We start from the raw sequence: 142,783 nt of genomic DNA, 5'->3' as shown, positions 1-142,783 counted from the left end.
GAAGCTAATAATCCACTATTCAAGGGGAATGTCATATTGCTACACAAAAGGAATGCAATCTGACAACTGCTACAAGGTGGATGTCTGTGTAATAGATATCAGGTGAAAAGTTGAGATGAAAACCTTATAAAGGGAAAGAAAGGAGTTCTTGATTCAATGTCCCTGTTGGCAATTTTCTTCCTAAACAGACCCTTTTCAGAATAGAAAATTTCTCACCTGGTTAATTCTAAGCTTGGCTTTTAATACCCTATGAATGATGTGACACTGACTTTTGTCTGGAATCAAAGAGAGCTAAGGAAGCTTCCCCCCTATTTTATGGTTTGTGTATGATTAATCAGAACCTATAGGAATGATCTCAATATTGTCAAAACTGAGTCTCTCCTTTTTCCTTTCACAGCAAATTTTTATGATCAGGGAAAAACTGTAAGTTTTGTCATTATAATAATAAATCTATTAATTAATACTAAAAATTCTCTGAATTACTATAATAGATTGTAAGTATGAAAACAATTCTTACAGTTTTTACTCTGAATTTGTAGTCAATTCCTTATGCTAAGTCACTAAGTAAATGAGTTTTTGAACTTGCAACCTCTTTACTAATAGTTATATATAAGCATAAGATTAGGTCCTTGAATTTCATTCCTTTAGGTAATCAGTGTATGGGTGGGAAACATTTAGCAGGTAGGCAAAATTATTTAGTTTGGTGCTGCCAAGGCAATGGAAGGTGGAACTCAAAATTCAATAAATCTAGCAACTTTTTAGGGGTGAATTAATTAAATGTTTGACCAAAAGAAGCAGGCTAATTTTTAAGTTGATAAGTTTGTATAATGATATTAGAAATATACAAATGAGAACAACTGGGTGGCACAGTGGGATAGCACACTGGCCCTGGAGTTAGGAGGACCCAAGTTCAAATCTGATCTCAGATATTTAATAATTGCCTAGCTGTGTGACCTTGGGCAAGTCACTTAATTTTATTGCCTTGCATTAATAATTGCAAAGAAAGTGAAATCATTTTACTATTTTTAAATTCTGTTTGATAGTTTTTTGAGACAGAGGAGTTCAGTTTTCAAGATAGAACCTCAAGGATTTGTCAAAAATTTATTTTTAAGATTACTTGATGATAGTGTTCATATCAGGTACAGGTTTTAGGTAAATATATTAACTATAAGAGATATCTAAAAATGAAATTATCTGAAGTTTCAGTTGAAGCCTTTTTTTCAGAGTTATATTTAAAAAAATAAAAAATGAAACAATAGTTATTGTTTACCAGATTACAAGGAGAATTGATGTTATTTAATATTGATGATTATTATTGTATTACTTCTGGATTTTTTGTTTGTTTTATCATGTTTGTATATTTACTGAGTTTTCTAGGTGACTTTGATGAGATGTAAATCTCCCTAATTAGTACATAGAGAGCCTTTTAAATGGTTTACACTGTAACTTCTCTTTGCTTATGTATAGAGCCTATTTAATAAGGTTTGTCTTCTTATGGATATATGAGAATATGACTCTGCTTAAATAAGTTTATCTTTTATGACACTGAAGGAAACATGGTATATAGTTTTTATAATACTGATGGCCAGTATTGTTTTCTGTTGTGAGTTTAAGTTCCCTAGCTTATGGTTGCTAAGGCTTATTCCAACAGATTTGGCATGAGTCTCTGAGGTTAGTTAGAGTTAGAGAAGCAACATAGGACCAATGTGATGCTGTACCATAAATATGGTTAGCACCAAAGAGGGGATTGTGCAAAGTCAGGCCATTGGGCAAAATATAGTCTGAATGACCCCCCACACACACATACACAGTCCTTATTTTAATTTTGTTCAACCTTTGGGTATTATATTCAGCTAGATTATAGGAGAGGGCAGGCTCCCCTTTATACTAATTCCGACACCTGCAAACTAATCTTATCTCCCAATGATGCTGTAATGGGAAATTTAACTTACCTCATTAAAATTAGTAGATCCCAAATGGAATTCTTACCTTTTGTAAGTTGTTTTACTTTTTTTCCCCCACTGCTGTAATTTTTCTCCTTCCATCTAAAAAAACAGACTAGAGCTTGAATTTGATGGCTGGGTTACCCCTACTCCAACTCTTAATACCTTAGCATTCCAAAAATACTCCTTTTGGTCTTATTTCTTGAGTTTGCGTTTCATTGACCAGTATGAGGTCTGAAACCAGAGGCCTACATACTCTGGGATCTTCATAAAGAGCAGACTTTCCTTCTGAAAAAAGAAGTTTGTTTTTCTTTTCCTTTAGAAGTTGGTTAATTATTAAATCTGGCCTGCACGTATTAGGAGATAGAAGAGTAGATATTAGGATGGGAGAAGGTGAGTGGGGGGGTCCAATAATCTCCTAGAATTTTGTAGAAAGATGTATGTTTTTTAAAATAATGCATCATGCATTTGGAATTATGGAAAAATGCTAGTTATATGATTTGATTAACTGTACCATAAACTTTTTCAGAGGAACAAGAATGAATGGAACAATGAACTTTGCTAACCATACTTCAGATATTCTAAGAACAAGACATGTGAAAGTGAAGAATGAATATAAGTAAAAATAAATAAAGGAAAATAAGTAAAAATAAAGTGAAAAATAAGTTTAAAAAGTATTTTCTATATTTACCTAAAACCTATACCTGATATGAATACTGCCATCAACAAGTTATCTTAAAAAATAATTTTTTGAAAAATCCATGAGGTCCTAACTTGAAAAATGAACTTTTCTGTCTCAAAAAACTATCTATCAACTTGAAATAGGGTAGTATATTCTAGTGCCCCAATATTGTACTGTATGACAGTGGGGCCCCATCCAAAGGATGATTTAATGTTGACATTATCTCAATCCCTCATCCAGGCTTATAAAACCCAACTTCCTCTCTGCTTGTTCCAGCTCTCATTCAAGCGGGTCCAGAGATAGGCTTCATCATACAGCTAGACTGAACTCTCTCAAGATCCCCAGTTACCTTTTAGAGCTAAAATATACTTCCCCTTACTCAAACCTACAGCTCTAGAGGACCTATCCAGTGTTTGCTATGTACACAATAAGCTGCTCTGAACAAGAATGCCACTTTTAGATTTTAAACATGATCATGTACCTAATAAGGCAAAATAATATTACAGATTCTATTTTATTAAAGGAAATATAAATTAAAATAGAACATAGTATACATAAAAAACTAGATCTTAGTTTTCTACTGGGTTCATGATTATAGGAAGCTGTGTTCATGATTATAGGAAGCTATGTGGAGAAGGAGAAAAACTCACATGTGCTCTGGATAACTCAAGTCTGGACTGCCAGCTTCAGTGTTATTGGACCATTATCTGCACCATACAAGAATCAGTTTCTCTACTCACTGTGGATCTTTATAACTCTTCAGTTTGAGGAAATCTCTTTTTGAACACAACCTTCACAAAATCTTTCAACTACACATTTTGCTTAAAAGAACATTTAGAAAATATTAGCTCTCTATAAATAGCTTTCTGTAAGCCTAAGAATTGCCAAGCTTATCTAACTATCTCTGGACTGTACATATAAAACCAGTCAGTTATTCCTTCACCAGGGTACTGTGTGTCCAATCAGAATGGAGTTCACAGCCACACAGCTCAAGTTCTCCAACTCAAGATGGTGCTAAAGGGACTAGAGCGCTAAGCCAATTAAATCAGATCTCTCTAACCAATCAAGAATCACTCAGTTAAGGCCTTCTCCCATCTGACTCCCTTAAACTGCCATGGTTCCAAAGCAGCAGTTATTTAGGCTTCCTGCTGTACCTTATCATCTTTTTGGGGTTCTTTGAAAGTTGCTGCTGCTGCTGCTGCTGCTGTCTTCTCTTGTCCTCCACTATTTGGTCACTGTAGAAGGTATAGTTCAATGGCTTCAATGAAAGCTTTTTTACACCATCGACTTACTTTTTACTTTTTTAAAAAGTCACAAATTCCCACATTTCTCCTATCAAACCCACAGTCCTTTTCTTTTTTTAATGTAATATTTTCCCCAATTTCAGGTAAAAACACTTTTTAAACATTCTTTCTTTTGTTCTACATTATTACTTACTAGAGAAATGCAAATTAAAGCTTCTCTGAGGTACTACCTCACACCTTTCAGACTGGCCAATATGACCAGAAAAGACAATGATCATTGTTGGAAGGGTTATGGGAAATCTGGGACACTATTACACTGTTGGTAGAGCTGTGAACTCATCCAACCTTTCCAGAAAGCAATTTGGAACTATGGCCAAAGGGCAACAAAAATGTGCATACCCTTTGACCCAGCAATATCACTACTGAAGAGATGATGAGAAATGGTAAAAACATCACTTGTACAAAAATATTCATAGCAGTCCTGTTTGGGGTGGCAAAGAATTGGAAATCAAGTAAATGTCTTTAAATTGCGGAATGGCTTAGCAAACTGTGGTATTATGTATGTCATGGAACACTATTGTTCTATTAGAAACCAGGAGGGATGGGAATTCAGGGAAGCCTGGAGGGATTTGCATGAACTGATGCTGAGTGAGATGAGCAGAACCAGAAAAACACTGTACACCCTAACAGCAAAATGGGGGTGATGATCAACCTTGATGGACTTGCTCATTCCATCAGTGCAACAATCAGGGACAATTTGGGGCTGTCTGCAATGGAGAATACCATCTGTATCCAGAGAAAGAACCATGGAATTTGAACAAAGATCCAAGACTATTACCTTTAATTTAGGGGAAAAAAAAAACCCTGATATCTTATTGTCTGATTTTGCTATCTCTTATATTTTATGTTTCTTCCTTTAAGGATATGATTTCTCTCTCATCATGTTCAATTTGGATCAATGTATACCATGGGAATGATGTAAAGACTGGCAAATTACCTTCTGTGGGGGTGGGGGGAGAGAAGTAATATTAGGGGAAAAACTGTAAAACTCAATAAAATCTTTATAATATAAAAAAAAACCAAACCAAAAAACTGTTCTCTTACTACTTTAGTACAAAACTCTTTTCTAAAAGCTCTTTAAGTTTGGCTAATAATCCTGTGGAGAAGCATTCTGAAGGGTACTTATGAGCAATAGCACTAGAAACACCCCTTTCCCCCAAATAATTAAACCTTGAGGGGAGAAGCAGTAATGATCTCCTCTGGGGACCAAGGCTGTCATAACAGATAGAGCTTTACTATACCTAGAATATATTCCTTTTAAAATGTCTGCTCTTAGAATTTCTATCTCCATTCAAGACCCTACTCAAGTACCATTTCCTTCAAAAGCCCTTTCTTGATTCCCGCCCCCCCTCCAGTTGTTATTGACCCTTGTTCCATGACTATATTTATTTTGTTGGGGTTTTTTGGTGAGGCAATGGGGTTAAGTGACTTGCCTAAGGTCACACAGTTAGGAAGTTTCAAGTATCTGTCACATTTGAATTCAGGTCCTCCTGACTCCAGGACTGGTGTTCTATCCACTGTACCGCTTAACTACCCCAATTGTATTATTTTGTATGTAGCCCTACACTATCAAGACCAAGGACTATAAAGAAACAGATCTGCCCTTCCTGGTTCCAGGCAAATCTATAGGAGTTTTGAGGCCAGCTTTGAGAAATAAAAGACTCTCATATTCTGAGAATCCTGTAACTTGAATGTTGAGATGAAGGTAATTATTTAGTAGATCTTTAAAAAGAAGAGGCAACTTCAGTCAGGGGATAAGGGGGGGGGGAGGGTAGTGCAAAGCTTTCTCCTGGAACCTTTGACTGTCTTTTCCCTTTCTGTGATTTTTCTTTCCTAATATTAAGAAAACTAGTATATTAGGATGGATATGTACAGAATTGATCTTCTTTATGAGTTCGAAAGATCTGGAATGTTTTCGTCATGTCCAACTCATAATTAACAGATTTGGGGTTTTCCAGGCAAAGATATTAGAGGGGTTTGCTATCACCTCCATTCATTTCACAGATGAAGCAAATAGGTTTAAGTGACTTGCCCAGAGCCACGTAGCTAGTAATTTTGAAATCAGGAAGCTGAGTCTTCCTGAATTCAGACCCTGTGTTCTATGTACTATGGTGCCACTCAGCTGCACAAGGTACTGTACTGTAACTAGTGGCAGGAGAAATTTCTGCATCAGATAAAGCTTAGTATCATTCTCACAGAAGATGGTACCAATGGTGTCAAGTTCTGATACTGAATTCTTTTCTGTTAATGTGACCATGTCTTTTAAAATATTTATCCTTTTTTATGTATAAGGATAAATTACCTGTTCCATACCTTATTTATATTGAATACAGAGAATCTTTTTTTCTTTTAGGAAGTCCCTTAGACTTGTGAATTATGACCTAATTTACTGTAATTAAAAATCTTCTCAGGATAGGGGACCAAATCAGTTAATAAATATGAGAAATTAGAGCCCCTTCTTCACCAGAAGGACTTCCAGGACTGAGTATCACTCAAATCACATGGTTAGGCATAGGTCAGGAAGGAATGAGTGCCCCAAGACTTTATGCCCAGCTGAACAGTCTATCAATCCTAAACCAGGATTTTTAAAAAGTCTGAAGAAACTTCTGGAATGATAGGGATCCGTGTGGCTAGACTGCTCTTAGGCATTTAGGGCAACTCAGTTTGACTTCAGTGACCTTGAAGAAGAGCTTTCTGCTCAAGCTGGCTAGAAAGAAAAGAGTAAAATGTAAGCAAATGACAGTGAGGTATAGATAATGAAAGGACTAGGCTGCTGATGCTTGTCCTTCATTCCCAAAGAAGACTATGACATCAGGGGAGGTGATGTCATGACAAGCACATGAATTGGATTTGAGTGAGGGGATGTTGTGCTAAGTCACCAGTCTCACTTTCTCCTCCATCTGGGTCCAGTGGCCAGATACGAATCATAACGACTGGAGATAGTCCTGGATACAGGCAATCAGGGTTAAGTAACTTGCCCAAGGTCATAGTTAGTAAGTAGCAAGTGTCTGAGGCAAGATTCAAGCTGTACTCCTTCAGACTCCAAGGCCTGTGCTCTATCCACTTCACAACCTAATTGCCCTTTAGGGTTATAGTGGAAGTATTTCTAGAATTTCAGAGTGGATACGTGCAGAATTAGTTTTCTTTAGGAGTTCAACCAGTAAAAGTAAAGTTGTCAAGAGCTCTGTTTCCTCTTCTTTTTTTTTTCTAGAGTTTAAATCTCAATCCCTTTATTCAACTTCTCACCCCCACCAATCAGAGCAGATGGGGTAGGGTGGAAGAGAGGAGAAAGGGAAAACTGTTGTTGCAAGTCCCAAATATAGGCTTCTGTACCTTGTTTAAATGAATGGTTTGAGATTGAGAGAAGGGAAATGATCCAATGAAAGAAGAATTTTCCTTAATTTTACTTCAATTTGAGAATGATTCTGCCTTTTTTGGTAATTTCTGAGACTGTTCCAAGAACATACTGAGTAGTCTGCAAAAAAAAGGTCACTTGATTCTTTTGCTATTTGAGAAGTCCATCTATCTACAAATAGCTGCCTCCACTTTCTCTCTTCCCACTCCCTTCTTAACCTCTTACAGTTGTGCTTCCAACTTCATCATTACAACAAAATTGCTCTCTCCAAAGTTATTATGATTTCTTAGTTGCCAAAGCCAATGACTCTTTCTCAATGTGTAGTCTCTGAAATGGCTGATTACCCTCTTGGGTGCTCTTTTATCTCTTGGCTTTCATAACACCAAAATCTCTCAGGACTCCTGTTACCTGACTGCTGTATCTTGAATCCAGATCATGCCCTATAACCATAGATGTTCTTGAGGGTTGAGTCCTAGGCCCTCTGATGTTCTCCCTCTATACCATTTCAATTGGTGATCTCATCAGCTCCCATGGATTTAATTATCATCCTTATGTTTCAGTCTTATTTGTTATTCTCTGAAAGTATTCCTTCCTCATCTCTACCTTCTGACTTCCCTGGTTGTCTTAAAGTCTCAAATAAAATACCAGCTTCTTCCAACCTCTCCTAATTCTAGTGCCTTCCCTCTCTTATTTCCTATTTATCCTGTATATCTTTGTTTGTTGTCTACTTTTGATTGTGAGTTTCTTGAGGGTAAAAACTATATTTTGCCTCTTTTTGTGCCCCTAGCACTTACTTAATGTGGTTCTTGGAACATATTAGGTAATTAATATTAATTCACTGACTGCTTTTGAAGCAACAGTGAAAGAATTAATAAGCAGAAGAGCCAGTAGCATAGAGGGATTGGAATTTCTTTGTCTCTGAGTATATTTGAAAGATAGCTTGCACTATGCTAGTACCCTACAGGATCTGTAAAGAAAATTTTAGGCTATATTTTGGCAGGCTAAATACACAAATTTTTCTTCTTATTGCAGTTTGAAGTTGTCCACATCCACTTTAGTATCTGCTATGCAAAACCAACTAAATTGCATCAGATGGCAAAAATGCCTTTATATTTAGAAATGTCTTTTAGTCCCTTCAATCCTGAGACTGTGCTGATTGTGAAATCTTTTCTAGTTACCAATCAGCAATTTGATTTTTATTTTTATTGTACTTTCAATGTTTTAGGTATTTGCAAAGCATAAAAACAGTAAACAATCCTCAATATCCCTTTTAGGAGTTTCTTTTTCTAAGGTGGTTTGACATATATTTCACAATCTTGTTTGTGACAAGGTTTTGGAATTGACTTTCATGTATAAATTAAGTGAAGGGAATCATCTTTCTTTTTTCTGACATTTTCTTTATTCATTTTCATCCTGGTTTCTGAGGTAATCAAAGTATATGTTCTCATATTTCCATGTACATACTACAATTGCATGCAGCAACCCTTTCATTACAATTAACTCTGAGTTTCCATTCCCATAGATACATCTTTTCCATGACAGTTGTGAATTTCTCTCTCTACTGAGCCCGCTAATCTCCTAAGCTTCAATAAACATCAAAATAACTGGTTATATTATTTATTAATAGTATAGTATTAATAGAATAACAAACAATAAAACAAATATACGAATAATTATTTGTAATTTATCATGTTAAAAAGATCTTAGACAGTGTTCTTTAACCATCACATGCTGACATCTCCTCAGTTCTAGAAACAGTTTCACCATTCAGGTCTTTCAAGACTACAATTAAAGTCTTTTCTGAAGACTTTTTATACATGAACTGATTTCTTTAAAGTCAGTTCTCTCAGGAAGTAAATCCTCAGTCCTTTTTCCTCTATCTTTGCTTCAGCCATTATAGTTAATGGTCTTTCCAGAGCTACAGTTAGAACAGTCCAATTCCTCACAAACTCCTTATGGAATGACAAGATGTTGAACTGCCATTCTTTAAGATTCCATTGTCTCTCTCTTTTTTTTTAAAAAAAAATGAATTTTGTTGACATTTCTTCTTTTTATTTCACTTACATTTCCTATATATGTCTTCTTCCACATATCACAGAGTACCATCTCTTTCAATAAACAATAAAAATAGGAAGAAAAACAGTTGAACAAAACTAACATACCGAAAAAAATCTAACAATACATGCAGTGTTCCACACTCATAGTTCTCTATGCTGGTGAGAGGAAGTGCTTTATCATATTTCTTCTGTGAAATCAAGCTTGGTTCAGCATTCAATTTCAGTTGATATTCTTTCTATTTACATTGTTGAAATTATTGTGTTTACTGTTTTCTGGTTCTGCCTACTTTATATTAGTTCATATATCTTCTCATAATTTTCTTTATTTTCACAGACATCTTTTCTTGCAGTACAACAATATTCTGTTACATCATTGTATGAGCTCTTCAGGGGGCAACTAGGAGGTGCAGTGAATAGAGCACTAGCCCTGGAATCAGGAGGAATTAGATTGAAATCCAGCCTCAGACACTTAATAATCACCTAGCTCTGTCATCTTGGGCAAGTTACTTAACCCCATTGACTTGCAAAAACAAACAAATGAATAAATAAAACCTATATAGTCATTCCCCAGTTGATGGAATCTACTTTGTTTTCAATTCTTTACTATGTTTAAAAAGTACCACTTGTATAAATGGAGTTTTGATTATTGAACTCATTGTGGAAGTGTAATCTCTGGTCAAAGCTTAAAGACATATTAGTCAATTTTTTCTTGCATAATTCCAAACTGTTTTCCAAAATGGTTGTACTAAATGACAATTCTACCAATAATGTATTAATGTGTTCACTCTTTAGTCAATGATGACTATTACCATTTTTTTCTCATCTTTGCATATGTTCTGGATATGAGATAATCTCAGAGTTGTTTTGATTTGCAGAGCAAATAAATAAGAATAAATAAACACTCATTAGTGTTTTGGAATATTTTTTCTTACTTTTATTAATAATTTGCAATTTTTTTGAAAGTTGATTTTTCATATTTGATCTTCTGAATTAGATTGACTTTTAGTCTTACACAGTCTAAATATCTTGGATAACTGACTCTTAACTGAGAAATATAATTCCAGTTAACTGCTTCTCATTCAGTTATATTCAAGTGAGTCAAATAAAAGCTTTTCGGTTTCATGTAATTAAAATTATCTCTTCTATCTTTTGTAATCAATTCAGAGTTAAGTTGGGTGATCACTTTTATTTCTTTTCTCCCTTTTAACTTGAGTAAAGTTGTTAATCTCATTTCTGACTTTGTCATTGAACTGAAATTACCCTTTCCAAAGTTATCAATGATTTTTTCATTGCCAAATATAATGACCTTTTCTCAAATATCATCCTTGAACTCTGCAGACTTTGACACAAGCTTCTACTTGATAGTGTCATCTTTCTATGTTTATGTGATACTATTTAATCCTGGTTCTTCTCTTACCTACTCTGGCCATACCTCAGTTTCCTTTGTTGGATCATTTTTCAGATCTTACCTAATAATAATAATAAATGTCCCACAGAATCCTGGGCTCTCTTCTCTTCTCTACTCCATTTTGCTTAATGATAGTATCAACTCCCTTGAATTCACATTTCAAGAGATTAAATCAAGAGGACAAAGTAGAATCTAAAAGAATACATCTTTCAGCTCCTGAAAGAATTCCCCAAATGAAATATTTTATCATATTCAAATATTATAGTCAAAATCCAGAATTCCTAGGTCAAAGAGAAGCTACTGAAGCTAGCCAGAAAGAAATAATTCAAATACCACTGAGCCTCAGTTAGGAATATAAGATTTAATCACTTATACAAAGAAACAGAGGGCTTAGAATGTGACATTTTGGAAGACAAAGGATCTAATAATATATCCAAGAATAATTTACCCAGCAAAACTGGGTGTAATCCAGGTGGCTAGGTGGCGCAGTGGATAGAGCACCGGAGTCAGGAGTACCTGAGTTCAAATCCAACCTCAGACACTTTATAATTACCTAGCTGTGTGGCCTTGGGCAAGCCACTTAACCCCATTTTCCTTGAAAAATATAAAAAAACCCCCAAAAAACTGGGTGTAATCCAATGGGAGGAAATGATATTTAATGAAATAGAGGACTTTCAAGACTTCTGATGTTAAGACCAGAACTGAATAGAAAAGTTGACAAACACAAGACTCAGGCATAAAAAGATAAACATGAGTGAAAATCATAAGGGACTAAAGAGATTAAACTATTTACATTCTTATATGGGAAAATGATATATATGAAACTCAGAACTTAATATTATCCCCAGAGTTCTTAGAGGGAATCTAATTAGATAGAGAACTCAGTTGTGATTCTGTTCTGATGATTTCAAAAGAAGAAGGAAAGAATGCAGAAGAGGAATGCACTGGGAGAGGTGGGAAGGAAGAGGAAGAATGGGGGAAATTATATCATAAATGGGTCATACAAGTAAGTATATACACAATGAAAGGATTGGGGGAAGACAGGACAGGAAGCAGTTGAAACCTATTCTCATCTGAATTGATTCAAGGAGAAAAGAATACATATACACACATAATTGGATGCATGAATTTATCTTATTAAATAAAGAATTAGAAGGTAAAGAGAGGGATCAAGAGAAAGGACACTAAGAGAAAGAGTTGAATAAGGGGGCAATGGTCAGAAACAAAATAGACTCTTTAAAAGGGGATGGAGTAAAAAAAGAAAAGAATAAATATAAGAGAATGGGATAGAGGGAAATACAGTTAGCATCATAACTATGAATGTGAATGGTAAAAACTCACCCATAAAATGGAAGAGGGATAGCTAGCCAAATTGATGTTTGTAATTTACAATTTTACAAATTTACAATATACAATACAATATAAATTTACAAATATAATATAATTTACTAATTTATAAATTTACAATTTGAAGTTTATAAGAAACTTGAAACAGCAATGTATGCAGAGAATTAAAATAATGCTTAATTGAAGTTAAAAAAACAAGGATTCCAATGATCTCATTAGAAAAAAAAACCAAATGTGAATTAAAAGAGATAAACAGGGAAACTACACTATACCTAAAAGGTGCCATAGACAAAGAATATCAATACTAAACATAAATGACATAGCTTACAAATTCTTAAAAAAAAAAGTAAATTTTTTTGGCTGTTAATATTATCTTTTTAAATCAGTTTTATTAGATTAAAACATCCAAAGAGGGGCGGCTAGGTGGCATAGTGGATAAAGCACCAGCCCTGGAGTCAGGAGTACCTGGGTTCAAATCTGGTCTCAGACACTTAATAATTACCTAGCTGTGTGGCCTTGGGCAAGCCACTTAACCCCATTTGCCTTGCAAAAAACAAAAAACTATCAAAAGAGCCTTTGGGTAAATAGGTGTCTCCTAAATTATGTAAATTAAAGTTAGATTAAAAATCTATGCCCACAACTAATGACTATGATATTTGTACCCTGTCATTAATACTTGACAAGAGACAAAAACTAAAGGTTTTGGAACTTAGAGAGAAGCTGCCCAACAATGCAGTGTTCAATTTAGTTCTATTAATGTTTAAGAGAATAGATAACTCATGAACTTATAGAATCAACACAAACCCAAGAAGCACACAGTTGAAAAGGCTATACTATTTAAAGTTACAAATACATCTAATTGTTTGCTTCAGGGAGTCATATGCTTTCCTTTCAAAAACACACAGATGTACTAGCATACACACATACTCTAGGAAATTGAACATAATTATAGCAATCTATCACTTCTGGATAGTCATCCCAGGAGAAAGATAGTAATACAAAATATTAGGGAAGGGGGAAGGGAGAATATTTAGGGGCACAGAACTCTTCAAAGACGTGATGACAAAAGCATATAATTCAATAATGATTTCATATAATGTTCATTAGGTTCTTGATATAACTCTGCATTAGCTAAACTTTAAATATCTCCTAATTCAATATTAGCATATTACTATTAGTCTTCCCCATAAATGTCATTTTTTCTTTCATTTCATTTTATTTCTTCACAGTCAAACTCAGACCCTATCATTCTCTTGTAAATGTCTCTAATATCATAACAAGTTATCTGGCAAAGAACTGGAAGTAAGCGAATGTCCTTCAATTGAGGAATGGCTTAACAAACTGTGGTATATGTATGTCTTAGAACACTATTGTTCTATTGGAAACCAGCAGGGATGGGAATTCAGGGAAGCCTGGAGGGATTTGCATGAACTCATGCTGAGCGAGATGAGCAGAACCAGAAAAACATTGTACACCCTAACAGCAACATAGGGGTGATTATCAACCTTGATGGACTTGCTCATTCTGTCAGTGCCACAACCAGGGACAATTTGGGGCTGTCTGTGATGGAGAAAACAATCTGTATCCAGAGAAAAATTGTGGAGTTTAAACAAAGATCAAAGACTATTACCTTTAATTTAAAAAAACAACAACCCTGTTATCTTATTATGTAATTTCACTTTCTCTTAAACTTTATTTTTTTCCCTAAGAATATGATTTCTCTCTCATCACATTTAACTGAGATCAATGTATACCACAGAAACAATGTAAAGACTAACAGAATGCCTTCTGTGGGTTTGGGGGAAGGGAAGCAAGAATGGGGAAAAAATTATAAAACTCAAAATAAATAAAATCTTTCTAAAAAAAACAAAACAAAAACAAAGTGATTTGCTGCATCATAAGTGTGGGAAATGGATATCTGAGTCTCTGTTCACAAATCAATTGAAACATAAAGATCATTTATGTAAACAAATTTCTGTTCAATTGGTCCCAAAAGTTCTAATGCTGGTCTGATTTCCTTCTCAGGTTCTCTGATTTCCATGGTAGTACTAATGATGCTAATATACTTTCTTTGTGCAGTCACATTGTGTGCAGAAGGAATCATACAAATGTAAATATTTGATTTCCAGTTGATCTGTTTCTGTGGAATAATGATCTGGCATGAATTGGAATCATTAGTATTCTTAATTGGGTGGTTTAGATAACTCTAATCACCTTGCCTACTTTTTTTAGTTTCTCTTTTACAAAGTTAGGGTCACAGATGAGCTGCTCGCAACAGGTAATCTTTCTTTCAGATTTCACACCAATCAATTATCCATCTTTATACAATGATTTCTTCAATTGCTTTTTTCCAACATATAGGTACTTAGTGTACTTATGCCATCCATAAATGGCACTTAGCCTTGAAAATTCTTTGGGAAATTCTCCAAGGTCATAGAGCAGATAAAAATATGAACTCTTGCAAAATTTTGTCAAAGAATTGTTATAAAGTTTAATCCTGTTGATGCTAACCATGATTGATTTAAACAGTCATCAGGTCTGTAAAGACAAAGGTGTGACCAGTGAAATCTATGACAACTAGGCCAAAATCACACTACATATATATATATATCTTATATTGTAGTCTTCCTGATATCAACACCCTCAAAAGTTCTGTAGTCTTTTTCATCAAAGATGGCAAGAATTTCCTAAAGCCATGTTTCTGAAGCAGCTAGATGTCAAGGCTTCTGTCATAGTAGAAGAAACTTTGTAGATTTTTTCCCCTTCCTTTTAGAGTTACTTTGAAGTCCAGATATCAGATGACTTCTAGATGAAGCAACATCTTAACCAATTGACCATTTGTCATAAGGAATTTGGGAATTATGTTTTTTCCCCTTCTCATAAGAATAGTGGTGATCCTGGTATATTAAACCTCTTGTATAAATTTTTCAGTGGTATGATGGGTTTCACTTCCATAATCAGTTTCTGTCCAGGTAAAGGACCTTCTTTCCAGTTAATGACATGATCCCGGAAAGGATGCAGACCATAAGACTAGTGCCCTTCCCAATCATATTATATTCATGGTGGGGATCAGAGGAAGAAAGAGAAGGAAGAAGAAAAAAAAGAACTTACAAGAAATGTAAAGAGAGAAAAAAAAATCTTAAAAAAATGAAGTGAAGCCCCACTGTTGATTAAGCATAGGGGGCAGATAAAATAGTGCACAGAGGTAGATAAACTTCCCACTGACACAGATAAGGAGAGAGGAGTGAGAGTGGTGGGAAGAGTAAGCAGGAGGAGCCGAGAAGGAAGGGATACAGCTGTCATCAAAAAAATTTGGTGCTGGGTGAGAAATAGACTGTTCAAAAGATTAAGTACACAATATTCAGAAACAAATGAGCAGAGTAATAATCTAATGTTTGATAAATTAAAAATTTTCAGCTATTGGTGCAAGAACTCAATATTTAACAAAAAAACAGTTGATCTCTTTCCTCCATCTTAGAGCCGGAAAGGCCTGCTGGAAACAAGACTTCTACAACAGCAAAATGTCTGAAAGGCTGTGGTCCAAGGCCATTTTTGCTGGCTACAAGAGAGGCCTAGGAAACCAGAGAGAACACACAGCTCTTCTGAAAATTGAAGGAGTCTATGCCCGGGATGAAACTGAATTCTATTTGGGCAAGAGATGTGCTTATGTATACAAAGCAAAAAACAACACAGTGACTCCTGGTGGGAAACCCAACAGAACAAGAGTTATCTGGGAAAAAGTTACTCAAGCTCATGGAAATAGTGGAATGGTTCAAGCCAAATTCAGAAGTAATCTTCCTGGGAAGGCCATTGGACACAGGATCTGAGTGATGCTCTATCCCTCAAGGATCTAAGATCTAGAATATGAAAACTGATTAAATAAAATTATACACTTTTTGCAAATGTAAAAAAAAAACACCAAAAAAAAGTTGAAAAAAAACCAGAAAGTATCTGACAGAAACATCTCATATCATAAATCAATATAAATTCAAAATGTTTTGTTAGCAGGGCGGCTAGGTGGCATAGTGGATAAAGCACCAGCCCTGGAGTCAGGAGTACCTGGGTTCAAATCCAGTCTCAGACACTTAATAATTACCTAGCTGTGTGGCCTTGGGCAAGCCACTTAACCCCATTTGCCTTACCAAAAAAAACCTAAAAAAAAATTCAAAATGTTGAACAAATTAGCAGCACATGGAAATTACCTGATATAGATAGGGGAAGAGTTTGTGGTCAAACAAGAGATATAGAATATCACAAGAGGTAAAATGGATAATTTTGATTACATAAAATTTAAAAAAAAATTTACAAAAATAAAAACAATGCAGCTAAAATTAGAAGAAAAGCTGATGGGGAAAGATTCTTATATTGTTTTTATGTCAAAGGTCTAAATTATATAGGACTTGAGTCAAATGTACAAGAATGAAAGTCATTCCCCACTTAATAAATGGTCAAGAATATGAATAGTCAGTTTTCAGAAAAAAGAAATCAAATCTCTCAATAGCCATGTGAAAATATGCTCTGTCACTATTTGAGAAATGAAAATGAAAAATTTAGTTACCATCTCACATTCATAAGACTGCCTAAGATGTCAAAAAAGGCTAAAAGAATGTATACTATTGGTAATACTGTGAACCAGTCCAACCATTCTGGAAAACAATTTGTAACTATTTCTTAAAGGTTATCAAACTGAATATACAATGATCTAATGATCGTGTTTCCAGGTTTTATCACAAATAAGCAAAGTCAAATGAAATCAATTCACATAGTCTAAAAATATACATCTATTTCTTCATCTTATTTCTATTAACTCACTGTCAAGAGTTAAGTAACAAACTTCATTAAGGGTCTTCTGGAAACATATTTTGTCATTGTGCTGATCAGACATCTTAAGATTTTAAAATTGTTTTCATGATATCTATATGCTTTAAACTAGAAATTTCATTACTTTAAACTAGAGATTTCTCAGGGTAGTAGAGAACATTAAAGTTCTTTGATTAGGAAATGGCTATAAAAGTTGTGATTCCATTAATGTACCAAAATATTACTGTGCTATGAGAAATGATAAACATGAAGAATAAAGAGAAACATGGGAAGACATGTGACCTGATAAAAAATTATGTGAGCAAAACTGGAAAAAGCAAGATTCTCAATAACCATAACAATATAAAAGAAGGAAAAATAACAAAATAATCCAAACAAAATACTGCAAAATAATGATTAAGGTTCATCCCCAAAAAGATATTAGAAATTTCTCTCCTCGCTTCTTTGCAAGGTAAGGAACTTTGGGCATGGAAAATCATATAAAAATCAAATAAAATTTATATTAAAAAGCTAATTGTATCAGTATTTTTATAAGAATTATCCTTTTGAATGAACTGTGGAAAGGGAAATGAGAGGTAGAATGGGCTAAAATAAATCATGTAAAAGAATCAAGAAAAGCTTTTCAATGGAGTGGAAGGCGGGGAAGGTGAGGGGAGAACGAGTGAGCCTTCATTCTCATCAGAAATGACTCAGAGAGGAAACAACATACACACTTAATAGGATATAGAAATCTATCTTACCCTAGAGGAAAAAGGAAAGGAAGGGGATGGGGAAAAAGGGGAGGGGGGGAGAGGGTGTAGGTGATAAAGGAGGGGGAAGAGCTTGAGAGAGGGTAGTCAGATACTACACACTTTTTTGGTTTTCCAAGGTGGTGGGATTGGGTGGCCTACCCAGGACCAGGCGTCTGGGTGGTTGTTGGGTGTCTGGGGCAGGATTTGGGCTTGGGTCCTTCTGGTTCCTGGGTTAGTGCTCTGTCTGCTGCACCAGTTGGGGTGCACAATACACTTTTAAGGAGGGATGAAATAAAAGGAGAATGAGAATAGAATAAATGGGAGTGGGGAGGAATGGATGGAGAGAAATATAATTAGTAATAGCAACTGTGGAAAAAAATGTTGAAGCAACTTCTCTGATGGACTTATGATAAAGAATGTGATCTATGCCAGAGACAGAGCTGATGGTATCTGAACACAGAATGAAGTACAATTTTTTCTTTTTCTCTCACTTTCTTTTTCATGAAGTTCCTTTATCTTTGTGAGGGGAGGGGGAATTTTGTTTATTCTTACAACAAAGACTATTTTAGTAATGTGTAAATAAATAATTAAATAAATACAATTTTAAAAAAGAATGTATCCTTTTTAGACCCAGGCAAAATTGACAACAATAAGGGGGGGGGGAGTGATAATGAGATATAAGGATGAGTTTCTTTCAAATGTAAATGAAGAATAAAATGGCAAACCACTCCAATATCTTTGCAAAGAAAGCCCCAAATGAGGTCATCTAGAGTTGGACATGACTTGAATGATTGAATAACAAAAATACCTTGAAGGGATCTGAGACTTTGAGTACTTCTGGTCAATATGAGGAAACCAGAAGAGACAATCAGCTTTGTACTTATACCAGAGACTTCCTCATCACCTTCCCATTTTCATAGGGCAGCTAAGTAGCAAAAGTGATAGAGCACTGGCCTTGGAGTCAGGATAAAGGGAGTTTGAATACAGCTTTAGACCCTTATCATTTACTAGCTATGTGACTTTGGTCAAGTCACTTAACCTTGATTGTCTCAATTTAGAACAATCTCCAGGCATCCTGATTCATATCTGGTCCCTGGATCCAGATGACTCTGGAGGAGAAACTGAGACAGCTGCTTAGCACAGCATCCCCTCACTCATATCCAATTCATGTGCTTGTCATGGCATAACTTCCCTGATATCATGGTCTTTTTCAAGAATGAAGGACAAAAACCATCAATTTGCATAGATAAATAAAAATCTGGAGAATATGATACATGGTCACCACAAGTTACAGCAAGATACCTCATCAAGGGAATTGAGCTCTGAACCAGGAAGAGTTGACAAAAAGGTTTCCTTCTCTTTCTACCAGAAAAAGATAACGAATTTTATACTTAAAACCTGCATGAACAATGGAATAGATCATTCATCATGGACCCTGACACCATGCCCCATATTTCAATTCAAGAGAACTCTTTAGAAATAAAAAGAGTCATCAAGATACCATATTTTCATACTTGTGAGTTGTTTTTTTATTTGTATTCTCTACATGTATGTCTCACTAACATTGTACTTTACATTTGTGCCAACTTCCTCAATCTGAATTTGTGTGTTTGTGGGAGATATCCCACCAACTTTTTCTTTGGGGAACAGCTTTTAACTTCTGTTAATGATACAGTTTTGAAGAAAATACCTTTTCTAAAATCTAATTGAGTCTACTGACTTATTGTTCATGGGACGTACACCAATGAGGGCATATAAGCTACAGAATTAGAAATCATCACACACAGAGTCAACCACAGAACCAAAAATAGCAGGTTTTTTTGGCTAAATACATGTACAAGTTGAGAATGAGCACATAGGGGCTGCTGTATGGTCAAAGAAAAAAAATTACAAATTATATAAACAGTTTGAAGAAATAGAAAAAGGGAGCAGCTAAGGAATGAAATGGAAAGATCATTTGCCCTGGAATCAGGAGGACCTGAATGCAAATCTCAGATCACTACCTATGTGACTCTGGGCAAATCACTTAACATTGATTGTCTCCAAAAATAGGAAAAAGGAAAAAAAAACAGGAGAAGAAGGGATCTTACCACATCCCTTCTATGATGCAAATATAAATTTGATACCCACACTATGGAGAGATAAAACTGAAAAAGAAAACTATAAACCAGTATACCTAATGAATATCCATGTAAAAATATTGAATAAAATATTGAGAGGCTGTAAATATTTTTTGAAAGGCATTAAGCAGATTAGATTTATACTAGAAATTCAGGGTTAGTTCAATAAAAGAATCTACTTTCTCCTAAATCACATAATTATATTAGTAAATTGAGAAAAAGCTTTTGACAAAACACCCATTTTTTTTGCAAGGCAAATGGGGTTAAGTGGCTTGCCCAAGGCCACACAGCTAGGTAATTATTAAGTATCTGAGACTGGATTTGAACCCAGGTACTCCTGACTCCAAGGCTGGTGCTTTATACACTACGCCACCTAGCCACCCCCAACACCCATTTTTTTAAAATCTTTTTATTATTTAAAGCAATGAGGCTAAGTGACTTGCCCAAGGTCACACAACTAGCCAATTATTAAGTCTCTGAGGTCAAATTTGAATTCAGGTCTTTCTGACTCCAGATTTGGTACTCTATTCACTATATCACCTAGCTGTCCAAAACACCCATTTTTTTTTTTAGATTTTTGCAAGGCAATGGGGTTAAGTGGCTTGCCCAAGGCCACACAGCTAGGTAATTATTAAGTGTCTGAGACCGGATTTGAACCCAGGTACTCCTGATTCCAGGGCTGACAATGAAATAAAGTTCAATTGCATCTGGATTCAATCTGACATCATAGATTATAGCCCCATTTTTCAACTTTGGAAATTCTTTTTCATTAATGAATTTTTTTTTAGGTTTGATCTTTAGTGTTTTTTTCCCTCATTTACATGTAGAAACAGTTTTCAACATTCAAGGTCAGGGGAGTTTGCAGAGGTCTCTGCCACCCCTGAGGTAGGTTTCTGTCTCTTTTGCCCATACTCAGATCCAGGTTGCAGTCTGAGGTCTCAGGTCCAGTAAAAGTAGCTTTACTGTTATAGCAGAGCAGGGACTCACCTCACGGTTTCAGGGCAGCAAGGCGTGTTTGTGGTCATCCACAGACCAGAGCACAGGGTGTCCCTGAAAAACAGTTGTAAAAACCTTCAAAAGCTTGGGATAGTGCATGCTCCACCCTGGAATCAGAACCCCACCTTAGACTGGAAATTAGCAAACAACAGTAAAAAATCCAACCATAGATAATTACTTTGGTCCTTCGGAGGATTAAAATACACATTCAGGAGATAAAAAAGTCAAAACTTCTGTATGCAAAGCTTCTAAGAAAAATATGAATTGGTCTCAGGCTATGGAAGTGCTCAAAAAACATTCTGAAAATCAAGTAAGGGAAATAGAGGAAAAATTTGAAAGAGAAATGGAGTGATATTGAAATTCATGAAAACCAAGTCAGCAACTTGGTGAAGGAATTACCAAAAAATATTGCAAAAAATAACATCTTCAAAATCAGTTTGGATCAAATGAAAAAAAAACAGTCAAAAAGGTCAATGAGGAGAAGAATGCCTTAAAAAGCAATATTGGAGGGCAGCTAGGTAGTGTGTAAATGGGGCAGCTAGGTGGAGCAGCAAATAGAGCACTGGCACTGGAGTCAGGACAACCTGAGTTCAAATCCAGCCGCAGACACTTAATAATCACCTAGCTATGGGACCTTGGACAAGTCACTTGGCCCCATTAATCCCATTTCCTTGCAAAAAACAAAAACAAAACAAAATAAAAAGCAGTATTGGTCAGATGGAAAGGGAGAAATAAAAGTTCTCTAAAGAAAATAATTCCTTAAAATGTAGATTGGAGTTAAGAGAAGCTGATGCCTTTGTAAGAAATCAAGAAACAATAAAACAAAAAGAAAAGAATGGAAAAACTAGAAGAAAATATGAAATATCTTATTGGAAAAACAACTGACTTGTATCTATCAGGAGAGATAATTTTAAAATTATAAGATTATCTGAAAGTCCTGACTGAAAAAAGAAGCTAGACTTTCAAGAAATTCTCCAGGATAATTGCTCTAATATCCTACAAGCAGAGAGTAAAATAGAAATTGAAAGAATCCACTCATCACCTCCTGAAAGAGATCCTAAAGTGAAACCTGCCAGGAATATTATAGCCAAATTTCAGAACTCACAAGTCAAAGAGAAAATATTACAAGTGGCTAGAAAGAAACAATTCAAATATCATGGAGCTACAGACAGGATAACACAATTTAGCAGCTTCTACATTAAGGGATTGTAGGACTTGGAATATGATTATTCCAGAAGGCAAAGAGCTTGGATTACAACCAAGAATCAACTACCCATGCAAACAAAATGCACTTTTTCAGGGGAAAAGATGGACATTCAATGAAATAGAGGACTTTCAAACTTTCCTAATGAAACAACCAGAGCTGAACAGGAAGTTTGATTTTCTAGTACAGGACTTAGGTGAAGCATAGACAGGGTGAAGGGGAAGGGTAAATCATGAGGGACTTAATGATGTTCAACTACTTGTATTCCTGCATGGGAAGATGATACTGATAACTCATATGAACTTTCTCATTTATTAGGGCAGTTAAAAGGAGTAAAAATAGACAACGCACAGGAGGGAGTTGAATTTGAAGGTACAATATATTAAAAAGATGCAATTAATGGGTGAGAAAGGAATGTACTGGGAGAAAGGGAAAGGAGAGGTAGAATGGGATAAGTTATTTTACATAAAGAGGCAAGGAAAAGTTTTTGCAATGGAATGGAAGAGGGGGAAGGTGGGGGGAGTGAGTGAGCCTTTACTCTCACCAAAAGTGGCTCAGTAGGGGCAGCTAGGTGGTGCAGTGGACAGAGCCTTGGAGTCAGGAATACCTGAGTTCAAATCTGACCTAAGACACTTAATAATTACTTAGCTGTGTGGCCTTGGGCAAGCCACTTAACCCCATTGCCTTGAAAAATCTAAAAAAAAATGTTAAAAAGTGGCTCAGTAAAGAAATAACATACATACTGAATTGGGTATAGAAATCTCTACTGGAGAGGAAAAGAGGAGACAAAGGATGGGAGAAAGGGGACTGGGGGTGTGTAGATAACAGAAGAGAGGGAACATTGTGGGAGAGGAGAGTCAGATACAACACACTTTTGAGGAGGGACAGGGTGAAAGGAGAGAGAGAATAGAATGACTGAGGTGGGGGGGGAATAGGATAGAGGGAAATACAGCTAACAATAGCAACTGTGGGAAAAAACATTGAAGCAATTTCTCTGATGGACTTATGATAAAGAATGCTATCCATCTCAAAGAAAGAGCTGAAGGTGTCTGAATACAGACTAAAGCACACTTTTTTTTTCTCACTTTATTTTTCTTGAGGTTTCTTTGTGGTAGGGTTGCCGGGGTATTAGATTCATTTTTAGAACATGATTATTGTAATAATGTGCTTCATGGCTACACTTTTTTTTAGGTTTTTGCAAGGCAGTGGAGTTAAGTGACTTGCCCAATGCCACACAGCTAGGTCATTATTAAGTGTCTGAGGCCGGATTTGAACTCATATACTCCTGACTCCAGGGATGGTGCTCTATCCATTGTGCCACCTAGACACCCTGCCTACACATTTTTAACCTACACCAAGTAATTTGCTTTCTCAATGAGGGGAATGGAGTGGGAGGAAGGGAGAGAATTTGAAACTCAAGGTTTTGGAAGTAAACATTGAAACTTGCTTTTTTGTATGTGGCTAGGGTAAAAGAATTTTAAATAAAAGAGAGCTTGTCTATATATTAAAAAAAGATATCTGTTAAATTTGTTGTGATTTTATAAGAATTTATGTTCATTTTGTATTTTAATAATGGATATATTGGGGAAATTGTTGACACTCCCAAGTGCATTATGAGAATCTGTCAGTCATCTTTAATTTAGCTATTTCCTATTTGTATTATTTTTTAAAATATTGCAAATTGTAAATGGTACATCTATTGATTCAAGATATTAAAGGTTCAGATTGATGATATTACTTCCTTGTCCTCTGAACACAAACAAGCCTTATAGGGAGTTGTAGACATACCAGGATGCCTAGCTGCTAATTGTGATGGATGGATAGCTCAGACAAGGAAATTTTACTCAGTTGAATCAACCCCATGTCCTCAGTGTTTATACTTGTTAATTATCCTTTTGCTAAGGCTAAATAAATCTCCTTTTGTTAACTTTTAAATGATCTTTTAGTATCTCATTTTGTTCCAATATAGAAGCTAAAATAGGGGACTGGCCTGAGGCAGGTCTTGCTGAAAATACCTTTGAGAATGAGGGGAACATTTCCTGACCACAGCATAGAGATCAGAGAAGATAAAATGAACAATTTTGATTACATATAATTAAAAAGTTTTTTGTACAGATAGTCACTGCAGTTTGTTAGTTGGGAAATAGGTAACCCCCAAAACATATTTATTGCAAATTTCTTTGCTAAAAGTCTGCTATTCAAGGTGCACAGGGAAATGATTAAAATATTGTCATAAATAAAAACTATTTTCTAATAGAAAAGTGAACTAAAGACATGAATAGACAATTCTAAAAATAATAAAACTTATCAAAAGTCATGGTTTTTAAATGCTCCAATTTACATACTTTCTTCGGTATTTTTGTGCCTCTTTTTTATCAAACCATTAATTCTCATAATTTCCTTTCCATAATTTTCTTACATCACTCTCATTTCTTTACCCAATTTTCCCTCCACTACTCTTATATCTTTCTTTAACTCTTCCAGGAATTGGGTCCAATTAGCATTTTTCTTTAAGACTTTGTTTGTAGCTGTTGCCGTGCCTTCTTCTGAGTTTGTCCTAGTCTTCCCTACCACCATAGTAGCTTCTTATAGTCAAATTCTTTTTACTGTTGTTTGTTCATTTTTCCAGCCTATTTCTTGATTTTGAATTTTATGTTAAAATTGGGTTCTACTTATTTGGGAATGGAAAGATACTACCCCATGCTTCAGGTTTTTTGGTGCTACTGTTTTCAAAGATTGTTCTGGGGGGTCTGCTGCTTTTCAGTATTTCTAAGGTTGTATGATCCTGTGAGAGATATGGTCACTGCTCTCCTTATCTGTACTCTGGCCTTTACTCAAGAAGGGAGCTGCTTTCCTGCAAGTACTAGCCCCCACTTGAACCTTGCTTCCTTGTGAGCAACCATTAGTAGTGCTCTCTGCCTTAGAATTGTGATTCAGAATTTCAGGTAGGAAACTGCCAGTCAACATTAACTACTCCCAGTAGCATATTCTTTGACCACTAGGCATATAACCCAAAGAGATCAAAAGAAGAGGGAAAGAATGTATATGTAAACAAAATATTGACAGAAGCATTTTTTGTTTTGGAAATAATTGGAAACTGTGGAAGGTACTTGTCAATTGGGAAATAGCTATGTTAACCATATTTTATAGTAGGATTGTAATGGAATATTGTCATGCTGTAAGAAATAAAGGATAGGAAAGTGAATATTTATATAGAATCATCTATGTATTACCATGTATACTGAGTTAAATGTTTTACAAATATTATCTCATTTGATCTTCATATCAAAACCTAGGAAGTAAGTGTTATTTATTACTTACTTTACAGGTGAGGAAATTGAGGCAGAGATAGGTTAAATTACTTAACCAGGGTCATGCAGCAAGTAAGTGTCTGAAACTGAATTGGAACTCAAATCTTCTTGATTCCAATGCCAGAACTCTGTGTACTATGGTTCCTCCTAGGTATCACATGAAAAGAATGGATTTAAAAGAAACCTGGCAGCTAGGTGGCACAGTGGATAGAGCACTGGATCTTGAGTCAGGAAAACTGAATTCTAATCTGGCTTTAGATATTTATTTGCTATCTGAACCTGGGCAAATCACTCTGTTTGCCTCAGTTTCCTCATCTATAAAGTGTTGGTGAAAGAAATAGCAAACTGATCCAGTATCATTGCCAAAAAAACCCCAAATAGGGTCATAAAGAGTCAGGCACAGCTGAAGTAATTGAACAAGAACAGTGACAATTGAAACCTGGGAAGATTGTGAACTAATCTAGAATAAAGTGAACAGAACTAGAATAATTTATACAATGATTATAACTTTGTTAAATTACCTTAGTTCTATTCCATCTGCCAAGTTAGTGGAGGAGTGATAGTGGAGTGTGATACCTAATTTTTGGAGGGAATGTCAATGCAAGAAAGAGATGTGGAATTGGTGCCAAAGCTACTTCAGGGAGAGAAATACATGGTTCCAGACAATCTACAGAAGAGAGACATATGAAAAGATTTTACGAGCAAGAGACTTGTAGAAAAATCAATATATCTTGCCTTCTAAAGACTTTGGATAGAAAATTTCCCCTTGAGTGAGATTCTTTTAGTTGATCTTCCATTTTAGCTGATCTGAGATTTTATGTTGCTCCCTTCCAATGAGTTTATTCATATGTGCATATTTTCTGATATGTTCTTAGTATATATTAATCTGGCAAACTCTTGATATCTGTTACTTGTTTGCTGGATAAATGGATTTATTCATTACTCTCTATTTATGATGGTCTTATTTGTAACCAGGGCTACCTTTCCACTGAAGAATGATCAGAGAAATAATTTTTGTTTTGAACTCCAAGAATAGCACCATTTGAGGGGGCAGATAAAACATATAATTCTAATAGAATAACCCTTGGGGATAGGTAGGGGAAGGAGCAAGCACCTAGCCATGTCCCTTCTCTGGATCCCCTTAAGAAGGAAATTTTAAAAATTGCACTCTCATTTGAAGAGTTGACCAAATGACAAAGAAATCAGTCCATGCCACTCATAAGTCAAGTTTTAATAAATTCATGTGGACATACATATCTAACATAGTTATATATATATATATATATACATATACACACACATATATACATACATACACACATATCACAAAATCAATATCGAATGTGTTGAATCTATTTTTTGGTCATGGTTCTGGATGGACTCTAGCCACAATGAAAAAATTAGCCTATGTAACATGAATATCTTCCTTGAAAAAGGATAAGAGAGGGGTGGTTAGGTGGCATAGTGGATAAAGCACCTGCCCTGAGTCAGGAGTACCTGGGTTCAAATCTAATCTCAGACACTTAGTAATTACCTAGCCATGTGGCCTTGGGTAAGCCACTTAACCATTTGCCTTGAAAAAACCTTAAAAAAAAAAGGATAGAGATTGCAATGGTCAGGGACTAGATTTAGGATGCACACTGAAAAGTTCAGGAGAAAAAAAATCAGTGCTTACTAAAACATTCATTTGAAAGATATAAGAATGAATGAAGGATTTATTAAGTATTCATTATCTGCAAAGCAGTGGAAGTACAAACAGAAAAATAAGCATAATGATTCTGATTAATGCAATTAATTTATTAATAAACTACAATTCCAGAAGACCAATGATGAAGCATGATTTTCATCTTTTTTTTTTTTTTTTTTTTTTTTTTTTAGTTTTTGCAAGGCAATGGGGTTAAGTGGCTTGCCCAAGTCCACACAGTTAGGTAATCATTAAGTGTCTGAGGCCGCATTTGAACTCAGGTACTCCTGACTCCAGGGCCAGTGCTCTATCCACTGCGCCACCTAGCCGCCCCGATTTTCATCTTTTGAGAGAGATGTGATTTACTGCAGGGGCAGAGTAAAGCATATGATTTTAGGCATGACTAAAATATAAATATTTTGCATGATTATGCTAATTTTTTACAAGAGAGGGTTTAATTTTTTTGATGAAAGAATTTGGAGAATAAGAGGACTAGTAATGGTGATGTAACAAGATATAAGAAAGAAGAGAGTGTAAATGATATATTCTTAAAATTCACAGAAGGGAACAGAAGGCCATTCAGAAGAAAAAAAGACAAATGGAACATATTTTGGAACTAATATGCTAAGTTTAATTTTTTTGTGTGTTTGTATATGGACATAGTCATATTCATATGTTTGTGTTTGTCAAGTTGAGAATAACAAAAAAAAATTTAAGAAAGAAATAATTAAAACAAGAAGCTACTAGATAATGCATTGGATGTTAAACCCCAATCGCACATTTTTCCCTAGTCTGTCTGCTTTCTCTGCTGATACCCCAAAAGCATTTGGGAATTAATTTCATGCCACTGTCTCTAACTATAAGAATTGCTCCATATGGTTCTGGATGGACTCCAGCCACAAAGAAAGAATCAGCCTATGTAGCATGAATATCTTCCTTGAAAAAGGATAGAGGGACCGCTAGGTGGCACAGTGGATAGAGCACTGGCCCTGGAGTCAGGAGTACATGGGTTCAAATCCGGTCTCAGACACTTAATGATTACCTAGCTGTGTGGCCTTGGGCAAGCCACTTAACCCCACATTTGCCTTGCAAAAACTGAAAAAAAAAGGATAGAGAGTGTAATGCTCAGGGATTAGATTTGGGATACACACTGAGAAGTTCAGGAGAAACAATCAGTGGTTACTAAAACATTCAGTATTGTTAAGGGCCATCTAAATAATCTGTGACAAACTCCTAATTGAAAAAACAAAAACTAAAAACTAAAGACAAGAAATAATGATAAATCACTAAGAAAATACAAGATCAGCAGTTTTGATATTGAGGTACTTGGATCTTTAAAATGGGGGAAATAATTGAAACAGTTTTAGTCTTTCCCCTATAAAATAATGCCATTTTAAGGTTTTGCAAAGACTTTTGCAAATATTTCATTTTACCCTCACAGTAACTACAGAAGGTGTGGGCTACCCTCATTCTATATGAGGAAACTAAAGCAGACAGAGGTTAGAAGCCTAGGATCACTCAGCTATGATTGTGTGGCCAAAGCTGAATTTGAAATCATCTTCCTATCTGTAGGTTCAGCATTCTATCCTCCTAACTGTCCCTTTAACCCTAAAAGTACTGCAAAGTCCTGAGAGAGAGGGAGGAAATGTAAATCACCTGACCTTCAGTCTGTGGAGAACTAGAAAACAACTGTTAGACATGAATGTCTGATAGGCTTGGAGACCAGAATTAACCTCTCCTTAAAGGTTGTTCTGAATAGTGACTATGGGATGGGGGTGGGAGACCACTAATTATCTGAGGGTACTGCTGTCTCAGTGTTCAATTATCTAGAATGATCTGAATATCTGAATGAAAAAATGCAGGTTCATGATAAGATGTAGCTCTTAGATTTCTTCCATTTTTAAGTTAACTGAAAGACACATGAATGACTGCTAAACAAAGGACTGGGAAAAGCCAAAATTTGTCCTCTACATAGCTCATGGAAGTCTTCTGAATGTCAGTTTCTCTGAAGTTGGAGGAGGGATGATTTTCTATTTTTGGTAGTATTTCTTTACTTTTTTTTTAAAGTTCCATTCAAAGCATTTATTTTTTTCCTCTCTACCCCCACTGAAAAAAGAAAAAAAACAAATCCTTTATAGCAAATATACGTAGTTCAAAACACAGATCTCAGTCAATACCCTGAATGTATCACCTTTTTATTGGCAGATGGATAGCATGTTTCATCAATATTTGTGTGGCATTATAATTAGTCATTATGCTGATCAGAGTCCTAAAATCTTTCAAAGTTGTCTTTACAACATGGTTGTTATTTTATAGATTACTTTCCTCATTTTGCTCACTTTGCTCTGCATCAGCTCTTCCAGGATTTCTCTAAACTATGCTGTCATCCATTATAGTATTCTATTACCTTCATATACCATAATTTGTTCACTCATTCCCCAATTGATGGAAATTCCCTCAATTTCTAGTTCTTTGTAACTATAGAAAGTAATGCTATAAAAATAAATTTTTGCACATATGAGTCCTTTTCCTCTTCCTTTGATCTTGTTAGGGTTAATATAGGCCTAGTAGTAGTGATATAACTTAGACAATGGGTATACACATAAACAAAATATTTGGGTCTAGTTCCGAATTGCTATACAGGGGCAGCTAGGTGGCACAGAGGATAGAGCACTGACCCTGGATTCAGGAGAACCTGAGTTCAAATTTGACCTCAGTCACTTAATAAATACCTAGCTGTGTGACCTTGGACAAGTTACTTAACCCAATTGTCCTAAAAAAATGTTTACTGAATTGCTAGACCACTTTACAATTCTACTTACAGTGCATTAATGTGTTGTTCCATAATATTTCCAGTTCTTATAATTTTCTTTTTTAGTTGAATTTACCAATTTGATATGTATGAGATTAATAATTCATATTTGCTTTAATTTTTAATTCTCTAATTATTGGTTGTATATAGCATTTTAAAATTATGGGTTGTTCATAGCTTGAATGTCTTCTCTGAAAACTGCCTTTTCATTTTTTTTGACCATTTATCAATTAAAGAATGTTTATTTTAATAAAATCCTACTTCTTTCCCAGATCTCTCTCAGCTATTTTTGAAAGGTTTTATTGATTTTCTGTTGTTCCTCTATACAGAAGGAATAGAAACTCACTGAAATATATGATGTTGTATCTGCCTATATCAAGCTGAAACTGGCAATTTGAAAAAAATTTGGTGAACCTGAGAAGGTAAGGTCTTGGATTTGTAGGTCTAGCTGCCTTCCTTTTTCTTTTTCTGAGCATTGTTCAGTGACTATGGTTCCTGAGAATAAGTATTCCTAGCCATAATTCTGAGTAAGTTTGGGGTAATTCTGGGGTGGGAGTTCTGGGTCTCCTAGATTAATGGTCTCCAAACTTATTTTGACCAAAAATTAGTATCAGTAAAGGATTATACATACCCAAATATGTACAGGTTACAAATTAAACTCTATAATAATTATATATGTTATAAAACTAACAAAAATATAAAGATGAAATTGATCCATGAGTAAACACAGGGAATCATTCAAATTTGGGGGGTAAAGGAATGACATGGATGGGTATGCCTTTTTAAGACTCTTAATTTCATAGAGTAACATAGAATGTATTATAATGAGGAGAGACTTGAGATAGAACCAATGAGGAGACTATATATATTGCAACAGTCAGGTGATGGACCAAGAAATATAGAAGCTGACTGAGCATGGTGGTGAAAAACGAACTGGATGCAAGAGATATTGTAAAAATAGAAACATCAAGATTTGGCAGCAGGTTGGAAATCTGGGGTGAGCAGAGTGAATCGATGCTAAAACTGAGGTTATAAACTTGGAAGAGTCCTTGATAGGAATGAATTTCAAAGAGTCCAGCTATCAAAACAAGAACTTACTATTCAATAAAAACAGATAAGAAAACTGGAATATGTTCCAGTTTACACATACAGTATAAAATGGGAAGGCACCAGAATAGAGTTTGGGAAGGGTTTCTGTAGGAGGTGGCATAAACTAGATATAGACTAACATCTAATACCATATACCAAGATAAGTTTCAAAAGGAGAAATATAGGGTGACAAATTAGATGAGATAAGAAGAAATTGCCTGTTAGATCAGTGAATAGTGGAAGCGTTTAAAACAAAAAAAAATTATTTAAAAAAAAATCACAATAGTTTGAAAGAGGAGCAGTTAATGACCAAAGAAGAGATAGAAAATGTTATAAAAGACAAAATGGATAATTTTGATTACATAAATTGAAAAGTTTTTGCACAAACAAAACTAATGCAGCCAAGATTAAAAGGAATATAGTGAATTGGGAAACAAATTTTTCAACTAGTGTTTCTAACAAAGAACTCATTTCTTTTGTTTTTTTAAAGAAGAAAGATTTTATTTATTTTGAGTTTTACAATTTTTCCCTTAATCTTGCTTCCCTCCCCCCACAGAAGACTGTTAGTTAACAATGCTATTTATCTTTACATTGTTTCCATGGTATACATTGATCTAATTTGAATGTGATGAGAGAGAAGCATTTCTAAAATATATTGAGAACTGAGTCAAATTTATAAGAAGACAAATCATTCCCAAATGATAAATGATCAAAGGCTATGGAAAGGTAATTCTCAGATGAAGAAATTAAAGTTATCTACAGACATATGAAACACTATTCTAAATAATTATTAATTAGGGAAATACAAATTAAAACAACTCTGAAGTACTACCTTATGTCTATCAGATTGGTCAATACAATTCAAAAGGAGAATGATCATTGTTGGAGGAAATGTGGGAAAACTAGGACACTAATGCATTGTGAACTGATCCAACCTTTCTGGAGAGAAATTTGGAATTATGTCAATAGGGAAATAAAACTGTGCATTCTCCTTGATCCAGCAAATATCACTACCAGGTCTGTATCTCAAACAGATTATGAAAAAGTATTAAAAAAAACCCCTACATATACAAAAATATTCGTAGTACTTTTCATAGTGGCAGAGAATTGAAAATTGAAGGAATAGAATTACCTGTCAATTGGGGAATGGTTGAACAAACTGTGGAATATGAATGCTTTGGAATACTATTGCTCTATAAGAAATCATAAGGGAAGGGACTTCAGAAAAGTCTGGGAAAACTTACATGAACTGATGCTGAGTGAAATGAGCAGAACCAGAACATTATATACACTAAAAACAGCACTGAGTGATGATCAACTATGATAGACTTGTTCAAATCAGCACTACAATAATCAAAGACTTGTGATGGAAGATACATCCATATTCAGAGGGGAAACTATGGGAGTTAAAATGAAGACCAAAGCTTACTATCTTCAATTTTTAAAAGTGGTCTTATGTATTAGGTAATTTTTTTCTCTATTTTTTCTCCTGTTTGGATTTGATTGTTATTTCATAAGATGATTCACATAGATCTATGTTTAGGATAATTACACAGGTAGAGTCTATATTAGATTGCTTTCTGTAAGGGGGAGAAGGAGAAAAGAGAGAGGGGGGAATGTAAAACACAAAACCTTGCAAAAAAAATGACTGCTGAAAACTACCATTGCATGTTTTTGAAAAAATAAATAAATAAAAATACTTCAATTGAAAAAAAAGATCACAGAAGATAAAATGGACAATTTTTTCTACAAATTAAGTTTTATTTTTTAATTTATTTTTATTAAAGATATTATTTGAGTTTTACAATTTTCCCCCGTCTTGCTTCCCTCCCCCCACCCCACCCCCACAGAAAGCACTCTGTCAGTCTTTACTTTGTTTCCATGTTGTACCTTGATCCAAATTGGCTGTGATGAGAGAGAAATCATATCCTTAAAGAGAAGAGAAGTCTAAGAGGTAACAAGATCAGACAATAAGCTATCTGGTTTTTTTTTCTAAATTAAAGGGAATAGTCCTTGCACTTTGTTCAAACTCCACAGCTCCTTATCTGGATACAGATGGTACTCTCCTTTGCAGACAGCCCAAAATTGTTTCGGATTGTTGCACTGATGGAATGAGTAAGTCCTTCAAGGTTGAACATCACTCCCATGTTGCTGTTAGGGTGTACAGTGTTTTTTCTGGTTCTGCTCATCTCACTCATCATCAGTTCATGTAAATCCCTCCAGGTTTTCCTGAAATCCCATTCCTCCTGGTTTCTAATAGAACAACAGTGTTCCATGACATACATATACCACAGTGTGCTAAGCCATTCCCCAGTTGAAGGACATTTACTTGATTTCCAATTTTTTGACACCACAAACAGGGCTGCTATAAATATTTTTGTACAAGTAATGTTTTTACCCTTTTTCATCATCTCTTCAGGGTATAGACCCAGTAGTGGTATTGCTGGGTCAAAAGGTATGCACATTTTTGTTGCCCTTTGGGCATAGTTCCAAATAGCTCTCCAGAAGGGTTGGATGAGTTCACAGCTCCACCAACAGTGTAATAGTGTCCCAGATTTCCCACATCCCTTCCAACAATGATCATTATCCTTCCTGGTCATACTGGCCAATCTGAGAGGTGTGAGGTGGTACCTCAGAGAAGCTTTAATTTACATTTCTCTAATAATTAATGATTTAGAGCATTTTTTCATATGGCTATGGATTACTTTGATCTCCTCATCTGTAAATTGCCTTTGCATATCCTTTGACCATTTGTTAATTGGGGAATGGCTTTTTGTTTTAAAAATATGACTCAGTTCTCTGTATATTTTAGAAATGAGTCCTTTATCAGAATCATTAGTTGTAAAGATTGTTTCCCAATTTACTACATTTCTTTTGATCTTGGTTACATTGGTTTTATCTGTGCAAAAGCTTTTTAATTTAATGTAATCAAAATCATCTAATTGGTTTTTGGTGATGTTCTCCAACTCTTCCTTAGTTATAAACTGTTCCCCTTTCCATAGATCTGACAGGTAAACTAGTCCTTGATTTTCTAATTTGTTTATAGTATTGTTTTTTATGTCTATGTCCTGTAACCATTTGGATCTTATCATGGTAAAGGGTGTGAGGTGTTGGTCTAATCTAAGTTTCTTCTGTGCTAACTTCCAATTATCCCAGCAATTTTTATCAAAGAGGGAGTTTTTATCCCAATGGCCGGACTCTTTGGGTTTATCAAACAGCAGATTACTATACTCCTCTCCTGCTTTTACACCTAGTCTATTCCACTGGTCCACCACTCTGTTTCTTAGCCAATACCAAACAGTTTTGATGACTGATGCCTTATAATACAATTTTAGATCGGGTAGGGCTAAGCCACCTTCTTTTGCACTTTTTTTCATTAAGCTCCTGGCAATTCTGGACTTTTTATTTCTCCATATGAGTTTACTTACAATTTTTTTCTAACTCATTAAAGTAATTTTTTGGAATTTTGATTGGTAGGGCACTAAACAGATAGTTTAGTTTTGGTAGAATTGTCATTTTTATTATATTAGCTCTACCTATCCATGAGCAGTTGATATTTGCTCAGTTATTTAAATCTAATTTAATTTGTGTGAAAAGTGTTTTATAATTGTTTTCAAAAAGATTCTGAGTCTGTCTTGGAAAATAGACTCCCAAATATTTTATATTGTCTGAGGTAACTTTGAATGGGATTTCTCTTTCTAGCTCTTCCTGCTGTTTCTTGCTAGACATATATAGAAAAGTTGAGGATTTATGAGGGTTTATTTTAGAAGCTGCAATGTTGCTAAAATTGCTAATTATTTCCAGTAGGTTTTTAGATGATTTCTTGGGATTCTCTAGGTAGACTATCATGTCATCCGCAAAGAGTGAGAGTTTTGTAAAATGGACAATTTTGATTCAATAAAATTAAAAAAGTTTTGCATAAAGAAAATGAATACAGGTGAAATTAGAATAAAATTTGGAAAATGGAGAAAAATATTTGTAACAAGTTTCTATGAAAACGGTCTCGTTCTAAAATATATAGGGAATGGGTCAGCTAGGTGGTACAGTGGATAGAGCATTGGCTCTGGAGTCAGGAGTACCTGAGTTCATATCTGGCCTAAGACATTATTTAATAACTACCTAATTGTGTGACCTTGAGCAAGTCACTTAACCCCATTGCTTTACAAAAACCTAAAAAATAAAAAAATAAAATATATAGGGAATTGAGTGGCATATAGAAGAATAGGAGCCATTCTCCAATTGACAAAAGGTCAAAGGCTATGGACAGATAGTTTTCAGGGAAAGAAACCTAAGCTATCAAAAGACATGTGAAAAAATGCTCTAAATCATTACTAATTTAGAGAAATGCAAATTAAAATAACTCTGGGGTAGTAGCCCTCATCTATGAGACTGGCAAAATTGACCAAACAGAAAAATGACAAACACTGGAAAGGCTGTAAGACAACAGGTATATTAATGAACAGTTGTCAAGTCATGGTGCTCTGTCCACTGCACCACCTGACCATACCTACAATTAGTACTATTATTTTTTTTATTTTAATTTAATTTTTTTTCTCTCCCCTTTACTTTATCACTCAAGTGAGTCTATATTTTATGGGGGGAGGGGGTACTATGTTTACTCTTAAACAAGATATTTTATTAATGTATATAAAAAACATTGTTTGTACAAAATGAGAATAAATAAATATTAAATTACAAAAAAAGAGAGAGAGAGAGAGCTCAGCAATTATCATATTGAAATAGGAGCCCTGAGTGAAACAAGGCCAGCTTACTGAAGTCAGAGGTGGATACACATTTTTCTGGAGTGGTCACAGTGAAGGGGATAGATTTTGCAATAAAAACTAATCTAGTCAATATTCTTGAATACTTACCAAAAGGAGTGAATGATAGGCTCATGACAATGAGATTGCCACTTCCAGGAAAACTCCATGCCACCACCATCAATACCTCTGCTCCCATCATGACCAACACTGATGAAGTTAAAGAATAGTTTTACGAAGAACTGAAGACCCTTATCATCAATGTACCAAAAGAGGACAGGCTTATAATTCTGGGTGACTTTAATGCTAGAGTAGGCTCAGATTACCAGACATGGCAGGGAGTCCTTGGGAGGAATGGAACTGGAAACAGCATCAGCAATTTTCATGTTCTACTGAAGACTTGAGCATCTCATGATCTTCTCATCACAACACTGCTTTCCTTTTTTTTTTTTTTTTAACGGATAAGTGTTTTATTTTATAGGTATTACCAAGCATAGCCTCAAACCTCAGCTACCCAGTACTTACTGAAGTTAAGATATTCTCTGGCATCTGCTTTTTTGCCCTAGACCTGAATCCATTTAGAACAACATAACTTTTTTTTTTGTTTTGCTTTACAAACTCAAATGGGATTTTCAAAATGAAATCAAAGGACACTGGTTGTCCATGGCTGCTGATCAAGTTCACATGTCAGCTCTGTGGATACCAGAGCCAATGGGACTTTCTGATTTGTGACCAATTCCCAGCTTGATTGGAAACATTAACACAGAAGAGAAGTATTCTTATCATCAAGGCACAAAAATTCTCCTACAGCAACACCAAAGATGAACAATACAAAGTTCCCCAGGCGAGATGCTCAGCAGAGTTGTTGGGGAAGAATGGTTCTGGTTCAACCAGCTTCCTGAGCCAAAGCTTCTGTGGACTGGTCATATTAGAAACAACCCCCCAGGTCTCTGTTCCTTGGGCAATGCTGCCTTGGGCCTCATGCATATATCTCAAGAAACTTTATGTGGAAGTCCTTCATCTTCTTCAGGACAATCTTTAGCTTCTCCACGGGAGGGAGGATGGTCATTCTGAGTCCTGTATCTGAAGATTAAACCTTCTGTTCAGCTCTGGCCATTCCAAAAGGAACATTTGAAATTCCCCTAGTTCATTAAAAGTCCATCTTTTTCCCTGGAAAAGGACATTCAGCCTTGCTGGTTAGTTCTTTCTTGGCTGCATTCTAAGCTCTTTTGCCTTCTGGTATATTGCCCTACGAGCTTCCAATGTAGTTGCTGCTAAGTCCTGTGTGATCCTGACTGCAGCTCCATGATATTTGAATTGTGTCCTTCTGGCTGCTTGTAATATTTTCTCTTTGACTTGGGAGTTCTGGAACATGGCTATAATATTCCTAGGGGTTGGTTTTTTGGGATCTCTTTCTCGGGGGGATCGGTGGATTCTCTCCATTTCTATTTTGCCCTCTGCTTCTAGGATATCAGGGCAATTTTCCTGTAGTAATTCTTTGAAAATGATGTCAAGGCTCTTTTCCTGATCATGACTTTCAGGTATTCCAATAATTTTTAAATTATCTTTCCTAAGTCTGTTTTCCATATGCTTTCCTTATACCTAAACACAATAAAACTTCCTGGATGCATCTTTTAGACTATGTGATTGTAAGACTAGACAGAGAGGATATGAGAGTGATAGAGGCGATTTATGGTACAGAGTGCTGGACTGATAACAGTATCATCCTCTATAAGGTAAATATTCACTTTTATCCAAAGTGGTAGCCCCAAGGCAAAATGAACACTAGAAGAATTAATGGCAAGAGATTAGAGAGTCTCTCTGATTGGGAATAGTTTGTTGGTAACTCAGAGGGAAAACTGAGCCAACACACAGTTGGCAACAGTGGAGTAGAAAAAGAATGGACAGCTTTCAGAGATCTGGTGTACAGCACTGCATTTGCTCATCTGGTCAGAACACCAACAAACACCAAGACTGGTCTGATGAAAATGATAGGAAAATACAGAAGTTGCTAAATGAAAAACAAAATGAAGGTCTACAGAGTTTTCATGCTGACCTCATTGTTATGTCTCTTTGAAACTTGGACAGTCTACCAGCACCATGCCAAAAAACTGAATGGCTTCCATTTAAATTGTCTTAGGAAGATTCTGAAGATCACTTGGCAGGAGAAGCTACCAAACACTGAGGTCTTTTATAAAGCTAAACCACCTAGCATTCCAATATTACTACAGAGAGTGCAACTACGATGGACTGGACATGTTGTTAGAATGCCAGAAGTACACTTGGGGAAAAAAACTATTTTATGGAGAACTCACACAGGACAAGTGCTCACAATGGGGTCAGAAGAAGCAATATTGAGACACCCTGAAGGTCTCATTGAAGAACTGTAGAAATGATTGAACAACATGGGAGCACAGGACCACCCAGCATGGAGTGCCCCCATCAGTGAGGGTAATGCACTCAAATCTTATTGTAATGAAAAACAACTTTGACAGATTGATCCATTATGATTTCAAAGGACTTGGGATGAAATATGCTAGCTAGATCTCATCAAGATTTCACCTCAGGGGGTGGCTAGGTGACACAGTGTTAAAGCACCAGCCCTGGAGTCAGAAGTACCTGGGTGCAAATTCGGTCTCAGACACTTAATAATGACCTAGCTGTGTGGCCTTGGGCAAGCCAATTAACCCCATTTGCCTTGCAAAAACATTAAAAAAAAGAGAGAGAGAAAGAGATTTCACCTCAAGATGAAAAATAAGACATTTTCAGATACTGTTAATAGGGATTTTTTGGGAGGGAAGGGTTTGACTGTGTCTTAATTATTACAATATTTTTTTTCTCATTAGGAAGGGAATTTGAAGGAATAAAGATAGAATTTCAATAAAAAAAAGGTCACTGAAACATCTTTTTTATTTTTAATGGAGAGAATAGAAGGAAATTAGAAAGAACTAGATAAGCAAGATATAGATTAAATTTATTGAATTCTTTTTTTTAAGTTTTTTGCAAGGCAATGGGTTGTTAAGTGGCTTGCCCAAGGCCACACAGCTAGGTCATTATTAAGTGTCTGAGGCCAGATTTGAACTCAGGTACTCCTGAAGCCAGGGTCGGTGCTCTATCCACTGCGCCACCTAGCTGCCCCAATTTATTGCATTCTTAAAAAGAAAAGTAAACTTTACATGAAAGAAATCTATGGCTTCATAAACAATTATCTTTTGCTTTTCTATGTATATTTATTTTATTTGGTTTTTAAATTTCAAAGTAAAAATAAGTAGTTTTAAACAGTTTATTAAAAGCTTTTTTTGCCAAGTTGTGACAAGATAAAGAGAACATAGAATACGTCTATATTTATGATTGTTTTAGCAAAAAGAAGTTGCTTGTTTTCTTCGTAGTATTAAAAAAAAACGGAGTGAATTCATTTTACAATATGTTTGTTCCTGAAACTTGTATATTTAGTGAATCTTTAAAAAAAATACTTAATACTTTGTGTAATCTGTATGTGTCCCACCCCTAGAGTCCTTACCATAAAAACTTAGTATCTTTCCCACAAACCACATAAGACTCCCCAGAGTTCCTGAGCTTCTGGTGGTCTGTGTGTGATCTTGAGTGGTTTCTGGGAAAAAATGAACCATTCTGCAATAGAAGAGGTACTATGTAAGACTGATGGAGAGCAGGATGGGGCAAATAAGGGAATCTAGATTATTGTAGCATGGAGCTGACAACAGTTGAGGCAATTATGAAAGCAAAAAATCAGACCACAGAAGATAAGGTGGGGGGAGAGACTTGTTAAGGTCTCTCCTCTGCCCCTAGGACAGGACTCTGGTGCTTTTTCCATATTCAGACCTTAGTCACAGTCTGGGGTCCCTCACTGCCATAGAGCAGGGACCCTCCTCACAGCTCCAAGACAGAGGGATGTATTTATGGTCATCCACAGACCAAAACACAGGCCAGGAGAGCAATCAGAACCTCTCATAAGACCTTAAAGAAATTGAGGTCCTTGTGGGGATGTTCCAAAAATACCCAAAAGCTTGGGAAACACCCCAAAATCAGGGCACAGGCTGGGGAAATGAGCAAACAGAAAAAAAGGAACCTGACCATGGACAATTATTTTGGTCCCATGGAGGATCAAAACACAAACTCAGAAGATGACAAAGGCCAAGTTTCTGTATCCAAAGCTTCCAGGTTTGGGCTATGATAGAACTCGAAAAATATTTTGAAAATCAAGCAAGGGAGGTAGAGGAAAAATTGGGAAGATAATTGAGAGGAATGCAGGAAAAACATGAAAACCAAGTCAGCAGCTTGGTGAAAGAGATCCAAAAAAATGCTTGAAAAAATAACATGTTAAAAACTAGTTTAGGGGTGGCTAGGTGGCTTAGTGGATAAAGCACCGGCCTTGGAGTCAGGAGTACCTGGGTTCAAATCTGGTCTCAGACACTTAATAATTACCTAGCTGTGTGGCCTTGGGCAAGCCACTTAACCCTGTTTGCCTTGCAAAAAAAAAAACCTAAAAAAAAAACTAGTTTAGGTCAAACAGAGAAAACAGTCCAAAGAGGTAATGAGGAGAAGAATATCTTAAAAAGCAGAATTGGCCAGGTGGAAAAGGAGATAAGAAAGCTCTCTGAAGAAAACAACTGCTTCAAATATAGAATGGAGCTAAAGGAAGTTGATGACTTTGAGAGGAATCAAGAAACAATAACACAAAACCAAAAAAATGAAAAACTAGAAGAAACCGTGAAATATCTCATTGAAAAAACAACTGATCTGGAAAAGAGATCCAGAAGAGACAATTAAAAAATTATTGAACTACCTCACAGTCATGATCAGGAAAGAGCCTTTACTTCATTTGGGGGGGGGGGTGGTTAAATATATATTTTTTATTTAATATTTATTTATTCTCATTTTGTCCAAACAATGTTTTTTTATACATTAATAAAATGTTCTTGTTTAAGAGTAAGAAAAATACCCCTCCCCCAAAAAATATAGACTCACTTGAGCGATAAGGTAAAGGGGAGTGAAAAAAATTAAAATTAAAATAAAAAATAATTATAGTAATAATTGTAGGTATGGCCAGGTGGCGCAGTGGATGGAGCACCAGCCCTGGAGCCAGGAGCACCCAAGCCCATATCCAGCCCGTATACCCAACAATCACCCAGCTGTGTGAAATGCAAGCCACTGCAACCCCACTGTCGTGCATAAACCAAAAAAAAGAAAAAAAAGACCTAAAATAAAATAAAATAGTAATAATAGTAAGTGCAGCTGGGTGGTGTACAGAGTACTGGCCCTTCAGCCAGGAACACCCAGGTCCAAATCCAGCCTCAGACACCCAACGATCACCCTGCTATGAGGCCCCAGGCAGGCCACCCAGCCCCATTTGCCCTGCACTCCACCAAATAATAATAATAAAAAATGTGCTTCAGTCTGTGTTCCAACACCACCAACTCTGTCGCGGGTGGATCACATTCTTTATAAGTCCATCACAAAAGTTACTTCCATATTTTTCCACCATTGACATTGCTGATTGCAAGTCCCTCCTTTCCTATTTCTCCACTACCATGTACTATATTTTCTCTCTCCTTTCACTGACTCTTCTGTAGAACAGCTGAGTAGCACAGCACAGATGCCTGGCCCTGGGCCTATGAGCTTTTATTTATTTGTTTGTTTGTTTGTTTGTTTATTTGTTTATTTATTTATTTATTTATTTTTAGGTTTTTACAAGGCAGATGGGGTTAGGTGGCTTGCCCAAGGCCACACGGCTAGGTCATTATTAAGTGTCTGAAATGGGATTTGAACCCAGGTACTCCTGACTCCAGGGCCAGTGCTTTATCCACTACACCACCTAGCCACCTCCCTAGGAGCTTTTAATGTAGTTGCTGCTAAGTCCTGTGAGATCCTGATTGCAGCTCCATGGTATTTGAATTGTGTCCTTCTGGCTGCTTGTAATATTTTCTTTGAAAATGATGTCAAGGCTCTTTTCCTGATCATTTACTTTCAGGTATTCCAATAATTTCTAAATTATCTTTCCTAAGTCTGTTTTCCATATCAGTTGTTTTTTCAATGAGATGTTTCACATTTTCTTCTAATTTTTCATTCTTTTGGTTTTGAAGTATTGAGTCCTGATTTCTTGTAAATTCCTCAATCTCCCCGAGTTCTATTCTTTGTCTGAAGGATCTGTTCTCCTCAGAGAGTTTTCTTATCTCTTTTTCCATCTGTCCAATTTTGCTTTTTAAGTCATTCTTCTCCTCAATAACTTTTTTGAACTGTTTTATCCATTTGACCTAAGCTGGTTTTTAGCATGCTATTTTCTTCAGCATTTTTTGGATTTCCTTGACTAAGCTGCTGACTTCATTTTCATGTTTTTCCTGCATCTCTCTCATTTCTTTTCCCAGTTTTTCTTCTAACTCCCTCATTTGATTTTCAAAGTCATTTTTGAGCTCTGTCATAGCCTGAGCCCAATTTCTGTTTTTCTTGGAGTCTTTAGATGCAGGAGCTTGTGCTTCTTCATCTACAGACTGAGTGTTTTGATCCTTCTTGGGCTCATATGCAAAATATTTCTCAATGGTGTTCCTCTTGTTTCTCTGCTTGCTCATTTTCCCAGACTGAGCCTGTTTTGGGGGTGCTTCCTGAGCTTTTGGGACACTTCCACAAGGGTCTCAGTGTGTGAGGCTCTGTCCTCCCTCCTGGTCTGTGAATGACCATATGCTCCCCCCTCTGCCACAGGGCTGAGGTAGGGGGGGCCCTGCTGTTCTATGGGGGGGCCTAGACTGCAATCAGGATCTGAATGTGTTCATAGCCCCAGAGTCCTGTTCCAGGGGCAGAGCTCTGCAGTCTCTCTCTCTTCACTCCTTTCCCTAGATTTAATGGGCTCATGCCCTGGGGGCTCCTGCTTACCAGCTCTGCCTGCTTCTGTTTCCTGGATCTGAATTGCTTTGGCCAAGCTGCTTGCTGTGTGCCTTGAGGGCTGGGTTCCCTGTGCTCGCTTTGGCAGAGGTCACCCTGCTGTTCCCTCAATTCCTCCCTGGAGCGTAGGCCAGGAAACTCCCCAGTTGCTGTGAGCTGTGGCTCCCAGTTCCCTGGGGCTGTCTCCAGGAGGCTGAAGTTCTTTCACTCTGGTGGGCCACCCCTCTGGCAGGCTGCCCCTCCATCCCCAGGGAGCAGATCCTTTCTGCTCTTTCCCAGGTTACCTTGAGTAGGAGAACTGCCTCCCTGGGTCCCCTCTGTGGGTTCTGTCTCTCGAAAATTTAGTTAGTCCTTAGTTTAGAAGTTTTATGAGAGAGCACCTACGAGACAATCCTCTCTTGTTGCCATCTTGGCTCTGCTCCCCCTTAACTTCATTTTTAAAGAATTTCTACAGGAAAATTGCCCTGATATTCTAGAAGCAGAGGGTAAAATAGAAATTGAAAGAATCCATAGATCTCCTCCTGAAAGAGATTAAAAAAAAAAAACAGTAATATTATAGCCAAGTTCCAGAACTCCCAAGTCAAAGAGAGAGAATATTACAAGCAGCCAGAAGGAAACAATTTAAATATCATGGAGCTACAATCAGGATTACACAGGATTTAGCAGGATCCACATTAAGGGCTTGTAGGGTTTGGAATATGATATTCTGGATGGCCAAAGAGCTTTGTTTATAACAGAGAATCCACTTCCCAGCAAAACTGAACATCCTCTTCTAGGGGGAAAAAAGGACTTTCAATGAAACAGGGAAATTTCAAATGTTCCTGTTGAAACAGTCAGAGTTGAACACAAAGTTTGATCTTCAAGTACAGGACTGAGGTGGAGCATAGAGAGGTTGGTCAAGAAGGGTAAGACAAGAAGGGTAAATTATTATTATTTTTTAAAGGTTTTATTTGAGTTTTACAATTTTTCTCCCAATCTTACTTCCCTCCCTCTCCCCCCCACAGAAAGCAATCTGTCATTCTTTATTTTGTTTCCATGTTGTACATTGATCCAAATTGAGTGTGAAGAGAGACAAATCACATCCTTAAGGACAAACAAAAATTATAAGAGGTAACAAGATCAGACAATAAGATATCAGGTTTTTTTTCTAAATTAAAGCTAATAGTCCTTGAACTTTGTTCAAGCTCTTCATCTGGATACAGATGGTATTCTCTATTACAGATAGCCCAAAATTGTCCTTGATTGTTGCACAGATGGAACAAGCAAGTCCATCAAGGTTGAACATCACCCCCATGTTGCTGTTAGGATTTACAGTGTTTTTCTGGTTCTGCTCATCTCACTCAGACTCAGTTCATGCAAATCCTTCCAGACTTCCCTGAATTTCCATCCCTCCTAATAGAACAATAGTGTTCCATGACATAGATGTACCACAGTTTACTAAGCCATTTCCCAATTGAAGGACATTTACTTGATTTCCAGTTCTTTGCCACCACAAACAGGGCTGCTACGAATATCTTTGTACAAATAATGTTTTTACCCTTTTTCATCATCTCTTCAGAGTATAGACCCAGTAGTGTTATTGCTGGGTCAAAGGGTATGCACATTTTGGTTGCCCTTTGGGTGAAGTTCCAAATTTCTCTCCAGAAAGGTTGGATGAGTTCACAGCTCCACCAACAGTGTAATAGTGTCCCAGATTTCCCACAACCCTTCCAACAATGATCATTATCCTTTCTGATCATATTGGCCTGTCTGAGAGGTGTGAAGTGGTACCTCAGAGATAGCTGCCTCTTCTAATATAATTTTTTTACGTCTACATTTTGTAACCATTTGGATCTTTGGAAATGGTTTGAAGTGTTGGTCTAATATAAGTTTCTTCCATACTGACTTCCAATTTTCCCAGCAGTTTTTATCAAAGAGAGAGTTACTGAACTCTTTGGGTTTATCAAATAGCAGATTACTATAATCATCTCCTGCTTTTGCACTTAGTCTATTCCACTGGTCCACCACTCCATTTCTTTTTTTGGTTGTTTGTTTGTTTTTTAGATTTTTGGCAAGGCAAATGGGGTTAGGTGGCTTGCCCAAGGCCACACAGCTAGGTAATTATTACATGTCTGGGACTGGATTTGAACCCAGGTACTCCTGACTCCAGGGCTGGTGTTTTATCCACTGTGCCACCTAGCCACCCCTCACCACTCTATTTCTTAGCCAATACCAGACAGTTTTGATGATTGATGCTTTATAATATAATTTTAGATCAGGTAGGGCTAAGCCCCCAAGAAGGGTAAATTATGAGGGATTTAATGATGATGAACTGTATGTATTCTTGCATGGGAAGATGATACTAATAATACTCATGTGAACCTTCTCATTTATTAGAGCAGTTAGAAGGAGCTTTTATAGATGAGGCACAGGAGGGAGTTGAATTTGAAGGTATAATATATTGTCAAAATGTAGTCAATGGGTGAAAAATAAATGTACTGGGAGAAAGGGAAAGGAGAGGTAGAATAGACTAAGAGTCAATAAATAGCTTTTGCACTGGTATGGAAGTGGCGAAGGTGAGGGGGAATAAGGGAGCCTTCATTCTCATCAGGAATAACTCAGAGAGGAGACAACATACATAATAGGGTATAGAAATCTAGAAGAAAAAGGAGAGAAAGGCAATGGGAGAGGGGGCACAGGGGGACCAGCGGGGGAATGTAGGTGACAGAGGAGAGGGTAGATCATGGAAGAGGATAGTCAGATATAACACATTTTCTTTTTTACTTTTTGCAAGGTGGAGGGATTGGGTGGATGTATGGGTCCAAGGGGCTTGGTGGTCTCTGGATCTCCAGGGTGGGATGTTGACTTGGGACCTCTTGACTCCAGGCCAGTTGCTCTGTCTGCTGTGCCACTCATCTGCCCCACTTGGCTGCTCCACAGCACACTTTTGAAGAGGGACAGAGTGAAAAGAGAGAGAAAATATAATAAATGGTAGAAAGGCGGAATAGATAGAGGGAATTATAATCAGCAACCACAATTGTGGAAAAATATGGAACTTCTCTGATGGATTTATGATAAAGAATAGCACATTTTTTCTCTTTCTTTCACTTTATTTCTCATGAGTTTTTTATTTTTGTGAGGGGAGGGGGGATTATGCTTACTCTTACAAGACTATTTTAGTAATGTGTAAATAAATAAAAATGTAAATTTAAAAAGGAAAAAAATGAGACCAGACTTAAACTGTTGGTTAGGTATAAACTGTGCTAGGTGAAAAGGCCAACCCTGGAGCCTGTAAGGACCATTAGTCTAATTAACATCTTTATTTCCCTTTGCCTTTGTAGAGAGAAGTCATTTTGCATTCATTTGCTGCTTTTTTTCCTTATCTCTTCCTGACTGTTAGTCCAAGTATAGAACAAATGTTGGGGAATTTCAATTTCCCTGTTTATTTTCATGTCCATGCTATTTTAATTATAATAACTATATTAGAATTATAAAACTTAATTACCATAAGCTTTGATAGTGTTTGGTCATTAAATGCAAAGATTGAAAGAGGAAGAATAAGGAAGAAATCCCAAAGGGAAGAGAAATAATTTATTCTCTAATTGGTACCTGGGGGAAAAATGAGTAGAGTAAAAGTCAGAATGCTTGTATAATTGATTATCAATATATTAGGGATTATTTTACCTTAGAGTTATTATTAATATGTTTTTATTTATGTTGTTAAATGTCTCCCATTTATATGTAAAAAAGGTTTTAGCGTTCTTTTTTTTAAAAAAATTGTTCCAAATTCTCTCTTCCTCCTACCTCTAAGCAATTTGATATCCATTATACATGTAAAAGTCAAACTGTACTTCTATGTTAACCATGTGGCAAGAGCAAATGCAGACAAAAAGAAACCCACCAAAAAAAGGAACTAAAAATATTTGCTTCAGTTTGCATTTAGAGTTCTTTCTCTGGAGGTGAATAGCATTTTTTTATCCTAAATTCTTTGGAATTGTAGTGGATCATTGTCTTGAGCAGAATAGCTATGAGCTAAGTCTTTCACAGTACATCATCCTACAATTTTTCTGTCTGAATACAATGTTCTGGTTCTGCTCACTTCATTTGGCATCATTTTATTATATGAGAGGTTTTCCTGAAATCTGCTTGTCCTTTCCCAAAAGTATTCCATTATATACCATATACTCCAACTCATCCAATCATTCCCCAATTGATGAGCATCCCCACAATTTCCAATTTTTGATACTACAATAAAAGCTGCTATATTTTTGAACAAATAGTGAACCTTAGATTTATTCCATTTCCTTTTGTATGAACCAAAACCAGGAAAAAAAACAACCCTGCAAGTCAAAAATGTTGTACTTTATAACAGTAAAACACATATATACATTAAAAAAAAAAGTTGTTCTGAGGACATAGTAGTCAGTTCCTTTCCCCTAGTGAGTATGCGTCTATTGTAGGCTATTCTAGGGGAGAACTGTTGGGATGTGACTGCATATGTGCTGTTATTTGGAATTATCCTGCTTCCATCATATATATAATATACTTTTAGTAAGATCATAATTGATTTGTGTTATTGTTTGGAGAGGACTCCTAGTTTTTCTCATACTCTCCCCCTTCTAGTTAAATCAAAACAAATCATATAAGGCCCTCAAATTCATACTTTGAGCATGAAATTTGGACAACTTTTAAAAAGGTTAAGCTATCAATAATAAATTTTCAAAATAATGTTTTTTAAATGTGTGTGTTATTGAAGTAGGGAAAATAATGGAGAGAGAAATGTTTTCTAGTTATTAATCTTTACCCTCTGTAGGGACCATGTATCTTGCCCCACTCCCATCCTATGGTCCAAGTTATGGGAGAGGTCAATGAACTTTTAGTAAAGTACTTTACCCCTCCCAAGCAAAAGACAAGCCTCTATCAACAAAACAATGGAATCATGCCTTAACCTGAAAGGATTAAGTCTTTTACCTACTACTCCTCATCTACTTCATCTCTATTCTTTGAATTATGGTCCCTCATCAACACATCTCCCTCTACCTTAAACACTCAGCTCATTTTTCAGTTGAGTTAGTTACTCCTCTGCCTTTGGAAGAAGCCCTCTGGGAGAGTGATATCCCACATCCCTATTACCCTTAGGGCAGCCTGATCTGGAGGGAGCAGCATCTCCCAAACTGTCCTAAACCTATGCCCCTTTTCTACTACTTATGCTGCTTCTCTACCTTGAAGCTAATCCATTCTTGGGAATGTGACACCCCTCCACCCCCAGTTTGCTCTTCTCTACCACTTATCCCCTGTTTGCTTGTCTTCCTGTGGGAAATCAGCCTGCTCAGGGGAGCATGATTCTCCAACCTTCCCCCATCCTCTTCCAATTTCTTCTGAAAGTCACTATTTTGCTGCTTTTCCAAAGAACTTAAACCTGTGAGTCTTTTGTAGCGACTGGTGAGCTTTTTGTAGTCACCTGTGTACCATTTGTATTAATTTGTGGATTTTTGTGGTAAATTGTAGACTGTCCTATACTCCTTACTACTACTGACATATTTCATAGATATATTTTTGGGTATTGATGATTTCCATGAGTTCGGTCTTAAAAACAAATTAGATTAAATTGTATTAACTTTCAGAGTTTGTCCTAATAAGGGACAAATGTTAGCCTCCAGCGAAAGTGCAAAACAGAACTAAAAAAATATGCAGATTTATTAAAATTTCTCTAAGTTTGCTGATTACACTGGTGTGTGTGTGTGTGTGTGTGTGTGTGTGTGTGTGTGTGTGTGTGTGTGTGTGTGTGTGTGTAGGGCCTTGGTTAGAAAACTGAACCCCAAAATGAAGTTTTTGAGACAGATTTTTATACAATTTCACTATCAAAAGATGGATCTGAAAAGCATCTTTCTCCTTTGGTCCATTAAGGGAGAGACTTACAACTCAGTATGGAGTGGGAAGGAGCTGGATTTCAGACATTTCCTGTCTATCAACTTCTTTCCTTTTCTAAGTGAAAACTATTTTTAATAATTAATTTATTTCCTTTTTGTAAACAGTATTTTATTTTTCCAATTACATGTAAAATTAGTTTTCAATATTCATTTTTTAAAATTTTTGTTTATTTAAGGCAAGGGGTTAAGTGACTTGCCCAAGGCCACACAGCTAGGAATTAAGTGTCTGAGGCCAAATTTGAACTCAGGTACTCCTGACTGCAGGTCGGGTGCTCTATTTACTTTGCCACCTAGCTGCCCCAACATTCATTTCTAAAATTGTTTGTAATTTTCAAATTTTTTCTCCCTCCCTCTTTCCCATTTGCTCTCCTCAAGACAGTGTGCAATCTGATATGTCATACTATGTGCAATCACATAAACATATTTCCACATTTGTCATCTTGTGAAACAAATGCAATTTTACTAATAAGCACATCCAGGCTAGCAAATACCTATGATTAATATTATTTATAAAATAAACATTTAAAACAAAGAAGATAAACTGTTTCTGAGCCTAGAGGTAGATTTCAGCCTCCTATTAGGGAGTTCAGGAGATAAAAGGAAACAGAATTATTGCCTTGGGTATTTTATTCAGCTATATATCATCTGTCATGATACTCTTCATGCTCAACTAATCCTAGAATTCTGGCCCTGCTTTTTGTGGCTGTTTTCTATTCTCATGTTTCCAGGGCTCTCCCAACTCCTTGCAATGTCTCATAGCTTCTCCTTCTCCAGTTCCATGTATCATTGATGCAGGGGAATGATGAAGAGAATTGTGAATGTAACAGAAAGAATTTGGGTGGAGAAGTAAATGGACTACAAGTAGAGAATTATGATTGTAACAGAAACAATTGTAACTTAAAAACTGCCTGGGGTGGAGACCCTCCCTATTGTTGCTGTACCATTGATTCATTGTTTAATGTAAAATTTGTATTCTTATCTCCTTAGGCTTTAGCCTCTACCTAATTCTGGATCCAGTATAGGGGGAAGGAAGTTCACCTTTTGCCCTCTGGATGAGAGGAGAGACATAAAAACCAGGATTGGAGGAGAGTTCAGGGCCACAGTCTTCACTGACATGGCTCAGTCAACACTGCTTGGCTGTTCTTTTATCTCTCTCTCTCTCTCTCTCTCTCTCTCTCTCTCTCTCTCCCTCCCTCCCTCGCCCTTCTATGACTTGTAACCTTTTTAATAAATTTTTGTTTTATTTCCACCCATGCTTTCCTGAGTCTGAATAATGATTCCTCATAGGCAGAACCCATGTAACCAGCATCTACATCATTGGTATACCTGTTCAGATCAGAGAATGGATTTCTCTAGGAATGTCACTGTCTCTAATAAGTTCATTTTCCTTTAAAATTCAACCACTGACCTGGTCAATGATTATTCACACAATGGAATTGTTCCTTTCACATTCTGAGGGGTGTTCATATTTTGGAGTTTGTCATTAGCCTCCAGAGAAACAGCAAAACAGGATTAAGTTAGCATACAATTTTATCACTTCATTTTCTGTGATTATGAGTTTCAACACTTGAGCTGAAGAGAAAAATAAAGTCTCTCTCTTACAGATGTTTTCCAGTTTAGGTTAGGCTTTTTGGTTTTTTGGGGGGTTTTTTTGCAAAGCAATGGGGTTAAATGGCTTGCCCAAGGCCACACAGCTAGGTAATTATTAAGTGTCTGAGACCAGATTTGAACCCAGGTACTCCTGACTCCAGGGTAGGTGCTCCATCCACTGTGCCACCCAGCTGCCCGTGTTTTCCAGTTTAAAAAATACTTGCATTGAAAATGAAATGGGGGTGGCTAGGTGGTGCAGTGGATAAAGCACCAGCTCTGGAGTCAGGAGTACCTGGGTTCAAATCTGGTCTCAGACACTTAATAATTAACCTAGTTGTGTGGCCTTGGGCAAGCCACTTAACTCCATTTGCCTTGCAAAAAAGAAAATGAAATAAAGAAATTAAAGGCCAGTTATTGATCATTTGACTGGACTATAGAAAAATTCTCATTTTGTCATAAATATTGAGCTATATTATGAACTCATTTACTATAGGTAAATACAATATTTTTTATTTTACTTTATTTAAATAAGAATAATTAATTAGACTTGTCTTCAGTTATTACAGTAAAATAAGCATTTGAACCTGAATACAATCTTGTGTTTTGATTATAAATGAAGGGTTATATGCATTATCACACAAATAATACAAATTATACTATTCTTAATTCTATAAAAATGGATTTTTCTGCTATAACTATTATAAAAATGATTTCTATGAGTAGTTGAAAAGAATTATAGGTAGAGACAGTACATTTTGAGAGACTACTTCAAAACAAAACTTCCAAAAAAATCTTGGCATCAAGTTTACTTGATAAAGAGGATATCAATATAAACACATGACCCCTCAAAAGATAAATGATCAAAAGATGCAAATAGATAGTTCTTCAAAGAAGAAAAGCAAGTTTTTAACCATCATGTAAAAATATTCTCTAAGTCACTAAGAAGAAAAATATAAATAAAATAACCCTAAAATTCCTCTCCACAACCATTTTACTTGCAAAGAGAAAGATGGTAGTTGATGGAAGGCTACTGGGAGGATAGAAGGCTATCACTGTAATTGTGAATTGGCTTAAATGTTTTGGAAAAAGTTTTGGAACCATATCTACCAATTTATTAAACTGTGCATATCCTTAGATCCAACAATACCACTTGACTGGGCACATATGCTTTTATGATATCAAAGATAAAGGGAAAATGCTTTATGTACACAAATATTTATGTCTTTTTGTGGTAGCAAAGAACTAGAATCAAGAGTAAGTCCTTCAATGTAATGACTGAACAAATGAGAGTATGTGAATGCAACAATATTTAATTCTACTGTAAGACTATACGGACTTTTGGGGAAGATAATGCAAAGCCAAAATGAAATGAAAAATGCCTTGTCAGTAGCCCTGAAAACTGCTTTCAGTTTAGATAGTTTTGCCTATTAGCACAGTTTAGCAGTAGTTCGTGTTGCCTCTTATTTAATTTTTTTTCTGTCAATGTGCAGTAGTTGAAATAGAGGAAATGTTAAAGAGAAATATATTCTATAATTAATCTATTTCCTTTGTATGGACCATATAGTTTACACTGAACACTGGCCTCTATTCCATTGTTCAAGGCCTTTTACCTATATACCCCAGTCCCAGTTCCATTGTCCAAGCTATCTAGATGAGGTCTAAGAACTTTTAGTTAACTACCTTGCCCCTCCCTGAATAGGACTCAGTAAATTCTTGTTCCCAGGCACAAAACAAGCCTCAATCAATAAAACAATGAATCCCTGCCCAAATCTGGAAGGATTAAGTCTTTGAGTCACCACTCTTCAAATCTCTAATCTCAGTTTCTCTGAGTTGTACCTAAATCACCTCTAGAAGCGGAGTTACTCATCTTCCTTTGGAAGGCCACTCTTTAGGGAACATGATTCCCCAGCAAACTCTCATGCCCCTAAATCCTTCTTTGCTGCTTATCCCCTGATGCAGCTGCTGTTGCTAAAGTTGTTGCTGCTGCTGCTAATTTCTTTCCCTTAGCTTTTGTTATCCACAACAAATACATAAACTTTTTTTTGTCATTTTACTCTTCTGGGTCAGAATCAATCTTTAAAGTGAATTCTTTCCCGTTTGCTTGAACCCCTAAAACTTTTAGCTGCCACATATTTACCAGCAACATGCTTAGTCAAAAATAAACACCTGTTCCATATCTGATTCAAATTGTATATGGAAGGGGCAGTTAGGTGGCATAGTGGATAAAGCACCGGCCTTGGAGTCAGGAGTACCTGGGTTCAAATCCGGTCTCAGACACTTAATAATTACCTAGCCCAGGGATCCATTCTATGTGAATTTGATCATGAGTCAGAGATAGATCTGGCAAACAATTTATGTGCTCCATTTTGAGTTGCAAGTTTACTATGAATTCATGGTGCATAGTTAGTTAATACTTAGACTGAGACAAAGGCACCATTCCATACCCATAATCTTCCACCTTGGCAAGGAAAGGAAGAAGGTAAATTTTCTCATCACTTTTCATGTGCTATTGGGATAAACTTTATTTATTATAAATATTTATTATTATAAATTTATTATAAACAACATTTAAGTTTCTTGTTGGGTTCTTTGGTTGCTATTCTTTTCATTTATATTTTTGAAATCATTGTGTCTATTTGTTTTTCTGCTTCTGCTTTCTTTGGTTGGCATTTTTTTTTATACAAATCTTTCCATGCTTCTCTCTTTTTTCTTTCCACAACTTAAAGATACTTCATATTCATTAAATGTAGTGTTTTTATATATTTCTCATTGATGGGTATCTATTATGAATTACACTTCCCACAAGTACAGATTCCAAGGGCAAGTGGGCTTGAGATTAGAGAACACGAGTAACAAAATCAAGGCTTTTAGGGACACTTCTGCCACAGTAATAAAAATGTCCCCCTTAGGTATGATTTAGTTTTTCTTCTTTGTGAAGCCTTGAACCTTCTTTTCCTTTCCTCATTGTATTCAGTCTAACCTTGCTGCCCAAAGAAGACACTATCCCTAGGGACACTTCAAGGATACCTATGAGAAGAGGGGAAATACAAAATTCTTACTCCTCCAATCAAAGTGGGACTGGGGTTGGGAGGAAACTAAAACCAGGGCTTTTTGTTCTTCCCTGGACTCCATGATTCTTTCTAAGGCATATAGCTGGAATGCTTTCTCTTCTCTGTTGTTGGGTACTTGAATCTCTCAGCCATAAACTGGCTCAACATTTCATAGATGGCCCATAACTAAATTTCCGCAGACAATCAGAACATATTTCTTGCTATATTTGGGAAGATGCTCAAGCTTTTTTCACATCTACTTAACAGATGTTTCCATTGCTAAATGTAATAGGGGTATGGTATCAGATCACTTCAGGTGGGGCAGGGTAGAGTGAATTGGCTAATTTATTCTAAAATGTATTTATTTATTCTGATAACTTATTCAAATTATTTATTGATCTCCCTAACTTCACTCTGCTCTTCATTAAAACGCCCCTCATCTCTCAGGATTCTAGAGGATGCGGACTGACCACATAAATCAAGGATCAGATTCTTTTTATTGGATTCCTTTGACTCTTAACTCCATTCTAGAAGAACACCTGGAAAAATACTTAAAGTTTAAGTTTGATTCAGTTCTAGGATCTCCCCAAAATATAGGGCCACTCTCCTTTCTTTTAAAGGATATGAAATTCTAGGATGAGCAAAACTACCATGTTGGGCTTGTTTTCTCCCCAAAAGGGGCAAGTAGAAAGGTACTCAAGGTAAAATATAGATGAGATCTAGGATAGATATTTATTTCTTCAACACAAAAGACTAACTAAAAACAAGACTCTCATTGACAATAACTTTAATAGGTGCAAAGCACATTACAAACATTATTTCATTTTACCCTCACAGCAACCCTGGGAGGGTGTTATTTATAACTCCCATTTTACAGATGAGGAACCTAAGGCAGGCAATGGTTAAAAATAACTTGCTCAAGAGGATTTAGACATAGTGATACCATAGATAAATTAATAAACCAAAAAATACTCTATCTATCTGATCTATGGAAAAGGGATAAATTTATGACCAAACAAGAATTAGAGCATATAATAAACTACAAAAGGAATGATTTTGACTATATTAAATTAAAAAGGTTTTGCACTAGTAAAATCAATGTTGAGAAAATTAGAAGAAAAGCAGAAAGCTGGGATACAATCTTCACAACTAGGAGTTCTGATTAAGGTCTCATTTCTAAAATAAAAATATAGAAAATTGCATCAAACTTATAAGGTCACAAGTCATTCTCCAATTGATAAATGGTCAAAGGATATGAACAGACAGTTTTCAAATGAAATTAAAGCTAAATATAATCATGTGAAAAAATGCTCTAAATCACTATTTTTTTCTTTAGGTTTTTACAGGGTAAATGGGGTTAAGTGGTTTACCCAAGGCCACACAGTGAAGTAATTATTAAGTGTCTGAGGCAGGATTTGAAGTCAGGTACTCCTGATTCCTGGGCCAGTGCTCTTTCCACTGTGTCACCTAGCTGCCCCTCTAAATCACTATTGATTAGAGAAATGCAAATTAAAACAACAATGAGGTATCATCTCACACCTATTAAATTAGCCCAGATAAGAAAAAGGGAAGCTGATCAATGTTGGAGAGGTTGTTGGAGGATTGGGACATTGATGCATTGCTGGTGGAGTTGTGAATAGATCCAACTTTTCAATATGGAACTATGCCCAAAGTGCAGTAAAACTGTTCATACTCTTTGACCCAGCAATTCCAATTCTAGAACTATATCCAGAAGAAATTGTAAAAAATGGGAAAAGTCCCACATGTTCCAAAATATTCATAGCAGCTCTTTTTGTAGTGGCAAACAATGGAAATTGAGGGGATGCCCATCAATTGGGGATAATTAGGGCTAAGGAAGTTATGGTACATGAATACCATGGAATATTATTGTTCTATAAGGATTCATAAATGGTTGGACTCTGGAGTAGCATGGAATGACTTATAGGATCTGATGCAGACCAAAGGGAGTAGTCAAGAGAACAATGTACACATCAACATTAAGAGATGAACAACCTTGATGGAAGCAATTCCTCTGGATAGTCCAGGGAGCCTGGACAACTGTATTAGACTGATAATGGTCTATATTATCCCCAACCAGAGAAAGAAAAACAAAACAAAACACACAGAAAAAAAACACCCCTACTGAATCTGATGAACACTTTGTAAAAATTATTTCTTATGTATCTCTTTTCCTTAATCCTAATTCCTCATGCCAAAAATTACTAATTTGTAAATGTGTTTAATAAAATATGTAAGTAAAATGTTAAACTGACTTCCTACTGAGGGGAGGGGGTGGGTGGGAAGGAAGGGTGGAAGGAAGTTTTGTAACTTGGGAATATGTTTGTTGAAATGGATGAAAAATTAAAAAATAGATTCAAAATTTTAAAAAAATGAGTTGCTCAGGGTAAGGAAGTTCCTAAATGTCTAAAGCCAGTTTTGAACTCAGTTCTTTCAGATTTAAAATGAACAAAATATAAAGCATCTTATGGGTCTGCTGAATAGACATTTTATCTCTCTCCACAGCTCTGCCCTTTCAAACAAGTCTCTCCAGATTGACTTCTGGCCAATCAGGCCTAGGGCTTTGGGACTCATTCTCTTTGATGTAGAAACTCCTTCTAGAGTTCAGCTCAGTATGACACCTCAGTATGTCTTTTTAAACTTGGAGGCAGGACAACTACAGCTTGGGAAAATGGTAAAACTAGTTAGGGACGCCAAGGCATCATTGCTTTGTATTAAGTTGTCAGGGTTGATGACGGGATGCTACCTTTTTCTTTCCCTTCACAGGTAATCTAGAGAGGAAAAGCTTCTCACCATTCATCAGAGTTGAAGGAAAAGAGAGATGGAGGGCAAAATTCCTTTCTTTTTAAGATCCTCTTGGCTTAGTGACTAGTCCTAGCTCATGCAGATTTGGTGAAGTCTTTCCTACTTTCAATTACTGGGGGAATGAGAAACCATGAATTTGATTTGTCTTTCCAAACCCTAGAGATGAGCACATTTTCCTAGAAGTGATAAGGGATGCACTATCCATCACATAAGGAGAGGTAAATTAGCTTTGAACATAACATCTTTCGAATCCCCTTCTGATCCCCATGTACCTTCACATTTTTTCCATATTATGTACATTCTGTTTTCTGAGTGAATAGTCATATTTAGTGATCAGGTTTATTAGAGATATCACTCACAGTCTGGTTTGGGCTTGATGACATCTTTCCCATCAAGGACTCCCAACTCTGGGTTCATAATGTTCCCAAACCAAAGTCCAACTCTGGGGGGGAAAAAAAATCTCTTAAACAAAGTCTAGTTTTTGGCTCTTGTCTCCATTCTGCCCAGAAGGGATTAAATGGACCCCTTCTAGAAAGATACTCAAGGTATAAGTAATTTCTGTATAGAATGGCTATTTATTTCCTCCACATCTAAAGAAATGCATAAAACACAAAGCACTCACTGAGAAATCCTTAAAACTTGATAAAATAATCCATCAGTTCTATGACACCCCTTTGGGAAATAGGGAAAACTTCCTAAACTTTACATTTTCACCTCAGCCTATCAGGTCAGAGCAGCTGGCTCATCTGCTGGTCAGCCAGTCCCTCTGGCTCCATGCTCCTGGAGACAGCCTAGTGATGCCCACCACGGGGCCATCAGCAGATGGATGGTTCAGGGGGTGGCGGCTAGGGGGCTCCAGCCCCTTTTACATTAGAGGAAGCTGGCCAGCCTGGGTCGGGTGATTTGCCCAGGGTCTCATCTCCAGCATGGAGGTGTCTGAGAGGAATCCACCCACTCCTGGCCCAGCACTCAGCCCCCGCCCTCAGGGCAACAAAAAGATTGAAAGTGCATAGTCCTGGGAGTGTGCATGTTCCTTGGGGTGGGAGTGTAGTATGCATGCTCCTTGGGGTGGGACAGTGCATGCTCTTTGGGGTCGGAGTGTGCATGCTCCTTGGGGTGGGAGTGTGCATGCTCCTTGGGGTGGGGGAGTGCATGCTCCTTGGGGTGGGAGTGTGCATGCTCCTTGGGGTGGGAGTGTGCATGCTCCTTGGGGTGGGGGAGTGCATGCTCCTTGGGGTGGGAGTGTGCATGCTCCTTGGGGTGGGAGTGTGCATGCTCCTTGGGGAGGCAGTGTGCATGCTCCTTGGGGTGGGAGTGTGCATGCTCCTTGGGGTGGGGGAGTGCATGCTCCTTGGGGTGGGAGTGTGCATGCTCCTTGGGGTGGGAGTGTGCATACTCCTTGGGGTGGGAGTGTGCATGCTCCTTGGGGTGGGAGTGTGCATGCTCCTTGGGGAGGCAGTGTGCATGCTCCTTGGGGTGGGAGAGTGCATGCTCTTTGGGGTCGGAGTGTGCATGCTCCTTGGGGTGGGAGTGTGCATGCTCCTTGGGGTGGGAGTGTGCATGCTCCTTGGGGTGGGAGTGTGCATGCTCCTTGGGGTGGGAGTGTGCATACTCCTTGGGGTGGGGGAGTGCATGCTCCTTGGGGTGGGAGTGTGCATGCTCCTTGGGGTGGGAGTGTGCATGCTCCTTGGGGTGGGAGTGTGCATGCTCCTTGGGGAGGCAGTGTGCATGCTCCTTGGGGTGGGAGAGTGCATGCTCCTTGGGGTGGGAGTGTGCATGCTCCTTGGGGTGGGGGAGTGCATGCTCTTTGGGGTCGGAGTGTGCATGCTCCTTGGGGTGGGAGTGTAGTGTGCATGCTCCTTGGGGTGGGGGAGTGCATGCTCTTTGGGGTGGGAGTGTAGTGTGCATGCTCCTTGGGGCAGCTGCGGGACTTTAGGTTTATTGCCTGTCGGAAAGCCCTCAGTTCACATTCAACCTCAGACATTAAAAGCTGGGTCGCTGACCCTAGCCAAGTCGCTGACCTTGCCTCAGTTTCATTTTCTGTAAAATGGGGATCATGAGGGGCGGCCCTGGATCAGGAGGACCTGAGTTCAAATCCGTCCTCAGACACTTGATAATGACCTAGCTGTGAGATCTTGGCTAAGTCACTTAACCCCACTGCCTTGTAAAAATAAAAAAAAAATGGGGATCAGGCCCCGTCTCTCGGGGGCCAGGCACAGTCTAAGTGACAGGTAATGTTGGCGGCTACTACTGTCACCTTCATCATCATCCTCATCCTCCAAGAATCAGCGCCCCCCGGCAGCGCCCCCAGCGACAGCGCCCAGCTCCGCAGGTGCGTCTGGCCGAGCCGCAGGGGGCGGGGCTCGGCTCTGCAGGGCGCCGCTCTTCCCCGCGCGGCCGCCGGGGGGCGCCTGCGCCTCACACAGCCGCCGCTTCCTAAAGCTCCGCCGAGGGCGGCCCGAGCCAGTCTCCCGCCACCCCCGGGGGGCGTTTCCCCGACTCGGCGCCGGGCTGCCCAAGGCTGGCCTGATTGCACGAGACGGCCCCCGAGCTTCAGGGTGAGCGATTTCGGACACCCGGCTTTCACAGTCCGGGGCAGGAGGCCGCCCTGAAGCGTCGCTAGTGTGAGCCTGAGCGCGTAAGCGCTCAAAGCCGGGGGCGCCTGACAGGCACTTCCGAGGGCAGCCCTGCTCGGAGCGGGGTCCTTCGGAGGCGCGAGATCCGGGGTCCCGGGGCTTGTGGCGGCCCTCGAACCCTTGATCCCTGCGTGGACCGGACCGGCAACATGGAGGAACTGGACGGCGACCCCACGCTCACGGTAGGGCCCAGGCCGCGGGGCCGGCCACCGGCCGCGGGCGGCCGCCGCCACGCCCCCTCGCTGCGTCCGGCCCGACTCGGGCGCGCGCCTCGGCCCGGCCCGTCGCGGGGCGGCCCGGCCTTTGTCCCGGGCGCGCGCCTCGGCCACGCCCCCGCACGTGGGCCCGCCGCGCCTGGCTGCCTCCCCGGGGAGGGGCCCGCAGCCCCCCGGCCGCCTCCCCTGCAAAGGAGGGGGCCTGGCCCGGGGGTCCGAGAGGGGCGCTGTTCGGCCCCGCAGCCCCCCACCCACGTACTCTGTGGAGTTGGCCACTATTATGAATGCTGCTATCTAAACGAGATCTGTAGTCGCATCCTTACTGTAATGGGGAGTAATCACTAATATCAGTTATCCAGCATGAATGACTAATACGCGAATGTTTTATGTAATTGCACCGGCAGAACCCACATCTAATTGTTTCCCCGAGGCAGTTAAGGAGGGGAGAGCAAGGGAGACTAGAGATTGGAACTCAAAACTAAATAAAAATGTTTTAAGGCGGGAGGGGCACCGGGGTTTAATAAAGTTTTTTTTAAGCCTTTATATTTCCAGTTTCATACTTGCAGGTGATGGACAAATATTTCTTGAACTGAAGTAAAATTCTGTCTGTGACCAGTTAGGTGATCCTGAACAAATCATTTGATTTAAAACTAAAACAGTTGTGATAGCATTTTATTGGTGGAGGCTAAGGTCCTAAAATCAGACATTTAGAACAGGAGTGCTTGCCTCTTATAATCCTGCTATATTATCTCCACTATTTTTTTTAGGTTTTTGCAAGGCAATGGAGTTTAGCGGCTTGCCCAAGGCCACACAGCTAGGTCATTATGAAGTGTCTGAGTCCGGATTTGAACTCAGGTCCTCCTGACTCCAGGGCCAGGACTCTATCCACTGTGCCACCTAGCCGCCCGCTTTGATGGCTGCTTTGCAACCACCAGCTGCTTCTCCCTATTGAACCAAATTTCCATACTCTGGAACCTGGTCATTCTGAGAGGTAGCTAGGTGGCTCAAGATATCTAGAGAATCCTAGAGTCAAGAGGACCTGATTCAAACTCGACCTTATTAGTTGTATGAACTTGGGGCAAGTCACTTAGCCCTGATTGTCTCACAACTAGGGCCATCTTCATTCATATCTGGCCGCTGGATCCAGATGGCTCTGGAATAGAAAGTGAGACTTTTAAAGGGTGACTTCGCACAGCACCCTTCACTCAAATCCAGTTCATGTGCATTTTATGGCATCAACTCCCCAAAGTCATAGCCTTCTTCATGAACAAAAGACAAACAACAACAAATTTAGTCTTGGTATAGAAGTGTGGCATAGTTGTTGGAAGAGAAAATCAGAGATGCTTTCACAGTCCCTATGGAAAGTACTGTAGAAACCCTTGTCCCTTACTTTCTCTTTGAATTTTGGTTGAACCCACTTTTTTTAGTTTGGTTTTTTTTTGCAAGGCAAATGGGGTTAAGTGGCTTGCCCAAGACCACTCAGTAAGGTTATTATTAAGTTTCTGAGGCCAGATTTGAACTCAGGTCCTCCTGACTCCAGGGCTGGTGCTCTATTCACTGCGCCACCCTGCCATAGTCTCTTTTTTCTTTTTTTTTTAAGATTTTGCAAGGCAAATGGGGGTGAAGTGACTTGCTCAAGGCCACACAGCTAGGTAATTATTAGGTGTCTGAGACCAGATTTGAACCCAGGTACTCCTGACTCCAGGGCCGGTGCTTTATCCACTGTGCCACCTAGCCACCCCCATCCCATAGTCTCTTAATTGACCTTCTTACACAGCTGCCCAAAGAGATTTTCCTAAAAGTGAAGGTTACACAGCTTATTCCTCTTCAATGAACTCCAGAAGTTTCCTCTTGTTTCTAAGATACAAGCTCCTTTTTCTAGACTTTTAAAGGCCATATAAGGCCTACCTTTCCAATCTTATTATGTATTTACTCCTCTTTTAACACTTAATCATCCAGCACAAGCCAGCCTTGTTGTCCCTCTTGTGACACTCCATCTCCTTTCTGTGCCTTCGCATTGACCACTATCTTTGAGAAGTCCTTTTTCTTTCAAAACCCTTCTCAAGTGACACCTGCATAGAACTTTTTCTTGTTCATCCCCCCAATTGCTTTATACTTATTTTCTGTTTTCATAATATATGCAATAAAAATGTAGAATAAAAAAAATACCTATGTGTAACTGTACATGTTATCTCTCCTGATTGAGTATTAGCTTCTTGGGGATAGAGGCTGTATCATCTTTGCCTTTTTATCCCCAGTGTCTGGCACCTATGGTAGGTACTTAAATATATACTTCTTGATTAATTGACAAAAATTGGCAAAGCAGGCAATACAGATACTTTATATGCCATTGTTTACCAATGTTGTCAAGGCTATAACATATTACAAATAAAGAGAAGTGGCATAAAGGAGGTTATTAAAGGGGCAGTTAGGTGGTTTGGTAGCTGGAGCACCCTCCCTGAATTCAGGAGGACCTGAGTTCAAATTTGACCTCAGATACTTAATTACCTAGCTATGTGATCTTGGGCAACTCAGCCCCATTGCCTTGCAACCCCCTCCCCCAAAGGAGGTTATTAGAGATGTATAAGAGGAGAGGGAGAGGTCATGTATTGAGAGCAAGGATCACCATAGGCACCATATACATTTGTAGAAAGATATTCCACAGGATGAGATAGTGTAGTGTTCTACCACAGCAACCTCAAGTCACAGATTCATCCAGGTATTATTTTAGGCACAAAGTAATAACCTATTCTGATATAATAATAGCTGACATTTATATAGTGTTTTAAGATTTACAAAGTCCTTTGAATACATTCCTAATTGATCTTTATAATGACCTGTGAGGAACATTGTACAGGTAGAATTATCCCCATTATACAGTTAAGAAAACTGAGACTCCAAAAATTTGAATGTCTTCAGCTCATCAAAGGCAAAAAACATTAAAGTGTGTTCTAAAATCCAAAAGGCATTCTTGGTTCTTGGGCTTGAGTTGGTATTTGTGTTTATTACAGGAGAATTGGTTCAGAAACTTGTTGTATCTATAACTAACTTGTAACTAACCACCTTGGTACAGTATATATAAGTATATAAATATATATGAAGTTTTTTGATCGCTTATTATTGATTTTAGGATTTTTTGAAATTTCAAGATTTTAGATTTCTTTCATCAAGGAGAATTTGATAGTTATCACGTCTTCTTTCTAGTTGATTCCAGGGATAAATTCCAATAAGAGGCAAATGTGTTTTGACTGGGGACCTGGAGAGATGCTGGTGTGTGAAACTTTGTTCAAAAAAAAAGGTAATTCTTGATCCCCTGGGCAAACCTTTATTAGTGAGTTTGTATTGTTAGTGCACGAGGAATTTGGACTCATTTCTGGCTGTTTTAAATTTGGAAGTTTTGGCAGTTGTATAGGCTTAGTCATGATTGAGAATCTCATGAAGCCTGTTTAGGCTTCCAATTTAGGATAAATTGGGTGATCCATTTTCCTGGTCTGAGGATGGGTATGTTTCCTGCCTGCTCTTTGTTTTAATTCTTGTTCTTCAGGAACCTTTATTTTTCCTTTATCTCTACCCACTAAGAATATAATTGTGTTTCAATCTTAACAATTGCTCTTATTAGAATGATACTTTCAAGATGCTTTGGCTAGTTCTCATTTTATGTTAACAGTGCTAAATAGATTAAATAATGTTATATTTTTATGTAATATCTAGGGCTAAATACTAGCAACATGACCAGAGATGTGTTTTTTTGAAAGTCTGCATCCTTTTATTTTTTGTTCTTTAAAGTTATTGTGAATGTACTGCTTGATGCCCTTCTAACCAGGAAATCTTGGTACTTTTTTTGAGAGATTTTTTTAAAAATCTTTGAGGGAACTTTATTAAAATATATGAGTTTCTTTACTGCAAGGATCATATTAGACCTAATGAAAGACTTATTTGAGTAAATTATCTGTTTTTTTGTTTTTTTTGCAAGGCAGTGGGGTTAAGTGGCTTGCCCCAGGCCACACAGCTAGGTAATTATTAAGTGTCTGAGGCCAGATTTGAACCCAGGTACTCCTGACTCCAGGGCCTGTGCTCTATCCACTGCGCCACCTAGCTATCCCCAAATTATCTGTTTTTCAGTTTAGCTAAATCTTGGATTTTTTTTAATCTCCTAGTTTAAAATATTTTTCCTTTTAGGAATCTCTTACAAAGCAGGGTTTTAGCCACCACATTAGGGATCCACTTAGGGAACCTTATAGAAAGCATATATATATAAATGGCACTTTTTCATATTTAATTGGAAAACTTGTCAGCACTTCTAGCGTGTTATGAACTAGGTGGAAACACAAGAGTCTATGACACATCTTTTTGGTTTTCTAGTATATGTATTGAAAGTCTAGTTCACTGAACACCAATAAAACCCATTTTTAGAAATTCTTGTATAAGAAAGTTATGTAAACCTGTAATTTCTATTTTAGAGATTTTCATGGAACATTGGTTGCATTTGCTTGATGAGATACTAAATAGTCAATTTTTCTAATTTGTGGAGGGAGTTTATGTGTATTGTTATAAATATTATAAAAACTGTCTGATTAGAGTATGCTATATTATTTTGGCACCATATTTACTTTTATTAACTGTCTTGGACATTAGATTTAAAGCCTTTAATTATATATTTAATCACATTGAAAGTTAAGAGAGGTAACATAATTTCTTGTGCTGTGCAGATAGATTACAAGTTTACCAATGAATAATTTATATGTAGATGGTTGATAAATGACTACATTCTTTATCTACTATTTTGGGTTTCTTTAGTGGGACCAGATGCAAATTAATAGAATAGTAATACATAGTTAATATATTAATTAAATAGTTAAAAGTTAAATAGAAGCAGGGTGACAGAGTGGATAGAAAATTGGTCTTGAAGCTAGGAAGAAGACCAGGCTGAAGCATATATTGACTACATGACCCTGAACAACTGTTGAAATTTTGCATCCTGGAGAGCTGTTAGATTATAATTTGAAAAAGTGTAAACATGCACTGACTTTTGTTAAAAAAAAAAAAATCTCTTCTCCTTTCCCCCAGTCCCTGATAATGAGGTAGCCCTTGTTGAGATGAGGAAATTTCTTTTTACAGATGTTTCTTATATAGAGGAAATTATGGGTTCAGTATTTATCCCTATGGATATTCAGTATTTATTTCTTTTTTTTTTTAGGGTTTTTTTTTCAAGGCAAATGGGGCTAAGTGGCTTGCCCAAGGCCACACAGCTAGGTAATTATTAAGTGTCTGAGACTGGATTTGAACCCAGGTACTCCTGACTCCAAGGCCGGTGCTTTATCCACTATGCCACCTAGCTGCCCCCAGTATTTATTTCAATAGATATTCAGTTAGATTATTAAGGTATTAGAAACATGTATTTTTATCTTGTTCCAATTTAGACAAAGAAGAGAAAGTGCTGGGTTGCCCTTTCATCTATATAGTCCGCAAGGATATAGATGTTTACTCTAGAATCCTGCGAAAACTTTTCAATGAATCCCATGGCATCTTTGTGGGACTCCAGAGGATTGAGGAAGAATCAACAGGAAAATCCAGGAAAGCTCAGTAAGTATCTCTTTTTTTTGCAAGGTAATGGGGTTAAGTGGCCACACAGCTAGGTAATTATTAAGTGTCTGAGACCAGCTTTGAACCCAGGTATTCCTGACTTCAGGGCCTGTGCTCTATCCACTGCGCCACCCAGCTGCCCCCATCTCAGTAAGTATCTCTTCACATTTATCTCTTTCTTCACAATATCCCTTGAAGTAGCTAATTCTATTGTATTATGCCCATTTTGCAAGAAAACCTAGCCTCAGGTCAAAAGACTACCCTCATATTACAAGGTGTTGGAGTTGGGACTAAAAGCTAGGCCACCTCACACTAAATCAAGTTCTCTTTACATTATGCCAGATTGACTCTGATAAGCCAATGAAAGAATTCCCAACTGATTTGCAAGTTGAAACTGTTGCAAAGGATAGTAAGATCTCAGAGGCTCAAGTTTTCCTGGACTTTGAGAAATGTAAATTACAATCATATTCTACAGTTTGTTCAGCCATGACCTAATTGATGGATATTCCCTCAGTTTCCAACTGGATGTTTGTTTTTTTTTAAAGGCCCTCTTATTCTTTACAGATTGGTTCGAGTGAGTAAAAACTATCGGTCAGTTATAAGAGCCTGTATGGAAGAAATGCATCAAGTAGCAAGTAAGTTATTTTCTGATGAAATCTGAAATAATATTTTTAGACCAATATGAAATTACTTTTGTTATAGTATCTCTTTACCTCACATCTCTGATAATGAGACCAAAACCCTTTAAATATATGTGCCCTTGAGTCTATTACCATCCTTTTCCAGCCACTTGCCCCCTTGATTATTATTTCTTTCTCTGTAATTTCAAACTGCTTGCCCACTGGTTCCTTCCCTACTGCCTTCAGATGTGCCAAAATCTTCCCCAACCTTAAAAAAGCTTCACTAGAATCTTCCAACCCATCTGCTTATTTTCCTTTTCTCAACAGAAATTATAGAAACAACTATTTGCATTCATTGCCTTTCTCTCACTATAGCCCTTTGTATCTGGCTTCGTTCAACTGAAATTTCTCTTTCTGGTTATCCACAGTCTATTAATTTCTGAATCTGATGGTTTCCTTCCTCAGTTTTGCCCCTTCCTTGACTGCATTTGATACCTGACATCATCCTTCTATTGGTCATGCTTTCCTCTTTGCTCACTACTTCCTACCCATTTGAGCTTTCTTTTACTTTCTTGGCTGGCTTATCCTCTGCTCAGAGTGGGTCTACCAGAGGCAGCTAGGTGGCACAGTGGATAGAGCACTGGCCTTGGAGACAGGAGGACCTGAGTTCAAATCCAACCTCAGACACATAATAATTACCTAGCCGTATAACCTTGGGCAAGTCACTTAACCCCATTTTTCTTTTCCTCTTCACTCTCAGTCACTTCCTCAGTTCTCGTGAGTTTAACTGGTATCTCTTAGATAAAGAAATTCTGCGCCTAGTGTTTTTCCTGAGCTTCAGTTTCATATGACGAAGACTGATGGCTGAAGGAAGATATGGGTTACCATGGCTATGCCAACCCAGAGTGCTGACATAGCACTTTTAACATCTTAAATAATTCATCATCTTTTCTTTGAGAGGTATCATTACTAGGGGCAGCTAGGTGGCACAGGGAATAGTGCACTAACCCTGGAGTCAGAAGGACCTGAGAAGTTTTATTTATTTTATTATTATTATTATTATTATTATTATTATTATTATTATTATTATTATTATTTTAGGTTTTTGCAAGGCAAATGGGGTTAAGTGGCTTGCCCAAGGCCACACGGCTAGGTAATTATTAAAGTGTCTGAGACTGGATTTGAACCCACCTGACTCCAGGGCCAGTGCTTTCTCCACTGCACCACCTAGCTGCCCAAAGTTTTATTATTCTTATAGTCTCCAGGCAGCTTCAGTATTATCCTCAATTTCTCATTTTCCCTCTATAATCAGTGGCTGAATCTTGTTATTTCTCACTTCATAATGTCTTTTGCACTTGACTCTTTCTCTGCTGACAAGAACGTTGTCCCTTATCACTTCTTGTCTTGTCTTTTGCAGTGCCTTCCCTACTGCCATCCTCCATGCAGTTGTTAGATGGATTATCCTTAAGTGTGGATGTGACCACATCACTCTTCTGCTGATAGATCTCTATCTCATTTCTGTGCCTTGTCTCTGGCTCTCCTCCACATCTGTAATACACCCCCTTGTCATCTTGGTCTTATAGAATTCCTTGTGTTTCAAGTGGGAACTCAAGCAATACCTTCTTACCTGAAACATTCTCTGATCCAATTGCTAAATCTCCTTCCCCCTTCCTTCTACCTTACATTGCTTTTTTTTTATTATTTTGTATGTATTTATATATGTACATATTGTCTCACCTGATAGAATGCAATGTCTTGGAAGGTAGTGATTGTTTCATGTTGTGTCTTTGTATCTTTAGAGCCTAGCATAGTAGGTACTTACGAATTGTTTTTTGACTGATTGATTTATGAGAAGTGCAGAAATAAAATCTGGTTTGCACTCCACATCCTTACTTTCTGAGTTTTATATCATCCCTTAGAATGTGTTTCTTTTGGGGGCAATCATCTTGGCCACATTTTTCCAAGTTAGAGCCCATTGATTTGATGAATAATTGGAATATAAGGCAAAAAAGGAGTGTTACTCAAAGTTGCACGAATTTGGTGCTACATGTGCAAATAAGCATTATTTGGAAGAGTTAAAACATTACTGTATGCTTGCTGGAGAGTCCAGTATAATAAAATATTATGTTACAGTTCACAAAGGTCTTAAACAGCTGTATGTAGACAAGTCAGAAAGCTTGAGTGCTAAAATTTTCATATCACTGGTCAATACTAAAAGTATATAAGGTATATTAAAAATATCTGTAATGAAAAACACTTAAATGTATTTGTGCCCTCATGAATGTGGGTATTCATTCACTCCTCAAGTAATAATGTGATTCATACCTGTATACTTATTTTGTGAAATTCTTGTCCATGGCTTTCCATAAAACCTTCATGGAGAAATCTACCCAGAGTACTGGTCTTTCTCTGGGTCTTTTCATATTTTGTGATACTAGTGAGGACTTGGGCTCTCCATCTATAGAATATCTACTGAACTTAATACAGTTGGGGAAATATTTCATATGTCCATGGTTATGGACCATCTTGTAAATGATTTAGAAAGAATATAATCTTTAAGGTGTCAGTGAATGATTCCTGGTTAAATTGAAACAAGTACCATCTACATTTACTCCCATCTGTACCACCAAGTCTTATTGTATCTATTTTATACTTATTTCTTTTGAGACAATTAGGGTTAAGTGATTTGCCCTGGGTCACAAAGTAATATGTGTTTGAGACTAGATTTGAACTAGGTCCTCCTGATTCTAGGGCTAGTACTTTATCCCATTATACTACCTAAGTGCCCCTATTTTACACTTTGACAGTCATGGATCATCTTCTTCCAGGCATAATTGTTTTGGTGATGTCAATTCTTGCATACTAGTCATTATTGATATAATACTACAACTTAATCCTCCATTATGTTTCGTTTTTTAAAAAAAACAAATTTTAATTTATTTTTATGAAAACTTGCCTTTTCTTCTTCCATCTTCCCTGTTCCTCACTGAGAAATCAAAAATAAAACAAAATCAAACCGTATAACAAAACAACTTGCCTCAAATTTGGCCATGTCGGATTTTTAAAAAGTCCTACTCGGCATTATGAGTCCGTCAACTTTCTATCGGAAGATTTGAATAGCATGTTTTATCATGAGTCTTCTAGAGATGATTGTTGATTTTTGCATTGCCTTTTGAGTCAAATGAAAAAATTATAGATTCTCTTATTAAGAAAGTCAGAGAGAAGTCCTGTAACAAGTTTCTAGGGAAAACAGTAAAATTGCTGCTCATTGAAAATATTTTTGTTTGTTTTTGTCAGTTGCTGCTCAAGATCCAGTCCATGGTCGTCAGTATAGTAGTCAGGTAAGGTTGTATCATATCTACACTAACTTTTTTTTTTTGAAAGGGGGTTGGCAAGACAATGGTGTTAAGTGACTTGTCCAAGGTCATCACTGCTAAGTAATTATTAAGTGTCTGAGGCAGGATTTGAACTCAGGTCCTCCCAACTCCAGTGCTCTATCCATTGCATCACTAAGCTGCCCCATACCACTAACTTTTTAAATATTTATTTTCCCTCAATTACATATTTAAAGAACTTTTTATATATTTTTTAAAGTTTTGAATTTCAAATTCTGTCCCTCCTTCCTGTTCCCCTTCCCTGAGCTGGCAAGCAATCTGATATAGGTTATACATGTGCAATCATGTATAACATTTCCATAATAGTCATTTTTGTATAAGAAGACTAGGAGGGAAGAAAGAAGAGAAGGAAAACAGTAAAGCTTTCCATGTTTTTCTGAAATCATCCTGCTTTTCATTTCTTATAACAGTAATATTCTATCACAATCATGTGCCACAACTTGTTCAGCCATTCTCCAATTGATGGGAATTCCCTCAATTTCCAATTTTTAGTCATCTCAAAAAAGAACTATTGTAAATATTTTTGTACAAATAGGTCCTTTCTTCCTTCCCCTCACCTTTTTTTAATCCTTTTGGGTACAACCCAGCTGTGACATTGCTTGATCAAAGGGTATATGAAATTATCGCTTTGGGCATAATTTCACATATGTCACAACTCCACCAGCAGTGCATTTGTGCACCATATCGCCTCCAATATTTATCATTTTCCTTTTTTGTAATATTAGCCAATCTGATAGGTGTGAAGTGATAGTCAAAGAAAAATAGAAGGTCAAGGAAATCAAAGAAATCAATGATAGAAATGTAAATGAAGTGATTAGCCATATCAAATCTCATTAAGGGCTAAGAAAAAGAGTGGTGAATCAGTGGAATAGATTAGGTGCACAATACATTTTAGTATTCTATAGTAGCCTAGTTTATGATAAACCCAAAGATCCAAGCTTTTGGGATAAAAACTCATTATTTGACAAAAAGCATTGGGAAAACTGGAAAGCAATATAGTAGAAACTGGTATTGACTGTTATCTCACACCATACCAAAATAAGGTCAAAAATGGGTACATGATTTACTCATAAAGAATGATAATGTAAGCAGATTGGTAGAGCATGGAATAGTTTCCCTTTCAGATCTATAGATAAGGAACCAAAATAAGATAAAGAAGAAGATTACCAAACACAAAATAGATAATTTTGATTATATAAAATTTAAGAAGTTTTACACAAAACCAATGCAGCCAAAATTAGAAGGAAAACAGAAAACTGAGAGGAAAATTTTTGCATCAAGTCTCTCTGATAAGGGCCTCCTTTCTCAATTATATAAAGACTTAAGTCAAATTTATAAGATCACAAGTCATTCCACAAATGATAAATGATCAAAGGATATAAACCGGTAGGTTTCATATAAATCAAAGTTATATGTAGTTATGTCAAAAAATGCTCCCATATCACTAACTCTTATTTCATCTGTTTTCTTCTCTTATTGGCTGGTCATTTTTCCTAACTTGGTTGAAGGCTCTTGCAAGTAGAGATGGTTGGTCTTATGCTTACTTCTCATCTCAGAAAAGGACTTTGCATATAATAGGAACTGAAGAAATATTGCTGATTGAATATTAATCAACCAGTGGAAATGTTCATCCTAAATTTGCCAGCCTGATAGAGCTGATACCTGGGATAAAGAGTTGGGTTCTTGGATTGCCAGTCATACAGTTAGTGTGGAGTTAGCATTTTTACCCATTTTCAGATCCGTTGTTTTAATAACTTATCTTAATCTGAATTTGAGAACTGAAATAAAAATGTTCTTCTTTCCCTTTCTTTAATTATAATAACAATTTTAGTTTATCCCACGTGGAACAAGAGTAATTTGCAATTTATTTTATCTTAATAGTGAGCTTGTTATTTTCCATCCTACATGCTGTCAAACTCAGCAAAGCATTTATTTTCGCATGCTTGAGCTATGGCATCAGTTAGTTTTGATTCAATTTCTACTCTGCTCCATTCTTTTTTTTAATTAATTGATTTTGAATTTTACAGTTTTCCCCCTAATCTTGCTTCCCTACCCCTACCCCCCTACAGAGGGCAGTCTGTTAGTCTTTACATTATTTCCATTATATACATATACTCCATTTTTAATTTAAGTCTGTTCTTGATTCTTCCCCTAGGTTTCTATTCTTTCTGCAATGGAGTTGATCTGGAACCTTTGTGAAATCCTCTTTATTGAAGTAGCCCCAGGTGAGAATAATATGATGCTCATGAAATCTAAAAGGTATTTAAAAATCTCTTCCCCTGCCTTTATTTCTAAGTTCTGTAGGATTTCTTGCCTAAATTACTCTTCTCATCTTTCATCCTTTTTCTTGCTGCTTGAAGGCCAAGCCTTCACTTTTTTCTTTTGGTCCCTAGTGCCTTGCTCTGTGTCTTTCACAGAGATGTACATTGTTGATTTTGTAAGTGAATTTTCATCAGCCTCACTATCAGAAGCACTTAAATACCCAAAGGTGTGTGATATTTTGCATAGCACTGAATGGAAAGAATAATTATGGCACGGTTAAGACATTCCAGGAGATTAAATTACAAACAAAATACACACACACACACACACACACACACACACACACACACACACACACACACACACACAAACACACATATTTGTGTCCACATCTTATCCCTCTAATTTGTACACTGGTAGGTGGGAGACTTTGTAAATTTTCATCTTATATTCCTTGTTCCTTGTTTCATGCTCTGCACACAGCAAGCACTTAGTAAATATATGGTAAATTGAATTCAGGTTGAGGTTCAGGGTATTTTGAAATTTTCTTAAATTAAGTGAAAAAGAGAGATTTAACTCTGGAAATTAGACCCTTGGAATCATGGTTGCTTGCTGTGATAAATTGTTAAGGGTGTTAAATTATGGGGCTTAAAGTGAGGATAACTATGAAGCAGCCAAGGGCTAACTGATATTTCATTTTGTGGCTGGGGCATTAGTTATAGTGCACATCTATATATTAATGACCATGAACTTAATCTGATAGCTAAGTATGAGGAAATAGAGGCTGTGGATTTTTCAGTTTCATTTCTGCCTCTGGCACAATAACTTTTTAAAAAATAACTTATAATAATTAAAGATATTCAATTAATATTAATTAATAATCCACATAATCAGCCTCTATGCCTTAGCTTATTCCTCTCTAATATGGGAGAGTGAAGGTTACTACAGAGGAATCTTCAGGATTAATAAGTGATTCTAGTCTTTGCTCCTAGCTGGCCCTCTACTCCTTCACCTCCTTGACTGGGTCCGACTGCACGTTTGTGAGATGGATGGTTTGTCAGCAGATGTTCTTGGTAGTGAAAATCCAAACAAACATGAGAACTTCTGGAATTTGGTGAGAACCGAATACAAGTTGGGCCTCTCTTCCAAATGTTGGTACCACGTGCTCTTTGGTGGGTTGGCAAGCCAGATGCCATATGTATTGTAGGTAACCAGTGTAACCAGTTGTATAACCAAGTTGTGTAATCAGTTGAAATCCTTTACTGTAGAAATAATTTTTAGCTCTTCCTATCCCACTGAAAATAATAGCAAATCACACATAGATAGTGCTTTAAAGTTATAAAAAAAAAAAAAACTTCCTCACTGCAACTCTGTGAGGTAATTTAAATGTTATCATTTTCTTCTCCCTCCACTGCTCCTGCCTACCAAGAATACCAGGGGTGGAAAAGACAGATAGTATAGAAAAACCCACCATTGTTGACACTCTTTCCCCCTTGCCCTTCTTTAAAATCCCTCCCCAACCTAGAGCTGCCTAGAATTTCAACCTGCAAGTGGGAAAAGCATCCACCACAGGAAATGCATCTGAGCTTTTCTTCCTTTCACAACCCTCCCCTTCTCAGGACCTATCAGGGCCATTAGGCAACAGGAAGACCCCATCATTGGGGCATCCTTCCTCCTTGTCTTCCAAGTTATACAGAACTTACCTGTTTTAGGAGATCCTTCCCCTATACCTTCCATTTTTTCTCCTTGGCTCCCAGCCTCCAGGCTACTTGATGACACATCCCTCAGAAGAGATGAGAGTCCCCAGCTGTTCTTACAGTTGAGATGGAAGACCCACTGAGCCTTCTCTGCCTTACCATTTCTGTGCTGGTCCTATAGGCCTTCTTAGGCACCTTGTCCCTCTGTCTGTAAGACCTCAGACACTGTGGTCTCATCTCCTGATGCAATCTGGGTCTTGGCATTTGTCAGTTGCTTCACCCTTATGAACTCTTTGTTTTGTGTATGCCAGTTAGGAGTGTGAACTCAAAAAAAAAAAGAGTGTGAACTCCTGGGCAGCTAGGTGGCCCAGTGGATAGGGCACTGGCCCTGGAGTCAGAAGTACCTGAGTTCAAATCCAGCCTCAACCACTTAGTAATTACCTAGCTGTGTGGCCTTGGGCAAGCCACTTAACCCCACTGCCTTGCAAAAACTTTAAAAAAATAAAAAAAAATTAGTAAGCCACTTGGATAAGCCACCCCATTTGCCTTGCAAAAAAAAAAAAAAGCCCCTGAAAATAAAGTGTGAACTCCTTAAGGGCAAGGACTTGGCCCAAAGAGGAAATTGAGACTGAGAGATTGTGATTTTCCCCATTAGAGGCACATTGGGAACCTAAATCCAGCATTCTGTTCATTAACCCATGCTATCTAGAGAGCACATTTTTGATGTGTAGTCAGTGAAGATCAGTTGAAAGGAATTTATAGTTAAATTTAGAATGTTGATACAAAGATATGTCCTACCTTTAAAACAATTCCAAATCCTATGAAGCCCTGCTGTCTAAGACCTAATTTGGCGGTGGCAGGGCAGAGTTCTCTGACTACAGTGCATAAGGCCATGCATTTCCACTGGCTACCAGAGGACTTATGAAGGTCTCTGAGAAGGTGTGTTCCTGGATCTAGAATCAGGATCTGGGTCTAAATCCCAGCTGTTACTTTATGGTATTAGGCAACAAAACCTCTTCAGCTCTTAGGACTTTGGTTTCCTCACTAATAAGTGGACAGGAGGGAACAAGACATGATCTCTAAGGAGTCCTATGAGCCTATGATCTTCATTAGATCCCTTTGGCTATTCCTGAAACTCTTGGTTTAGAGAAGTCTTCTCAGGAAGAAGAAACATGTTTGGGACAAATAGGTGAGCTTTGGTTTGCTTTGATTACTGAAAGATATTTAAAAATTGATTCTATTTTAAAAAAGGAAATTTGTCAAAAGAGTTAGTAGCAGGACAGCTAGGTGGCGCAGTGGATAGAGCACCAGCCCTGGAGTCAGGAGTACCTGGGTTCAAATCTGGCTTCAGACACTTAATAATTACCTAGCTGTGTGGCCTTGGGCAAGCCACTTAACCCCATTGCCTTGCAAAAACTTTAAAAAAATAAAAAAAGAGTTAGTAATCACTCACAGGACCTGAGCCTTTGTTGGTACAGAGATTCCTTGGAGGTAAAGGAAGAGTCCTTGTTAGATTGGAGAAGTCGATCATTTGGATTCTTTTTTGTTAAGGAATTTATTTAGGGAGATAGCATACTCAATTTTATCCAGCTCTGGGGACTCTGGCTGGCTTCCTGTGGAGAAACGGGTTTGGGGGTCTCTTGCAGGCGACTCTCTTCGTGCTGCAGGGCCGCCTGGATGAGGCAAGACAAATGCTGTCCAAGGAAGCTGATGCTAACCCTGCTTCGGCCAGCATGTGCAGAGTCTTGGGGGACTTGATGAGGACAATGCCTATTCTCAGTGTACGTTGAAATAACCTCATTACTAGTGAATATGTTTATACTTTCAAAATAGTTTTATTAATGTTTTTATATTTTTTTCATTTTCCCAATGATGCTCCTTTTCTCTGGTATATAATAGAACCCTCTCTCACTGAAATACAATTAAGCAAAACAAATGACTGCATTGGCTATGTATCTGAAAACAGATGCCTCATTCTTTACCTGTAGAAGTGGAAGGAGGCCTATGAAATCCTGACTGGTCACTGTTTTGATCAGAATCCCAAAACTTTTCAGGGTTGTTTTCCATTGTGATCACTGTATTAATGGTTCATCTGTTTTTGTTTACAGTTCATAAAAACTGACTTTATCTGAATTCTTCCTTTTTTGTTGTTTTTTGCAAGTGATATTCTATTATGTACACGCACCCCAGCTTGTTTCACCTTTTCCCAGTCTATGATCATCTATTTTTGTTACTTACTAGTAAAAAAGTGCCACTAAAAATATTTTTGTACATAAAAGATCTTTACTTTTTTTTTTAACCTGTTTTGGATATATGCCTAGAGGTGGTATTTTTTAAAGAAAGATTTTATTTAGAGTTTTACAATTTTTCCCCCCATTCTTGCTTCCCTCCCCCTGCCCCCCACAGAAAGCATTGTTAGTCTTTACATTGGTTCCATGTTATAATTGATTACAATTGAATGTGATGACAGAAAAATATCCTTAAGGAAGAAAAATAAAGTATGAGATGGTAAAATTACATAATAAGATAATGGGGTTTTGTTTCTAATTTGAAGGTAATAGCTTTGGTCTTTGTTCAAAGTCCATAGTTCTTTCTCCCTAGAGGTATTATTGCTGGTCCAAAGGAGGGAGAAAGGTGACTTTTCATAGTGAGCTCTTTCCCTCTGTAGCCTGGCAACACACAGACTTTGACAGAATTGGAGCTGAAATGGCAGCACTGGCATGAGGAATGTGAGCGACATCTTCAAGATGGAACCTTTGCTTCTAACCCCCACTTGGAGTCCCTCTGCAAGGTCTGTGGGTAGAGGGAGCTGGGTAGACTGTCAGTGGACTTTGTAGCCTAGGGATTCTTCACCTTCTTTTGTGGTTTGAGGAAGACTCAGGACACATTCTGAAAATAATGTTTCTAAAAGCATAAAATAAATATATAGGACAACAGGGAAAAATAGTGGGAAAAAAATCTTAGTTCACAGTCCTCTGATTAAGAACTTCTGTTTTGCTTAATTACACTACTTTAGCAGTAAAAGTAGAGCCCCTGTCCCAGCAGAGGAGGAAGAGCCAATCCAAGGGGAATGGACTGTGCTGAGCTCTTCACTCCCTGAACTGACAGAGAAACCTCTTCCCTTTAGATCATGCTGGGAGATGACAGTGCTTTATTGGAGCAGAAAGAACTTCTCAGTAACTGGTATCATTTTCTGGTGACTAGGCTTCTCTACTCTCACCCCACAGTGAAACCCATTGAACTGCACTTCTATGCCCAGGTAAATCTGAGATCACCATCCCAAAGACCACCATCTCTGTGGGTTGGGGTTCCTGTGTTCTAGAAAAATCAGGGTTTTATTTTTAAAAGAATATTTTACTGTTGCTCTTTTTCTTTGTGTCATAGTTATTACTTCCCCTTTTCCCTTATCAGACCTTACCTTATAACAAAGAAAAACAAAAGCATCTGATACAGAAATCTTGTCTTTTCTATTTTTGTATTCTAATGAAACCCACTTCTCTTCTGTGTGAGAGGAGTTATATTTCATTATATCTTCCCTAGGACATTCATTGACTTTTCTCTTACTCAAGATTTCAACTTGATTTAAGTAATCTTTTCATTTAGTGTTTAGTAACTGTCCCCTTGATTCTCCTTATTTCATTCTACTTCAGTTCATGCAAATCTTTGTTTTCAGAATTTTTAAACATTTATCATTTCTTACTTTATAATCAATGTTAAACCATTTCAGCAGGCATTCACTTTGTTTCCAGTTCTTTACTATCTTAAGACAGTACTGTTAGGAATATATTGACATCCATTGGATCTCTATTTCTTTTATCTTCCCTGGAGTATATATGCCCAGGGATGGATTTCTAGGTATGGATCATTTTCTTTAGTCATTATTCCTGCTTGAAATCCAGATCAGACAGCATCACAGCTTTATTAACATTATTGGGAATAGCTAGATGGCTAGAAGAATCAAGCACCAGTTTTGGAGGAGTCAAGACCTGAGCTCAAATCTGGCCTCAGACATTTACTAGCTGTGGGCAAGTTGGGCAGGTCACTTGATCCAGATTGCCTCAAACCCCACACTCCAAAAAAAGTGCATTATTGTACCATTTATACCAGCTTGTGGGGAGTGAGGTGAAACCTCATAATTCCTTTGTGTTCTTCTTACTATTAATGAATTTAGAGCATTTTTTCTTTCGGTGATCTTTAGTTTACAAAAGTTTTTATTGTAAATTAATATTCTTTGATCACTTGTATAAGAGGAATGGCTCTTAATGTTATGTCAATTTCCTGTTTATTTTGAGTATCAGACTTTTTATTGGTGATGATCCCTTTTGATTTTTTAAGAATATAAACTTTAATTTTATCTCATCAAAATTTTCTATTTTGTCTTTTATAAAATTTTCTGTTCCTTGTTTTATTATTCTCTAGTCATCATTGAGAAAGAAAGATATCTGATGTTCTCTTTTAATTTTTTTTTTTAATGAATGACCTTTCATTTTCAGGACATACTGTAAATGATACCTTAATCCTAATTTTTGACAAATTCCTTCCAGTTTTCTCAGCAGTCCCTTTCAAAAAAGGAGTAAATCCCAAAGTGGTATCCTTGGCTCTTCTTTTAGATAAATTCCATCACCTTTCCCCGGGGTTGCACCTTTTTTATACCTTTCCCCAGAACCTTTATCACTGTTGTAACCGAGTTTATATTGTGACCCTCCCACAGTCCAGCCTAGATCTCTTTCTGGGAGGTGATAGTAATCCAGAACCTTTGGACAACATTTTGATGGCAGCCTTTGAATTTGATATTCATCAAGTCATCAAGGAGTGCAGGTAGAAATCTCTGGTCTTCTCTACCTCTCACTTTTTGGTAGGGCCCTTCTCTCCTAAGTGTTTTGCCCCTCAAGCTCAGGTGATAACTTTTCCTTGAAAAGGGAGCAGTCTTCCTGAAGGGCAAAAATAAATGAGACTACCATAGATCCCTAGCCTTTCACATGATATCCAAGAGAACTGTTACTACATCTTAAGAAAAAGCTGCCTGTGTGTTGAGATTTGTTTTCAGTTTCTTCTAAACTACGAACCCTTTGTTCCTTTTTGCATTGATATCTGCCTCTACAGCATTGCCCTGAGCAATTGGTGGTTTGTTGCTCACTTGACAGACCTACTTGATCACTGCAAACTTCTTCATTCTCACAACCTCTAGTAAGTATAGTAGAGGGTGGTGACAGGGAGAGGGCAACTGTTATGATGCTCCTGAGAGAAAGGGTGAATCAAATAAGCAAGGATGGAAGTAGTATGACTGAGGCATAGAATCTAGTTAGGAGAAAAAGCTTTGGTTGCTAATAATCTCATTGTGAGTTTGATTTCAGTTTTGGTTCCAATATGCGAGAATTCCTTCTGCTTGAATATGCATCAGGACTATTTGCTCATCATAGGTATGACTACTTGGGAAGAGTTGGGTTTTCTGGTGAAATTGGAAGAGGGGTGACTTGTACGATTCTTATGCAACCACCTACCTACTAGCCCCCCCCCACAAGGGCTATATGAAGGACAAAATTTCTCTCAGTGGCTAGTGTCTTGTTTGTCCAGAACAGCAGTCAAACCTACCCTAGGTTGCCCCATACCCCTCTTCCTTTGGGGATTTTATTTTCAGCCTGTGGCAGCTAGGTGTGGATTACTTTGACCATTGTCCAGAGCTGGGCAGGGTTTACCTGGAGCTGCATATTGAGCGGATTCCCCTAAACACAGAGCAAAAGGCCCTCAAAGTACTTCGGATCTGTGAGAGGAGGCAGATGACTGAACAAGGTAAGGTGGGCCCTTCTCTTGATTCCTTTTATCCTATCATGAAGTCAGTGAGCCATTCTACTCATACTCCACTGTATGCCAGGCATCAGGGTGGGGATTACATAGAAGAATTAGTAATCTTACTACAGCTAATGATATGAACTAGGTTAATCAGGAAGCAGGTTTATTAGATATTATTGTTTTAAATTGTCCTTTTCATGGAAATTTGTATTTGGCAGCCCCGCATGTAGCTTCTGTAGTACAGTCTAATAATAGGGTGCTAGCTTTGCAGTCACAGTTCTTTCCAATTCTTTTCCCTAACAAAACTGCAAAGATTTCCTCTCTGTTTCTACCCCCTTTGTTCTCCCTCCAAAGGATTAAATCTAAATTTAGATGTTGAATGATAAAAGCTTAAAATACTCTTTTTCTCTTTATTAAAAGGAGAGTGCTCAGGCTCAAAGTTATGAAATCTGTTAGGTGAGATTGCAGGTACTATTTCAGATGAGGGAGACATTTTGGGGTCTACGGGATCCTTCTCTTGCTCCTTAAAACAAATTTGGAAGCCGCCTTTGAAGCACAGTTCTGCAGGAGATAAGTGATATTGGCTACTTGTAGGCAGAGCAATGAGATGATTATGTGATACTGAAGATTTCCAGTCCTCTCTCTGAAGTTTCCGTACTTAGCTGGGATGAACATATAGAGCAGGGCTGTCCAACCTTACTTTTAAAAGTTTTCATTGAAACAATACACAATATATTTTGATTTGCCATTTAAGTGAGAGCTCTGTAAACCCACAGGGGGCCACATTTTGGACAGCCCTATTAAGAGAGCACAGTGGGGATAGAGAAAGGAAGTGCCTTGGTAGAAGTGGAGGGCCATCTAAAAATCTTCTTCCTTCTGTAAAGTTCGAAGCATCTGTAAGATCCTTGCCATGAAAGCTGTCTGTAATAACCGCCTGGGTTCTGCTTTGTCCTGGAGTATCCGAGCCAAAGATGCTGCTTTTGCCACCCTTGTCTCTGATAGGTGGGTCTGAGCAGCTTTTTCTTATTTTTACAGTTGACTGGAGGAAGGTGCTACCAACTTTTCTAAGGGCTTAATGGGGTGGGAAGAGTACCTGATGCCCTTATTTCAACCAGGTTATTTCTCTGTAGGTTCCTAAAGGATTACTGTGAACGGGGCAGTTTCTCAGACTTGGACCTCATTGACAACCTGGGCCCAGCTATGATGCTTAGTGACCGTCTGACTTTCCTAGGTATTTTAGGGGTTGTTCATCACCTCCAGAAGAGGGTGCAGATCATGTCTCCATCAGTGGCTGCCTAGGCTTGGAAGACCAGGGGCACCCTCCACTGCAGTACATGCCTTAGGATCTTAGAGCCACCTCCCTGATCCATGCAGGAGTGGGGGGGAGGACAGCCAGCTGAGCATCCAACCTATTCCTCCTTGCTACAGGAGAATGTTTTGTATTATAACTTCCAGTTTTCCTGAATCCAAGGTCCATTGGGATTTGTCATCTGACTTTCTCTCTCTTGGATCAATAGGAAAGTACCGAGAGTTTCACCGGTTGTATGGGGAAAAACGCTTTGCTGATGCTGCCTCCCTGCTGCTGTCACTGATGACTTCCCAAATTGCCCCTCGATCATTCTGGATGACACTACTGACTGATGCCCTTCCTCTACTAGAACAGAAACAGGTGTCAGCCCATAATGGTTTTTCCCCCTCAAAAATTTAGGTACTTAAAAATGTTATCACAGTCCAATAATTTAACTTGTCAGGTTATGAACTCCTTAAAGCCAAGAATTTGGTCTTCTAGGACTTAACACTAGCTACAAACAGGTGTTTACGATTTTTAAAATCAATTTGACCTGTGAAGGCATCAGTAGCAGCTGAAACCCTGCTTAGAACTTGAAGGGTAGAGTTGTTGGGAAAGTGAATTTAGGCTACAGGGAGGTGAGTGTTCTACTGATTGTACCTATCTGAATTATAAGCTTGGCCTGTGCTAACTCCTCTTACCCCGCAATCCTTCCTTAGGTCATCTTTTCTGCTGAACAAACCTATGAGCTGATGCAGTGCCTAGAGGACCTGACATTAGGAAGACCAGGGCCCAGAGCTCTTGAGGGTCAGAGACCCCAGGTACCTGGGTTCCAGTTAAGGTGGGAGGCTTGCACACTGGGCAAGGTCAGGTTGTGCCTAACACATTGTGCTTCTAGGAAGATGACATCGAGACAACCAAAGTGGAAATGCTGAGACTTGCTCTTGCACGAAACCTTGCACGGGCTATTGTGAAAGAGGGAACCTTGGAAGGTTCATGAAATGAATGGCCAGAGGAATTTCCAGGACCTTTACTTTATATGGTGGTTGAGTTTTTCTAAAAATAAATGCTTTCTTTTACAAATAAAAAGGACATTTTTTTCATTCGGTTAGGTGAAAGAGTGTAAGATGCCATTTGATTTTTTTTTTGTATACTTTAAAGCTTCCAAGTGAAGTCAAACCCTACAGAAAATGTTTATTTGACATGCAGCAAAACCAGTGCATTAAAGACAGTAGGTATAGTTCAGCTGCAACCTCAACATACAAACAAGTTACATTCATTAGGTTCAGTGCCTGAAGCTTCTACATTGCCACACCATTACACTTATCTTTCCTAGCTAGGACAGCACAGCCATCAGGAAAGCTCACAATTTCCTTAGTTGTAGTACATTTCTGAAGCAGGGAAGCCTGCTTTCTAGATGGGCAAAAAGGAGCTTATATTATGTTGACTTGGAAAGAATAGACAGGATATAGTTGGCTACCCTCTGGGGTAGTAGATGTACCATATGTCCTCTTTCTTCCTACCTTTCTAGAAAGGTAGCTATGAAGGCCTCTTCCAGGCAGGATCAGTTGGCTGGTAGATGAACTGGGTTCTCATGAAACCTCTCCTTTCAGCAGCTTCTTCCTCCAGACCCACCATCTTGCTGATAGTGCCAACAGCCATTCCAAGGAAGGAGAGGCTGGACAAGCCATTGGTAGCTTTGGACAAGGACAAAGCCTAGTGCAATTTGCTTGTGATTCTATATCCAAATGTGCTACAAAGTGTTTGTAGAAGCATTCTTCAGAAGCCTGAGTGGCGGGATAAGGAGGCAATTCTTTATTCTGCACTAAGCAGGGAGAAGAGGTATCATTTTTCTATTAAGAGTCTACTGACCCAAACTGGGGAAACACTGGTTGCCTTATCTTCCCATGTACTAATCAGGTTAGCTTTCCTGTTGCAACGGTAGCAAACACCTGAAATATCTGAGGAAAGACAGTTCATCTCCTTGTTACATTTCCTATCAACTTCCGGTCTATAATACTGAGAGGAAGCAGTTGTGGAGTTTTAGCCTGAATACCTTCTCCTGTGCCAAGAGTCTTTGGTGGCGGAAACTAACCTGGTGTTAATTAGGGACAGGAGATCTGACAGATCTCTCCTCACAGAACTTTAGTGAAGAAACTGATCCAGGCCAGATATTGCTTAGGAGAAGAAGGAACCATCCACCTTGAGTTTGGCTGTGCCTTGTCCCTCAGATGTACCATTATTTCAACTTATTAAAGTAGAAAGGGGGAAAATAGTGTGGAAGGGGGTGGTTCCCTTCAAAACCCAGAAGTGGTCAGTTTAGTACTGCCCAGTTTCCTTGTTCCAAATAAATCTATATATAACTGTTGTCAGGCCACAGAAACAAAACAGGACTGCACTAGGGTGCATATGTGGTCCTCTCCCTTTCTGATGTAGTTGGCAGCATCCCGCGTCCTCTTGGCAAAGATCACAGCTGTCCTGATAGGTCATAGATTCCCCCACTGGTCCACTGGGGGAAACTGGTCCACTTCACCCACCTCTGTGCTGAGCTGATCCCCAAGGGCAAAGGTCAGCTTGTAACGCAGCCTTACCTTCTCCTAGAAGAGGGACAGAGTTAAGTGAATATAGCAGAAGATACACGTACCAAGATTCACAGTAGGAATATTTGTGTGTCGGTGTCCTTTTTCTTAGTGGAGACAGGAGGGGCTTTAAGCAAACATCTTTAGCACTTTAGGTATGGCTCTACAGCACAAGACAGTCACATCCTGTGGATTAAGGGTTTTCAACTTGGGTTAACTTTTTTGATGAGTACATTTAAATATAATTGGTTCCATGTATGCCATGGAAACAGTGGAAACATTGGCAAATTGCCTCCTGTGGGGTGGGGGGAGGGAAGTAGGAGATTGGGGAAAAATTGTAAAACTCAAAATCTTAAAAATAAATAAATGAATGATTGGTTCCCTTTTTAATCCTACTTTTATGTTTTTAGAAACTTTGTAAGGAAGAAAAGGATGAAGAACATACTCTGGGCAGACCTCCTGGTTTTGCTCAACTCACCTTCAGTGGGTTGGCCAGCAACATAACCTGGGTTATGGCTGCAGGTGGCTGGATAGGATTGAATGGAGATAGTTCTATCCCTGAGGGAGGCTGCAGCTTCACCTTCATGGACTAAAAAGTAGAAGAAAACTGCTGATAGAGGGAGAGCTAGCTAGCTGGAGGGGGATGACGTACCAGTCACACAAAGAAAAGAGAATCCAGCTACATGGTAGGACTCAGTGCACTGAAGACAAGTCAACTCTGTCTCCCTGAGGATGGCCCAGGAAAGGAGGTCTCTTCGGGAAGGGAGGGGAGAGAAGATAGAGGCCCAGGACTAGTAGCAAATGCTCAAGTACCTTGGGCACTGCTGCCTGAAGTACAATGCTCTTGACAGGCAGTGGAGCTGTGTTCAGCATAGATACCACAACCACCAGCACATCAGGCCGCCCAGGGGGGCATTCCTTGGCAAAATGAAAGAGGATGCGGAAGCCATTTTTGTCATAGGCTGTCACTGGAAGAGCACTGCCTACAAAGGAAAACAAGAATATTGATAAGTTTGGAGAGCACAGGCATGATGCCTTGATTTTCCTAAGTGGGGAAAGACCTCAAAAAAATTCAATAGGAAGCACCCACAGCAAAAAAGAACTATGTCCCATGTTCTCAGGTTCCCACCCTTCTTGCCATGCTGTAAGAAAGTCTTAACCCTTTTCCACTTGAAAATTCCCAATCCCCCCAGTACTAAGATACCTACTTGGTTTGATAGATTCCAATGGGACATGGACATTGGTCAGAGAGAGTTCATTTCCCTTCAGGGGGCTTCCCTGCTGGAATGGCAGTGGTTGGAACAAAGGGCTACCAGGTCCAGTAGGGAAGGAGACAGGTGGCCCCACTGGAGTGTTGCTGGGGACAACTGGGGAGGTGACCCCAGGGAGGAAGCTGGAGGAGACTGGTTTCACCAAACCTGACGTTCTGGGTAAAGAACAGAAGACAAGTTATAGAAGCTGCCTCACTACTCAAAGATTAAAGCATGATTTTCCCAATCCCTCCTATCCTCTGCCATTCTCTAGTTTCTAAGATCTGAGCCAGATCTTTCAAATTGCAGCTGTCTCCACCCTATTCCCATACTAGCTCCACCCCAGGATTCTAAAGACCAGCCCCCAATTCCTCTTCCAATCTTGCTCCCTCTGCTAAGGAACTTTTTACCACCACCACTCCCCCTCCTCTCCCATGCCCAATGCATTACCCTTTGGTCTCTTCCAGAAGCTGGTTGAGAACATCCAACTGGTGCAGGGAACTATCACCCACAGTTGAGTTGAGGTACCCTGGGGCTGGTGGCCCCACCTTTTGGGGTGTAGCCGTGGCCAGTCCCATGGAGAACAAGAATGAGCCTGTGTTGGGGGCAGGGACGCTGGCCTTGGTAGCAGGAGCCGTAAAGGGAGGAGGAGGCAGTGGGGCTGGGGAGCTGTTCAAGGGCTGTGTAGAGGACTGGAGGAAAGGGCTGCCCTGGGAGTCGCAGACAATAGTCAACAGCTTTGGGCTTAAAAGTCCTACATTTGACTGTTAATTGTGCCACAAAATGAAATGGGATATGGGACCCCTGGGTGTTTAGGGGGCACAACTCTATACCCTCCATGCCCTTATTTCCCCTGGTGGTAGTACTTTATTTTACTAAATATCCCCCCTAAACTAGGATATCCCAAAGGATAGGACCCAGGCTCTTTCCATTCTAGCCCCAGATTATGCTTAAAATAAAGTTCCACATTTAATAGGCAATATTAGGTTTCTCCTACACTCTACTTGAAACTGTCTACTGAGGAAGGGTTCTCAGGGCTTCCCCATCACCTGCCCACCGAGGGTATGTTCTCCTCCTACCTGGTACAGGTTCCATTGACTGTTCCCTGTTGACTCTTTGGGAGCAGCACTAGGGGCTGGGTCAGTGAGACCTGAACATACCGAACAGTTGGAAGTTGGAAAAAAGCACTGGATAAAATTGCCCAGGAGCCTCAAATCCAGCTCCATTCATTACAAAGTTAAGACCTGGAAAGCAACTGAAGGCTTATCACCATCAGTCAGGTCTTGAGATGAAAGGGGACTGCTCAGAGAATCCAAAACAGCCTCCAGAGCAGGTAGACAGTATGTTGAGAGGAGCAAAGGAAAGCAATACATTCAGAAACTCTAGATTACCCAAATCCCAATCCTCCCTTTATTTACAATGCTCTAAAAGTTAGGTGGTGTAAAGCCATGCTTTACCATTCTCTCAGTTTAGGTCTTTCCTATTGGCTTCCCTAAATCTAACTTGTTGCAACTCATGTGGTGAGAGCTCCTCTTTATTCTATGTAGCATTAAAGAACATACTACAGCTGTCTCCCATTAGTCGTTAACATTTCTTTCCAGGGCCCTCTACAATAACCTAGACTGACATTGTGTCCTCTCCTCACCCTTACCTAAGCATAACAGCTCTTCATCCAACAGAGAGAGAGAGTTGGTCACACCACTGATTCCAGAGGAGGCTTCAGCCTGATTAGAGGAGCAGCTTCGTGGAGGGGGTGGAAGGATAGGGATGTCTGAGGAGGGTGGGGCAGGTTGTGGAGCCAGTGCTAGTGGTGGGCTGCTAGATATATCCAATTCAGCAAGATCAATCAGAGTGTTGAGGTTACTGGAGGGGTTGTTTCCTGAATGGAGAGGAGAAAAGGGTAGCGAAGATGATTTTATCAGTTATAACAGAACTCTAAGGCTAACACTTGCAGACCCCAGACCATTACCAGGGCAAACCTGCTAAGGGAATAGGGTAAAATAGCAGGAGTGGAGAAAGCAGATTCCAAGAAGTTCATTTGTTCTCTATTTCCCAAAGGTAAGGGTTTTTATTCAGTTCTATCACTGTCTTCGAGCATCCCAGCTGAATCTGAATGTTCTCCTGATCCCATATGACAGTTTGTAAATCATAGAGGGATTTGCATTATGAAAACAAGGTCAAACTAGAAGAACAAAGCCACTAGGATTTTGAGGACCAGAGTTATTTACCTTCAGGGGCAGAAATGGCTAGGGAAGCCACCTCACTATTAATGACCTGTCCCTCAATAATTTTTTTATAGGAATTGATAACTCTTGAAAGATTGTCGCTGGCTTGCAGGATGTCTCCTGGAACAGAGAAGAGAGTACCACTAGGTTAACACCTCCCCATTAATACCCAAACTCTGTTGATCAACATTTCTCCTTTCTCACTCACCTAAGCTGCTATCATTGTCTTCTGTCTCACTGGCCAACTTGAACAACGTTCTCCTCTTAGTTTCACATTGATCATAGAGCTCCTGGAAGAGACCAAATCATAATCACAGAATTTATAGCTAAAAGGAATCTTAAAAATCTTGTCTAATTCCCTTGCTTTTAAAAATGGAAAAATTAAGATCCAGAGTGGCTTATCCAAGGTTACCCAGCTGCTAGTTAGTAATTGAACTAGAATTAGGATCTATTTCTTTTAATTCCAAGACCAGTGTACCCAATATTGAACTACCCGTCCTAAGGTGGCTAAAGCTTTGGTACTAAAAAATATTTGTAGTACTTGAATATTGATGGACTATACTGCTCAAGAGTTGGGCAAGAGAGTCTGTCCTCCATGACCTCCATATGTAGTGGAGTCCATGCCTGGGAAGGCGTGAACAAAATCAAGTCAGGATTTGCACCATATCAGCCTAACAGGCAGCACATGCATGCCTCCTTCAGTGAGGTAGATGTATTGACTGCCTCTCCTCTGCCTCCGTGTGACTATACATCGCTGCCAAGACTTGTTATAGAATTAAAAGAGATTCAGGCTGCAATTTAAGCACAAGAGTCATCAAATATTCCCTGGATTAGCTGACAGTCTTGAGTGGAATATTTCCTCTTAAGAGTTAATATTCTAGGGGCAGCTAGGTAGTGCAGTGGATAGAACACCAGCCCTGGAGTAAGGAGTACCTGAGTTCAAATCCGACCTTAGACACTTAATAATTACCTAGCTGTGTGGCCTTGGACAAGCCACTTAACCCCATTGCCTAGCAAAAACCTTAAAAAAAAAAAAGTTAATATTCTGGGGCATAGCCAAGATGGCAGCATGAAGGATGGCTCTAGCCAAAATTAGGCAGGGCAGAACCCATAGAAAAACTGAGTGATACCTTTCCCCAGTACAAGATAACTTAGAACTTCTAGGGGGAAAAGTGTGCTTCACCAGGACCGGGGTTGGGAAAGAAGCTGTGGAGCAGTCCAGAGATCACTGGCAACAGCTTGAAAGGACCGTGAGAGAACTCTGCTGCACCTGGGTGAGTGTGGAGGGAGGAGCACCAGCCCAGAATCTGCAGCAAGAATAGCCCCAGGGCAGAGGGAAGTACTGGTCCAACTACATATCAAAGCACAGGCAAGAGAGCACAAGACCTTGGAGGAATAAAAGTCCCAGTGGGGTGTCCCCCCCCCAAAAAAACCCCCAAAGCCTTGGAAGTGCTGCACATAAGTCTTGGGCTGAGGAAATAAGTAAACAACAGAAAAAGAAGGATCTGACCATAGAGAATTACTTTAGTCCCATGGAAGATCAAAACACATACTCAGATGATGACAAAAATCAAAGCTTCTGTATCCAAAACCTCCAAGAGAAATAGAAAATGAGCTCAGACTATGGATGAGCTAAAAAAAGACTTTGAAAAGCAACTGCAAGGGAGGTGGAGGAAAAATGGGGAGGAGAAATGAGAGTGATGCAGAAAAATCATGAAAACCAAATCAAAAGCTTGGTGAAAGATATACAAAAAAATACTGAAGAAAATAATATGTTAAAAACCAGTTTAGGCCTAAGGGAAAAAGCAAAACAAAAGGCAGATGAGGAGAAAAATGCCTTAAAAAGCAGAATTGGCCAGCTGGAAAAGGAGAAAAAAAAGCTCTCTGAAGAAAGTAACTCCTTCAAATGCAAAATGGAACTAAAGGACTTTGCAAGAAAGCAGGAAGAAATAAAACTGCCAAAAATTAGAAGAAAATGTGAAATATCTCATTGGAAAAACAACCAACCTTGAAAACAGATCCAGAAGAAATAATTTAAAAATTACTGGGCTATCTGAAAGCCACAACCAGGAGAAAAGCCTAGACTTCATTTTTCAAGAAATAATACAGCAAAATTGCCCTGAGATCCTAAAAGCTGAGGGTAAAATAGAAATCGAGAGAATTCACCAGTCACCCCCTGAAAGGGATCCTAAAAGAAAAACCTCCAGGAATATTATAGCCAAATTCCAAAACTCCCAAATAAGCAGTCAAAGGTTAGAAAGGCCAGAAACAGACAATTCAACTCCTGAGGCTCCATAGTCAGGATTACAGAGTGGCAGCATCTATATTAAGGGCTCATAGGGATTGGAAGGCAAAAAAATCTTGGTTTACAACTGAGAATCAACTACCCAGCAAAACTGAACATCCTCTTTCAGGGGAAAAGATGGACTTTCAATGAAACAGGGGACTTTCAAACTTTCCTATGGAGATGACCAGAGCTGAACAGAAAGTTTGATCTCCAAGTACAGGACATGGTGAACCATAGAGAAGTGGAAGAGAGGAACAAACTATAAGGAATTTGATGATGTTGAACTGTCTGTATTCCTGCATGGGAAGAAGATATTGATAATTCATATGAACTTTCTCATTTATAAGAGCTGTTAGAAAAGAGCATATATAGACAGGACATAGGAAGGAGCGGAATATAATGGGATGGAGTCAATGGGAGATGGGGGAAGTACTGAGAGGAAGGAAAAGGAGATGAAGAAGAAGCTAGGAGATGAAGAAGCTGAAAGATTTCACATAAGAGTTAAGAAAAAGCTTTTTCAATGGAGTGGACGGGGGGGGGGGGGGGGGGGTGGAGGCAAGGGGGAACGAGTGAGCCTCCTTCTCATCCGAAATGGCTCAGGAAGGAAGTGACATACACACTTAATAGGGTGAGGAAATCTGTCTTGACCTGGAAAAGGATGGGAGGAAAGGAATAGGATGAGGGGGAATGGGGGGAATAGGTGACAGAAGAGAGGGAAGATCGAGGTAGAGGGTATTCAGATACAACACACTTTTGGACAGGGCTAGGATTAAAGGAGAGAGAGAACAGAATAAATAAGAGTGGGGAGAAATAGAGTGGAGGTACAGCTAGTAATAGCAACTTTGGGAAAATACTGAAGCAACTTCTCTGGTGGACTTACAATAAAGAAAGAAACTCACCCCAGAGACAGAGCCATTGAAATCCGAACACAGACTGAAGTACATTTTTTTTTCCCTCTCTCTCTATTCTTGAGGTTTTCCATCTTCTTGGGGAGCGAGGGGAAGGGGGTTTATGTTTACTCTTATAACATTCAATTTATATCAGTGTATGGCATGTAAACAATGTAGAGACTGTCAGCCTTCTGTGGGGGGGGAATGGTATAATTCAGAGTCTTGCAAAAAATGATGGGTACAGGGGTAGCTAGGTGGCACAATGGGGCTAGGTGGCACAATGGGGTAGCTTGGTGGCGCAGTGGATAGAGCACTGGCCCTGGAGTCAGGAGTACCTGAGTTCAAATCCGGCCCCAGACACTTAATGATTACCTAGCTGTGTGGCCTTGGGCAAGCCACTTAACCCCATTTGCCTTGCAAAAAAACCTAAAAAAAAATGATGGGTACATATTACTATTGTATATAATTGGAAAACAAATAAAACATTAAAAAATTTTTTTTTAAAAAAAGTTAATATTCCTAGTGAAGTCCTCTCAGGGTTAAAAAGACAGACTATCAGTCTTAGGCTATTCTTAGAAGAAAGAGGAAGAGAGGCCTTGCATTTCCAGCCAGACACCCTCCTGATTTTGTTAGGGAGGGAAAATAGTGGAATACTTCCAGAAAAGAGACCTTGCATTCTTAGTTAGCCACCTATTTGATGATAGACTGACAGAACAGTAGACTGCCTTCTCTTGTTTGATGATAAGTACTAAACTAAGAAGCTAGTAGAGCTTCTTAGAAGACTTTACATACTCATCTGGATGGTAAGGCAATATTATATGAAAACATTTTATTCTTCTCTTTGTTACTGGGTAGATTTTTCACGTAAAGATTTTAACTCTGAAAACCTTAACCAATCAAGTTAGAAGAGGTGGGGTGGAATCATGCTAGGCCACATAATCTTGCTTGACTGTCACATCAGGGCAGTTCCTTGATCTTCATTACCTTTGTGAGATTTGGAGTGTGCCCTTTGCTCGAGAAAAGCCAAAATAAACTTTCTTTTTTTTGCTCAAAGGAGTCTCTATATTTTAGGTGGATTTTTATTCCACACAGTCTCTTGCCTTCAATTAGAAATGCCCCATGAATTTTAGTCCTTCTAAGAGTGATTACCTTCATGAGTTCTTTATCTGCTTCTGATGAGTCCTCCTTACTATAATGAACCAGCATCTCATTGAGAAGTTTTACATTGTTGTTGACTTCCTCTAAAGTATGTAGTCGTTTGGTCACTTTCTGGATCCTAGCTTCATCCTGAATCAATAAAGATAAGAGATTTTTTAAAAATTTCAATCATCAGTGACTTGATTTTTTAATTTTGCTTTTCTAACACCTCCATTTCCTCCCAGAAAGTCATGATTTTTTAAAAAACCAATTAGATAACTCTTATTATTAATACGCAGAGTTTCCTAACCATATACGATCTCCCACCTCTGCAGAGAATGGAGGTAGGTGGATTCTTATTTTTTTTCTTTGGGGCCAAGACTGGTCATAATTTCATAGCATTCAATTTTAATTTTTTAATTTCTATTCCCTTACAATGTTGAGAAATACAAATAAAAAGATCTAAAGTTTTACTTTACACCCCCAAAATTGGCAGACAAAAGAAGACATAATTAATGTTGAAGGGATTGTGAAAAGACAAGCAAACTATAAATGAAATAAAAACAAAAACAATAATATAAATGAAAAGATAAGCACACTAATATACTGTTTATGGAGGTATGATATTCTGGCAATTTGGAATTGTGCTAAAAAAATCAATTAATTGTCCCCATCCTTTGATCCAGAGTTTCTATTGCTAGATATGCCCAAGGAGAACAATGATTAAAAAAAAAGTACCAAAATATTTATAGTAGCAATTTTTGTAGTGCAAAAAACTAAAATAAATTGGATGCCTACTGTCTTGAGCACTGCTAAACAAATTAAAATACACAAATGAAAAAAATGTTACAATTCTCTAAGAAACATTGAGAATTGTAGGAACTTGATATATAGAAATTGATGCAAAGTGAAGTAAACAGAACCAGAAAAATTATAGACAATGTAAATGAAAGGAAAAACAACAAAAATCTTCAATGCAGGGATAATTCAACCTCTCAGAATTACAATCAAGGATCAGTTGTAAGCCCCAGAGCACCCACTGTGGCTCTTCAGCCTTAGCCCTCTGCTTGGACAAAGAGAACTTTATCCAGCCAATTTGAATTCTCCTCTTGGTTTCATGTGATCATGTAGCTCACAGGAGCGATCAAGTCTCTAAAGGGCACTATTCAATTCAGAACTGTGCCCTAAGGGTTATAAAATTGTTCATACCCTTTGATTCAGCAATACCACTACTAGAGCTGTGTCTCAAAGAGATCATTAAAAAAGGGGAAATGTACATATACAAAAACATTATAGTAGCTCTTTTTGTCTTGAAAGAGAATTGGAAATTGAGAAGATGACCATTAATTGGGGAATAGCTGAACAAATTGTGGTATATGAATGTGATGGAATACTATTGTTCTGTAAAAAAATCATGAGCAGGTGGATTTCAGAAAAATCTAGAAATGAACTAATGCTGAGTGAAGTGAGCAGAAACAGGAGAATATTGTAAACGTTAACAGCAACCTCAATGATCAAAGACAATTCAAAGACTTACATCCACATCCAGAGAAAGAACTATGGACTCTGAATGCAAATCAAAGCATACTATTTTCACTCTTTAAAATTTGTTTTGTTTTTCCTTTCTAACATTTTTCCCCTTTTGTTCTGATTCTTCTTTCCCAACATGACTAATATGGAAATATATTTAAATAGACTCTATGTTTAACAACCTGTATCAGATTACTTGCTGTCAAGGAGAGAGGAGATAAAAGGAGAAAGATGTGAAACTCAAAATCTTTTTTTTTTTTTTTTTTTTTTTTTAAGGTTTTTGCAAGGCAAATGAGGGTAAGCGGCTTGCCCAAGGCCACACAGCTAGGTAATTATTAAGTGTCTGAGACGGGATTTGAATCCAGGTACTCCTGACTCCAGGGCTGGTGCTTTATCCACTGCGCCACCTAGCTGCCCTGAAACTCAAAATCTTACCCCCCAAAATGCTGAAAACTATCTTTACATGTAACTGGAAAAAAAAAATAAAAATAAAAAATAAAGCATGCTAATATGTATGAATTTGGGTACCTGACCTAATTTGATCTTGCTTCCCTAATTCTACCCTCTTCAGGTGCAGGTAGGTTAATCCTTCTGATCAAAATAGATCTTCCTCAAGAGAAGCTGAAGTCCAATACATTGTTGGTGGAGCTGTGAACTCATACAACCTTTCTGGAGAACAATTTCAAATTATGCCCAAAAGGCAACAAAAATGTACATGCTCTTTGATCCAGCAATACCACTACTAGGTCTATACCCTGAAGAGATGATGAAAAAGGGTAAAAACATCACTAGTATAAAAATATTCATAGCAGCCCTGCTTGTGGTGGCACAGAATTGGAAATTAAGTGAATGTCCTTCAGTTGGGGAATGGCTTAAACTGTGGTATATGTATGTCATGGAACACTACTGTTCTATTAGAAACCAGGAGGAATGGGAATTCAGGGAAGTCTGGAAGGATTTGCATGAACTGATGCTCAGCAAGATGAATAGAACCAGAAAAATATTGTACACCCTAACAGCAACATGGGGATGATGATCAACCTTGATGGACTTGCTCAGTCCATCAGTGCAACAATCAGGGACAATTTTGGGATATCTGGGATGAAGAATATCATCTGTATCCAGAGAAAGAATTGTGGCGTTTGAACAAAGACCAAGGACTTATTACCTTTAATTTAGGGGAAAAAAACTATTATCTTATTATGTAATTTTGCCCTCTCTATTTTTCTTCCTTAAGGATATGATTTCTCTCTCATCATATTCAACTTAGATCAATGTATAACATAGAAACAATGTAAAGACCAACAGACTGCCTTCTGAAGTAAAAAATTACGGGAAAAATTGTAAAACTCAAAATAAATAAAATCTTTCTAAAAAAGAAAACAAAGGACAACAACAATAAAAACAAAAAGAAAAGCTGGTATCAAGGCTGAACAAGTGAAGCACAACATTGAGAAGGAAAGACAATGTTGCTTTATGAGCACTGGGTACCCTCTTCCACTGCTATACCAAAGTATCAAGGTGTGCTCACCTCCTTTACCATGGATTTGATCAACTTGTTGGCCTCCTGGAGGTCATCTGGGTTTTTGCTTTTCAACAATTTGGCTAAGAGCTGAAAGAAAAGGACAGCAAAGATGAGGTCAGCATGAAACTGGTGCTAGTATTGCCCAAGAATGACTCTAGTACTTGATTTTTTTATTGCTTGGTCATTTCTGACTCTGGATTGCTGGATTCCTATGTTCAGATTGTACTATACCTTGGATTTCTCCTCATCATCAAAAACAGGATTCTTGGGGCGAGGTGGTGGGGAGGGGACGAGTGTCCGGTCCATAGGAATCAGTGGGTCGGACTGTACAATCCCTGAAACAAGAGCCTTAGAATAAGGGTGTTCACTGATATTAAGTATAATAAGTTTTCTTGTTTACTCTCCCTCATTAAAAGCACAAATGCTATCCCTGAGAATCAGATCAACAAGAAGAAAAGTTCGTGGTACAGAGTGCTTCTCATATTCAACCCTGGTAGAATCAAATAGCTTCAATACCTAAGTTCTTTCAGATAATAGCAATAGGGGGCAGCTAGGTGGTGCAGTGGTTAGAGTATGGGTCCTGGAGTCAGGAGGACCTGAGTTCAAATTTGACCTCACACACTTAATTACCTAGCTATGTGACCTTGGGCAAGTCACTTAGCCCTATTGCCTTGCAAAAACAGAAACAAATAGCAATAATTTACATTCAAACAACACTTTAACAGTTATGAAAGTGTCCTTGTAAAAGCCAAGTAAGGTCTTAAAACACATTCAGAGCAATTCAGAAATGAATAACTAGGATTAGAGCCACAAAGTGCCAGAGATAGGGCTATAACCCAGTTTCCTGACTCTAAAAACTATATTCTTTCCTGTATCCTCCTGCAGTACCTACTACCTTTTAAGAAAACATAAGGGACTCTCAGGACAAAGGCTCTGAGTATTGTTCTAAGCCCCTTCACTCTGCTGAGACTCAACTCCCTACTACTTGCACTGGAGGGAGAGGGAAAGTGAATGCAATGAGCCACTCACCCTGTCTCTTAAGCATCTGGTAAGCATCCTTGATTTTGGACTCCTCTGGCAGGGCCACAGTCCAGCTGTACAGTAGCTCAATGACTTTGGCTTTCACTTTCTCTGAGATCCTGTCCCCCAAATACTGAGAGTAAAAGTGAGACAGGAAAATCTAGTAGCTGCAATCTGAAGGCAGGAAAAGTGGTAAGGCTCTCTTTACTGTAATTAACTTGTTGCTAATTATCTCTAGTCCTCAAGCTTACTAAAGGAGAGCAGGTTTTAAAGGTATGTGTGAGAGAAAGAGGAGAAGGGATAAGAGAGGAAACTACCTGTGGCACATCTGTATCAATCTGGGATACAGCCTGTAGTTAGGCAGGGGCCAGGAGTTCTTGTCACTGCATTTCCATGCATAATCTGCCAGAAACACAACTGCATTTTATCTTGAAGGAGTTAAAGGGAATTTCTTTAGTAAGAAATAATGGGTCCCACTGACCCCTCATGGCAGTGTCCAAAGCTGGGTAACGCTGACTCAAGAGGGCCTACCCCCGAAGGCTGTCATGTGAAGGTGAATACTTGAGCATTTTATGAGCCACAGGAGTAACAACCAACACCTACCAAAATCCCAGGATCTAGAGGTTCCAAGCCTGTTAAACAGGAACATTTTTCCTCTCACACAATTTTTAGCTTCAACTGTGAATTTATCAGAAAAAGAGTGTCCCTAGGCTCCAGAAAATGCTTGTTCACAACCAGAAGAAAACAGAGGAACTGTTTCAAGGAGAAGATATTGGTTGTTTTGTCAAAGCTGATGAAGCAGGGGATAGAGAAAGTACACAAAGGATGTTACTAAAGAAGTAAGACAACCAACTGCTAACTGACCTTGGGAGAGACGACTTTAATTAACTCATTCAAAAACCGGAACTTCCCCACTTCGTTATGAAACCTCCTCCCACAGTTCTTCATACATGCTTCCAGTACCTGTAGCCAGGTGAGAGAGAGAGGTGTGAATGGAGACTGAGGGGAAGGGACAGCTAGAAAAAAAGTTTGTGTACAAAAGACTTTGGGTTTTTAGTAGACTGTCTTCTGAGGCCAACTTATCAATATGACAAAACATCCAAAAAAGTCAACAGGATGACAAGTAACATTTAGGGAATAAAGAACCCTGTGACTTACTCTGTAGTGTAATCAAGATGAAGGATCCTAAAGGAGAGAGTCCCACTAGACTCTGCAGATCACAATACCCATAGTGAACTTTAGACATATACTAGGATTGACATTCACACACTGTAAAATGTTGAGCGTAGGCTAACCAGGATGGTAGAGGAATGAAAAACCATAAAGTCAAAAGAGAAATAGATTTAACTTAACAAAAACTTAAAAAGTTATTATATGAAAAGCACTGTGCCAGGCGATGAGGAGGAAGAAATAAAATGTAAGTGCACCACCAAGGAGGTGGGTCTTTGAGAGAGGTAGTACCTGAGCTGAGCTTTGAAGAGAGTGAGGAAACATGAGAGTGGGACATGAGGAGGGAGTCAATTCCAGACATACAGACTAGAGGTAGAAGGCTGAGTTTGGGGAACAGTCAATCCAATTTGAATGTAGAGGAAGTGATGGGGTCTAGGAAATGTGTGGAAAATTAGGTGGAAATCATATTGTGGGGAACACTTTTGTCCCTGAAGATTTTTGAGTTGCAAAGTGCAACTTGTGGAGATGTTCATTCTAAGGAGAACATGGAAGAGACACACAATACCTCTCTCTGAGCACAGTGTCTTGCCCAGAGTAGATCTTAAACAGAACTAGAATCAGTGTGGGCAGGCTACAGAGGAGTATTTAAGCTGGCAGAATGGGCTGTCTTGGCAGACAGAAACACTTCTTTCCTAAAGATTTCAAATGAAGGTTGGAGAAGAAGAAATTACCATTGAAGTAAAGACTGCACTAAATCCCTCAAATATCAGCACCTATCTCCCAAGGATCACAGGAGAAAAACTGTAAAACACTTAGGACAGTTGTTGGCATGTAGCAGGTGCTGTCTAAATCTTAGTTGCTAATGTTGTGGTGGTGATTTTAATTCCTTCCAATTCTCAGATTCTATAATTCCAGGGGCCCTCAAAGAGCTACATAAAGTCTCTGGTGGTGAGGCAGGGGGCGGGGAAAATTCAATCTAGGTCAATTTGGTTCAATAAGTATTTATTATGCGTCAGACTGATAATGCAAAGACAAAAATATGAGACATTTCCTGCCAGCACGAAGATCATATTCTGCAGGATATATTTTTCTAATTCAATTTAAGGGATCATAACGATCCACAGCAACAAATTTTTTCCACAACAAAGCAAGTTGGGATCCTAAGTTTTGGGAACCCACGTGAATGGTATTAGTTAAACATAGAGAAAAATAAATGCTCCCTCCATTGCTCTACCCAGACAAATAAGAAGTCCTCACTCCAGTGAATTTGGGGCTTCACAAGAGAAGAGACATTACTTACCGTTAAGGCTTGGACTGCCTCCCATTCCTGTGGAGACTGGATCTTGTGGGCCAGTAACCGGACAGCAATCTGAGGCCTGAAAAACATAAGCAACCCATACTGCTAATCATGATAAAACCATAAATCCCTAGCTAGTTTTCCTGAAGCAAATTTTTGATTTTCTTAAGGTAAGAAACATAGTTCTCACCTATCTATGTACCCTCCACAGCTTTGGGACTCACCCTTCAAGCTCTTTGTTGATCTGATCACAGAAGCCAATGATATATTCCCAGTCCTCCTGGCGGTTGGAAGGATTGGTGGCTTTATCTTTGTACAAAAAGGGAAAATAGGAAAATTTTTATTTTGAGTACAGGGGTAGAAAAGAAAAGAATATCTTAATTATCTTAGACTCTACACACACTATTGAATAGAACAGTATACATACTAACAGCAACATTGTGAGATGATTAACAATGATGGACACTATTCCTCTCAGTAGATCAGTGATCAAGGACAATTCTGAGAGACCTGATAAGGAAAATGCCATCCAAATACAGAGGAAAAAAAAACCTATAGATTCTGAATGCAGAGCAAAACATACTATGTCCACTTTTTAAAAACTTCTTTTATGTTTTTATTTTCTTTCTCGTGTTTTTTTCCTTGATTCTAATTCTTCTCTCACAACATGACTAATGTAGAAACATGTTAAACTTGATTCTACAAGTACAATCCATATCAGATTGGTTGCTGCCATGGGAAAGGATGGTAGAAAATGAACTCAAAAGCTTGCAAAAGGACGACTATTGAAAACTATCTTTACATGTAATTGGGGAAAAATGTTAGGAGTCATTAAAAAATAAGTTAAAAAATCATCTCAGGAAAGGCTGACTGAAAACAGTAGAAAGGAGGAGAGACTCAAAGCAGTGAGTTTTCCCTAGAATGTCACCTCTAGAGCAGTATGGTATAATGGAGTGGAAAGAACACTGGGGCTGATGGCAGCAAAAAAGCTCCAGTTCCATCATTTCTATTCAATAATTTGTTAAACACATGCCAGGCACTGTCCTAAGTACTTAATGCCACAAAGATAAAAATTGACCCTACCTTCTTGGGGGTGGCAGTCACTTCCAATTAGTGTCTCCCTGGATAAGTCATAGGACCATAAAGAGACCTCAGAAGTCACTGAATCCAATCTCCTCATTTTAGCAACCTTAAAACTAAATGACTTGCCCAGAGTCACACTGCTGACAAGTGTCTGAAGTGAGATTCAAATTCAGGTCTCCCTGATTCCAGGCATAGTCCTTTACTTAGGCTATAGTAATACTCCCTCACAAGTTATTTAACTACTCTTTGTTTCAGTTTCCCTTTTCTGTAAAAGTGGGATAATAACAGTTCCTATTTCACAATGAAAAAAGAGATTTTGAAATATCTATGAGTGAATATCAACTATTTATAGGGAAGTATCGGCCCAAGTCTTCACAATCACCCAACATTAAAGTCAAATGCCTATCATAGAGGTCAACAATGCTAAGTGGACATCAAGCTCCTAAATAAAAGAGTCCCATAATATCTGATTTGATTTTTCCTTTTCCTGTTACTCAGAAGGTGATGACTCCAATATCATCAGCAGCACTCAGCCGAAGGATTTTGCAAAATATTTTCAAAGCTTCTAGTCTCATACCCCACCTGGAATCAGATCTTGTTTCTGTCCGAAAGCACTCCAAAGCTGTGTGCTAAATGTAGAATCTAACATTTGGAAAGCATATGTCAGGCTGCAGAGGAAACAGCCTTTGAATGAATCCTGGCTTTCTCATGCCAGATTTCTATAGGTGCTGAGAAGAGAAGAATAAGACCGTGAGAGATATTGAAAAATCTCAACTGAACATTTTTTTAACCTCTAACAGTGATTTATTTTCTTCCCCTGCTGCCAATCTAAATATCCTTTGTTCTGATTACCAAACCCTAACTGGGATCCCTATTTAATGGTTTAGGAAAAGCTATAGTACTGGGATATTTTTAGTCACTCAACAAGAAATTTTTATATAGTATTTATGGATTTCTCAATAACATTCTTCTCAAGTTATGAAGGCAAAAATCCTGATGGTCTGGGTTTATATTTTGAAATAAACTGAAAATAACTACTTGTCTTCTACACTGGGGAAAAGAAAAAAAAAAAGTAGGACCTTCTCCAAAGAGTCAAACTGAAGAGGAAGTGAAATTAACTCCCTAAATTGTCTAATAACAAAAAAAAAAAAGTCACAAAATGGAAAAGGACCTTAGAGCTAACCTAGTCAACAAACAAATGACTGGAATTTATTTTCCAGAGTCTTCTGCTGCTTGCTGACCAGCTGAGTCTCTCTTAAAGGTGCTGATTGATATAAACTTGGCTGGGCTATATGTAAAATTCCTTTTAGAGAAGATGATGCCCAAAGAATCTTATAGACTTAGGATCAATGTAAAATACATTGGAAAAGGTACCCAAACTGCTATCATCACTTTATAAACAGAGAATAGCAGTTCTACTGACAAGATATTCAAAATTCTTCAAAGGATCTGTGACTGCACTGACAAGGATATCCCTCTAAGGATACAGATCACTACTATTATTTGTCTAGCAAGCTAAGTAAAGGTGGGAGGTCCAGGAGGATTTTGGCAAATGTGGGAACACACAAGTATAGTCTGGTTGGAAACAAAGATATGACAGTTTTCCAGGCTTAGGAAGAATACAGCTTAATCCAGTAGATAACTAGTATATGTCCATTACTTATGATGGTGGTCCAAAAATTGTTCTAATTTAAAATACATGGAGACTGTCCAGAAGTTATCCCTTGCTTTCACTCTTGACCCTTCTTTTCTTATCATACATTTCTTTGACATTCTTATCAGTACAAAATTAACATAGCTGTTCCATGGCAGCAACAACAACAAAAACCAAAGTAAACTGCAAACAAATTAGATTTCTACCAACTGGAGAAAGCTGTGCCAGGAACTGCTGACCAATTGTGACCAACAAGCTGTTAAGCAAAAAAGCCTGGGAATGGGAACACCCCTATCAGTTGATCTATTTCCAGACTGACTCAAAGTTATTAATCCAGGGTCTGGAGAAGGGCTGAACCATTCCCACCAATGGCCATTCAAGGGATAAACAAATCAACCTAGCTGAAGCAAGAGGGCACTCAGAAGAAGAGAAAGGACTCAAGAAGCCAGGCAAATCAAATCACTTCAACCCCCTCTTTCCCTCATACCCTGAGGGAGACAGCAAGAGCCTTGACAATGCTTCCAGCCCACTGCCTTCAGTCATCATCCTGTAGTGATGATGCCCGGCAACTGCTCCAGCAGGTGCCACAGTCAGGGTTACTGAAGGCCCACAAAAGAAAATTCTTGTTACCTAAGTCTTTAGCACCATCAAATGTTTCAGTACTAAAAACTTATATAATTTTATCTGTGGAAATAATGTTAAAAAAAGTGTTACCATATGCTTTGTCAATACATTAAAAAGACTATGGGATCCTTCCATGTGTGTTGTCTCCATTAGAAGGTGAGTTCCCTGAGAACAGGAATTATCTCAGTTTTTTTATATGCATTCCCAACACTTACCACTTTATACATATTAAGTCCTTCATTCATAGAATATCTCTCCAGAGGGCATTTAAAGAAACAAGCCAGTCAACAACATGAACTGAACACAACATATACCAGGTTACCTCCATTTCCAGACTTATTACACATTATTATCCTCTCCCAGGCCCTATACTTCATGTTTCAGCCATTCAGGCTTATTTGACTATCCCTCTTGGAGCATGAGGACAGGATGGAAAGCTAGGCCTTCTTGGAATGCCACACTGCCTTCAGAGCAGGACCTAGGCAATCCTCCCCCTTCCCTAAAATCACTTGGAATTTACTGTATTTCCTCATCTCTACCCATTGTTTCTCCCCAAAAGAATTCACTCTCTCTGACCTGAGGGCAATAGCAAAGGACCTACTGAACAAGTAGTAAGTGTGAATTGAGCTAAGACAATATAATAGACTTATTATGACATTAAAAACAGCAAATATAAACAGGAAGGGGAAGCCAAGTAAAAACAACTCCACAAGAACTTACATATGTGGATTACAACTAGGTCCAAAAGCAGAACTTTAAGCAGGTCCTGATGGAGACAAAACAAAAAAGCATTTTCTCTGCTTCTTCATTCCTTTGGTCCTGACTTGATAAAAATTCAGAACTTTATATGAGATTCTGCCTGATGCAGAGAATTATGAATGTAGAAAAATTATGATCAGAAAAAAATTCTGTAATCTTTTAATACTGTTAAAATCTGGGGATCTTTTTATACATACAGAAGGATCTTTGCCTTTTTGAGATGTAAATTGACTCATTTGTTTACTGTAAAATTTATATCCTGTCTCCTCATTACCAACTCGAAGTCTTCAACCCTCTACCTGGTTTCTGTCTCCTAAGTGGGGAGGGATTTCCTGTTTTGCCCTCAGTACCCAGATGAAGGGCAAGGCTATAAAACCTGGGCTGGACCTCTGCTCAGGCAGGTCCTTTCTCTCTTTGGCCACTCAGCTTTCTCTGACTGTCTTGCCTTATAGCCCTCTCAGTCTACTAAGCAACAGGCCTAGCCTTTTGTTATTTACCCTATCCTAAAAGAGCTTTGGGAGGAAAAGTAGGGGTTTTTTTTTTCATTTATTTAAGGCAATAGGGTTGCCCAAGACCACACAGGCAATTATTGTCTGAGGCTGCATTTGAATTCAGGTCCTCCTGACTCCAGGGCTCTATCCAATGCACCACCCAGTTTCCCCTGAGGAAAAGTTTTTTAACCAGTTTACTTGGCTCTATTTTAAATTAAAACCCTGAGGAGTTTTAAAATCCCAGAGAGTAGGTGAATTCTTTGTCTTTCAGTGGCCCCTAAATTCCCAGTGGCAACATGCCCATTGTTCAATAGGCATTTCAGATCTGCTAAACGCCTACACACAAGCACCAAAGGGTCCTATCTCTAAAGTACCTTTCATCTTGTTCTCCAAAGATCCAAGATTGAATCATTTAAAGAAATTTAAGAGTAATTATGGGTCCCGGTCCCTCTTGCCTCCTTTCCCTCTCCTCACAGTTCCCTTAGTCAAACATATACCAGCTGTTTTGCATTTCCTTCAAACACTACCCCCTTCAGTTTACTTCTCTGACTCAGATGCCATCTATTGTCAGATGTCTTCTCAAAGCCTCATTCTCTTCTCTAAATGTATTTAGATATTTTTTATGATCATTGTCCGTTTAATTCTATCACTAACATGCCTTTGGAACCCGAGTCACACAATAAAAAACATAAAGGACAAATTTTTAAGAGCCTATAGTTGTGGAAGGAGCAGCCTTTGCCATCAATCAACTTACTTTCCAATAACTAGTCTAAAAGTGACAAGCTCATTTCCTGCACAACCTATTCAAGGATGCTGCATGACATGTGAATTAAGCAGAGGCAAAAATACAGACTATACTATATAATACTAATTGTACTGTGGACAAACTATACTATATAATACTAGTTGTACTGTGGAATATACATTCCTTGAGAACAATGGACTTTAAAATCTTTTTGTGAAAAATATCAATATGAAATAGCATACAATAAAAAACTAAATAATATGGTAAGGAAATTCAACATATTATCATTTCATAAAATAAAAATTCTTCCTGATTTTCTAATGTAGTACTACCAAAGTTCTAGGCAGCCCACCTTGAAACCTGGGTCATGGCTGTCTGCTGTCTCTTCCCTTTTACTTAAAACCATTCCAAACACTGGGGTAGGCCTGGCCTGAACAAGGCATGCTAAGGGGAGAATGAGAAAATCAGCCTGACTCAAATAGAGGATGCACCTAGTGAGAAATGTTAGGTAGGGTAGAGTCACATTATAAAGAGACTTGATAGCCATCAAGGGAGACAGATATTTAAGACAGTAAAGAAAAAACTGAATAAATATAGGAGTGACACAATTTTTAAAAATATCAGTATACAGGTTGATATGGGGAATGGAACAACTAATGGATGTTTAGCTGAAATGTGTGAAAGGGGAGGAGGGAAGAAGAGTAATAAGAAATAAGCTTGTAAAGTCAAGCTAAATAGTTTCATTTTATAAAAGAGGCATTATGGGCAACTGAAGATTTTTTAAATAGGGAGGTAGTATAGTGACATCAGAGGCCTGGTTACTGTGAAGATAATGCAGTTATATCAACACAGCCCTCCCTCACCAGGGAAGCATAGTGGATTCAGGCATGAGGCTCAGAGACTCATCATTAAGTTCATCTAATCTGCAGTCACTATAGGTGTCATACTTCTCCATTCAACAACACAAGTTCCCATCATCACCTAGAACTGTGGCTAGTACATATGACTTGCTAAATACTTGCTGAATTGCAAGGCACCCAGACCAGAAGCTAGGCAGACTCTTATATCACAATGATTTGCATAATCCTTCTAATGCAGTTCAGTTCACAACCCATCCAGACCTATCCAACTCATGATTCTTAATTATGTCCTCCTTTTAAGTTTGCTACAGGAGGTCCAACCAACATGCTAGGAAACCCTCCTGGCTTTCTCCTTGTCAACTCAAAGATATCAATGGAATATTCAGGCTGTCCATCTGGCAAACCTCACCCTTAACACATAACTAGCCTATTTTCTCTTATCACACATTCCCTTATAATTTTTTGATTCCTATTCTTTGAAACACATTGTTCATATGCTACTGTCTGTTCATTCTCACATAGTCTTTCTCCACTTATTCAGTTTTATAACATTGATAGAAAGGCTTGATATTAAAAAGATGAGCCTTTATTTCTAGAAGAAGTTTGGGGGTCACTAAAGGAGCTCTATAATTTCATAATGCTAACCCAGGCCACTCTCTTCCTTCTGTTTAACTCAGTGAGCATCTTTACTCTCTGTCCTAGAAACAAATAGAGATTCTAAATGTGTTGGCCGTTTTTTTGTGGATAGTCAGAGGAAACTCTTTTGATTGATGATAGAACTTTTCTAGGAGTCTCAATATCCCAGGGTTTGATATAGCTTATGTGTGTTCATTGGAGCATCTTAAAGAACCTCACTCTTAAGGGTAGGTATTCTTCTCCAACTCTAACCTCCATAATCTTTATTGACCATGCACCTCTCCACTATATGCCTCATCTTATGCTTAAAATCAATGTATCCCTAATTAGTTATTTGCTTTAACAATCAAGAAATTTTTTAATAATTTTGGAAGTATTGTTGAAAGACAACCTTTACAGATACATTGAGTTCTACTGAATCAAATGCTTTTCATAAATTAAGAAACACAGCTGGATCTACAATTTTAAGGGAACTAAGAAATGGTAAAGATATATGATCCACTGTAGAATATTGCTAGAAAAATCTGATTGTTCCCTTATCAAAGAAGTCTTTGATTTGTGCAAAGTAAGCATAGGTGTCAGAATTCTTTAGGTCACTTTTTCCTAGTAGAATCTGAGATTTTGTTGATGGATTTGGTATCTTCCTCTTGATTACATACCCAGTGAATCAATCCCTCAATGACTTCACAATTGCATTGTCTCCAAAACAGAAGTCTCCTCTACATACATTTGGTTCACTTCTGCTTTTTTTCTAAATTTTTCTCTGTAGGAGCATACACACCTCTCATATAAACAAGTCAGAATTTATGCTGCTACTGTTAAGGACAGTAGAGTTTGTTATAACAGTCTTGGCAGAAGGGACAGCTAGATGATGCAATGGATATAACACCAGCTCTGGAGTCAGGAGGACCTAAGTTCAAATCCAGACTCAAGACACTTAATAATTACCTAGCTGTGTGACCTTGGGCAAGTCACTTAACCCCACTGCCTTGCAAAAGAAAAAAAGTCTTGGTAGGTCTTTTTTCAAGAAAAAAAGTCTTGGTAGGCCTTTTTTCAAGTGGGAGAGAGGGAGGGAGAGAGAGAGAAAGAAGGAAAAAAAAGGAAAGATGGAGAAAGGACAGAAGGAAAGAAAGGAAAAGAAGGAAAGACAAGGTCTCCTTATTTTCAAAGTTTACATTCTACTGGAATGTTCTCTCAAGACTCTAGTTCCTTGTTGGATTCCAGTTTTTCAATCCTCTAATCAGTCCTCTATTATTTTATTTGTAGTTTCTTGCTCAGCTTTGTGGACAGGAGAGGGCTTTAAAAATGCTCATCAGTGTGGTCGTTAGGTGGCGCAGTAGATGGAACAACAGCCCTGGAGTGAGGAAGACCTAAATTCAAATCCAGCCTCAGACACTTCATAATTGCCTAGCTGTGTGACCTTAGGCAAGTCACTTAACCCCATTGCCTTGGAGAAAAACAAAAAAAAATGTTCATCACCATCTTTGGAGCATTAAACTTCCAACATGTCCACAGAGCAAATCAAACTTCTTCAAAAACAGTCCCACCTATCAGGAAGGCATTACTATTAATTTGTAGCCAGTAGCAGATTTCCAGATGCACTTTCTGCAGCTTTTTTTTTCCATTCAAGATGAAAGAAACCACCAGTTAACAGAATTCATACATTTCCATCAGAAGGTGAGATTTAGATTCAGGTTTCCGGGTCTTTCTAACTGTACTATATTGATCAAATATGGTAGACTTCCCTTGAAGAGTCTGAATAACTGCCTAAATTTTCCAATTCAGCTGTAGATTTATACTCTAGCCTTGGTGGGCCTTGAAAACAGTAACTGGTTGCTTTCTATAGCAAAATATTACTTTTGTAAAATCAATGCCATTTTTACAAATCTAAGACATCAAGCTGTCCCCAACATGTAATTCTATTATTATTTAAACAAATCCTCTAAGTAATCAATACTTTAGCAAATGTAAAGATATTTTAAGAGATGCCAAGATGCTATTATCATTTTTTAAATAGTTACACATACTCGTGGAGAACGAAATAGTGATAAGACACTTGGAAACTCAACATTTGGATTCTCTATCCACTTCACTATTTACTTGATGAATATTACCTGCATGTTTCTAATTTGGTACCCACTTTTCTAGGAATGAATAATTTACTTTCTTAAAAGAAAATTTTTTTTAATCACCAATGACAACCCGGAGCAGAGCAGCTGAATTCTCTCCAAAAAAAGAGATGTAGCAGGGTTAGGTCTGGGTATCATTTTTCTGTGGCAAAATTTGACCTTATGACTAACTTCTGCCTGAACTTAACGTTCTTTTTTAAATTTTTTTTAGGTTTTTTTTTTTTGCAAGGCAATGGGGTTAAGTGGCTTGCCCAAGGCCACACAGCTAGGGAATTATTAAGCGTCTGAGCCCCAATTTGAACTCAGGTACTCCTGACTCCAGGGCCGGTGCTTTAACCACTATGCCACCCAGCCGCCGTAACTTAACATTCTTAAAGACAGAATCAGACCTCCCAGTGGATTGTGCCTGTGGTAAAAACTATACTTATTAAATCCTTTAGAGGATACTAAATCTCCACTAAAAGAAATATAAAATCCTGACAGCACTCCCTTTAATATATTATCTGTCCAATTTTACTTCACACTACATCCTTTGCGCGCGCGCGCACACGCGCACACACACACACACACACACACGCATTATTTTTTTGCAAGGCAGTAGGGTTAAGTGTCTTGCCCAAGGCCACACAGCTAGGTCATTATTGTCTGAGGCCAGATTTGAACCCAGGTACTCCTGACTCCTGGGCAGGTGCTCTATCCACTGAGCCGCCTAGCCGCCCCTTTTGCACATATTTTACAATACAGTTAAACTACACCCTGTTCTGTCTCCTGTCCCCTCCACTTCTAAGTTTGCCCTTTGCCATTACCATCTCCCAAGACTGCCCTTTTCCCACCAAACTATTTATGTCTCCCATCCTTTTCCTTCAAGGTTCAACTGGGTGCCACCTCCTTCCTAAATTCTTCTCTGAGCCCCTCGGGTGAAGGTGACAGCTGTGGCCGCCCCTCCCTCGACAACAGGCGCCGTGCCGTGGCTGCCTGCCCGGGGTTCGGCCTGAAGGGCGGCTACTAAGTGAACCCTCACAGTCCTACCCACTGGTCAAAGTTTCGGCACTGCGGTGCACGCAGGGCGGGCCTGGGCCGAGCCGGCGCCCCTGCGCTCCCCGGCGAGGAGGGGGCGGCCCGGCCGGCCGCGGGGCTGCGCGGGGCGCCCAGGCCCGGCTCCGCCCTCCCCCGCGGCGGCCGCCGGGGTCACCCCCTTTCCGCGTCCTCTCGTTCGGGTGCGCGGGGGAGGGCCGAGGCGCCCGGGGTGCGGGCGGCTGCTGTGCGGGGCGCCGCGTCCCGGGGCGTGCGGCCGGGGCAGTCAGGCCCGGAGGGGGCCTTCGGGGCCCCGAACGGCAGGAGGGCGAGGGAGGTCTGGCGGCGCCCGAGCTGGGCCGGGCCGGGCCGCCGGGGAGCCCCGGGGGCCGGGGCAGGGCCGCGGTTACTCACTCAGCCAGGACTCCAGGCTCTCCCCTTCGGCCTCCGCCATATTGCAGCCTCCCGGCCGGGGAGCCTCAAACCTCGCGAGACTCACCGGAAAACCAGCGGGAGCTGAGGGCTCGGCTCCCCCGTCCTTCCGGGCGCCGAGAGGAGGCGGGGCCAAGGCTGCCGGGGCTCCTGGGGTGGGCGGGGCCAGGCCGGGCCCCGCCCCGTCGGGGAAGGGGAGGAGCGGCGTGGTGGGAGCAGCCTTCGGCTCTGCCCGGTGCTCGCCGCGCCCCTCCTGCCCGAGCCCGGCTTTCCCCCACACCCCTGCTGGACTCTCCTTTCTCCAGGCCCTCCACTCCCACAATCATTTTCCTAAAGCCCGAGTGTGGCCCAGTCACTCTGGAGCTTAAGAATGTTCTGGAACGCCCTACTGACCCTGGAACCCAATGCAAGCCCTCCGCGGGTTAGGCTGTTCCTCATTTCCTCCTACCCCGCACCGGGACCGAAAGCTAGTTTCAAGCCCTGCCTGTTTCTCCTCTGGCCTCCCACATTTATTAACACTGAATGTATGCCCCAGGCCTGCAACACACTGCCCTTTCATCTCTGCCACTCTAATCCTTTTAGTTGCCGAATGACCTGCCTACTCTCGGCTTCCAGGGAAGGGTCGGTCCTGGTGGGCAAGGGCCGTTTGCCTCTGTACCGCCAGGTCGTAGAGCCGCGCAGTGCTTGGCAAATAGCTGGATGGAGACTGGGACGAGGACTGGAGTCTCTTGATTTCATTGGTCTAGGGAATTCCCCATTGGGCAAACTCAAAAACCTTGATCAGGGCAGGTAGGCACCTTCTCTGAAATTTGTATTTTTAGAGAGTTGCTCTCTAAAAAGCAGCAAAGAACGATTAAATCCGTTCATCAACAAGTGCGGGGCAGCTAGGTGACACAGTGGATAGAGCACCAGCCTTGGAGTCAGGAGTACCTGGGTTCAAATATGACCTCAGTCGCTTAATAATAATTACCTAGCTGTGTGGCCTTGGGCAAGCCACTTAACCCTATTTGCGTTGCAAAAACCTAAAACAAACAAACAAAACAAGTACCTAGGCTGTGCCAGGCACAGGGCTAACTGCTGGACAGTTTTTACAAAAGAGCAACTGCCCTCAAAGATCTTCCATGAGGGGCCATACAAATATGGCTAGATATGAAGCAAGCTCTATATAAAATAGATAGGATGATAACTAGCACCCAGAAGGCACTAGAATTGAAGGGTTGGGAAGACTTTCCATAGGTGATAGGATTTTATTGGACTAAAAGGAAGCCAGGGATGTCAGGAGGGCAGAGAGGAGGAGGGAGAGTATCCAGGCATGGAAGATAGCCAGTGGAACTGTCCGTTCATGAGACAGCAAGGAAGCCAAGTCCCTAGATCAAAGAATACATGTTGAAGAATAAGAAAAATGGGGGGCATCTAGGTGACACAGTAGACAGAACACTGGCCCTGGAGTCAGGAGTACCAAATCTGTCATACACTTACTAATTACCTAGCTATGTGATCTTGGTCAAGCCACTTAATCCCACTGCCTTACAAAAAAAATAAAGAAAAATGGAAAGGTGGGAAGAAGCTAGATTGTATAACGGACTTTAAATGGCAAAGTATTTTGTAATTGATCCTGGAGACAAGAGGAAGCTGCTAGAGTTTATTGAGTAGGATCAGACCTATGCTTTAGGAAAATCATTTCAGAAACTGAATGGATTGAAATAGGGAGAGACTTGAAGTAGGCCAACTCACCAGCAGGCTATTGCAATGATCCAGGCATGAAGTGATGAGGTCTGCCCTAGAGTGGTGGCAGTGTCAGAGAAGAGGAGGTGGCATGTTTGAAAGATGAGGCAAAGGTAAAATTAAGGCAACACTGGATTGGATATGGCAGTGAGGAAGTAAAGGAATTCAGGATGCCTCCTAGGTTTTGAGACTGAGGGACTGGAATGATATTTTTGTTCTCCACAGTAATGGAGAAGTTGAGAGAGAAGATTTAGGCGAGAAGGTAATGAATTCTGTTCTGGAACATACTGAATTTAAGATGTCCACTGAACTTCCAATTTGAGCTGTTGAAAGGCAGTTGGAGATATAAGATTGGAAATCAGCAGGGAGGTTTAGGACAGAATGGTCATTTGAAAACCACCAGCATAGAGAGGTAATTAAATCCATAGAAGCCAATGAGATCACTAAATGAAGTAGTGAAGCAAGAGAAAAGGAACCTCAGGGAAGCCTATGGTTAGAGGGTATGATCAGGAGGAGGATCCAGCAAAGGAGACAGAGGAGTAGCCTGGTTGGAGACCTGAAAGTGTTGTCTGGAAAACTTGAAGAAATAAGCAGCGTGTTCAAGAGAGATTCATCGACAGTGCCAAAGGTACAAGAAAAAAAAAAGCCATTGGATTTTGTATCTCTGAGATCATTTGTAACAATTTCTGTGAAATGATGAAGGCAAAAGTGGGGTTTTAAAGGGTTAGAAAGTGAGGAGAGAAAAAAGATTACAGCCCGGCAGAAATTATGATGAGAATTGGTACGATTCAATTCTTTCCCAGAATTCGCAGTGACTGAGAGTATGTACAGACAAGTTAGGAGCAGGAAAAAGAGGAAATAATAAGGCTGAGGGGTTGAAGAAAGCTCCTAGCATCCAGCAGAAGACAGGTTAAGTGAAAATTCAGCTGCAATTTAAAGGAAGCAGGAGCAGAGATGAAAAGGGAGGACATTCCAGGCAGAGGGGCCACTCGGGGAAAACGCCTGGAGTACAGAAATGCAGTTTTGTCCAGTAAATGCCAGAGACCGGAGTCCCTCGATACAAGGCTGGTGGAAAAGGCACCGGAAGGAGTTAGGAGGAGGCTACCGATGACTCGTCCGAGGTGTCACACTGGAACTCCGGTCTCCTTAGAGACGGTCTCTAACCACCAACCCGGACTGGTTCCTAACAAATCCCCGTCCGATTGGATCCCGTTGGATGGGTCCGAATTGGATTTTCCAATGGGATCTTGGGGGTGTGGCCGCGGTGGGGACAGGTGGAATGAAAGATCGCGAGAGTTGGCGGGTGCGTTCGGGCGGCGTGCAGGGCTCCTGGAGCCGGCCAAGATGGCGGCCCCCGCGGGGAAGGCGGCGCACTACCTCTGGAGCCTGAGCCGGGGAGCGCGGAGGGCCGTCCGGGCTCTGCCAGGGTAAGGGGACCCAGGGCGGGGGAGGTGGGGCACAGGGTGAGTGAGGGCAGGGAGACGAGGATCCATCCCGGCCAGCGGCAGGCGAGGCCTGGCTGCGCTCAGCGGCGACTGCGGGCTCGAGGTGTCCCACGAGCCATCGGGCTTTAGCGGTGCGGAGCCTCGGAGCCGCCTCGTGGCTCTGGCTGCCAGCTGCGCCCGCATCCGCTTGTGCCCGAGCTGGCAGCGCCCTGCACCCTGCAGGCGCTGCGCAAAGGCTGATGGGGAGGAGGAGCGGACACCCCTTGTTTCCTCCTGGCGCCTAGGGAGCCTTAGCAGTTGCTGCAGAAAGGAAGCAGCAGCAGCTAGCCCTGATGGTGCATCTCACCTTTACTGTTTGTCTTGATCCTCACCACCCCCGCACGGAGATATTTTTATTGTTCTAATTTTTCATTTGAAATCAAGGCAGACAAGTTTAATGACATGCCCAGAGTCACAGCTAGGAAGTTAGAGCCTGAAACTGGACTTGGATTCAGGTCTTTAGTTTTTTCCTCAGCTTCCTGTGACGGATCACCGCACCTGCCACCCCTCAGGTTTCTTTTCTCCAAAATAGGGAGGTTGACACTGTGGCCTCCCTTAGAGGGAATCCCCAGCTTGAGTAAAGCCTACATTGCTACAAGTCTTTGTAGCTGAGTGAACAGAAGCTTGAATGAGATTTCAGGACTAGGTCCAAGGCAACTCTGTTTCTTTGATTCTCTAAGAGGCCAAGAACCCTCCTCTATCCATGGTCCTCGGGTGTCATACAATCACAAGTTGGTGTTTCGTTACAAAGAAAACATTTAAATTTCAAATGCTTATTGATTGGTTCACCATTATAATCTATTCCATCATTTTATAGATGAGGAAACTTAGACCCTGAAAAGTTAAATGACCTTTATCAAGGTTACACCAAAAGGCACCAAATGCAGGATTTGAATCCAGGTTTGGTTATTGATCTTGTTTGGGGCAGAGGAAGTACCGTGTCCTCCTAGAAGGGATTGATGTCTCTCATTATCACTAGAGATTTTTTCGTGAGGCTTCACCAAGGCTGGAAAGCCAGAATTCCAACTGATTAAATTCAGGGAGGCAAGTTGGCCTTTCATCTGGATTCCTGGCATTCGTGAAAACAAGTTAAATCAAAAAACCAAACTAAATTAGAGTCAGGGAACCTGGGCTAATGGCCCTGTCACTTTGTCCCTATGTACATGGTCTAACCTTGGATAAACTACTACCCTTCTCTGGTCCTTACTCTCTTTACCTGTAAAATGAAGGATTTGGATTCAATAAAATTTAGTTATTTTTAGCTCTAAATCCTCCCATCTTATGACTTCTTAACCCCTTCAGACTGACACAGGTGAGATGGAGCCGATATGATGCTAATTATAAAGAACCCCAACTTGATAAAGACTACTACCTTAAACCCTTGGAGGAGCTGACTGATGAGGAGAAGTTTGAACGGGATCTCAGAACTACCCAGATCTTCAAAGCTCCCTCAGCATCAAAGACGAGCTCTTTGTTTGAAGACCCAGTGATCAGGTTAGAGCCAAATGGCACTGTCTTCTGTCCATGAACAAAAACCATCTTTAGGGGAGGATCTAAGACCCACTGTGTACTCTTAAAGACCTGAACATTTTGCTTTTCTTCTTGAAGTAAATTCACCAACATGATGATGAAAGGAGGAAACAAAGTACTGGCCAAATCCCTGATGATGGAGGTAAGAGTGATATTCCCTATCCTTCCATCTCCTCTTCCTCTGTCCCTTTTCCCCCAACTCCCTCAACTCAACACCAAAAGAGACCAATTAGTGCATTTGGTACTGGAGTAGGGAGGAGCCAGGGGGTTATATTAATAGAAACCAGGGCTGTTAGCAGAATAGAATGAACTGAGTGTTCCAATCCAAAACATCTTTAGAAAAGGACTGTAAATTGGCAATCTTCCAGAAGGGAAAGGGATCTGTAAGGTAGCAAAGAGGAAGGGGAGGCTGCAGTGAGGTAGGGGAAAAAAATGACAAGGGGTTTTTAAGGTTAGCCTAAGTAACTCCTCAAGGAATTTTTTTTTCTCATTGTAGACTCTGGAAACCCTCAAGAGAAAGCAATTTAAAAAATACCATGAAGCTACAGTCGAGGAGCGGGAGGCCATAGAGTGCAACCCCTATACTATCTTCCACCAGGCCCTAAACAACTGTCAGCCAGTCCTTGGCCTGGTCAGCATCCTTAAAGGTGGACGCTTCTATCAGGTGAGCAGGAGAGGATTGAGTGACCTCATGGTTGCCTCATGGTCTTCCACCATTGAAAGCCCTTCAAGGGCAGCCATTATCAATTGTTCATACCATTTTGTGCGTTCATATACTGAGCATTGGGAGAGAGGTAGATATCAAATACAGACTTAGTTCTCATTTTCAAAAAGCTTATAGACTAAAACAAGACTGATTGTTGGTATCACCCCAAATGGTTGGTAGGAGGAAGTTTTGGTGCTCTTCTCCATATTTCCCCCTTTTGTACACTATATGGTTTGTTCAGACTTGACTGTTTATGGCCTTGTACATGGCACTGGATCTCCCCTCTTGGTGCTTTTGTACAGTTGAGCTCCTTAGGATCTAAATTTCAGCTCAAGTGCCATTTCCCAGGGAACCCCTCCCACAACTTACTTCATATTCATGGTTTGTATTTCATTATGTGGTAAGTATATAAATTGTTGCCACCCAATAGCATGCTTGCTTGCTCCTTTAGGGCAGGGACTATCTACACCTAGCACTGCACTTGGTATATAAAAGGCTCTTAATAAATGCTTATTGAATGAATGATAGATTTTCCATTTTTGTCGCTTTGGTTTCCCTTGGATCAGGCGTCCCTGAGACCTATCTCCTGCTGTAGCATCTTAGTTTCTCTCATCTTACCACTGCCTCACATTTCTTCAAAATAGGTCCCAGCCCCTCTGACTGACAGGCGCCGGCGCTTCTTGGCTATGAAATGGATGATTCAAGAATGCCGGGAGAAAAAGCCCCGGCGAATGTTAATGCCAGAAAAGCTGTCTCATGAGTTACTGGAGGCCTTTCACAACCAGGGTCCTGTGGTCAAGAAGAAGCATGAACTGCACAAGATGGCAGAGGCTAACCGAGCCTTTGCCCACTACCGCTGGTGGTAGAGGGGGAGGCAGTTTGAGCCAAGAGGTGAGAATCTGGTCCCACTGCTCAGCTTCCTATCCTCCTGCTGCTGGAAGGGTCGACCTGAGCAGGTCACTGAATTTTTACAATTTGGGGGAATGCACCAGCAGTGCAGACTTAAAGTTGAATAGAGGTTAGAGTTTGGAATGCAGCAACTGCAAGCCTCCTCTCAGAGCCTTGCTACTCACAGCTGTTTATAATAAAACGTCTATTTTAGTACCAGGGGTAAAAGGCAGGTACAGGGTGTGGGGGAGTCTCCCCCCCCCCAATCTGCCTCATTTTCTTCATGCAGAGGAAAGAACATGGACTCAGACTCTGCAGAGGAACTCCACAAAGCTGGGATCACTTTGCCTCAGGTGTAGGTTTAAAAAAAAAAAGCAGCATTCACTTTAGAAAAGGTTTACTAGAAAAGTCCTACCCTGGTTCATAATAAATATGTTTTAAATCCCACACTGAACCAGTGTTTTGGTCAGCAACTCATTAAAACTTATCTGGATAAAATATCCTTGTTTCTCAAGTCATTTTTGTACAAAAATTATAAAAAAAAAAAAAGAAACCCAGTTTCTGGCACTGTTAATGCTCAGGTGCCTTGGCCTTTTTTTACTGGCACAGCCTCTTAGCTTCAGAAGCCTCCCTTTCATGCAGGTCATTCAAAGACCCGGTAATGTGACTCTTAAATTCTTCCATGTTTTGCCCTCTGAAAATTTCAAAGCATCCTCCTGATTCCTCATTTTACAAATTAGGAAATTGAGGCATCAAGGAAGAAGAAGATGCACTCTGGCTACACACTGCAAGGATGATAGAGTTGTTCTTCACTATCCAATTCTGCAAAAGTGGTGGGAAATGGGTTAGGGGCAGCTAGGTGGCATAGTGGATAAAGCACCGGCCCTGGAGTCAGGAGTATCTGGGTTCAAATCCCATCTCAGACACTTAATAATTACCTAAATAATTACCTAGCTGTGTGGCCTTGGGCAAGCCACTTAACCCCATTTGCCTTACAAAAAAAAACTAAAAAAGTGGGGGGTGGGAAACAGGTTGAAAGTCACTTAATTGAGGCAGTAGCTTGTTATAGATAGTGCATTGGACTTGAAATTAGGAAGACCTGGGTTTGAATGTTTTATGAATCCTGGGGAAATCATTTTACTTCTCTGAACCTCAGTTTTCTTATTTGTAACATGAGGGGATTAAGCTTATTGTTTTCTGAGGTTCTTTTTAGCTCTTACATCTATGCTTCTCTGAAGTTGAAGTAACATAGAGTGGACCAGTGTGCTGCTTCCCCTCACCCCTCTGGATAAGTTATAAGATCAGAAGTACTTGACAAAAAGAAAGTTGCTGAGGGCAGGACTATTGTAAGTCCAAAGCTTGGAGTTGGTGAGAATTCCTAGTAGTAGACAGCTCAGAAGAGAGAAAATATTGGAGACAGGCTTTGTCTTGGTAAGTGTGACATACGTGTAGGCAGAAGCCTTCTGGAAGGTGCTGGTGAGTGGGCCCTGAGGTTGGACCAGCCTAGTCTGAAACTTCACTGTAGTAGTATTTCTGGGCAGCAGGTGTGGTCCTCCAGCCAGCAGCTCGGAATTCAATAAGCTCCAGTAGCAAGAGCTGTGACAGGGAGCTGAGCCCATCTTGCAGCAGGAAGCCATCACGAAGCAGACCAAAGAGTTCATCCATCCTCTGCCCATTCATTTTCTCCAGCTGCTCTCCAATTCGGTGCAGTTGTAACACCAGGCAATCCACCTGAAGGAGTTGGGGAGGGATTCCTGGTTCTTTGATGTCCTAGTCGCCCTTCTCCCTCCCTCTCTGCATAGTACTAATTTCAATCCTAGGATCCCTCATCTCATCCATTCTCCCTAGCCAGGGCTCTTCCCCTTATATAATTTAATCACCTTATTGTCTCCAACCCTTCTCCTACCCATTCTATTTGATGGCTTCCTGCCTTTGGTGAGTGGTGACCTGGTAACAACCTTTTAGAAAAGCTTTTAGACTCCTGCCCCAGGGAAGAAGTTGCAAAACCCCCTTCATCATCGAAACCTTGGCTTCTTGAGAGGAGCCACATGTTCTCCATGCTCTCTTAGTAGCACTGTCATCGACTGCCTCCTTTCCCCCCTAGAGGGGAGGTACCCACCTCCTCCTCCTTGTGCAGGCTGTCAGGCTGTGCCAGTCGAAAAAGGCAGTCATAGACAGGATTGACCAATGCCATCATAGGCATGTTGTTTACCTAATGGAGGAGGGACCCAAAGCACTGATTAGAAGGGAGAGAAGATCCTGATCCCCACATCCACTAGGAACAGTCCTAAGCCAGAAGGACATAGTTATATAAGGTGGACTTGGCAGAGGCTCCCAAGTCTACAGGGATATCAAGTTTTAGGAAAATAATCCTTTGTGCCACAGACAGTAATGAGGCCAATGCCTCTAGCCCTATTAGCTGGGTGAGGCTCTGAAACTGAATAAGTGGCTTGGCTTGGTTTAGGGAGGAGGTGCCACAGGGACAGAGCAAGTGGGTGGTTCTCAATGGTCTCACCCTCAGGTAGTCAAAGATGTTGCAGATGAAGGTGACATAGCAGACCCAGCCCTGCAGGGATCGGGCTCGGAGCTGCTCCCGGGCCTGGTACTCCTGCTGCAGCCGGTTGAGGAGGCCCCGACGGAAGACACTCTGGCTGGCTTGCTTGCTCTCTGCCTGTGACCCAGGGAAGGTGGGGTAAGCCCAGATGTATGTGGGGGCTTTTCCCCCAATCCCTCAAGCTGGGAGCCAGGGGACCTTCCTTCAGGTAGCCTAGAGGCAGTTGCCTGTTCCCTAGCCCTTTTTTGGGGGGGGAAGGAGTACTACCCCAGCCACCAACTGCCCCAGATCTCCTCCCCCACCCTAAGACCTGAATGATGGTGTAGCAAATTCGTCCGGCTTCCTTGCTGAACATAGAGTCTTTCAGGGATTGGTCCACAATCACATTGGCCACTTTCTCCAAATCCACAGCACCAGGTTCTAGGGATGAGGGTAAGAGAGGTAGTCCACAGATAGTGGTGCTCTTCCTAGGTCTACTGGGTACCTCTGCCCTGACTCAGGACACAGTGCTGAGTTGAGAGTTTAGATCCTGCCCAGGAAGCTAGGGGTAGACCCTACAACGTGCTTCAATTTCCTTATTTGTACAGTGGGAATAATAACAACCCCAGAGTCATGAGAATCAAAATAATGTGCTAAGCACTTTGTAAACTTTGATGTGACCAGCAGACATACTAATACTGTACTGCCTCTTCAGTATACGAGGCAACAGACAATTCTTCACTGAAGGTCTGTTTTAGGGAACAGGTATGAAGAGGGGACCTAGGAAGAGTGTCACAAAAGCCAAGGGAGAGATTGTAAGTGCTTCAAGAGCAGAGACTCTCTTCTCTTACCTAACAGAGTTCAGGGTCACTTAATGAGTTACTAACAACATAAACTCAGATTCCTTTAATGCTACTTCTGTTGGGTGGCAACTTTCAAGGTGATGTTGTTGAAAAGTTTATTAGATCATACAGATCTGCTTCTTAGGCAAACAACTCACCTTCAAATTCATCCATATTCAAAGACAGCTTGTGTTCTTTTGCCATAACTGATGAGATTATAGTTCTTTTCACAATAAGGAATCCGTGGAATTCACCACCTTCCCCCCAAATACTAGCCTAAATTTCTCCAGTAGATGAATTCCTTAAGCTTTGAAAAACTAAGTGTTTTAAAATGCATGGCTCAATATTTTTGGGTCATGCCTGAGAAAATAAGGCCAGAAATGCATAGCATAAGACCTGTGATTTAGGGGCAGTTATGTGATTCAGTGGATAGAGCACCAGCCCTATCAGGAATTCAAATCTGGCCCAAGACACCAGCTGTGTGACCCTGGGCAAGTCACTTAACCCTGCTTACCTGGGGGAGGGGGAAAGAGAGGGGAAGATTATGATTTCATCCAAGTAGGTTCTTCCTCTTTCTAAAGCTTCCAGGCTTTATTTTTATCTAGTACCTTAACATATAGTGGGCATTTATTAGCTGTTGAATTTTGTAATGTTAAGAGTTGCTATGGCTAAAAAAGGAAGCCCCTAGTAATCAACCAAATCTCTCCAAATCTTACAAACAACAATTGTTAAGTGCCTCTGATGAGCTAGCCCTAGTGGTTGAGAGAGACAAATGAAACAGTTGCAACCCTGAGGAAGTCTGACTTAGTTGGTGATCTGGGCTCCTGGGATGGACTGTTAAGAAACTATGGTCACTTCCATGTTACAAAGGTATTGGAGGAAAACTTGCAGAGGACACTCAAAATGTACCCATTTTATATGTTAAGACTATAATTTATGCTACTGGACTTTGGGAGCCATTACTGGACTGTAGAGGGTTGTTGATATTATCATTTGTGTTTAATACCAATTTTATAATTTTAAGTGATATATATAGAAAATCCTAATAACTATATTTGGCAAATTATTACAAATTTTCAACGATCTTTTCCCACCTTGGAAAAAAATTTATTCATTTTAAATGATCATTTCCTGATTCCCAATTCAAGATTTGAAGCTTTTTATTCACTAATAAGTAGACAATTCATTATACTGATGAATACATATATTCAGATTACATTTTTTTTTTGCAGATGTGATTAAGCTAGATGATAGGTCTGTTCTGGCACTAATGGTCACCCCCCACTCCTTCTCACCTTTGAGAGCAGTCTTCAGTAACCTCTGGGTCTCAGCATCAAAGGCCTGGATTTCATACTCTTCTCGAACTGGTTCACACATGACTGGCCAGTCCTCCCCCAGCAGCAGCAGCTAAGGAGCAGGGTTAGTTGGCAGCACCTGGAGGAGTAGTAAGGAAGAATAAATTAGTCACTAAGCATCCTTAAAAGCCTATTGTGTATTTGGCTAGGCCTTGTGCTTGGTGCTGGGACACAAGTATAAAGAATGGAATAGGGTGGCTAGGTGGTGCAGTGGATCGAGCGCTGGTGCACCGGCCCTGGAGTCAGGAGTACCCTGGGTTCAAATCTGGTCTCAGACACTTAATAATTACCTAGCTGTGTGGCCTTGGGCAAGCCACTTAACCCCATTGCATTGTAAAAATCTAAAAAAAAAAAAGAATGGAATAACCTGTACTCCCCTGGGGGGGGGGGGGCATAGAAAAAGACATGAGCCATAAATAGGAAATGAATATATATGCCCGAAGCAGTGAAATGCAGGGGAGCCTGGAAGGAAGGCACTTACGTTTGGGAGGAATCAGAAAAGTCTTCATGTGAAGATTTTGAATCATGAAGTTAGAGGAGGCCGTCAAGGCCGAGCTCATGTTACATGTGGAAAGGGAAGCCTGGCTCACAGGGGTTACACAGCTTTAAGTAGCAGAGACGGGATTTAAACCCCGCCTTCCCGGCTCCACACAGCCACCCCGGGGAGGGATGGCAAAACACAAGCCCCCGCAGCCGGCTGAGGGGCACCCCGCGGCCCTGGCACCCAGCAGGAAGATCAGGCAGGGCTGTCATTCCTGGAAACCCCCACCTACTTCTTAAAAGAGTTAAAAAAAAAAGTAGGCTGGCTTAGGGCAATCCTCCGGCGTCGGAAGGCCAAGTTCCTCTGGGTCCGTGCCGGGCCGGGGTCTGGGGGGGAAGATGGAGGCGGCTCGGCCGGCGGGCCAGGTGTCCTCCTGGCGCCCCCCCTCAGGCTGGGCCCGCACAGTTCCGGGCACTACCGGGAGGCCGCCGGGCCGGGGAACGGGGCCCCGGCCCGGGGAGGCCATCCCGCCCGGCCGCCTCGGCCTCCGCCGGGCCTGGCGCCCGCCCCGGGCCCCCCCCAGAGCCCCGGCCCGCGGGCGCCCTCCTCCCTCCCGGCCGCGGCAGGCGCTCATCCCCACGGCCCGGGGTCCTGGGACGCCTCCCGGGCAGGGGCTCCGGCTCCCCGAGCCCGCGCCTCCCGTCCCCGTCCCCCGCACACCTGCCGGGGCCAGGCGCGCCCGTGTCCCCGCCGCTGGCGGACGCCGGGGCAGCGCGGCCATGGTGCGGCCGCCCTGCGCCAGCCTCCGGTTAGGTCATTTCCGAACGCGCCCCGGGAGCTCCGCGGCCCGAGCGGGGCGGAGCCAGGGCCCGAGAGGCCTCGCCAGCGCCGTCTGCCGGGCCCGGGCGCCTCCGTGCCGGGGCGGCGGCCCCCTCCCCCCGTGCCGGGGCGGCGGCCTCCTCCCCCTCCGTGCCGGGGCGGCGGCCCCCTCCCCCTCCGTGCCGGGCCCGGGCGCCTCCGTGCCGGGGCGGCGGCCTCCTCCCCCCCCCCCCGTGCCGGGGCGGCGGCGCTGGGCCCGGGCCCGGCCCCGGACACTCGGCTGCCCAGGCCCCCCGCGCCCGGATCGGCCCACGGGAAACTTCCAAGTTCTGACGGATGGGAAGCCGGCACCGGGCACGCCGGGGCACCGCGCACTCCCACTGCTGTCACCGCGGGAGGCCCGGGGCCGCGCTTGGCCTGGCAGGGCCGCTCCTGGCGCCCGAGGCCCCGGGCCGCGGAGCTCCGGGGTCGCACAAAGCCGTAGCCTCGCCCCGGGCGGTGGCCGCTGCCCCTGGAGCCCGCAGCCCAGGCAGCGAGTCAAGGGAAGAGACTGGGGGTTTTTTGGTCAGTAGCAAAAAGCAAATAATCAAACAGAGCCAGGTGAGAATAGAATTTTACTGTCCGAGCACAAGATGCTTTGACTTTTAAAGTATATAAAATACATTCAGGAGCCGCCTTCCCAGCAGCCCCAAAAGAGGCAAGGCCTTGGATGCCTGGCCGGGACCCTCGAGGAGAAGGCTTTCTACAGTGGCTTCTGTTCACTCACATCATAGCGTTCAAAATACAGGAAAGTCAAGTTTCACACCCTCCAACACCGCTGAGTGAATTGTCACAAGCCGGAGACCCAGACTTCATGAAACAGAAATGATAAGTTGATTACTAAAGACCACCCTTGTTAGCTGTAGGCCCTCAAGGCTGAGGGCATTGAGGTCAGTGCATACTGCAACTGGGAAGAGCTGGTACCTCAGAGGTAGCACCAAGGACGATGAAGGCCCCTTTCCCAGATCTGCAGATTAAGGCCACCCTTCTGGATTCCTCTGATAAACCCCAATTTTGAGAAGTCCTCATCAGGATAGAGGCTCTCACTGCTCAGCCAGGATCTGGGGCTTAGGCCCTCCAACACCTGGTGACCATGAACAGTGGGCGAGAGCAAGGAATCCAGCTGCTGGGGTCAGCCCCAGCTCCCACAAACCCAACTGACATTTCCCGTGATCCTAAATAAATATCAAATTATGGATTGTGATCTCTGCTCTCAACAGATTACCTCATGAGAACAGTCCCTTTAGCTCAATAGGGCCCACACAGATTACATGGGCCCATCAATGGTCATGGTCATGGCACGTTCAGAGCTGCATCTCAGCACCATAGAGGCAGCAGCCTCTGCTCACCCACATTTCCTTGGAAGTGTTATTTTAGGGAATGAGTGTTTAGTATATCCAGTGAAAAGGAGAAAATAAAATCCAAAGAAGTCGTGTCATTCCTCCCCTCCCCTTCCACACCCACCTGCTCACCACCATTTGTTCAAATACCCATCATCTTTAGCTCCCCATAGAAAGTCTGTGCCCTCTGCCCATCACCCATAAGAGGGGGCTGTCAATGAGCCGTCTGGTCCATGCAGAGAGAATACTCAAGGCTGGCTGCTGGGGGTGGGAAGGGGGATGAGAGCTGCAATGAGAACAGCAACAAAAGCTTCAGAAAATGGAGTTTGGAGAAGGCGGGGACTGCCTTTACCCCCTGCACCTTCAGGCTAACTTTAGAATGGCTGAAGACAGTAATTTCTTCCTCAGCCACAAAGGGAGAACAAATAAGCAACAGAAATTGTGGAGGTGGCTTGTAAGATAAGAGAAAAGCAGTCAGGTGTGTGGGCTGGGAAGAGAGAAGGTTCTGAACCAAGGAATATAATTTTGACTCTAAGGCCTATTGACTAAAATAGGGCAGGGACCACCTACAGTGTCAGACCCAGGTCCTAAAACTGCTGGAACCTCAGTCTGGGAAGAGGGTAGATAAAACACCTTTCTGTTCTCAAGTGTCCTGGTGAATAAAGATAAACAAGGACTTCAGGCTGACTTTCTACTACTTGGAGTAATAGGAGAAAGATAAAAGCCAAAACACAAAAGCCAACCTCCAAGCTTTCCCTAGAAACCCAACTGAGTTGCGATGGAGATGGGGAACACCCTCTCAGGTGAAGTATTCAGAGGTAATGGATGAAGGAGCACCCACAGGGCACCAAGGAGACAGAATCACTTCTCTTTTTGGAGTTCCCCGAAGCCCAGAAGCTCAGCTCACTCACCCTGACTTTTGGAGTCTGAGGTATTCCTGGAGCTTAATAGGTGACAGAATAACTCATACCAGAAGAACACCAGACCAGTGGATAAAGCAGACTTCAGCAAGCTGGGAGTGAGGCCTTTAAAGAAGCCCTGGGTGCCTTCTTCTTGGAAAATCTTCTGGACACAGTCCTGGAAGCCCTCATACTTTCGAACCTAGAGAAGAAAAACACATGAAAATCCTGAGAGCAGCTGGGGAGACTTGCAGAAGTCAGGGACTCCCAGGATTCCAGCTCTTAGGCTGAATGAGGTCAGAAGCCCTTCATTCTTCCTCTTTCAAAAGTTAGTCAGATCTAACCAGAGCACCTGGAAATCACAAGAAATGAGCCACTCCATTCCACTAAGTATCTCAGAGAAGACACCTTACACCTTATTTTTCCCCTTTTGGAAAAAAAAATAATTATTGCTCTCTTTTGCTTTTCTATCACTTTCACTATCAATACACTCCTCCCTTCCTTCCCCACAGAGATCTGAGCCTTTTGATAAAGAATAAAAAAGTCAAGGGGGGTGGAGGGGGTGGAGAGAACAATCCAGTCAAAGTGAGATATTGACAGACTGATGGTCCAAGCAACAGAGACACAGAACATTTAGAAAGATCTGGTTAGAAGAGTACAGGAGCCAGGATACCCAAGGCCTGGATTAAGACTGCTGTAGAGATAGGCCCTCAGATAACAGGAGGAGCACTTCCAGAGAGCTCCAAACCCACTACAGGGATTCCTTCCTCCCTCCCCACCTACCAGCCCCTAAACATGGAGAAATATAATACATTCAACCCTTGGAGTTTTTCTTGGCCTTTTAGGATCAAATTTACCTGGAGAACTCTACTCAAGGCTCCAGAGCACCAGGATGAGCCTTCTGTAATGACACCCCTGTCTACCATAAGAGTAAGCAGAGTCTGTCTGCTCTTCCTGACCAACCTGTCTCTTTATCCCCTCCACACTATGTCTGCTGCTTTAACTGCAGGTATGTACTTCTTTGAAAGCTTTAGATCAAGTTGGCAATTTCTGAGCATATTAACTAGGCCTATATTTTTTGTCACCCTGACTAGGCCTATATTGCAGATGTGGAAGGTGCAGGCACACTTTCATTTGTGGTTGCTGTTGAATTTTTGTTTTTGTTTTTTTAAAAAATATCCATTGGGCAGCTAGGTGGCGCAGTAGATAGAGCACTGGCCCTGGAGTCAGGAGTACCTGAGTTCAAATCTGGCCTCAGACACTTACTAATTAACCAGCTGTGTGGCCTTGGGCAAGCCACTTAACCCCATTGCCTTGCAAAAAAAAAACACTAAAAAAAATCCATCTATGCATATCATGGAAACATGTAAAGACTAAATAAAAAAGACTAAATCAGATTGCCTTCTGTTGGGGGATAGGGAGGGGAAAACATTGTAAAATTCAAAACTTGCAAAAAAAAATGATTGGTAGAAACGATGTATAGAATTGGAAAACAAATAAAATTTTATATAAATGGAAAAAAAATCCACATAAATATATCTACTTTTAATGGTAGAACATTCTGCTGTCTGGAATAGACATTTATTTTGTGATAAAACTAAGAAGTTTATAACTTAAATGGCCCAGGACTTCCTCTATTGGACAGTAAAACATAAGGAAAGCAGTTTTTAAGCCTGGGGAAGCACAGATTTTCAAACCTTGCTTGGATGGGGATAATTTGTCTTGTCTCCAATCTATCTGGGAACCTTTTGAAAACTGTAAAAGGTGAGACAGAAAGAAGAATCAATGAACAAGACCCCACTTTTTTCTCAAGTCCTCATCCTCCTTTTCATTTTGGCTTCTCAACCAACACCTCTTCCAGGGTCCATTTTGGTCTCTCTATTCCAGTCCTTTTCCCTTTAATCTACACCCCCCCTCCCCTTAATGTCTTTGCCATGGATACCTTCCATCTCACACAATCCCCCCCTCCATACTTTGTTTATTGAAAGCCTATTCATCCTTCAAGTCACAACTTGACTTTAATCGCTTTCATGAAGTTTCTCCTGATTTCTCCAGTGGGAAGTGCTATCTCTCCCTTCTGACCTTCCTCAACCCTTTTCTATGCACCTCTCATAAGGAACTTAATTACATATTGCTTTTATTTAGATGAAGAGGAATTTATAGGTTCATTAAAAATTTGTTATGTCAATTGAACCTTTACAATAGCAAGGAAATCCTTTGACTTCTCCCCAATTTATTTATTCTTTATCACATTCCCCAAATCTCAAATCTTCTGATCAAGCCTCTCCCATACAACTCCTCCTCATTCTCTTAGAAAACAACCTCCCTTGTAACCAAGGAAATGATCTCAGCTTGTTTGAAACATACATGATTCTGAAACTATACAAATAAATCCAAGCAGCTGACAGTCAAAAAAAAAAAAAGAAAACAACCTCCCTTCATATGTTATTCAGGAAAAAAAGTCATTTATCTTCAGTTCCCTCATTTTCTTTTACTATATATCTCATAAGCCCTTGACTTTATCCCCCATTCTCTCCACCTTCATACCAGTCTTGGATGAAGAGATGGTCTTTCTCCAAGACAAGGCCAACCCTGCTACTTGTACTTTTAGTTGTCTCCTCTTGTTTAATCTGGTAGCCTCTCCCACAGATTTTTCCTTCTCTCTCTCTCTAATCTTCAGTCTCTCCCTAGCTACAAGTTGTACCTTGCTACCTACAAATATTCCTAGGTCTCCTCTATCCTTGAAAAACCCTCACTTGACTCTACCATTTCCTCAAGCTACTGCCCTATATCTTTCCTCCCTTTAAAAACAAAACTTCCTGAAAAAGTTTTGTCCCCCCAAACTCCTCAAGCCTTTGCAATCTGGCTTCAGATTTCAGCATCTGACTAGACTTGCTGTATCTAAAGTTACAGACTCTTAATTTACAAATTCAATGACCTTTTCTCAATCCTTGAACTTCCTTCTCAGATGACACAATATAAAGTTTCCCTTCTCAGGAAGTTTTCATGACCCAACTTTCTCCTCCCAAGAGAAAGGAACATTTGTTGAATCACCATCTATATGTCACTTTCTATGGGTCTATATCCCCAGGTATATCTGTTGGTATATATGAATCCATAACCAAGATATATGGGTATAACTACAGAGGGACACTCTGTCATGTCTTCTCTGTTCTAACAATCTCATAGGTCCAAATGGTCATTTCTAAACAGATGACTCCCAGACCCACATATCCAGCCCTAGTCTTTGTCCTAAGTTCCCCTTCTGGATACTTTAGACAAGTCAAACTGGCTATGCCTTTCCTAACACATCAAACTCCATCTCCCATAACCATGTTTTGCACAGACTATCCTATCCCCCTTGCCCACATTTTCTTTCTTCACCTACTCATCTCAGAACTTTTTCTTCCCTTCAAATCTGAGTTCAAATACAACCTCCTACATAAGATTTGTCCTGTCCCAGAGGATTGTTTTGTGCTTATTCTGTAAAGACTTAGAAACAATACTTGCTGTATATATAAGTGGACCTTTCTACAAACCAGAATGTAAAACAATTTTTGCATTTTACAAATTTTTACATAATGTGATTTTGTAAAGAGGGAAAAAGGGAGAGGGAGGCAGGAAGGTCTTATGTCCCAGGTGGGAAGAAGCCGGCACACAGACACATGGGGCCAGGGACAGAGAAGCAAGAGCAAGAAAAGAAAACAGAGGGGCAGGACCAGCCATGTAGGGGCCTTGCTGGAATCAAGAAGAAAAACATGCTGTCTGGGACTGACATGGAAGGTTTGGACATGGATGTAAACAGAAGGGGATAGGTGATACACAGGGACATGTGGGTGGGTAAACTGAGTGAATCAAAAGTTTTCATTCTTGGTACTGGAAGTCTCAAACCAAGCCCCCAATCCAGTGTTGATGGTGGTCTCACTGTGCATCTGTTCTTCTGCTTTCATTAGAAGGGTTTTTTGATTTGGTGAATGGGAGATAGTGTTGAGCTGAGGGGCAGGAGTGGGGTGAGAAAGGGTGAGAGAGAGAGAGGGAGAGGGGGAGAGAGGGAGAGAGGGAGAGAGAGAGAGAGAGAGAGAGAGAGAGAAAGAGAGCATGAGCACAGTACTGTACAGTGAATATAGGTGATTTTATTTTGGAATGCTGATTTCTTTACGTAAAGTTGAATTTGTGCAAAGTGAATCTTTTATTTAGAGTGAGAATTGTCTATATACTTATACATATTTCTTATCCTATGGAATGAAAGTAGGAACTACTTCATTTTTGTCTTTGCACCCTCTTGCCTATCACAATGCCTAGAACATAGAAGCAAAGATTTCATACATATCAGGTGATGGATTATACATCACCTATTAGCTCATCAGCTCTTTGTAGGCAGAGATAATGTTTGGTTTTTGTATCCACCTTAGTTTTTCCTGCAGTATCTAGAATAAATGCTTGCATATAGTAGGGGATCAAGAAAGGTCTGTTGAAAGAAGAAACTGAACAAAAAACATATATGAGGAAATGAAATACATACTATCAGGGCTTTAACAACAAAGGTTCTTTAAACTCTCCTAAAGCATGTTTAAACTCCCCTTTTAAGAAAAGCACTTATTTAGGACTTTTTAAAATTCTTCAAAAATCTATCATTCATTTCAAGGAAATGGGTACTCCCTCTGTCAATACAACTCAATGCCTTGATTTAGAAGATGATCTTTGAATTCCTGTAACTGAAAAATTATGCTGTTGCTAACCTAATGATAAATCTCTTCCTAGATAACTGAAGATGGTTCCATTGGGGAGCTTCCATTGGGGAACCAGAGTCAGCTCCAAGTCACAATAGGGCAACAGAATCTTTTTTTTTTTCAATCAAACTTACAATAGCAACAAAAAGAATTAAGCATCAACTATATGCAAGACAATTTCCTAAGCAACATGGATAATGTTAAAGGTACTGCTCTCAAAAAGCTTCCAGTTTAATGGGAGGAAAAGGCTAAAAACAAATAATGATGATAGAAAATGATGGGAAAGTCAAAGATGGGAGACAGAAAACTTCAGAAATACATCATAATAAGAAGTTTGAAAAGGGAGAGGTTATGTTCACTATGTCTATAAACCAGGATTAAACTGTCCATGTGAAGCCTATGGCAATTAGGAGAAAGAACTCTGAAACCCCCCCACACTTTTTTGTTTTGTTTTGTTTTTTGCAAGGCAATGGGGTTAAGTGACTTGCCCAAGTTCTCACAGCTAGGCAATTATTAAGTGTCTGAGACCTGATTTGAATTCAGGTACTCCTGACTCCAGGGCCAGTGCTCCATCCACTGCACCACCAAGCTGCCCCCTGAACCCCCTTTTTAATACCCATGCCTTCAATCTCCAGACAAGGAGGTTCCCAAGGCAGACCATGAGTCCTTCCTTCCTCTGTGTCCATACTCCTACAATGGGCACTGCTCGGAGTTCTCCAATCATTCTCAAAGAGCTTTGCACCCAGGGAGTACTCAGTCCCCAGGAACACAAGGCCCTTTAATAACAGTGAAAGGGAGCTGCCACTACTTAAGTTGGGTATGTTCCTCATTTCTTACTAGGGCAACAGGTCATAGCAGAAGGTTCTATGTGTAATATCATTCACCAAGTTCTGTGGATCTGAACTCAGGGCCATTTCTTACATCCAATCCCTCCTTTTCATTCCCACTGTAAGCATCCTCATTCAGGCTCTCATCATTTCTTGCTCTCCACTAATATAATTATATCATCTCCTAAACTCATCAGATTAATATTTATTAATTAAAATCTTTTATCATATCACTTCCCCTCCTCAAAACTTCTCCAGATCTCCACTGAGAGCACTTCTCACCTGTCCAAAGGGTTCCCGGGCTTTCTCAAAGCCGCCCACTTCCAATCTCTTCTTAAAGAGGTCCAGGGGATATGTAAGAGTCTTGCTGATAACACCAGCTCCACTGCCACACAGAAGATTTTTCAGGTTTGCTGCAATAATAGTGGAAGTAGGCAAGAGAAGAAAAAAAAATACATTCTGAGGTCTTCATCCCAGATGGACCCCAGAACACCTTACTTCATTCATTTCAGAATAACAAATCCTTAAAGTGAGAAAGGATTTCATTCAGGAAAACAAATGGGAAGAGCAGTCAATTTCTATAAGAATAGTTATTGGGGGCAGCTAGCTGGCACAGTGGATAGAGCACCAGCCCTTGGAGTCAGGAGTACCTGAGTTCAAATCTGGCCTCAGACACTTAATAATTACCTAGCTGTATGGCCTTGGGCAAGCCACTTAACCCCATTGCCTTGCAAAAAAAAAAGAATAGTTATTAACCACAGATTAGCTCTGGCGGATGTCAGGATGGAAGAGGCTCCAACCCTCAAAAAATTTCCCAAATGAAATTATTCTATTCACACAAAGAAGTTCAAGTATGGTGCCTAAAAGAAGTCAGAAAGTGGGCAAGTTAGTGACCACAGCTGTCAACCTCCTGATAGTCCTAGGATGGAGAATAGAAGATGTGGCTAACAAGGCTTCAGAGATGAGTTCAGAGCAAGAGGTGAGAAAAATCTAGTGGGTTCTAAGAGTGCATCATATTCACAGCACCCACTCCGTTCCTTCTATGGGCTGATGCAGGAATGTCAGGGGACTTGTGCTCACTGAAGAAGCTGCCCTCATACTCACCATTTTTCTTTCCATCCACTGGAACAGCCCATTCGTAGACCTGCTTCAGGGCACTATAAAAGGAGAACTGTAACCCCGCATAGGGGAAGATGGCAATCAAAGTGGGTGGCAAGCCTCTGTAGAAAGCCAGTGGGCCTTCAGTCTTGTACATCATCATCACACCATGACGGAGGTTTTTGTAGATCTGCATGTATGTACAGGTAGCTCTGGTGAACTCATAATATTAAATATTTTATAGGATATCAAATATTTAGAGGATATAAACTTAGAAGCTATCAAGCTCAATGCTCTAGTTTCACTCTAGGAAACTGAGGCACAGAGAATTAAAATATTATCAGGGTCACATAGTATGTAGAGGCAGGATTTAAACCCAAGTCTTCTTGACTTCAAATCCAATGCCAATTATATGGTTGCCTTCATTGGGCTTTATTTCCCTGATTCCCAGGTAATAATATAACTAATAAATACATAAGTCCATATCAAGATCAGACAAACTTCCAAAGAAAATATCCAAGGGATGCAGACTGACAACGTGGACAACATAAAGGGGAATCTGTAGGCTTTTCCATTGTTTGCCTGCTTCCTTCAACTTCTCTTTAAACACAAAGCTAGAACAATTTCAAAATTTTATGTAAATTATCTTATGCCTCAGATAGGCAGATCTACAAGGCAAGGTAAGAGCTATAGATATTGTAGTTCTTTTTTAATTATTTTATTTTCCCTTAATAACATGTAAAAATAGTTTTTAACAATTGTTTTTAAAATTTTAGGTTCCAGGGGTGGCTAGGTGGCACAGTGGATAAAGCACCAACTCTGGAGTCAGGAGTACCTGGGTTCAAATCTGGTCTCAGACACTTAATAATTACCTAGCTGTGTGGCCTTGGGCAAGCCACTTAACCCCATTTGCCTTGCAAAAAAAAAAAAAAACACGAAAAAAAATTTAAAAAAAAATAAAATTTTAGGTTCCAAATTCTCTTCCTCCCTTCTTCCCCCTAACCTCATTGAGAAGGAAACAAATTTTATGAATGCTATTTTGAAAGAGTGCCAGGAAGTTGCTGATTTGTTTTCAAGTATCTACATATTTTAAAATCTCCGAAGTTCTGATTTTGTGATTATACGGGGGTTCCATAAATTTTACTGATGCCTTTTGTGATGTATATATTATGATGTTTTTTCATCCCATCATTTCCAAAAATATTCCACTACCCACCTTTAAAGCCTTCTCCATAATAAAGAAAAATACTTAAACTAAACCAATTTCCAAGCTTGCGCATGTAGCACAACTGTCGGCTCCTGCAGAGTGACCATACTTGGAGAGTGCTTTCCTCTATCTCTTCTATTGGCTATTTAAATTGCTTTTTTGTTACTATTAATTGTAAAGTTATACACACAAAAAAAATTCTTCCATCCTTGTGATGCCTCCGCCAGATTTTGAATCCCTTTTATCCTTTGTAGGTTCTTGACTAAATTTAATCATTCTAGCTACAGACATAAAATGATTGCCTCTGTGGAGATGGAGAACTCAGGTCTCTGGGTCCTCATGTCCTACCACCTCACATCAGCTTCTGACTTCCTTGAGTTCTGACTGCAGTGACAAGCAGTATCATACAACTCAGCTCCCCATGTGATCAGGTAGCTCCATAAGGGCACGAAAGGTCTGTGATTTGTCCATGTTGATATCTATCACAGCATCCAACATGTATTTTTCATCAAGAGTTATCAGATAGGGGCAGCTAGGTGGCATAGTGGATAGAACACTGGCCCTGGAGTCAAGGGGACCTGAGTTCAAAGCCGACCTCAGATACTTAATGATTGCCTAGCTGTGTGACCTTGGGCAAGTCACTTAATCTCATTGCCTTAAATAAACCTTAAAAAAATTAAAAATAAAAAAGGTTATCAGATAATTAAAAGAATATTCACTGATAAAATGGAGAACAATCACTCAAATGACCAGATTCATAAGAGAGTGCCTTTAAATAGCACACTAATAACTAGAACAATTTGCACAATAACTACAATGCAAAAACAAATACCATCAAAAGACTTAAAATCAATGCCCTTAGAAAATCTTCTGAACAATACGATGATCAACCACAATTCCAGAGAATCCATAGCTACCTCTTGATAGAGAGGTGATGGCCTCAAGGAACAGAATGAAAACTATTTTTTGGAGTTGGCCAATGTGGTAATCAGTTTTGCTTGATTATACGCCTTTTTTTTTATTTTATTTATTTATGGCAATGGGGTTAAGTGACTTGCCCAAAGTCACACAGCTAGGCACTCAGGTCGTCCTGATTCCAAGGCCAGTACTCTATCCACTGTACCACCTAGCTGCCCAAACAAGGGTTTGGTTTTTTCCCTTGGTGGAGACTGGGAGAAGATTCAGGAGGGATAGAAAATAGATTTTTGTTCATTGAAATAAATGTAATTTACTTTTTAAAAAGTAGCTCACTTCTATGTCATCTAAAATATTTTATTTACCCAAATTCAATAATAAATCATCCCTTTTTGAAAAGACAGTTATTAGGCAAGGTATGTCAAATGCCAAGAATATTTTTTAGTGCTTTGTGTGACTCTTGATGATCTATAAATCCAGCCCCTTAAAGATTCTTTGACTCTTTGATCACTGACCACTCACCTTGGGCTCACCCTGAGCTGCAAAACGAGTTCGGAGAACATCAACAGGTTGCACAGCAAGAGTGGCAGCACAGGCAGAGAGGCCACCACACACAAAATGTACTGAGAAGTCCTGTGTGTCATATAACATTGTTCTATGGACCAGTTCTGTAAGGAGCTCAAAGGTCACAAACTATAAGAGACAGAGACACATCAAGTCTAAGGGATGTGGTCAAGACTCACAATTGACTCACGATTATAAATGCTATCAAGGACTCAAACTGAACACCATAGCCCAAAATGGGTATAACTAGGTATATCTTTAGGGAAGATTAATGATGCTGTACAGCAAAATCTCATAGAAAGAATTGCAAAGCTGATCATATTCAATGAATATTGAGCTGAGAATGCAGGGTGGCAGAGGAGAAAGGGATCTGGGTTAGGAATCAGGACATGATCACTATCAGTAAGTCATTTGGGTACTATCACTATCTCTAACTATCACTAACTCACTTGGGTAAATCATATAATCTATATTTCAATGTTCTCTTCTTTCAAAGAAGAGTGATAATACTTGCTGCCTTTCCTGCTTCACTGGGAGATGCCAACAAGATGCTTGTGAAAATACCTTAAAAAGTACTATGTAAATTGAATTTTTACTAATTATAATTATATTCATGGACTATCTGTAAGAGATGTAGCACCAAGTCAATTCTATATTGTGAAATCTGTAGAATGCTGTAGCTACTTAGTTATATACATCTGACAGGAATGGCAGGTGCACAGTGGAAGGAGAGATGCCTATCTTCAAAGCTCAATTTGAATATACTTTTTTTTTCCTAGAAAGAATTTCATGTAAAATAAACAGAAAACTCTGATAAAAATCATTCCTGCTCTTTTTTGAGACAGTCCCCTAAAGATAGTTGCTTTGTTTGCCTTCTCTATCTTCCGTCATTATGCTACTGCCACTTACTTGGACAGCTCCATAGCCTATGGAGAGAATTTGGGCTGGAATATGCCCTTTCCAAAATGCTGTAGGGCCTTCCTCCTTCAGGATCTGCCTTGCTGCCTGGATGATCCCATAGTATTTTGCATGTGGATGACTGGATGACAGGTGCTCAACCTGAAGCTATAAACCAGAGGACACAGATAAAGGGAAGGGGAGAGGGGACCAGTTGAAAAAGATTTTTCAGGAAAGAAGAGAACATGTTTAATTTTGAAGAGACAATTCCAGTTCCAAGTATCACAACCAATTTTGGTAAGGAGAATTAAACTTGTGTTTCCAACCACCACATAGCAAAAAGAAAGATAGATACCTGGAAACGAATTTTGATGACATCTAAGGGGCTGACCAAGGTTCGAGTAACAAGTCCAGAGGCAGATCCAGCCACTGCCACCTCTGCCTTGGAATTCTGTTTCCTATTTGGTTTGGGGTCATACCCGACCATCACTGCCTTTCTCACATGCAGTGTCCATCCGCATTAAACCAAGAGCAAGAGACAGCAAGAAGCGGCTGGGTCAGAGATTGTTCACGAAGTAGCTTTCTGGAGGGATCTAGTGATACTGGCTAATTTCTGGCAGATGTCAAAGATAAAAACAAAACAAAAACCCAGGCTACATTTAGAACATGAGTCTATCATGCATGAATTGTATTTTCTTGTAAACAGTGTCAAAGGAATCTTATAAAACAGTGGAGAGTCACGGGGGCATTGCCAACCCCCCACCCCTACCAACCCCCTGGGGTTTTCCAGGAACAAGCCTTTGATTAAAAGGTAGCCTCTTCAGGCAGTTAGGTGGCACAGTGGATAGAACACCTAAGTTCAAATCCAGCCTCAGACATTTAATAATTACCTAGCTGTGTGACCTTGGGCAAGTCACTTAACTCCATTGCTTTGCCAAACAAAAAAAAAAGAAAGGTAGCCTTTTAACATATCCAGAAGGTCACGTTGGCTGGATGATCATAGGGAAGTCCCTATAGATGAAGTTCAAGTCCATCCCCTCTAAAAATCCTAATCAACACAGAGCCATTTATCAAGTGCTTACTATGTACCAAGCACCATGCTAAACACATGGGATTCATTTGAAGGACACTCCAGTGAGCTCATATAATTCATTTCTCTGCTTCATTCTATGTATCTTGGAACAGAAGGAAAAAGAATAAACATTTATTAAGTGCCTACCACATGCAAGACAATGAGCTCAGCATGTTACAAACATTATCACATCTGATCCTCACAGCAATCCTGCAAGTTGGTGCTATTATCCCCATTTTACAATTGAGGCAGAGGTTGAGTGACTTATCCAAGGTCACACAGCTAATGGAAATATTAAGTTAGCTTTAAACTCAGTTATTCCTGATTCCAGGCCCAGCATTCTCTCTGGTCCATCTAGCTGACTTGTCCTGTCCACTTCCCAGTGAAATAAAATTATTTTTCCTCCAATCTCCCCTCCCCTTTAGACAAATTATTCTCTATTCTTATCTTGAAACTTTTCATAATACAAAGCAATATTTATAAGGTGCTTTGAGGGTTTGCAAAAGTGTTTTAAATTTTATGTTCAAAACAATCCAGAGGGGCAGCTATTACAGATATTCTTTTCTCCTTTTAATAGAGGAAAAAAGTGAGTCTTAGCGGGGTTAAGTGCATTTGTCTATAATTATACAAGACCATATAAGTCTTAGCTTAAAACTACAGTAAGATTTTGGGGATACCCTCTATAGCTAGGAATCTGGGATTCTAATCTGTTTTTCTGACTTCAAATCCAGAGGCCTTTCCATTCAATCTCCTAATATTATGCTTTCCCCCATTTCTATTGTTTTCCTCTCTTTTTTATTGCTTTCCTTTCAAATTTTTTTCCTCTCTCCTTCAATAAATAACCCCAAAAGATTTTACCTACCTTTCCTACTGAGAAAACAGCACTTTATTGAAATCTTTAATATAAAATAAACCCTCATAAATCCTCAACTTTTCTACATATGAGTAACAAGATACAGCAGGAAATTAGAAAGAGAAATCCCATTCAAAGTAACCTCAGTCTATTTGCCAAGACAGACTCAGAAACTCTTTGAAAACAGTTATAAAACACTTTTCACACAAATTAAATCAGATTTAAATAACTGGGCAAACATCAAATGCTCACGGATAGGTAGAGCTAATATAATAAAAATAACAATTCTACCAAAACTCAACTACTTGTTTAGTGCCCTACCAATCAAAATTCCAAAAAATTACTTTAACGGGTTATAAAAAATTGTAAGTAAATTCATATGGAGAAATAAAAAGTCAAGAATTTCCAGGGATTTAATGAAAAAAAGTGCAAAAGAAGGTGTCTTAGACCTACCTGATCCAAAATTAGATTGAAAAATAAATAAATAAAATTAGATTGAAATCCTGAGAACTGTATGTTAATCCCCTAACTGTGAAGGTCTTTGTCACACTTCATTGGGATCCAAAATGAGAAGGTCAAAGCAGCTTTCCTAATTTCTGCGAATAGAGTGATTTAAGAGTCCTGAATTTCCCGTGAAGGTATGGGATGTGATCTGAGGAGACCCAGGACACTCTGGGAAGAGAAGGCCCTGACACCAGGCTACACTAGTGTCTGTGCGTGTGTGTGCGTGCGTGTCTACTACACCTCTGGAGAGGAGTGTGTGCTCCTCCCGGGCTCTGCCTGCAAGCACACCTGCATGTGAATCCACACATGTGTGTGTGTGTGTGTGGTCACTGGGCAGAGCTGGGAAGATACCAGTTCAAATCCTGCCTCGAGAGGACAGTAAAAGAGGCGGCCTCCTAGGGGTGCACGGAGCACTGGAAACGTTCGCCACGCGCGGAAAAGGCGCGCGTTTTGTGTGTCCGTGCGGGCGAGACGCCCCGCCCCCCAGGTGGACGCAGAAGTAAGTTTCGGGCCGGCGGGTGAGGGCGCATGCGCACGAGCCACCCCCACGGATGTCCTCCCGGGCCTCCAAGGCGTCCGCGAGGGCGGGCGGAGGCGGAGAAGAGAACCGCGGCCGCAGGGCAAGGACACTGATCACTTACCCGGTTCGCGGCCGCGGCCCGGTTCCGTACTCCGGCCTTTCCCGACCCGAGGTCTTCCGGCACGAGCCCGGCCGAGAGTGATGGGTGTCCGGTCTAATCACAGCCGGCTTCTGGCCGCCCGCCCCTCCGACGGATGACCGGTTCCGGCCCCTCCTCCCCCAATAGGCCCCGAGGGGTCTGGAGAAGGAGCCGAGCTTTCTTCCCCCCCCAAGACGCAAAGCTTCCTGGGAGATGTAGTCCGGCCGGGGGCGTGGTTTTCCGGGCCGCGAGGGCGACGCCTTCGCAAGGTGAAAGGTTAAATGACCCGCCAAAAGGTAAAATGCTTGAAGGAAGCCGGAGGTCAAAGAAAATGGATTTCTGCCGCGCTGTCCGGCGTATCATGGCCTGTTTGTACATAATTGCTTGCATATTTTCTGCTGCATTAGACTGTAGGCTCCCAGAGGGCGGGAACATTTTTTTAGATTTTTTTTTTTTGCAAGGCAATGGGGTTAAGTGGCTTGCCCGAGGCCACACAGCTAGGTCATTATCAAGTGTCTGAGAGCGGATTTAAACCCAGGTCCTCCCGACTCCACTGCGCCACATAGCCGCCCCCAGGAGCATTTTTTAAACCATTTTTTTGTATCACCAGGACTTAGTACTTACTGGCACATAGTAATGATGCCGTGGATATACTAAGCAGAGAGCAAATAGTTAAATTTTGTGCCTTTCTATGCTAACCATGTATATACAGAAATTTATTACCTTGTAAAAGCAACATCTTGTACATCTCTGGGAAAAGTTTGCCTCCCTCCCTCCCAGACTTTGGGTTGATTACAACTACCTTGGGCACCCACATTTATGTAGACAGGACATCTGCCTCTGCCACCTAGAGGATCCTACAGGACAGGGAAATAGAGCTCAACAAAGAATTTTGAGATAACATTCTGTTAACCAAAATGAGCTTTTGTTATCTAAAGCAAGGTTATTAACCTTGACCACTCTGACATCATTCATCAAACTATGCCTGCATCCCTTTTAGTAGGTAGGTACACCATGCCCTGTTTCCTTATACTGTGTAAGCAACAGTAGTTCACCAGGAGCTGCTCATCATTGAAGGATTAGCCCACCTGTAATAATCTTGTGTAAATAAAGCATATGTCCCATATTAACTCTTGAGTCTTGAGTCTTTCTCTTGAATTCATCCACTACTCAAGCCCTAAACTTCTTCAGTAGATGCTTAATATATGTTTATTGACTTGACTTTCAAACCCTCAGATGTATTGATTCAAGGCCAGTCACTAACTGCCTGCTGGACATTGAAAACTGGAGAAATCCCTTGAGAGTTCAAATTCAAAGTGTTTTAAACACAACTTATCGTATGTCCTTCCAAACCCACCCTATTCTTTTCTGTTACCACCCAGTATACCCCAGTCCTAGAGTCACCACTTCTGCTGAGTCACCATTGACTTCTCACTCAACCCACATAGCCAGGCAATTGCTAAGTCTTACCACATCTTTGTCTGCAATTACTCTACAGGAAATCTCTCTTCTTAGGGTTTCCATCCCTCCAGTTTAGGCCCACATCACCTCTCACCTGTTACCATTGCAAAAAGGGAAAGAGGGAAGGGAACAAATCTTTATTAAGGACCCACTAGGTGCCAGGCCTGGGGCAGCCAGGTGGTGCAGTAGATAGAATACCTGGCCTAGAGTCAGGAAGACTCCTCTTCATGAGTCTGACCTGAGATATTTACTACCTGACCCTGGTTTACTTAACCCTGCTTGCCTCAGTTTCCTCATCTATAAAGTAAATTGGAGAAGGAAATAGTAAACCACTCCAATATCTTTGCCAACAATACCCAAATGGAGACAAATGCCCTAAAGGATAATCCTCAAAACAACCCTGGTAGATGCTATTATTTTCCTTTAACAGTTAAGGAAACTGAGGCAGACAAAGGTTAAATGACTTGCCCAAGGTCATAGCTTGTAAGTGTCTAAGGTTGGATTTAAATTCATGTCTTCTTGACTTCAGACTTGGTGCTCTATCTGCATCACAGAATTGCCTATTAGTTGGTCTCCTTTGCCTCAGTTGCTCCTTCCTCTAATCCATCTACCCCCATAATAGCCCACAAGTGATAAGCACAGGTCAAAAAAACCTGTCACTATTCTATTCAGCAAACTCCAGAGGCTCCCTGAAATCTCTAAGATCCAATAAAAACCCTTCACTTTGACATTCAAAGCCCTTGAAATCTGCTCCAGCATACCTTTCTGGTTTAACCCATTCCTCTTTTACATTCAGGGTACCTTAGAGCCCAAATGGCCATTCCCCACACATGATATTCCATCACCTATCTGTTTTTAGCCTGTTCATTCCCCGTCTCTGCTTCTAAAAATCCTAAATTCAGAGTTTAGCCCATGTACCCTTCCTTCTTTGAGGGAATTATAGGTGTGGATTACTGAATATAATATCAGACTTGGTTGAGATGTTGGTTAGTCTTGCTGAACTTCTACTTAACAGGAAAAGATATATTAGGATATAAAGATTTAGTTAAAAACAAATGATAGGGCGGCTAGGTGGCGCAGCACTGGCCCTGGAGTCAGGAGTACCTGAGTTCAAATCCTGCCTCAGACACTTAATAATTACCTAGCTGTGTGGCCTTGGGCAAGCCTTTAGCCCCATTTGCCTTGCAAAAACCTAAAAAAAAAAAAAAGATAGCAATATTAGGCATGGGGTGGAGCCAGGATGGCAACAGGAGAAGAGAGCCTCTCCTAGGTGTTCTCTCCATAATATTTCAAAAATCTTAAAATTATGACTCTAAACTTTCAAGAGACAGAACTCACAGAAAGTTCCAGTGAGGCAATTCTCCAGACCAAGGTAACCTAGAAAATAATGGAAAGGCTCCACTCCACGGGGTTAGAGGGGCAGCCCACCAGAGTGAAGAAACTTCAGCCTCCTGGAGGCAGCCCCAGGGCACCTGGGAACCACAGCTCACTACATGGGGGGCAGTTTCCTGACATAAACCCCAGGGAGCACCAGCACAAATTGGAGGATCTGCCAGAGCCAGTACCCAGGCCCTCAGGGCAGTTGCAGCAGTCTGCTGGTCAGCTTAGCAGCAGTGGCCACACAGCCGCTCAGATCCTGGAAATGGAAGCAGGCCTGGCGCCAATAAGCAGGAGCTGAGCAGGTAAGCAGGAACTCCCAGGCAACTGAGCCTTGATGCTCAGTCCATAGAAGGTAGGGGGGTGGAGAGAGACTTCAGAGGTCTGTCCTCTGTACCTGGAACAGGACTCTGGGGCTCTGACCACAGTCAGATCTTGATCACAGTCTAGGCTCCCCAGGCCCCCACCACCACCTCAGGCCCATGGGCAGAGTAGTGCACTTGTGGTCATTAACAGACTAGGAGGGCAGTCAGAGCCTCACACACTGAGATCCTTGTGGGGAGGGTGTCTCAGTAATACTCAGTAGCTCAGGAAGCACCCCAAAACCAGGCACAGGCTGGAGAAATGCATAAACAGAGAAAAAAGAGGAACACCATTGAGAAATACATTGTCTATGATCCCAAAAAAGATCAAAATACTCAATCTGAAGATGAGGAAGTATAAGCTACCACATCTAAAGATTCCAAGAAAAATGGAAATTGGGCTCAGGCTATGACAGAGCTCAAAAAAGATTTTGAAAATCAAGTAAGGGAGATTGGAGAAAAATTGGGAAAAGAAAGGAGAGAGATGCAGGAAAAACATGAAAAAGAAGTCAGCAGCTTAGACAAGGAGATCCAAAAAATGTTGAAGAAAATAACATGTTAAAAACCAGCATAGACCATGAATAAAACAGCTCAAAAAGTTATAGAGGAAAAGAATGCTTTAAAAAGTAGAATTGGCCAGATGGAAAAAGAGATAAGAAAGCTCTCTGAGGAAAACAAATCTTTCAGATGTAGAATAGAGCTAAAGGAAGCTGATGACTTTATAAGAAGTCAAGACACAATACTTCAACACCAAAAGAATGAAAAATCAGAAAAAAAAAGTGAAACATCTCATTGGAAAAAACAACTGATCTGGAAAACAAATTCAGGAAAGATAATTTAAAAATTATTGGGATGCCTGAAAGTCATGATCAGAAAAAGAGCCTTGACCTCATTCTTAAAGAACTTCTACAGGAAAATTGCCCTGATATCCTAGAAGCAGAAGGCAAAATAGAAATTGAGAGAATCCACCGATCTCCCCGAGAAAGAGATCCAAAAACAACAACCCCCAGGAATATTATAGCCAAGTTCCAGAACTCCCAAGTCAAAGAGAAAATACTACAAGCAGCCAGAAGGACACAATTCAAATATCATGGAGCTGCAGTCAGAAGCACACAGAACTTAGCAGCAAATACATTAAGGGCTCGTGGGGCTTGGAATATAATATTCTTGAAGGACAAAGAGCTTGGAATGCAACCGAGTTTCTGTTGAAACAACCAGAGCTGAACAGAAAGTTTGACCTTCAAATACAGGACTCAGGTGAAGCATAGAGAGTGGAGGAGAAGGGGAAAATATGAGGGACTTAATGATGATGAACTGCATGTATTCCTGCATAGAAAAGTGATACTGATAATATTCATATAAAACTTCTCATTTAATAGAGCAGGTAGAAGGAGCTTTTATAGATGAAGCACAGGAGAGAGCTGAATTTGAAGATATAATATTTTGTAAAAATGGAGTCAATGGCTAAAAGGGAAATGTAATGGGAGTAAGAGAAAGGAGAGGTGGAATAGGCTAAGATATTTCATAAAATAAGATTTTTTTTTATTGCAATGATATGGAAGGGGGGAAGGCAAGAGAGAATGAGGGAACCTTCTCTCTCATTGGAGGTGGCTTGGAGAGGAAACAGCATACACACTCAATGTGGTATAGACATCTAGAGTAAAAAGGAAAGCAGGGGGACAGAGGGAAGGGGGGGGATGTGAGTGATGGAGAAGAGGGTGGATAGTGGGGGAGAGTGGCCAGATTTAACACATTTTCTTTTTTACTTCTTGCAAGGGACTGGGATTGGATGGCCTCTGCCGGACCATGGGGCCAGGTGGTTACTGGGCCTTAGTGGTGGTATGTGGGCTTGGGGCCTCTTGGCCTCAGGGCCAGTGATCAGTCTGCTGCACCACTCAGCTACCCTACAGCACATTTTAGAAGAAGGACAGAGTGAAAGGAGAGAGAAACTATAGTATATGGTAGTGGGGAGGTATCAGCAACAGCAACAGTGGAAAAATACAGAAATAGCTTTTGTGATGGACCTTTCATAAAGAATGTGATCCACTGGAGACAGAGCTGATGGTGTTAGAACACAGACTGAAGCACATTTTTTTTTCTCTTTCCTTTACTTTGTTTCTCATGAGGGTCTATATTTTTGGGGGGAGGGGGTATTATTTTTACTCTTAAACAAGTATATTTCAGTAATGTATATAAAAAAAGTAATTTTAAACTAAGTTGACCTAGACAGCCTACATTTGACCTTTACTTCTGCTTCTTCCTGACTTTATTTCTCTCATTTGTACAAAAATAAAAATAAATAAATAAATTTTAAAAAAGAAAAAATGATAGCAACAAAATTTAAAAAATTCTAAGCTTAATTTGAGGGTTACTTCCTCTCATAAGAAGTCTTTTCTGATTCCCAGCCACTAGCACCCCCTCCTCAGAAATTCCTACATTTATTTTGTTTGTACATTTATGCATACATCTCTCCCAATAGAATTTGAGTTCTTTGAAGGCAGAATTGTTTTATTTTGGTCTTTGTATTCTCAGTTCTTAATATCTATAGGTGCCTAATAAGTACTTCTTGACTGATTTTTTAAAAAAATTTTATTTATTTAAGACAATGGGGTTAAGAGTGACTTGCCCAAGGTCATATAGCTAGGCAATTATTAAGTGTCTGAGGCTGGATTTGAACTCAGTTCCTCCAGACTCCAGGGCCAGTGCTCTATCTACTGCTTCACCTAGCTGCCCTTTGACTGCTTTTTGTTGGGGGGGGGTTTCCCCCTCTTTTAGAGGCAATTAGGATTAAGTGACTTGCCCAGGATCACACAATTAGTAAACTTCTGAATTCACATTTAAACTCAGGTTCTCTTGACTTGAGGGCTGGTGATTTTTCCACTTCATCATCCAGTTGCCTTTACTTGATTGATTGATTGATAAGGTAACATTTTAACTGACTCTAGATGATAGAGGAAAGTATATAAAGTGATGGGATGGAAGGAGATTACAGAAGGGAACAGGTAGGTAAAAAAAATAACTCAGGTATAGGTGATAGTGCTTGGGATGTAGTAGGCACAGGCAAAAAAGTAATTTTAAACTAAGATGACTTAGACAGCCTACATTTGACCTTTACTTCTGGTTCTTCCTGACTTTATTTCTCTCATATTCAATTCATTCATTCATTAAACAGATATTAACCAACTACTGTGTGCAACAAGTATGGGAAAGGGAAAGAGGAAGAATAAAAAGACAATTATAAATACCCCCTTCTGTATGAAGCTTCCTGCATCTTAGTGCCTTCCCTCTAGAATATAGCCAATTTACCCTCTCATATTTGTACATAGTTGCTTGTTTGTATGTTGTCTCCCCCATAAGACAGTGAGTCCACTGAGAGCAGGGACTGCCTTGGCACATGGAAAATAATATATTCTAGTTGACTGACAATGTGCCACTTTCATCTGCCTTTCTTTTCTTCCCTTTTGAAGTACATCAGTCAATAAACATTTATTAAATGTTACCATATACCAGGCTCTGTGCTAAGTGCCAGAGGTTCAAAAAAGAATCAATAGACAGCTCCAGCCTGAACAAATTGTGGTGTATGAATGTAATGGAATACTATTGTTCTATAAGAATGATGAGCAGGTGGATTTCAGAAAAGCCTTAAATTGAACTGAGTGAAGTGAGCAGAACCAGGAGAATGTACCCAGCAAAAGTAACTTGTGTGATGATTAACTAGGACAGACTTAGCTCTTTTCAGTAAAACAATGATCAAAGACAAAGAATGAGGCAGCTAGGTGGCGCAGTAGATCTAGCACTGGCCCAGGAGTCAGGAAGATCTGAGTTCAAATTTGACCTCAGACATTTAAAATTTGCCTAGTTGTGTGACCTTAGGGAAGTCACTTTAACCCTATTGCCTTAAATAAATAATTAAAAATTAAAGACAAAGACTTTGTGATGGAAAAATGCCATCCAGCTCCAGAGAAAGAACTATGGAGCCTGAATGCAGACCAAAGCATATTGTTTTTACTTTTTAAAATTTGTTTTTTCTTTCACATGGTTTTCCATATTATTTTTTCACAGCATGACTAATATGGAAATGTTTCACATGATTATGCATGTATAACCTATCTCAGATTGCTTACTGGCTTGGGAGGAGAGAGGAAATGGAGGGAGGGAGAAAATTTTACAAAAATGAATGTTAAACTATTTCTACATGTAATTGGAAAAAATTATATTAAGAAAAAAATTAATGACAAATTGCCTACCAGAAAAAAAGGAGAAGAAGGAGGAGGAGGAAGAAGAAGAAGAAGAAGAAGAAGAAGAAGGAAGAAAGAAGAAGAAAGAAAGAAAGAAGAAGGCAGTCCCTGCTCTCAGGGAGTTTAAATTTTAATGGAGACAAAATGCAAGCACGTATAAACAAAGCAAACTATATACAAGATAAATAGGAAATAATGAACACAGAGAAGGCACTGGAATCAAGAAGGATTGAAGAAGGCTTCCTGTAAAAGGTGGAATTTTAGTTAGTATTTAAAGAAAGCCAGGGAGGTCAGAAGTAAGTAGGAGTTGAAGAAGGAGAGCATTCCAGATTGGGGGGGGGGGATGAGGGGGCAGCCAGAGAGAATGTCTGGAGCAGGGAGAGAATATCTAACATATTGTATATTGTAGAAAATCATCCAAATAGGAGTCAGGAGATCTAGGTTCAAGTCCTGAACCAATAGGAATTCTCTTTGTGATCTAAGCAAGTCACTTAACTTCCAAAATAGATATTTAACCTCCAGGAAGCAGGGCTGGGTAAGCCTGTGGTTTAGACTGCATTCAGTCAGAGGTGGGAAGGGACCCTTACACTAAAGAGAGGGGTTAAGGTTCCCTTTTCTCACATTAATGGGCTTGTTAAAATCCCTATCTAGTAGTAATATTACCT

The 142,783-nt window shown here is 39.9% G+C and overlaps 5 protein-coding genes and 2 pseudogenes across 14 annotated transcripts; 3 read left to right on the top strand and 4 right to left on the bottom strand.

Moving 5' to 3' along the window:
- Positions 1-13,270: 13,270 nt before the first annotated feature.
- Positions 13,271-15,399, bottom strand: LOC141512080 (rab GDP dissociation inhibitor beta-like; annotated as a pseudogene).
- Positions 15,400-15,602: 203 nt separating this feature from the next.
- LOC141511410 (large ribosomal subunit protein eL33 pseudogene) lies at positions 15,603-15,923 on the top strand (annotated as a pseudogene).
- Positions 15,924-58,574: 42,651 nt separating this feature from the next.
- Positions 58,575-80,465, top strand: NUP85 (nucleoporin 85). 2 transcript variants are annotated; one of them, XM_074224604.1, is made up of 19 exons: positions 58,584-58,708; positions 61,946-62,039; positions 64,162-64,324; positions 64,889-64,959; positions 68,242-68,285; positions 70,495-70,564; positions 71,594-71,715; positions 73,945-74,079; positions 74,967-75,089; positions 75,426-75,557; positions 77,010-77,116; positions 77,402-77,485; positions 77,653-77,718; positions 77,937-78,088; positions 78,973-79,090; positions 79,219-79,319; positions 79,606-79,757; positions 80,096-80,197; positions 80,275-80,465. In XM_074224604.1, exons 1-19 carry the CDS (start codon positions 58,676-58,678, stop codon positions 80,374-80,376), a joined length of 1,971 nt encoding a protein of 656 aa, XP_074080705.1. In that variant the 5' UTR covers positions 58,584-58,675; the 3' UTR covers positions 80,377-80,465. The 2 variants fall into 2 exon arrangements, with proteins under 2 accessions (XP_074080704.1, XP_074080705.1); XM_074224603.1 differs by having other exon boundaries at positions 58,575-58,708; positions 80,096-80,465.
- Positions 80,466-80,545: 80 nt separating this feature from the next.
- On the bottom strand, positions 80,546-106,811 carry GGA3 (golgi associated, gamma adaptin ear containing, ARF binding protein 3). 5 transcript variants are annotated; one of them, XM_074224598.1, is made up of 18 exons: positions 106,696-106,753; positions 97,952-98,097; positions 96,511-96,595; positions 96,290-96,365; positions 94,684-94,782; positions 93,829-93,952; positions 93,031-93,134; positions 92,806-92,886; positions 89,757-89,894; positions 85,639-85,720; positions 85,434-85,550; positions 84,857-85,084; positions 84,285-84,355; positions 83,656-83,915; positions 83,164-83,381; positions 82,769-82,938; positions 82,434-82,544; positions 80,546-81,973 (listed from the first exon to the last, which is right to left on the bottom strand). In XM_074224598.1, the coding sequence occupies exons 2-18, from the start codon at positions 98,016-98,018 to the stop codon at positions 81,863-81,865; spliced, it is 2,142 nt and encodes a 713-aa protein (XP_074080699.1). In that variant the 5' UTR covers positions 98,019-98,097; positions 106,696-106,753; the 3' UTR covers positions 80,546-81,862. The 5 variants fall into 5 exon arrangements, with proteins under 5 accessions (XP_074080699.1, XP_074080703.1, XP_074080700.1 ...); XM_074224602.1 differs by having other exon boundaries at positions 83,656-83,753; XM_074224599.1 differs by lacking the exon at positions 106,696-106,753 and adding an exon at positions 100,368-106,256.
- Positions 106,812-109,612: 2,801 nt separating this feature from the next.
- On the top strand, positions 109,613-113,544 carry MRPS7 (mitochondrial ribosomal protein S7). Of its 2 annotated transcripts, XM_074224595.1 has the most exons (6): positions 109,613-109,865; positions 111,225-111,416; positions 111,531-111,594; positions 111,949-112,116; positions 112,803-113,049; positions 113,336-113,544. In XM_074224595.1, the coding sequence occupies exons 1-5, from the start codon at positions 109,678-109,680 to the stop codon at positions 113,022-113,024; spliced, it is 834 nt and encodes a 277-aa protein (XP_074080696.1). In that variant the 5' UTR covers positions 109,613-109,677; the 3' UTR covers positions 113,025-113,049; positions 113,336-113,544. The 2 variants fall into 2 exon arrangements, with proteins under 2 accessions (XP_074080696.1, XP_074080695.1); XM_074224594.1 differs by having other exon boundaries at positions 112,803-113,544.
- Positions 113,545-114,150: 606 nt separating this feature from the next.
- MIF4GD (MIF4G domain containing) lies at positions 114,151-119,143 on the bottom strand. Of its 2 annotated transcripts, none has more exons than XM_074224596.1 (6): positions 118,978-119,143; positions 117,717-117,855; positions 115,911-116,020; positions 115,562-115,717; positions 115,166-115,258; positions 114,151-114,777 (listed from the first exon to the last, which is right to left on the bottom strand). In XM_074224596.1, the coding sequence occupies exons 2-6, from the start codon at positions 117,796-117,798 to the stop codon at positions 114,550-114,552; spliced, it is 669 nt and encodes a 222-aa protein (XP_074080697.1). In that variant the 5' UTR covers positions 117,799-117,855; positions 118,978-119,143; the 3' UTR covers positions 114,151-114,549. The 2 variants fall into 2 exon arrangements, with proteins under 2 accessions (XP_074080697.1, XP_074080698.1); XM_074224597.1 differs by lacking the exon at positions 118,978-119,143 and adding an exon at positions 118,258-118,445.
- A 411-nt stretch (positions 119,144-119,554) lies between these two features.
- SLC25A19 (solute carrier family 25 member 19) lies at positions 119,555-134,830 on the bottom strand. 3 transcript variants are annotated; one of them, XR_012475947.1, is made up of 9 exons: positions 134,663-134,829; positions 131,948-132,205; positions 131,605-131,760; positions 130,654-130,824; positions 128,016-128,199; positions 127,194-127,324; positions 121,367-121,556; positions 120,580-120,741; positions 119,561-119,925 (listed from the first exon to the last, which is right to left on the bottom strand). XR_012475947.1 is itself a non-coding variant. In XM_074224592.1 (8 exons), the coding sequence occupies exons 2-8, from the start codon at positions 132,077-132,079 to the stop codon at positions 120,704-120,706; spliced, it is 1,002 nt and encodes a 333-aa protein (XP_074080693.1). In that variant the 5' UTR covers positions 132,080-132,205; positions 134,663-134,829; the 3' UTR covers positions 119,555-120,703. The 3 variants fall into 3 exon arrangements, 2 of the variants coding, with proteins under 2 accessions (XP_074080693.1, XP_074080694.1); XM_074224592.1 differs by having other exon boundaries at positions 119,555-120,741; XM_074224593.1 differs by lacking the exon at positions 120,580-120,741 and having other exon boundaries at positions 119,566-119,925; positions 134,663-134,830.
- Positions 134,831-142,783: the final 7,953 nt, after the last annotated feature.

Source organism: Macrotis lagotis, chromosome 2 (genome assembly GCF_037893015.1).
Source record: "Macrotis lagotis isolate mMagLag1 chromosome 2, bilby.v1.9.chrom.fasta, whole genome shotgun sequence".
Taxonomy (NCBI): Eukaryota; Metazoa; Chordata; class Mammalia; order Peramelemorphia; family Peramelidae; genus Macrotis; species Macrotis lagotis.
Note: the sequence above shows the minus strand (reverse complement) of the source record. Positions and strands in the feature narration are given on the sequence as shown.

Bases quoted from the DNA above. Each gene is read 5' to 3' on its own strand.
- NUP85 (XM_074224603.1), top strand. From the start codon at position 58,676: ATGGAGGAACTGGACGGCGACCCCACGCTCACG. The intron at 62,040-64,161 runs GTAATTCTTGAT...GTTCCAATTTAG, and splicing joins AACTTTGTTCAAAAAAAAAG to ACAAAGAAGAGAAAGTGCTG. The intron at 77,486-77,652 runs GTAAGTATAGTA...GTTTGATTTCAG, and splicing joins CTTCATTCTCACAACCTCTA to TTTTGGTTCCAATATGCGAG.
- GGA3 (XM_074224598.1), bottom strand. From the start codon at position 98,018: ATGTTAGATTCTACATTTAGCACACAGCTTTGGAGTGCTTTCGGACAG. The intron at 84,356-84,856 runs GTAAGGGTGAGG...CGGTATGTTCAG, and splicing joins TGAAGAGCTGTTATGCTTAG to GTCTCACTGACCCAGCCCCT. The intron at 83,382-83,655 runs GTAATGCATTGG...TTCTTTACCCAG, and splicing joins CTTCTGGAAGAGACCAAAGG to AACGTCAGGTTTGGTGAAAC.
- MRPS7 (XM_074224595.1), top strand. From the start codon at position 109,678: ATGGGATCTTGGGGGTGTGGCCGCGGTGGGGACAGGTGGAATGAAAGA. The intron at 111,417-111,530 runs GTTAGAGCCAAA...TTCTTCTTGAAG, and splicing joins TTTGAAGACCCAGTGATCAG to TAAATTCACCAACATGATGA. The intron at 112,117-112,802 runs GTGAGCAGGAGA...TCTTCAAAATAG, and splicing joins AAGGTGGACGCTTCTATCAG to GTCCCAGCCCCTCTGACTGA.
- MIF4GD (XM_074224596.1), bottom strand. From the start codon at position 117,798: ATGTGTGAACCAGTTCGAGAAGAGTATGAAATCCAGGCCTTTGATGCT. The intron at 115,718-115,910 runs GTCTTAGGGTGG...CCTGGGTCACAG, and splicing joins TTTGCTACACCATCATTCAG to GCAGAGAGCAAGCAAGCCAG. The intron at 114,778-115,165 runs GTGGGTACCTCC...CAACTCCTTCAG, and splicing joins GCCTGCACAAGGAGGAGGAG to GTGGATTGCCTGGTGTTACA.
- SLC25A19 (XM_074224592.1), bottom strand. From the start codon at position 132,079: ATGGTCGGGTATGACCCCAAACCAAATAGGAAACAGAATTCCAAGGCA. The intron at 130,825-131,604 runs GTAAGTGGCAGT...TGTCTCTTATAG, and splicing joins TAGGCTATGGAGCTGTCCAA to TTTGTGACCTTTGAGCTCCT. The intron at 128,200-130,653 runs GTGAGTGGTCAG...ACATACATGCAG, and splicing joins CAGCTCAGGGTGAGCCCAAG to ATCTACAAAAACCTCCGTCA.